Source organism: Rhea pennata, chromosome 2, assembly GCF_028389875.1.
Source record: "Rhea pennata isolate bPtePen1 chromosome 2, bPtePen1.pri, whole genome shotgun sequence".
Lineage (NCBI taxonomy): Eukaryota > Metazoa > Chordata > Aves > Rheiformes > Rheidae > Rhea > Rhea pennata.
Window position 1 is genome coordinate 42438264 of NC_084664.1, and position 120562 is coordinate 42558825.

Sequence of the window (120562 nt, forward strand, 5' to 3'; positions counted from 1 at the left end):
CCAGACAACACACAATCATTGTAGCCTGCCCTTAGGTTTGATGTGTTTTAAAGCCCAATCATCCAGTGAAGCTGAGCAGAACAAGTCCAGAAGTGTCCTTTCTTTCTTTCTCAGAGGCAGAGTGTACTCTGGAGCAATACTGAATGAGCTCCTTGATGTGTGTAGCTGTTCCCTTGTTTACAAACCATAGCCAACACTCATTTGGAAGGAGGGGAGAAGGGAAAAAAGAATTGAGGCCTCCCTTGAATGAGAGCTGAGTGCTGTAGCTAAAATGGTTCAAGAGGAGCATCACTTAGGGTGAAAGAGAATTCAAGCAGAAGACAATTTTGCCTGTGTCCTTCTGCCACCTCCCCCTCTTGGCAGGCCCTAGAAGTGCCTGGAGGATGGTCTAAGCAATTGGGCTAGGGTGGGGAGGCAAAAGAGGGGTGTTGACACACAGAGAAAGAGGTTGGGGAATGAGGCTTACCCCAGAGCTGAAGTCATTCATTAAAGCTGAGTATAGGATACAACGAGTCAAGAAATTATTCATTTAAGATTGAGGCTGGGAGTGAAAAGAGTTCAGTACATTACTTGTGAGCTTTCACCAAATCCTAAGCAAAAGTCATAGAGCGATGTGTGTTTTCTGTGTTTGCAGCCCAGCCAGGGAATTCTGGCACAGCTCAAGTACCACAAGGTAGAAGTTTTCCAAAAAATCCTACTTCAGTCCTCCCCCCTCCCATCTCTAAAACCCAGAAAGACCCAGAAAGGGCCCTATAGACTGTGGAGCGCAGTTAGACCATAGGACAAAACACATTTGTTCAACTGAGCAGAGACTGTCTCTGTGCGTGTGCCTGGATGCAAAGTATTATGGGTTGCAGCATGAGTATTCAGCTGTGAGCTGAGAGATGTATGTATGAGGCAGGGCAGAATGAGACCATCGTACAGGCAGAGAGGAATAGAGCTTTACATCACCATTTTAACTCTTCCCAAATCAAGGGATAGGGTGGCAGTTTAGACCAGCCATAGTTTTCACTGGGCAGTTGTGGTGGGTGGAAGTGCTAGCATGTACCCAACATGCCTTTTCCCCTCCTCGTCCTCTCCAGTCCCATCCACACATGCTGCAAGCACATCCTGCATACCGGGGGCCAGGAGCAAGGAGGGAGTGACAGCTGAAAATCCCCACCCCACTCCCCGTGAGCTGCTTCAAAACACCTTTGTGCCACAAGGCCACTGCAAAGTATTCACAGTGTGAGCCAGACCCTTCCTCTTAGTCAGAACTCAACATGAGGTAAGTTTGTTGGTTTCGGTCAGATGCTCTGTTACTTATTACAGTTTCTAAAATTAAATCAAAGTTTTAATCTTAGAAATAAGTGGTGGGGAAACCTTCCAGCAGTCAAAGTGAAATTTGACTCAAAAGGGAAAAAAGAACCCAGTTGTTCATAGGCAGCCTCAGAAATCAAAGAAGCCAGAATCTCTACTTCCTCAGTCACCACCTTCGCCAGCGCTGCCTTGGCACCAGACTTGTCTCCTGAAAATGTGAGTGGGTGGAGTTTTATTTGCAGGCTGTAGGGAGTTCCTGAGCTGACATGCTGCCAGATTCATGCTTTGTTAACTGTTGCTTGCACTGTCAATTGCTGAGATTATAAAAGGGGCATTTTTAAAAACATGGGGGCAAAAATTAAAAAGAAGCCATTAGATTAAGCAGTAACCCTGGGACAATTTGTAAATCACAGTTAAGAGAGAGAGATACCTAGGAGATTTGCCAAGTTCAAAGTCTTCATTATTAATGTTCCAGTAGCTGACTTGATGGATTGGTTCTAGTCTGTGTCCCGTTACTCCTTCCACCTTCTTTCCTAAAGATAAATGCATAAGACAAATCTCTATATGGAGGGATAGAATCTGTAATAGATTATTTCTTATTACATAGAAATTGGTTAATAATTTACTAATTCAATTTCAGTGTTTCATCTCTCATTTCAATTAATCTTTAGAATATAAAATAAATGCTGTTCTTTGTTCTTCCAATGCTAATGAAGAAAGAAACTAATGAGGAAACCTGACCTTGATACCTGTCTAAAGATGATTTCGCTGCCTAGTTTTCTTTTTTTCTCTTCTTCTATTTACTTCTACTTTTTAAACACAAAATCCATTCATTAGACTATAAGCTGTACAAGCTGGTTATGAGCACAATTTGCAAGTGTGTTGCACAAGTTTTACTCTAGTAAAATTCTATTTCTTGGCAGAGCATTACAAAAATCATGAATCTCTATATTCTTCCACTCTGTAGATAGATATTTTGTACAAATACTTTATACATACTCAAATAAAACAAATATATGAACTTTTGTGCAGTAATTCAAGCTGCTGTCTACCACTTGGACTGTGCTTTAAGATTTAGCAGATGTAGAGAGTGATTTGTTTCTCACAAATTGTATCTGTGGCTCTGTGGCCATAATGCCTTTCAAGGAGATTTTTTTTAATCGCATCTGTCAGGAATTACACAAGTATAATCAATCCAGTCTCCTGACATCCCTTCTAGCCCTGTTTCCTGTAATTCTATTACCTGTCGTTTCTTACTGTCTTCTTGTCCTGTTTCTAACCTGTCTCCCCCATCAACACCGAGAAATATTTTCAGCCCTGCCTGTAATACTGTACTCAGAATGCATGGGAGTCTGTGACTGATGGATGCCTGTCTGCCAATACACAGGTGTGAATTAGGAAACCAATTCAGATTCGAGCCAACAGACTTTTGTTCTTGCACTGTGTTGTGCTATCAGTGGCAGGGGATTGGACGTAAACACTGAGGGCACTAAATGACGCGTTCTAGTGTTCAGATGCTTTTTGCCAAGTGTGATTTCACACCTTGGGGAACACAACAAAATCTGTCAACAGAACTCCAAACAGCAACATTTCCATGTTTTACTTACCATGGAGTCCTTTTTCTTAAAAGAATAATTACAGTAGTAGTGCATGGTCAAATTTGATAAGCTTATTCAATGTAATTGTCACTGATATAAGCAAAAAGGAGCCTTGCTTTCCAGACTCATAGCCTTGCTTGAGTCTGTCTCATTACAGAACAATGGTAGTGCATTAAGCAATTTAATAGAGACACCTGAATCTTGTTCTTGCAGTGAAGGGGGGGGGGGGCGGATGTTCACTGTGGGCTCTGCTCTGAGAAATCACACCAGGCAGGATGAGACTCCTCACAGCAGGCTGAGGAGAGCTGATATCTTTTTTTTACTATGAACAAGAGTGCTGAGATCTGCATCTAGCTAGCGAGCTGGAGTTTGTTTCTGAGGGCTGAATAAGTGATCACAAGCTGGAAGGCTATATTCAGGTTTGTTGAAGGCCAGTACTCATGAGCTTTTTGTCTTTGTACAGGGGCAGGAAATTCCCTGTGCGTCTTATTCTCTACTTTGCCCTTGTGTACAAGAGAAGGAAGGGCTTGGTGTATAAAGTTTACTTTATAGATTCCTAATTCTATTAAGCAAACACATCTACACTCCACAGAGTAGACCCCTAAATATATTAGAATTATGAATTGTCCTAGATCTTTGGCAGTAGGGAAGTAAGATTTTCCAAATGACTGAGTAAATTGATACCTTCAAAAGCACAGCAAACTGATCTATTGGGCTTGGCTCTGAATTCCTGTTATTCCAGTGTAAATCTGGAGTAACCCTGCTGAAGTCAACAGAATTATGCCAAGTCAAAATCAGAATCTATCTTTTTTTTTTTTTTTTTTTTTTTTTTTACTGTGCTAGCTAATCCCATAGCTGCAAAGAAACTGAAAAATCTATATACACAAACTCCATTGGCCAGGCTATCTTTTTGTGAAGCCTACAGTATATCCCAACCTTATAAAAAATCATTCAAGTGTGACTCTGTCCTCTCTCTTGCTTTTCTGATAAGCAGAGAGGAAAAGCTGTCAATAGTGCAGAAACTACGAGACGGGAAAATAATATTTCACAGCAGGCGAGAAAAACATCAATTGAATAGAGATCAAGGCAGTTAAATTAAAGAAGCTCACAATACCTGAGTAACATGGCTACAATACAGCACATAGATGCAACTGAGACATTAAGGCAGCTAAAGTATTCTCCTGATGACAATCTTGGAGTTGCAGAACACAGCAGCATCTCCAGTAATGAGTTTCTTACCAAAAATCTGCTCCTATCCATTGGCTTGGCTTGAAATAGATTAAACTAGTGGAAAGAATCTTACTGACTTCAGCAGTCAGTGTGTGAGGCCTGATGAGTTTAAATAAAAGGTAAACTGGTGAAATACTGTTATGATAAATGAACCTGCAATTTCCTAGACTGCAGATGACTGTATCGTATTTTGTCCTGTGTGATACTGTAGATTTAAAAGGGTGGTGTCACCTTTCTATGATACCAATAAAAAAATAAGATGGGCACATTTTGAGGTTAGCAAATGTTTAAAACAAACATTGTGGCAGAGTTTAGAAATGGCATTGCAGACATCTCACTGCTATTTCTAAAATCTCAGCTTTCTCCTCTAACAACGTCCTACAAAAATGGCAATATTCCATTTCATTAGTGGCTATTTTTAAAAAATCATATGAATATGCCTCTTACATCAGCCTGCCCTGTAAAGACTGACTGTAACTTGTAGTTTCAATACATAAATTCTAAGATTATAAATGTAAATCTCACTTTTGAGGGCAGAGTAATTTATGTGCAAATTTTCAGAGAGCAAGTGAAAAAAGAAGCTCTGCCTGTCCTCCTGACAATATCTGGTGGAGGAAGGACTCCTTGACATCTGTTATTCAGCGCCTTTTTCTTTTCAATCACAGTTTTGCAAACAACCCCTTCCTGGGTATGGTATGATTGCCACCCAAAGTGCCACAGAGCTGTACAATTTTACCGACACCTTGAATATTGTACTCTGAGATAGGAGGCATGTTCTTCAGAGTTGCTTTAAGCATATACAAATGACTAGATTCTTATCAGCCATGTGTCTCTGGGCTGGTAGCTGTCTTGCTAAACCAGGTTGCTACAGGTATTTTTTCACTTAGGGTTCTCTTTGGAAAAAAATAAAATAAAAAAAAAATAAAGCTCTCCAAACAGAAATTAAATCTCTGCAATTATATTATTGTACCCTGTTTGTATTGTGATAATGTCTAGAGCCCAATTACACTGTAAGAAGTAGTTTAGCCATGTCCAGAGAGCTCCTATTTTTATTAACCCAATGGATGCAATAGATAGCGGCTCTCAAACTACAGACTGCTCACCAGTGAGGTTGTAGAACATTTGCTATGTTATTGGTCCTTTAAGAGAAAGTTGCTTCCATAAGCATTCACAGGACACTTCAAGGAAGTGCCTGTAAGCCTGAAAGAAGCAGGAAATCAAGAGAAGGAAATAATGTAGTGTCATTTGCAAGAGAAGAGAAGTAGTCACCATACCCAATGGAAGGATGGGGGAAAAGGAATCAAGTATCCATTTTGTATATTCAGAGAAGATGGGATAAAAAAGACCAGCTGACTGGACACAGCAGCTAAAATTCAGGAAATCACATGCAGGAAGATAAGAAAAGCCAGAAACAAGGAAGCATATAAAGAAGAAAAAAAAAGTAAAGAGTAAAAGGAAGCAGAGAATCTACATGCCCAGAGAAATATGGAGAAAGGCAGTGGGTCAGGCTATGAGGAAGTGGAGAGAAAGGAAAGGCCAAAGGGGGAAAGAAGGTGCATGAATTATTTGAGAAAGAATCGCAAGTGCAACATCAAAACAAGGTCCTGCTGTTTTAGTTCTAATTTAATGGAAATGTTGAATGAAAAGGTTGGAGAAGCAACTTCATTATACCACTACACTAAACTTCTCCATAGCATGTCAACAAAAGAGGTTATTATATCATATACTATATAATTATACTGTTGCAGTCCTTCACGTGAACACTCTAGAAGCAAGCCCTTTCCAGTTTTGACTTACATTGCTTTGGCTGCACTGGAGAAAATCTTTATATTAGAACAGGAGTTCACAGGTAGGGTTATGCTTGTTTAACTATACCTATATAGCTGTATTGATGTGAAGGGTGAAATGTGCCTGTGTGGACAAAGCCTGAACCATCTAGCTGTCCTTCAGGCCACAGACATGACATTCTTCAGCTTAGCAAGAAGCTACATTTCAAAGACATCTTTTATGATTGTATGAAAACAGAGCTGAGCAATACAAAGTTGTTTAACAAAAAAAAAAGTCTTCTATAGGTATTCCAAAATGTTTAGATTTCCTAAGCTTATACTTCCATGTAAGGATTGCTGAAGATGCTACATATAAGTTTTGTGATCGTGAAAAGGAGAAGGGATAATGAGAAAATCTTGTATGTGAAGTTTTACTTCATGCTGTGAATACTTCTATGACCTTTGGCATAATCTGAGAGTTACTATGGCCTACATCAGGAAGCAAAAATAGACAATGGCTTTTAAGAAGCCTTGAAATGAAGGGCTCTCAAATGCTCTTTAGAGGTTTTGAGAGCATACATCTTTTTGTTTTAAATATGAACATCATGAGGGAAACAAATTGAGGGGTTTTGCCCCTCAATAAATTTGAAAAATTTATAATTTGACTGTTAAATGTAAGTAATTATTAACAATCAGATGCATGTTCTATTCTTTGTCTCCACGTGCTGGTCAGATAAGAAATAAAAGAAAAAAGAAGAAAAGGTGCCTTACACTGGTTTCTCAAGAATGTAGCATCAGGGATCTATAAAAGTCTGAGAGATTCTATTGCTGCCTTTTGAAGGACTCTGTAATAATAAGGAGGCCTAGGGAGAAAAATTGTAGTTGAAGACCATTGAAGTCTTGAACTGTAGTCAAGCCACAGAGTGAAATTACTGAGCCTTGAACACCTCTCCTGATCCTTCTCTGTTGAGAAGAACCTTTGTTAGATGAGGAGGCAGAGATTGAAAGAGTCAATTGAAATCCTCACTAAATACGTTCTCTGAGAAGTTGGGACATGTGGATTTTCTCCACACATAGATTTACAAATCCATGAAATTGGAGCAGATGGGGAATCACTCCTTTTTTTAAGCAAAAAGAATAAACTATAGCAAGGATATTACCCATTCAGCATATGAGCAAGTAAAGCAGATTTTCTTGTACTAACCCACTTGAGCCAGTGACACATTCTGATACTGCAAAGTATTTAAAAAGGCAGAAAGAAAGGACTGTAGGTGTGAAATATTATTTATGCAGTGAGAGTCTCCTTTATCTTCAATACTAGGAAGGTTATTTTGTCTATTTGTTGCTGAGTTCTTAAATGTCTTCTTCAGTGCAGTTGACCAATATTCTGTATGTCTTACTCAGCATCTGCATCTCCGTGAAGAGTGTTTTTCAAGAGTATGTCTTCAGAATCTGTCGTCAACCTGTAACAGTATGGTGACCATATGAAAAATACTGTTCTTTTCATCTGTATTTCACAAAGCACCTTACAAAGGCAGAGGCATAAGCTGTGAGCTCACACTTTCCATAAGTCATCTCTGGTAGCTTTCATTTCTGACAGCTCTGTTGCAAGACAGAGAGTCTCTGAGCTTATACTGAAGAAGGATCTGCGGGAATAGTTGTACAGGCAAAACACAGCATCAGGAGATGCAGTTTATGCTGACAAAACAGTCCTCTATTGTGGCTTTTCCTAGGCTATACCTGGTAGCACCAGACTACACCAAGCATTATGCCAGCACACTGCCAGCATAGGAATGTCACAATCAAACCATTCATTACTGTATTGGAGAACTTCAAAACCAAATTTGACAGATTTGGTCCAGCAGTGGCCATTACCATTGGCCATTGAGTGGTGAAAAACCAAATGCAAACACAAGTTTAAATATCAAGCTGGAATTTCCTGCAACTTAGCAGGGGAAGAGTGGCAAATACAGTGCATTTGCTGCTGTTAGACTCACTGCTTCTATGAGTCCTTCTGTCTGGGTCATGCCTGGCTAACATCTCTCAGCTCTTCCAGGGCTTCTGCCAACAACAATGCCATTGTCCTAGGAGCCTTTCTAGGGCAAGACTGATTGATGATAATACATCTACTGCTTAATCTGCTATAATTGTTCCACTTCTGAGTTTCTTCAAGATCTGAATACTGGCTGCCAAGGAAAAGTGATATGTAAAAATGGAGAGTTGGTGAAGATCAGTAAAGCAGTATTTTCAAACATATGAAAAAAAAGAGAAAGAAAGAAAGTAAAAGCATCTGAACTAGGAGAGCAAGCAAAGTCAAATCCATGCCAGAAGAGAAAAAGTCAAGGAGTCTGGAATACAGTAGTCTAAGGAGCCTACACACTGCAGAGACAGAAGAAAAGCAGAGCCAACTACTGCAAAGCCCAATGGAGACCACTGGGGAGGCAACATCCTGCAGAAAAGCAGATCCATCAGACACAAAAAGGAAGTGACAGAAACATCTAATGAGTAGCTATGAGTGGAGTCTGTAAGAACACCTCTATTCACATTTTCAGTCTAACTCCTGATTAACATCATTTTCTTCTTTTAGAGGACGGAAAATGAGAATCAGAAACATGCACTGATTGCTACAGACATAGGCAGGAAAAGCGTCATATATCTCTCAGTCCTGATCACTAAATACTAGCTATAGATCTGGCAGATTGAGAAAGCAGTGAATCATTGTATCCTCAAGGTAAAGCAATTTTAAGACTCAATCTCATCACCTGGAAGCAACACAGAAACCTCTGAAAATATATCTCATGAAACATCATATGATGCTGTGAAACTGAATTGATCTCAACATCTTTAGTTTTTCAGTTACCAGAATGAACAAGGCCATATTCCAGAAGGGGCATAAAAGGAACAACTTACAAGCAGAGCCCATACTTCTCTGTTTAAGCCTTTGGAATGAATTACCAGCTGTTTGGCCAAGACTTTAGTAAGGCCAAAATGCCCAACAAGTCTAAAGTGTTTCTGCTCACATGACAGTCTCTCAGCAAGGCCTTCAGAGAACTCCCAGGATTAGTCTTAAAAAAAAAAAAAAAAAAAAAAAAAAAAAAAAAAAGCAACTAGCGAACAGCAGGGATCTGACAATGAGACCTAACGCAACTTACTCGTCTTTAGCACTGAAATAAGAGGAGAGGAAACAAGTCTTTTCCTGCTTGTGGACCCGTTCCTTCTTCTATAAGGAATTGAAAAAGATACAACTCTAAGGACTAAGAGTCATGTTGTTGGAGAAAATTACAGCAAGGGAAGTTGGAATGCATCATCAGTTTATAGGAAGACAGTTGTAAGAAGGAAGCCATAGGGTGAGCCTGTAAGTTTTGAGCACTTGTGCTTTCTGTTACATTTTCTTTCATTTGAATACAGTTCCTTCCTCTTTTGTCCCTACTCAGAATTTCTACCCAGCTTTATTCAAATAGCTGTGTCATAAGTCCCAAGCTAGTCATAACTTTTCCTTGCTACCTGACCTTGTATCAGAGTCACACAAAAAGGGCAAAGTATGTCATCACAAGTCTGTGTGAGATATCAGTATGTTTCTGGCTTTCCTGCTGCCACTTGCAAGCCCGACACTAGCAGCAAACTGACTTTAGAAGACCCAAACAGATGACCGCTTCTTTTTTTGCTCCCCACAACAGGCCTGGTGGAGTTCCCCACTGGTACTAGTGGAGAGGCTCAAAGAGATGTAAGGGGCTTTGGCTCAGGCCCAAACAGACCAGCCAGGAATAATTCTGAGAATGGATCTGGAGCTGAGATAGTGCAAACGGACAATCCTAGTCACCTTCCTTTAACAGCAGGCTCAGTGTGATTTGAATTGGCTAGCTTCTGCTGTGAATTAAGCACCAAACCCCAAAGGCAACTTGATTCTAGTCATCTAGCCTTGCAGCCTCCTCCAAACTTAATCCAGAGGGAAAACTGACTAATTCCATTCAGTTGCTATACTGAGCTAGTGTCATGGATTAAAAAAACTTGGGGCACAGAGAAACTGAACAATCTGGGTCAGTTTTCCTTTGCAAATCCTTTGCAGAACTTGATCAGGAAAAATAAGGGGGGAGCACTGGCAAGAAGGAAAAAAAAAGGAAAAAAAAAGCAGCAAGGTATCAGTGAGGTTTTGTCAAAATTCCCAAGATGGAAAGAAGCTGGATTAGGGGAGCCAGTCTTCCTTTTTTCTGGAGTAAGGACCACATCCTCGACTCTTTTCCAGTTCTTCAGTGTCCATGCAGGACTGAGAGCAAGACAAACTGCAAAAACATTCTTGGGCGGTGAATGGGACAGAAGTTGGCTTCTTGGCTAGGATGGAAGAACAGCACATTGCCTGATCCGTGAGGCAAGTCATAAAAGGGGAGTTGCCACTGTGACAGCTGCTCAAGTGATGACATTAGTAGGTGCTTTCAGAGAATGCATTTTTAAGTAGGCTTCAAAGTAAATAACCACTGCTGCTGATCATCATGCTACTTTGAACACAGGGTTACCAAGGATTGTGTGCTGTAAGAAAAGGTCAGTTTATGGATAACCTCTTACCAAGGTTATTAATACAAAAAAGGAAAAAAAGTGCGGGGGATTTTGTAACAATCTTTGCGTATTCTCTGCCCTCTATTACAGAAGTGGAGGGCTTTCATTATTAATGTGTACTCTCATTTGATTTTGTTGCATGTTTCCTGTGATGACAGGAAAGGGCTGGAGGTTTGTTTTTAGTGAAAGTGAAGATTTTCTGTTTTTAAAAAGTTGTTCTAAAGCAGTGAAATCTGATCACTTGCTTAGTGTGCTCTTGTCTCCTGCATTTGCTGCTTGACATGGACCCTATACTCCCAGCTCCATCCTCCACTGTCCTCCCAGGCTAGTTTGGAGAATGCTGACAGATCGGATGATTGCTGCTGGATATAAAGGAGCTGAATTCTCCCCCTTCACACACTCCTTTTAGTGGGGAGCACTAAATGATCCAGATCTCCCTCCTTTATCTAAATGCCAGTTTCCATGAAATTTATTTGCCTTTGAAGCCTTTCTTAACGGTACACATGCCAAAGCTCCAAAGGTATTGGGGAGAAGGATGACGAGGACTTCAAAAGCTTTATTCTCATAGTTCAAAATAGAAAGGTGGCTTCTGTTAGCAAGAGGCTTCCAGAAGCCAATTCATCAAGGCCTAATACCTGGTACCAAAGGTAACAAAGACTGAAGAACAGAGTTAGCAAAAAACAAAACAAAACAAGAAAACCCCCAGACTAACAGGAAATGTGAAACTGTAGTGGAACTCCTTCTTATGTCAGAAAGAACTCTTACAGTATCACTGGTGTATCCTAATATATTGTGCTGTTCAAGGGGAGACTGGGCAGCAAGCCTAGGGGGAGTGTCGGTAGCTTTGGGACTAATCCAAATGAAATGGGGTGCTGCTGAGCAGTGCAGAAAGAGGGAAGGGAAAGAGAAGAGAGGAACAGCACATGCAGTGCACCAAGGAAATGAAGGGAAGGGTGACAAAAGGAAACACTGTCCCCACACTGGCATCCCTTCCAGGGGCACCTCTGGCCTGAGAATCACTGGATTGAAATGGTGAAAGATCAGTGCCGCAACCTGATCGTTGTGGTTAGTTACAGACCTGTGAGGCCCTGCCTCGTGGATGAGGGTCGGCACCCCCAGGCAGCTGTGCTTTCAGCTGGCTCAGCACTCCTTTTCCCTGGGAAAATCCCCCAAAGTGCCCCCAAAAGAAGCCACGGGCATTCTGTTTCTGACCCAGCCCAACCTTTAGGTTTTCGCCCCTGTCTGCGGCCTCGCTAAAGGAGCAGGTGCTCCCGAAGAGGTCCCTCTCCAGAGCCAGCTTCACATCGCCTGCCCCACCACGGAGTCCTCGGGCAACCCCTGTGGGAAGGCTACCCCGGCCACTCCAACTTCGCCTAACGCCGCAGGCTCAGCGGGGCAGGTGGTGCGGGGGAGGCTGACCGCAGTGCCCAGACCAAGCACCTTGCCGTGGGGGCTCCCGCCAACGGCCACCCCCGCGCGGCGGGGGGCCCCCCGTCCCCCTCCCTCCTTGCACCGCCCAGCCAACGGCCGCCAACGGCCATCGCCGCCCGCTGGGGCCATCTTGGCGCGAGGGGCAGGGCGCAGCGCCTCCCTCCCGGCGGGGCCCGGAGCTCCCTGGGCAGCGTGGCGCTGTGCCAGGGCCGGGCGGTACCATGTCACCCGCCGGGCTCCTGTGGCGAAAGCCCCAGACTGGAAGCCTGCGTTTGCAAAAGGAGTCAGCGCCCGGCTGCCTCCCCCGCGGTGGGGGCTCTAGGCAGAGGTGTCCCTGGCCCCACGCTGCGTGGGGGGGGCCGCCGTGTCCCTCTGTGCCCTGCTGCCCCTACGCGCTATGCTTATATAATTTAACCCCTTCCACTCCTAAGGCGTGATGTCGTCATGTCACTGGCCGTGCTTCATCGAAATTATCACTCCTTTAAGCCTGCAGATCACCTTGAGGTCCTCAGACAGAGGGAACGGTGGAAAAGGCGAAGTCCTATTCATTAGTATGATGCACGGTGGTGATAGTTCATTATATTTTCGGCCACTAAAGATATCAAGTAATTCGATATGTGATCTCTTGATATGCTGTGGAAACTGACGGCACTGAGCCAAATTTATCCCGAGTAAAGTCAATAGGAATGCTCATTCCTATTGTCCCTTCAGGAATAGGTCCAGCACTTCAATTAAGAGCTATGGCAACCTGCAAGGACTACAGGCAAAGGTGACCGAGTGTACTGCTCTTCTGAACATGTGGTAGGTACGGCGGGTCACTCTTGCCGAATTACTTTTTTTTTTTTTTTTTCCCCCGCTTGGTGGGCAGAGCGACAGCAAAGATTTGGGGGAGTAAAAAACCTCGGAAATCCCCCCCCCCTTCAGTCGACTGAATGCGGCGCCTATCATGCAAACGGGCTCCCAAAAGAAAAAAGAAAGAAAGGGGAAAAAAAAGCCTAAATACTTTCACCCCGGGAAGCCCGCAGCAGCCTTTTTTCCTTGCCGTGGCTGCGCAGCCCGCGCCCGGGGTTTGCTGTTCTCCCCCGGCACACACGCGCTGATGACATCACGAAGTGCCCCTTTGTGTGTCCGTGATGTCACCGAGTGCAGCGTGGGGGACAATGGAATCCTGAACTCCGGGCGAAGGCAAGTGGGAAGCGGCGGCTGCTGCTGCTGCTGGTGATCCGGGGGCTCATCCAGGAGAGGGAAGGCAAGAAAACAGCTGCTGCTTTAGGGCTGGGACAGGTGAGAGAGTGAAAAGCTGCTGGGGGATCCTTTACGGCTTGCTTGTGGTGGTGGTGGGGGGGGTCTTGGGCTGGTTTGTTTTTATTTATTATTATTATTATTGCTTTCCAACTGAGGCAGGTGAGAAGTTGCTGCTGCTGGAAGGACAAAGCAGGTGAGGAAAGGGAGAAGCTTTGGGGCTGATACAGTTGTAAGAATAAGGGGAAAACAAGCAGTCTTTCCCCCCCCCCCAAAAAAGAACTCCCCCCCCAAACCTCTAATGTTCGCCTCTCAGCCTTAAAAAAGCAGCACCAGGAGCGTGTCCCCTCTCCCCGCCACCTGCCTCGAGCTCGTCCCTTTGGGGCTTTCGCCCTGGAGCAGAAACCAGAGCGGAGGGGGGCGTTTGTCCCTCACCCCCCTCACACCTTCGCAGATCACTTTCCAGAGGGTCTCCATTAAAAACTCACGTCCCCATTCCTCCCTTCCTAGCCCGCGGGGGGGGGGGGGGGGGGTGCGGCGGCTGGGATCCCCTCTGCAGCCCCGGCGCCGGGGCTCCTGCGCCGCTCGGCCCCCCCCCGGCCCGGCTCGGTACCAGGCGGCGGCGGATCGCGCCCCCCCCGCCGGTGCCGGGGGGAGGCAGCCAGGGAAGCCATTGCCTGTTTAATAGTTGCTGTTGCAGCACTTCCGCTTCTCTCCCAGCGAGAGAGACACGAGTGGCCAGGCCCAGCCGCACCGAGGAGGAGCAGCCAGACACAAAGGGAGAGGTAGGGGGACGGGGGACCCCCCGCCGCCCTCCCCGCCGCCCCGGCCGGCCCCCGGGGGCAGGGGCGAGCCGCAGGGTCGGCGCTGGCCCGGCGATGGGGAGCGGCGGGGCAGAGCGACCCTGCCCGCGGCTGTCAGGTACCGCTGCCCCCCCCCCCCCCGGCCGCGGCGCTGCCGGCCCCGCGGGGGCCGCGGCCGGTGGGGAAAGAGGGGGCAGCGCGGCCGCAGCCTTCCGCCCCGGCTCCCGCCGCGGGGGGCGGCCCGGCGGGGGCAGCCCGGCTGCCCCGGGGGCGGGCGCCCCGGCAGGGAGGCGGCCGTGTGCCGACCCCCCCCCCCACCCCCCCTCCGCCTGCCGGCCTGGGGCCGCCCCGGCAGCGGCTCCCCCCCCCCCCCCCCGCCGCTGCCCGCACACGCTCCGAGGGCGCCGGCGTGCCTCCCTGGCCCCGGCCCCGACGCCTTGGTGCCCCTCTCGGGTAGGGACCTGCGCTCTGCCGCCCGCCGTGCTCGCCCTCCCTCTCTATCCCCCGGGGGCACCGAGGTGCCCTCCACACCCGGCTGTGTCCCCTCCCCCCCCGCGGCCGCCCTCTCTGCCTCCCCTACCCCCCACCCCCGGCCCTCAGCTCTCACCCTATGTAGGCCCTGGCCTTTCTTGTCTCCTCCCCCCCCCCAGCGCAGACCCCCTGCTCCCTTCCCTGTTTGCTGGCAGCCCCCTGTGCTGTGGGCCTCAGTGGATCTCCTCAGCATACCCCAGCCCCTATTTAGCTGTTCCCTTTTATTCCTCTCGCCCTTCCCCCCCCTCTCCGGACACACGCTCCCAACACCAGATCCAGCAAGCAGGGGTTTCTTCCCCTACAGGTTACAAACCCTCCTTCGGGGTCTCCCCCTGTTGCTAGTGATGCCCTACTTCCATTTTAGTGCTGGCAGTGGTGGCCCTCTTGCCCCTTCCCACCTCCACCACATGCTTCCAGGGAACCCACGAGACTGAAGCTGCGCTGTTTTTATTTCCTACACCCCTAGGCTGGATAGTGGTGGGTGGTGATGGCTCCTCCTGTGTGTGCAGTTTGGGGGAAGATTAGAAAGAATTGCTTTTGAGCTTTCCTGATCTTTGCAGTCCAGTCCCTGCTCCTCTCATTCCTCACTTGCTTTCTGAGAGAAAGCTTTAAAAGTCCCTTCTTCCTCAGTATTACTAGTGCAGGGGAGGCTACTGCTCCTCCTGCTTGGACAGTAGGGCCTGAAGAAGAGAGGGAGACATGAGGACTCTTTAAAAAGAGCATGACCCATACACAGAGCAAGATTGTCAGCTGCCTTTCTCTGTGTGTGTTTGTGTTCACTGTTTGTTCCCCACACCCTATGGTGTCTCCTCTCCAGGTTGGGGTGTGTGGTGGGGGGGTCGCTATGTCGGATGACGATTCGAGGGCCAGCACCAGCTCCTCCTCATCTTCATCCTCCAACCAACAGACAGAGAAAGAGGCAAGCACACCTAAGAAGAAGGAGAGCAAAGTCAGCATGAGTAAAAACTCTAAGCTGCTATCTACCAGTGCCAAGAGGTGAGGCTGCAGTTAGACTTTTTTTTTTTTTTTTTTTTTTTTTTTAACTACTTCGCTGTATCTTTTCTCTTTCCTCATTTTCTTTGGCTCCTTTTTCCTGCTGCTCCCTTGTTGCTCCCATTCCTCATCTCTAGCACTTATGTTCAACCTTTCCACACAAAGCTGCCATCATCTTACTTTTTTCAGCATCTCTGTGCAGTAAGGAGTGTCTGCCCGACATCACTGCTCTGTGATCTCTCTTCCTGCTTCTTCCTCCATTCCATCCCAAATATTTTTCTTTTTCTCCAGACTGATTTTCTGTCCTCCAGTTATTTCTGCTGCCTTTTCTCTTTTCCTTATTAGCATCAGATATAGGGATGTTTTAGGAATGGCGTGGGGGAGTTTAATTCCTTTTCTGCTAGTGGAAACTATGTGGTCTTGAGTAACATATTTAATTTCTACATCAGTTTCCCTCTCTGTAGAAAAGGGTTGTTATATAATGGCTTTTTACTTTCAGTACTTCTTTGAGGGTTAATTAATGTTTAGGAAGAATTTTGAGTTCTCTTGATGAAAGAAAGTGTATATGAGTGCAAGTAGTGTAGTACAGTGCCAGATCTTTTCCACCAAATACATTACTGTTTTCCTGTTTGCTCATCACATATATATTTTTTTCTGTATAGCTGTACATTGACTAGAGTAGATAATCCATAGCAGGTCCACTTGTGGACATTCTATTCTAAAATACCTTTTTTTCTAACAAAGCAGAGTGGATTTTTTTTTAGAGGAAAAAATACTTTAATTCCAGAATAATGCACATATCGGGAGGAGATGCCTGAATAGAACAGTAATAATTCCAGCTACATCAGTCAGATCTCCTCACCTGGACAGACTCTTGTAGTCATTCAGTTAAAACATCATTACCCTTTCTTATTTACTCTGTTTCGCCTAAATTTAGCAGCATCCAGAAAGCTAAACTGACAAATGAAGTTCTCAACCAAACTTTCAGTACTTCAATAAGTGTAACAGCCTATCTCATTGAAAAGCTTTGTCAAATGGCACAGAAAGGTTATATGTACAGATGTCAAAAGTGACAGGTTTTAGGCAAATGCTCTGCTATCATAACTAAGAGTTCTCTGTGGCTTTGCAGAATTTAGGCAGTTTGGTTATTCTAGATCTCCACTCTGCATGTTTCCTTGGGAAACTTGTATAGATAGTGGCAAGTGGTGTTTACGTGTGGTTCTCCTAGCTATTCTGAAAATGAGATAGTTTTAAAAGCCTACTGATTGTGAAGTGCCTAATACAAAAAGACTGTGGTTCTTGTTGCATGTGACAAGTAGCAAAGAGGCAGAAGATGCTGGTTGAGTTTAAAGGGGAACAGAGGCAGACTGAGTGCTGGGTGGGGAGATTTGGAGGGAAAGCTTGAGTGACAGTAATGGGACTCCAGGGAAGGGGAGGATAGTTAGTTGGGCATTTTGTGGCAAAACAGTGTGGTGCTATGTAAGCCCAGAATAGTCTGTTGAGGGAGGGGAGGGTGTTGTCTGAACGTGGTGAAGAGAGGAGTGGCTGAAGTCCTGAGGGAAGGGACATAGTTGTTACAGGGTTTTTTGGAGGCGAGGAAAGGGGAGAATTGGAGGGCAGGTATAGGCAGCAGCCTTGGAAATATGCAGATTTTCACCTTCTTCTAAGTGTCCTTGGAAATGGCTTAGTTATTCACTCCCCTGAGGCTGGTGTTTTTTTCTCAGAATGGTGATGGAGAGAGGGGAAGCCAATTTGGCAGTGAATGTTTCTTTCAATCCAGCAAAACAAAATTCTTTCTGAGACTGCAGTTTTGTCCTAGAGCCCTGTACGTTCCATTTGCAGAGGGTGTCCCTCATTTATAGGCAGGTTGGCAAGAGTAGAGGACAGGCTTTTCCACTGCACCTGTGTGGCTGACATCTTCATGGGAGCATGCAGCAGTGCATCAGTCTGGGTTCAGGGCACAGTGCCTGTCTGCTTTTCTGACTGTCTGTGTAATAGGGTACCTGTCCTGTTTAGTGTGTTTGGACTGGTGGGATGCAACAACTGAGTGCTCCTCTCTTACACAGTGTTGCAAACTCATGGTAACAGTAGGTCTGTAAGGAGTATATGTTAACTGCAATCTCACACAGTGACTTACTTTTGTTCTTTTTTGCTTTTATTGCTACAGGATTCAGAAGGAATTGGCTGACATCACCTTAGATCCACCTCCAAACTGCAGGTTTGTGTTGATTCTCCCCTGGGGAGGGTGGGGGAAGATGAGGGGCTAAAGTGTGTTTTGTGTTAGTTGTAATTAACCTTCAAAGTTTCTGGATAGAGCAGAGAAATGACAGTTTAGATGGCTTAAAGTACTTTTGTGAATACTTGGATGACATCAGTTTCTGGGAGGTCCAAGAGGGGGACTGCAAAGATGTTATGTGTTTTGATATGAGTTTTCTGGGGGGGAGGGGTTGTTTTGTTTTTCTAATAATTGCATTTGAATCTGTCATACTGCTTGTGTGTATGTTTCTGAAACTGTCCTGTAAAGAAGAGTGTGAAAACTTGCTCTTGGTTTGTTTTTTCTGGTTTATAAATCTAATACTTGACTGTACTAATCTTATATAAATAAGACTCCTGCCAAAAAAGCAGAAGACATTAAAATGCTATGAGCTTTTTAGCTCAGAGAATTCTGTTTTAAACAGTAACTTATAGTGGAAGAGATGTGTGAGTTTATCACTCAGTAGGTGCCCTACAGTAGCATGTTAGCTGATGAAGCAGAGAGATTCTGTTGCCTTTTATGGAGCAGCTTATTTTTGAGTATGTTTTAGAAACGGGTACCTTTTAAAGCATGTAACTGGTTGATTTGGTTCATTGCTTGGTGGCCCAGCCTCTTTGCATTTGGCGAGGAGACAGCAGTTGTGTAAAATCTTTGGTTGTGCCTGTTCATTCAAGAAGGTTGTTTTCAATCTAGTCTGTGTTCACTGTAGCTGCCAAAGCATGACTCTGTTCTTTTCTTCTTGCTGTGGTGGGATTAGGTTTGAGGCCTTTTGATGTTGGTAGCAGTAACAATCAAAAGAAAATGTTGTTTATAAATACCTAAGTTGATCTTTTTAGTATTGAATTGTCACAATGCACATACGCCTTTTTATTGAAGATTTTTTGCTACTGGTAGTCTACAGGGAAACATTGTCATGAGTTAGGCAAACAAGTCCAGAGCCACTCTTTCAGGACCAGTCTGAAGGATCAGAATTAATCAAATGAGGCATGTGAGTATAAGTCTAGACTGAAAAAGACCTTCTTATTTGAGTAGATTCATTAAAATCTCATGGGCCCTTCAACAGCTGCTACAGATGATTTGACAGTGCTATCGGTGGGTGATGCTTAGGGGAAAGGAAAGTGGTTTAGGGTATGTAAAGCTTTTTTTATTTATATAGTGAATCAATGTCATAAAAGTGTTTTCTACGATGTATTTTAAATATTCATCTAAATGAATTACAATGTTTCAGTAACTGGCTAGGCAAAAAAAAATTTTTTTACATGATACTAAGATTTTGTGCTGCTTGGAAGATAACTAATGGGCTCAGAAGCCTTCAGTCATGATGGTATTATTTTGGTAACCATAGTGACTACTCTTGTTTTACTGGAGCTTCCAGCTCTTGGATTGGAAATGTTTGTCCTGTCTGCATCCTGACTCTGTGTCAGGATGAAGTCCAGATGCTTTCCCCTCCTCATTGCACCATACTCTGATTTTCATTGGAAAAAAACCCAGAAACGTGCATCAGAAAGGACCTGTGACTTGTAGTTACTCCAGTCTGGATGATCAAAGGGCCAGGATTGTGGTTTGAACCTAGTAGATCTGTCAAAAGTTGTAGTAGTGTATGTCAGATTGCAAGTTTCATCTGAAAGTTTGTTTAAGTAATATTGGAACCCTAATTTCTCCTTGTCTGAATTGGCATCACTCATGGATAAAAATGATCTAGCAGACTACCTGTCAAAATATGGTTGTGATTTGCTTGTTACATAGACCACTGAAGATAGTATGCTTCAAGGCACACACAGTAACTTTGTGTTGTTTCAAACTTTATAAATAGTTCTAATGGTAAAAATTAGTTCATAGTAAAAGCAGTGACTATTAATCTTTGCCTATAGTGTAACGGCAGGTATTCTGCATTCCTTCCAGCCTTCATATGAATGACATTGAAGGTTGGCAAGTCTGAAAAATAATGCTGTGAAACTGGCATATTTCTTACTGTCTGTTGATATGTTGATAAGTAGGAAGAAAAGGACAGATTTTTTTTTTTTTTTTTTTTTTTTTGTGAGTGTGATCAAAGGTGTTTTTGGTATTGCTTATCTTAGGGTGGAAGACATCCTACTTTATTACTTTATTAAAATTAGTGGTGAGAGTGAAGGAGAACAGCTCTGCTTATGACTAGCCAGATTCAAATTGCACAGTGGAGCATGGGAAATTTACCTTTGTAGCAACTGGTTTGTAAAAGAGTAGGCAGGTGCTGATTGCCACAACAGTGAGATGAGTTTCAGCTATCGCAGTTATGGAGAAAGTTCACCTCTTGTCGAAGAAATAGTTTGTGAGTATGAGGAGATTAAGCAATTGAGAAACTGTAGTTGCTGTGTGATGTTTAAAGTTGCCAAAACTTGCTCTGGGGAAGCCTGCTAACAGTGTCACTGCTTTCTTTTATTACCCCCCCCCCATATGAACATTATTAACATGCTGTGAGTAAGGTATTAAAAACATAGTTTCAGAACTTAGTTTCAGTTTCCTTCCTTGTGTGCTTTGATTATCCTGACCTTTCCTCTGATCTCAAGCCCCTCATCTCTGCTGTCCTATGTGCCTTTTGTCCTGCGCCTCTGCACACTTTTTCAGGTGTTACTGTGGGAAGTGTGTGTGTGGCAGGATTCCCTTCTTTTTAGAGGAACCTCACAACCCCTTTTCCCCGCAAGACTAATCTCAGAACTCATATAATTGGGTAGCTATATAAGACCCAAGGTATCATCTGCTCTGCTATTAACTTACCAACTTTAGAGGAGCAAAAGTCTCAAAGCCACTTTGGAAAATGAAATAGGCTCCAACATTGCTTAAGTGCCTCTGAACTGTACCTTTTTAACAGAAAAGATTCTGTGTTGTTTTGGAAATGTAGGACTCCTGTCCTCCTACCACTGGATGCTTGATCTTATACCCCTTACCATCATTCTTTTATTTTTCCATGTTATTTTATCCAATGCCCTGTGTTTGACAGCAATTCAACATTGGTCATGCTTTAATTTTTGGCCTCATTGCAAAGTGCTGCTCTTCTTCTACTCTTACTGCAGTAATAGGAGTTCAAGATATTTAACACATCCCAGAGCAACTGAGCATGTTTAAAGAAAAAGTTCTAGGTTGTAAGCAGTTTTTAGTAAGAACTGTTTTATATTTCTTCTTATAAAACACCGCATATAAGATGCAATTGCAAATAATGAAAGCCATTTGATATGTCTTACAAAATAACATAAAAATGAGTTTCTCTTTTATTCTTGTAGCTTGCAGTGACCATATTTTCATGTGTATATCCCACAGATCATCTGTTTAAGAAAAACAACCAAAAAAACCCCCCAAACACACTCAACACCCTGTGATTGAGCAGTTGTGTGTGTTTTACACGTACATGGGTAATATGAGAGAAAGTTTATGCCAGAACTTCCTCTCCCCTCAGTAGTTTCCTTGTTTCTGGTTTTTCCATTGCTTGCTTCTGTCCCCGAAATGCTCACCTGGCCCTGGCATCTCATGGACTGCTTCATCACCTCCTGTAGTTCCTTTGCTCCAAATGTCTCCCTCCCTAGATTGCCACTCTAATTTTATACAGGCTATTACTGTTATTTGTACAGAGGCGGAGGTTAGCTGCATGGAAATACAGTACATGTTTGGCCTGCCTTTGCAGAAATAGATTTTGGATTTGAAGATTTTTTCTAAACAATACATAATTAATACATTTCACAAATTTGTGGGTTCCTGAGTGAGACAGTGCTATCCTGGTTATTGTCCTAGTGTAGCATATGTAAAGCATTTTGTTCATTTTGAATGGTTCTTACCGTTCTTCTCTTCTTTCTTTTTCTTTTTTTCTTTTTTTTTTTTTGGGGGGGGTAGGCCAGCATTTTAGACATCTTTAATTTTCTGTTGTCTGCAAGATGATTTGTTTCTGATATTGATGTTAAGTTATGAAAGTTAAATGTGGCTTTCAAATTCAAAAGGTGGTTAGTGGTTAATATGAAGTGGAGAATAACTATGCAGACCTAAAGTGTTTCAGATCTGTTAAGATGGTACCTGATGGTCTCTTCCTATTTTGAATTATAATGGAAAGTTGTAACTTTTGAGTTAGAATTTAAATAAGACTCTGGACTTTCGTTTTTTGTATGTGTTTGTGATAACAGTGTATCGCGTCTTTGCACTGGATCTTAGAAGTCTGCATCTGCGACTGTCTGTAGTTGCTATATTTGTAGATAACACTTGTGAATCTTGTGCCAAGGCTTTAGTTCTGTCATGATGACTAGGTTTCCAAGCTTTAGCAGGAGTTGATTAAATCTTAAAGTACTTTTATATTCTTTATGTCATTTATTTGACCTCCATATCTGCGCATCTCCTGTTCGTAAGTCTGTTAATTGCTATGAGGTTATGAAATAAATGGTCTCTGTGTGCTGCAACTACCCATCTGTAAAATGGGGAAAAACAAGTGACTTGTCCAAGGTCACACAGGAAGTCTGTGGCAAAGTGGAGAAATGAATGTAAATCTCCGTTGTTGCAGGCTGCCTTAGCTTAGCTGTTCTGCTGGAACTGCGTACATCGGTTGTGTTACGAGCAGGGCTTTGAGTTAATGCTTTATTGGGTGTCTGGTATTGACTGTATGTAAGCATGGTAATCTAATGTTATTTTTCCCATCTGTGTAGAGAGACCAAAATGGATATTAACTAGAATTAATGTTTTTAATCTTTCTTTCCCAAACTGAAACAAGTTTGTCTCCACATGGCTCATTTAAGGCCATATAGGCAAGACCAGCTGTTCCTTAAAAATCATTTTCAAGTCTTTACGGAAAGAGACATTTGCCTGCCAGGCTTACAATCACTTCAGAGTGAAATGCTATCGCAAATTCGTTATTTAAATAATAATAAAATACAGTTGTGTTTCCTGGCTCCTTCAGCCTCGTTTTTGTAAATTCATAGAATAAGGACCAGATCTCCTTGAGAGTCTTGTGAAAGTTAGCTGTCAACACTTAATAAATACATGTCTTAGTATAGACAGTGGGGAGAAGTGGTCTCTGCTCTAATATGTGGAATATTTGGAGTTTTCAAAACTTTGCAAAGTGGAAGTAAGGTTTCTTGACTAGGGAGAAGTCTGCAGAAAATATGTGGTTCAAAGGTATTTTGAACTCAATGGTTTATTTTTCTAATTAATATATTTCCTCTACATACTGTGAAAGTGTAGCATTTGTTTTGATTTGTTTTGAAAAGTATGCATTTTTCTGGTGCTTAGAATTTTTTGCAAATGTACTTTACAAATATCTCCAACTCTAATAATGCTTTAAGTGCTTTTGCTTTTAAATCTAGAGTATTATCTAAGATGTACTGTTGTTATTAAATTATAGTTTCACTCTTTTTCATGATTTGAAGACTTTCCTGAACATAGCCACACTCTAGCATAAACTTTCTGGTCTTGCATTTTGTAATTACAAATGTTAATTTCAGTAAGGCATTTGTTTCTTTATGTACACACTCAAATTATTAGATCAAAAATGACACAAATGCGGAGTTTTATTTCCTTGTTTTTTTTAAAAAAAAGTATGCATTTTTATCTTGTGGCTACAATGCAGATCCCGTTTAATTCGAATTCCCAGCTTGTGAAAGTGTCTTTAGCACTCCATTGTTCCTCTGAAATAGTTTTTTTTTTTTTTTCCCTGTAAGAGGTTTCAAAGTATAAGATAGGAAAGATCTTCATAATTACTGCTGTATGTAGTTGAAAAATGTCTTTTGTCATATAAACTACTAGCGGTTTACCATTCCCTCCCCCCTTTGTTTGGCACATGGTCCCTGGAGAAATAACTCTTCCTTTTGAAACAGTTTATTAACTAATTTAGCCATCCTCAGCAGCTGGGTATGGTCTATTTTGCAAACCATAAAGATAGTACTATTTATATAGTTGGTGAATTCCAAGTATATGTAGGTTGCAATTCCATTAGGCAAAGTTCTCTGCTTGATGTCTTCAGACAATAGCTGCATAGGAGCAGCTTCTTTACTGTGGACTGATTAGTCAATATTACAAAAATTCACATTTCTGAAGACAGTGAACTGCTTTTGCCAGTTTCCTTTAAAAATCAGAAGCAATTTAATGGCAAGGCTCCTCAGATCCTGTGGCAGTGGCTGGCTCGGTCTGTGGTAGATTGTTTGGCACATCCTGGCTCAGTAATTCCCCAATGAACTATGTTCTGTGCTCTTGCATGCCAAACATCAGAACGATGAATCTTGAGGGCGGCTGTGAAATTGTATCATGGCTAAGAACAAAGAGGATTGAAATCCCTCCTGTGCGCACTCTCTTGTATACTACTTAATTTTTATTATTTGACTTTCAGCTTTGTTGTCCTTGGAGGGCACTGTGCGATTGTATTTGTTATGCTACATATATGTTTTATCAGACACATTCTAATATTTCTGTCTTGGTTATGCAGTCTTTAATTTGGTGAAATTTCAGTCACGTTCCAGCTTTGCCAGTCTTGATTTTTATACTTGGATGCATGCATAGCAATGGGTTATATGTCTGTTTTTGTTTTAAGAAATATCTGTATGACATGTGCATTGTACTTTACAGACATAAATAGGAAGCATTATATGGAGTACGCATTAAGGGCTTGATTCTGCTTTGTCTTTTTATAAGAAGATAAAACTCCCACAGAGAAGTAGGAAATCTAGGGGATTGATAATGTGATAGGAGAAGTTTCTGTGTTCTGAAGATTTCCACAAGGGCAGGTTGGTAGTGACTGAGAGTTTTGTGGTTTCTGTAGAAGGGATTGATCCTGAGGTCAGATAAGATGTAGTCTGATGCCAGGCTGAGCATGGTCCTGTTAGCAAAGGGGTGTTCTAGGATAGAGACAGAACTCACCTGCACCTATAGAGGTTACATCAATGGATTAAGGTTATTGACAAGCTTGTGCGTAGCAAAACTTCTGCAGCTTCTGCGTGTAGTCTTGTGTAATTTTAAGTGAGAGACTACAGTCTTCCATATAGCACACCTCTAAAAGTATTTAATGTACTAAGCAAGAAGGGCATGTGATTTTATGTGAATGAGTTAAGAGATTATTGCACATCTGCGTAGATTTGTACACTGTATACAAAGTTAAGGGTATGCTTTCTTGACCAAAGAAAGTGCTTTAAACTTGGTTAAATTAATTATATTGTTTAGTCATTATAGTAGAATCCTTCCAATCTGTACATTTATTTGAATGGAATAAGTTTGTATGTATTTTTCCTTCTGAGGCTTAACACTGCAGGTCTAAATACTGACTTCATTATTTTACAAGATGAACTGGGGACATGAATTGTCAAGTACTATAAATAAACAAAAAGTGTCAAAATAAACACTGTACACTTTGGAATTCAGAGGGGGTTTCTTCATTCCCTTGCCAATTTGCAAATTTCAGCAACGTGCGATTGGTCTTCCAAGGCATTTGTGGAAAGTGTAATGGTTACTACAGTGCATTTAATAAATATCTTCTGAGTGTAAGAGACTAATTGACACTACCAGGAGAATATAACATAGATCTGTATGCTTAACTGCATCATCAAACGAGCAGCATTCTTTATTAACCTGGGCTTCCTGGGATGGGAGATGGGGAGAAGAGGAGAGCGGGTCCTGCGGATTGTAGCATGTATTAGATGTAGTGTTTGATTCTTCTCCTTCTCCTGCATGATTTTGCAACTTAAAATACAGATCAGGTAAGGTTTTAGTTGAGCTGTTTTGAGAACTGGGCCCAGGCCAAGTTTTGGCAGCTCATTTGTTTAAGAGAAAATACAAAGTAATTGGATTTAAAAGGCTGTACGATTAATGATGTAGAGTCCTGTTAAATTTTTTTGCTTCCATATTTTTGTGAAGAGGTGCAGAATTTAGGACTTGATTCCTCCAAGGTCTTCAACTTTTAGAGTCAAAAATGAGTGTAAACCAAATCAGGATGTCAGTGGATGTATTTTAATTTTTTTTTTTTTGTATTGGTAGAAAAGACTGTCTAAGAGATTAGAGAAGTGCATTTCTGATTTTTCCCTCTGGAGCTGTTGGACTCGCTGGAAACCTAGAAATGATGTAGAGAACTGTAAAGGCAGTATAAATGTTACTGGCTAGAATAAAGGTATTCCTGTGGTGGGTAAGCTGCTAATATTTAATGTTCTTTCTGCTGTGGATATATGAGCAATAGTTTTTTGCCAGTGAAGCTAATTCCAGTGTCTGTTAAGGAGAAACCAGTGTGATTTTTCCCCTTTCCTGCTGAGTAGTGCAAACAGGAGTGAAAAAGCCCCACAAACATTAAAAATTAATTCTGAAGCTAAAGGTAGATAAGTTGATGGGGGGAGCAGGGAAGAAATCTTGTTCTATGGACACAGAAATTCATCAGAGTTTTAGGAGACACCAGAATAGCTTCAGTGCAGTAGTGATTGTTACACAAGGAAGTCTGTCAGGATAACTGTCCAAAATGTTTTACCTGCAAACTGACTACCCCCACTGAAATGTTAAAATGCTAATTTAGGTGATCACTGCTATGAATGTGTCATACATTTAAAATTTTCAAGTGGACAACTTCCAGAAAGTTTTAAGGTATTATTTGGTATTCTGAACAAGCATAGACTCTGGCTGCTCTGAGAAATGGCCTATAACAAATAAAGAAATTGCAGTATATTTTAATTAAAGCAGTGCTTAACTGTTGCAGGTGGTTTTGAAAGATTGCTAAAATGTACACAGTTGTAATAACATATAGTTTTAAAGCAATTATATCAATACTGTAGTATACCACAAAAAGTCATTTCATCATAAATTTCTGATCAATCAAGCTGATTGTTGCAATATCACATTTGCACATTAATTATTTCCTACATGTCTTAGAAACCTTTTTAACTACCTTGTAAGTTGTTCATCAGCAAGAATTGTCTAGTTTTGGTTTTGATTTTTTTAATTTGGGAATCACATCATGTTTTGTTATGCTTCGTTTTTTTGAGAAAACTGTTTGTGTTACACTTGGGGGGACTATGGGTGAGAGGGTGAAGACAGAATACTTTAAATAGCTATGCTAAATAAAATCTCAAAATATCATGAATGTGACTATAATTCTCCATTGCATTAAAGCTATTATGATTCTTTTCTTCCTACTTAAAATTGAACTTTAATATTGCAGTATAGTGATCTAGGAGTTTGAGCAAGATGATGTATAATAGTTACAAGAATGACCTAGGAAGGCTGTCACTAGGAATGTAACCAGGTCAGGTCTTCAGTTTATTCTTCAGGTGCCCTACTGCTTGTTTTGTAGTAGCATCTCAGGATTTAAGCCTCTAGTGAAATTTGAACACTTTCTTTGGAATAACAGCTTCCTGAAATTTTTCTATCTCCTCACTTCCCATATGGGGATAACTATACTGTTGGTGTTGGAAAGACTGTGAGAATTAATGAGTTCGTGAAAAAGTGGAAAGATGTGCTTCCCAGCTGGAATTTGAGTAGAGACACAAAACCACTCTGGGCAGAAGGTTTTGTGTCCTATGGACAGCAAGGTTGTACATAGAAATACTAACTGTGAGTGTAAAGGGTGGCACTGAGCGATGGCCTGTCAAGATGGCTGAGACAATCTTGCACCAGTTGCAGAAAGAAAGGTTTGCAGCAAAGGTGGAAAGTGGAGGAAGACTAGTTTTTCTCTCAGCTGCAGCAGTTTAGCTCCAATTTCTTATTGCTCTTTTTAAAGAGCAGAAGAGATGAGACATCCTTCTCTTGCATGGATAGAGAGGGCCATCCATGGGCCAACCTTTTCTTGTGTATGAGTGAGTTTTAAATAACAAGCCAACATGAAAGTTGCTACAATAGTTTTCACTGCGTTGTTGTATTTTACATCCATTTGCAAGCCAAAATATTCACAGAGCAATAAAGTCAGCATGTTTATACAATCTTTAACTGCTCACAATGCTGTGTAAAACAGGAAGGCACAACCTACTATACCTTTCAGAATACAATGCATGTAACAGGTGCCCAACTGTATCTTTGCAGGCCTCCTCGAACTGCTGCATGAGCTGCGTGCGGCTCTTGAGCCCTGGATTGTCTTCCTATATCTTTAGAAGCGCATGAGTAAGAGCATGAGCGAGAAAACAACGGTGAGAAGTGGGAAAATAAATTTAGGGGAGTGACAGCAAGAAAGGAATGGAGTGAGAGAAAGGCTGATGTAGAAGTAGAGGGAGGGGGAAGAAGGAAGAGAGGAAACACGTAAGCAAGCTGAAAATGGGTAGGGAAGTTCAAAAATCACTTAAAATTTAGTGGGTATCAATCAATGTAGATTAGTATTAAAGATAGGAAGCTGCAGATTTAATCTGTTAAAGGCCCAGTAAACCTCTGTCTCCTGAAGGAGCACACCCTGCTTCGTTAGCAACTGGAAGAGAGGCATGACAAGAACTCTTACTCACTAAATCCTATAGTATATGAAATAGGGTTATTTACTGAAACTACTGGGGGTCACTCTAGAATGGATAAAATCCCTGTGTACAATGGGCAGTGAAATTCAGGAATCTGTTCTTGCAGGAGGTTGTGGAGGCAAATAGTATCAGCACATTCAAAAATGAGCTGGACAAATTTATGGGCAGCAGATAAGCAGATACAAAGAGAAAAGTCAGGGATGTACCCTTTATCATCCCTAATCCAGTGGCTCTAGATGGTGCGGAGATAGACTGGAGATAGTGACCACAGTCATGTATTCTCTGTAAATAGTATCTGTTCTTGCCACTGTCAAGAATAGGATACTGAATTAGATGATCCAAAAGGGGCCGTTTTACTTTGTTAGGGGAATACCCACCAAATACGCAGTTCCTGCTCTCCTGTCCCGCTTTTCCCTCTTGTTCTTACCCTTATTCTAGTCCACTAACTTTGGTCTCTTTTCTGCTGCCTTGTTCTACTTGGTATTGCTTTTAGGCACAAGATGTTCAACTTCTGCCCTTTATGGAAGAGTTGCTACCTCTTTTTTTCCTAAACTTTGCTTTTTAAAACAATTTCTCATTTTCTATCACTCAGCCGTTTCTCTTTGCCTTTGTGAAGGGCTAACCTACATGCTGAATTGTTGAATTCAGACTGTAAAATTTTCAGGGCATAGGATGACCTTTTTTTTTTTTTTTTTCTTGTCTGTATTTGCAAAGAGTTATGTCAATTTCCAGCTATGTTTAAATATTCTTTAATAATAAAATAGGCTTAGTCCTTGGGCTTGTAGATGTCTCACTGTCTGTCCCACCTGCCCCCAAAATTAAGTTCTGCTTATGTTCTGACATGGCATTCTTTTTTTCTTATCTGATTGAAGTAAATAAGTGAGTTGTTTTATTCAGGACCTATTGTAGTATCTTGAATATGTGATTTGGTTATTTTCCGGTTTTATGCACACCAAGGTTATCACAGCTGTTACTTTGTGATACTACTACATTGTAATAGGATAATGTGTTTTGAGATATATTAGTTTTTTTTTTTTTTCTGGATAGTAGCAGAGAAATAATAAAGGTGTCCAATAGCTAATCTTTCTTTGCTGTCTTTGTGCTCCTACTTCACCTTCCACCTCAATAACTAGAAGGACTGTAACTATTTGTTAGGGAAATATTAGTTAAATTGAAGAGCTATTACATGTGCTGAGACATTCCAATTTAAAGTACTTAGTATGCAGTGTGTGTACTTAACTCCTGATGACTATAAATATTCTGTTATATTTGAGCTTTTGCAATATACCAGGTATGTCTTGTAGATATTTTTTCCGTAGCAATTGCAAATTTAGATGCATGTAGATGGTGCAAGCTGTGACTTCTACATCGCTTTACAAGGATTTTTGCTTTGTTTTTCATAGTAGATTTTGTTCTTTATGCAGGGATGTGAAGTTACGCATTTAGACAATTTAGTACTGAGATTGCTTGGGTACATGTTTCATTGCAGTGCCAAGTATCATAGAACTAGCTATTTAGGACATCTTCAATATCTAGTATTGGATTTTGTCAGGAAAGATTAAAAATTAGGGGTCAGACAGTAGAGCTTTGCACTGGAGATGTGATGAACTGGCAAGGTCTGGGCAGGCAGAAATGGAGTAAAAGACTGAGGGAAAGCGGGGATGTGTCATGATCTCTCTCTCATTATGGCTGACTGAGCAGCTGGATGGGATTTGTTTGTGATCAGTTTGGCTTAAAGAGAGCAAAGGGAAGATCCCTGTTTGGGGTCTGGATCTGGAAAGGGGAATTGTGTGTTAGCTGGTGAAGTCTATTCAATTCATTGATTTAGAAAGAAGAGGAAAAGAGAAAGGCACTAAAGCTGATGACTGAACTACCACATGCTGGGGAAGATTGGGAATGTGTGGGGTGGAGTCACGTGTGGACTTTGGAAGTAGAGAACCTGGAGGGAAAAAATGTATTTTGCCAAATTCCTTTTCCAAGGAGACTTCCGACAGTCTCTTAAACAGATTCATGGCTCTTTGCATTTCTCTTCTAGGCTATTTCTTTGTTGCAGTCTAGTGTGTACCAACTCACCAGTGAGGTGTAAGCTTTGCGAAGAGGACCAGTGTGCCTCTTCTGGCCCACGGCAGTGGCTCTCTTCTGCAAACAATCACTGGCTTGTGAAGAACAGTGTTAGTGTCTTCCTGCCCTCTTTTCCAGCTGCACTAAACTGGTTCTGGTCCCTTCTCTCTTCTAATGCTCATACCAGTCTTTCTGCAGTAAGCCATTACTGTTGTCAAACTCTGCAGCCCATGTCTGCTGGGAAGTTGAAGAGACAAGGTTCTCCTGTCAACAAAAAGCAAATGGTTATGAGGAATTTTAAAATTGAACAAATAAAACTATCTTGTTTTATTTACTTGCAAATGAGTAGCAATGATCAGCTGAGCTACTGAATGTGTGTATAGATTTTTGAAGTAAGTATTTAATCATTAATCAGAAGAGTTTGATTAAAAGAGAAAGAGAAAAGAGTGTTTTTAAAGTGCTTAAATGGTCAATTGGAATAATCCTGAGTGTGAGGAGTACATAGGAATTGACATTCGTCATCTTCATTTACATGGTATTCTTTGGTCATTGGAAAAGTGTGTTTTATTACCTTGAAAGGTTTCTGGTCAAGGGGATGTATCTAAACTTCACTTTGGGATCATGGGAACATCTTTGTCATGTGCAGTAGCTGAGCCTAGGTTAGCATTTACACAGCACAAAATTGTATGCAAGGCAACATGAATTGGTCAACATTTTTACTAATCTTTCTCTTACATACTCTTTAAATTATGTATATCTGGAAAATCATCTAGTAGTTTCAGCAATTGGCTTATTTTCAGAGAGAGAATTTGGTTTTCTGGACTTTAAGGTAGCAGTGGAATTGTGATGTTTGCTTAGATGGCTTTCTGAGAAGGTAACATGTCATGAACAACGTGAGATCAAGTGCTAAATTTCTGCCCTTGCTGAAGATAGTGAATGAACTGCATTCAAAAGCAAGTGTTTGTGTTTGTCTATGTTCATGTTATTACAGTTCAAGGTCACTACAAGAGCTGTGAAGTTTAATGTATAAAATGTTTTATTTACCCATTCTTTCTTTAATGAAGTTCCAAATTTGTTATTGAACTATTCAAGCACCTTACTGTTTTATAGATATCCAGGGGTTTTCTTTCTCTGAACTAGTATATGTAATGCCAGTAAGCATTTTCCCCCCTTTTTTTTTCTTTTATTAATTAGGCTGAGACAGCTGTATGGAAGATTGCTTCTTGCTTTTGGCTTTTGTAGGAAAGATACTTTTTTATGTGCTGGGTTTTATATAGGATTATTTTCTAGTGGGGATTATATAATATGATTATGCAGTTATCTTCTCTTCCTAAGGCCATATATGTGCTATCTGGTCAATAGAGAGAAACTCACACTTTTGACCTGTATGTCTCTTTGGACTCGTTAGCTCTTGGACATAGTGGTGCTTCTAAAATTGCTTAATTGTTCTAAAGAGATCATTTGTGCTTACTCTGTTATTGCCTTTTGATGCTATCTCTCCCCACATTGCCAAAAACCTTCCGTATATTACGTTTTTATTGTTATGTAAAGCAACTGTAAAACCATGTGGTTGTGTAAGGGTATTTGAAATCTTTGCTATTATCTACTTAATTTTTTTCCCTTTGTCTCTGATAACTTTAGTAGTTTTGCACCACAAGGAGCTAATGAAATGCAAATATATAGGCTGTTTGTTTAATAATAATACAATGCTCAGATTCATGGTGCTTCCTTTCTGGTGTTTATTATCCTGTTTCAAGTGTAAGAAATGCTAGGGCATGCTGTGTTAGTTTTTTTTGTTTTGTTTTGTTTGTCCGTTTGTTTCTTTTTCCTCCGTGCATGTGTTTGACCATTACAGTCATCTGATTTTAGGAAGCTTAAACGGTTGTAGAGTGAACGAGCATATAGCAAAAAGGAAAGGAAAAAGACTGATGCATGTGCAGAAAGACATTGATCTAGATGAGGGAAGATCTGCTGAACTCTTGTTAATACTTGTATGCTTGTGCAGAATTGGTCCCATGTGCATCCTGAGCACCCTCACAGGGATTATGGAAGGTAATTTGTTTTACATGTTCCAGTTTATCTCTTTACAAGTAATACTGAAGAAAACAAAGGGCTTAAGTTATCCTGTATTTTTTTAATTTTTTCTGTACTCATTTTAGTCTGTAGCAGAATTGTCTGTCTCAGAAGTGAAATTATGAAATGCATATATTTATTACAGGTCTGACTTTCAACATTAGCTGTTTATAGAGCACTCATTGAGATGATGAATCTCTAGATCATTCCTAGCCCTAGTGGAAAATGTATTTAAAAACAGCACAACAACCACTGGGCAGCCTCTTTTACTACTCTTCATCCACACTGGTCACAGCTGCTAAGACATTTTTAATAAATAGATTGCCTTAGTTTAAGCTCTTCTGCTTTAATTGGAACTTGTGTAGCTTAGATCCTTCTTTCCACACGATTCAGAAAGCTATCTGAATTCTAGTTGCCACTGAGCTAATGCTGTATTCCTTCTGTAGTATGTGTGCTGGGGAGGCCTACGTACTTGTTGGGGTCTGCTGTGCTTGGATTAAAAGAACAGAACCAAACTACCAAGATGAGAAGATGCTTGGGAGAGGAAATGCATATTTGGATTTTGCAAGTAGATAAAGGTGAATGCTAACTGATGCCTTGTTCTATTTCAGTATGTGTTTTGCACTGGGTAAGTTAGTCTTCTTCTCTGGAGATATCCAGAACCCGCCTGGATGCGACCCTGTGTAATGTGCTCTAGGTGACCCCGCTTGTTGAGCAGGAGAGTTGCACTAGGTGATCTTCAGAGGTGTTTTCCAACCACAACCATTCTGTGATTCTTTGAAATTATTCGAGAAGTATGAGAAAACAATAAAGGTGTCAGACTTCAGCTTTGAAATAGGTGAAGTAGACTTTCATTTAGATTTTATTTTGTCCAGTAGTTCATTGTATTTTCCAGGGTAATTAGGAGGAATTATTAATAGCTTGCAAATTTTAAAATCTCTAGATATCATCTGTACAGCAGCTCTAAGCGAGCAGTGTTACATCTGATCTGCTTTCTGCTCATGGTGTATTTAGAGGGTGCGCATATGTGGACATACCCCTGTTGAATTCAGTTATCAGAGGGCAGTTGTATTTCTGAGAAAGTGAAGTTATTTTCTGTTTACTTTTCCCATTGTTGCTTTCTCTAAAATGCACAAAACCAGCTGTAATGGAAGGGAATTGTTGTAAGATCAACTTTTCTTTTCTTTAGCATTTAACTTGACTTGCTGAAGTGAACGGGATACATGTTTTCATACATTCTAAACATTACATCACCCAGAAGCACACATGGGAAAGTCCCTTAGGTGCAAGCAAAAAAAGACTCCTAGGGATAGTGCTGAGCTACCACAGTTAATCCCAGCAGTATAAATGGTAAGGCCAAACATTATCATAACTGAGAGGAGGAGCTGTTAGCTTTGATTGGTGCTGCAATATTATACATTATGTCATCATTTTGTAGCAAAAATAGGTTGCTAAAGTGATAATATAATTCTACATCTGCCATCGTGGGAAACCAGATAAAAGCATGTGTGTTCTGAACAAATACTTAAGCAAAGGGGCTGAAGCAGGCTTATTCTCTCATATCAATCCTGGATGGCCTTTCTACTTTCTTAGTGTTATGACTGTAGCAGCAGCTGTTCATTTTAACTGTCACTGAGCTGAGTTACTATACCTATGGAGACATACCAATTTTATGTGGGTGTGCCCATACGTTTGTATATACGCACATACATTTTTAAACATATTTTTAATATGAAATAAAGTGCATGTATGATCAGGGCAGGACATAATTGTGCATTATCACCCAAGTTTGTTTAAAGATGTATGTCTTTTTTAGAAAAAGCGGTCTGAATGTCATCGCACGCAATTAAGGCACCTCTTTTTGTCTTTCACTCACCTGGATTTCCTTTTTCAAATGGATCCGTCTGTCAGCAAGTAAGAACAAATTGGACTCTCGTGCCCTTAGCAGCTACCTACCAATAATAGCAGTCTGGTGGGTTTCCCATAGTCTTTGCACAGTTTTAACTTCAAAAAAATGAACTTCTTAATGGCATAAAAGCATACTTGGTTTTCTGAATTATTCATTGTGAAAATATACCTTTAAAAAAATCTGGTCCAAATGACAAGTATTGTCAACAACAGTTTTTCTGTTCCAGAAATTTGTTCTCAGTTCCTGAAACTGCTCTCATGTAAGTGATGCCTTTTCACATTAATAATGTGAATGTAAAGATCAAGGATCTCACTTTCTCCCCAGGGTGATTGTCCTGCCTCCCCCCCCCCCCTTTTTTTTTCCCCCTGAAGGAAAAAGCAGGCTTCAGGAGGAAAAAAACAGCACCGCAGCCATGGTTTTGCAGAATGAAGCATTGTGATGTAAATATATTTTCCTCGTGTACAAGCTTCATTTCTTTAAACATAAAAAGAACCAGATTCTTCAAAATGAAGATGTCATACTCTTCATTTAAGTGGTTTAACATGAAAGCACTGTGATCTCAGTCTTCTCAGATCCATTGGTTTTATATTTGTTCTTCTGAATTACCTTCTAACTATGATTTTCAATACCTGGCCTGTGAGGAAGTTTCAGGCAATCGAATACGAATGTGCACAGAGCATGCTTGAACGTTACTTGGCAGGTGGGTTAGACTTCCTACAGAAACTGCCAGACTTCTTAAGTCAACTTTTTCTGTGTTCCATGATTTTTTTACCTGGACGATGCTGTTTTGGATGTAGCTAACTGCAGCAGCATCTCTGCCATTGGAAGGCAAGGGAAGTTGGAATTGTGCTCCATCAGTCATGCTGCAGGCTATTGAATCTGAGAGTAACCTTTGTATTTAGGGACCAGTCCTATAGCTTAGGTAATGGAAGAGCTCTGCAGTGCCTCTGAATTGTCCTTTTCTATCCTTCAATAACTTAATCAAGCAGGGTTTCCTCTGAAACTGCAACACTATTGTCATCAGTTTGTAATCCTATCAGGTCCCTCTGAAACCTTCTTCAATTGATTTTGTAAATTCTTTGCCTCTCCATAGAGATCTCTACTTTATGGAATGTTTTGGTTGAAGTCATGTTTGTGCTCGGTGCAGCTTTCACTCTAGCAGGAGCAGTTGTATGCAAATACAGATATATGCCCTTCCTGCAAGTTCCCTGAAATGTCATTGTAAAGTCGTGGCATCAATTCCCTTTAAACCACTCAGCCATGACACTGATGATGGCTTCTAAGAACTTGTTTATGCTCACAAAATGAGTTGGAACTGTTGACTGCTACTGCTTCTACAATGAGGTTTAAAATAGCATGCTGAACATTGGTGATATCAGAGGTTAGGGTGACGTTACATGATAGGGTCTCTCTGTCTCTCTCTCTTTTTTTTTTTTCTTTGTGCTGATTCAGGAGGAGGAGGTGGGAGGATTATTACCCCTCTCCTTCACTAGCGTCTTCAGCCACACAGATGGCTTCATTCGGTTAGGAGATTTGTTTACTTATTTTCAAGTATAGGTTTATTAGAGCTGAATAGAGGACTATATTTGATGCTCTCTGTAGTTGTTTTCTCATGTTTCCTCAAAGACAGCTTGATCTGAGTTTGTAAAGTTTAGGGTTTTTAGTTCCTTTATTTGTTCCTCTTTCTCAGATTCTACTAGTAGACAGGAAAGTTTACTCTGTCTGGAAGAACATAACCAGAGTGAAATACTTCAGTTATTTATTTAACTGTTTGCTTTGTACTGCATTGAATACTACTGTAAAAGAAAATAAATTGGAAACATCTCTTTTCCTTTTTCTCGTAACGTAAGAATAAAGAAATATTCTATTGAAATCAAAGGTGACAAATGCAAGAGTAATAAAATGAATGAATTTTATGTGTCTTTCACACATATAATTAGACTGTGGAACTTACCATCACAAGAAATGGAGGCCAAGAAAATAACAGGATTTGAAACAGAACTGGGCAGGCATTTGGATGTTACGAATATTCAAAGTAATTCTTACTAATTATGGTGATTTGGGAGAAATGTCAAACCCTTACTCCTAAGCTTGAACAAGTTCATCTTGAGACATTCTACCAAAAGATCAGATTTTTTGGTGTTCCCTCAAATTAAGCTTGCAGACAAACTAAAATGTGCTTGGATTCTGAACCTCGAATGTCCTGAATCTCCCCTCCATTTAATCCCAGCTTGCACACATGCAAACATTCTCTCCTTCCCTTCCTCTAAATATACATGTATACACCTGTTTTGTGTCTCTCTGGAAGTGAATATCCTCTTTAAATACTATCTTTATCCTTTTCCTAGTAATGTTATCTCATCTTGGAAATGACCATTATGCACCATGTCTGATCAGGTTGCACAGGAATACCTATGGAAATGACCTATGAAGTAAGGAATGGAATCCTAGAACTTACGAATGATGAACACCTACACAGAACAAGAGCCACAAAATTGGTTAAACTTAAGCAGGCTGTAATGAGTGAAATCACTGTATTTCTGAATAGGAAGTGCAGGTAGCACTTTAGAAGGTAGCAGGCTCTTTACCGTGTCTTGGCTTTTTAGAAAGTGGCACTTTAAATTATAGAATTAATTCCGTAGAGTGGAAGAATATAAGGAATGAAGTAATAAATATGTTAAAAGATTTGACTGTTGTAGTTGACATTTATGCCTGCAAATCTCAGCAGGGCTTTAAACTATATACAGTTCCTACACAGGAACTGAAGGGGGAGGGGATACCTTTTTTGATATGCTGAAGCTCTTTATTATCTTTAATATCAGACAGAAAAAAAGTGCAGAAATATAATAGGAAAAGCAATTAGAATTCCCTTGTCATTAGCCAAAATATTCACTGTCTTCAGCTTCTCTTATTGGGAGTACTGGAAAGGACTTTTGAATAAATCATACAGTTTTAAAAGAAATGACTTTAAAAGGTCTCCTGTAGAAGAGTTCAGTTCTCTTTGCAGAACTGTATAAATTCCTATGTACAGTTCTGCTATTCTTTTATTACTCAAAAGCTGTATTCAGGTAGGTTTAGAAGCAGAATGTCAGAAGCAGAGTTTGTTGTTTATTTATGATATGGTCAGCTGCAGCATCAATTGATCAGAAACACTTAGTTTATTCTTCCATAAAGAATACATTTTATCTTTTTAGCGAATGCAGAAGCAACAAGGACACTTTTAAAAGCATTCTTTAGTGAGATTGGGGGAATGACATAATTCCAACTGGGCTGAGTGTGATTGAAATAACCCCCCAGACAAGTGCTTGCAGCCGCTGTTATTTCTTCTGGGTTCCCAAAAGAGATTTCTGTGTGTCCTGCATTGCACATGAAACTGTCATTTTGCTGAATTTGATGGGAGTTTTGCCATTGTCTTCAACAGACTGAGGACTTTTCCTAGCCCAGGTTGATATGGATCTACTGACTTCTAAAAACAAAACAAACAAACAAACAAAAACTCTTTAATACGGGTTTGCTGACAAGATGGATCTTTAACAAAGTATAGTCTGCTTTATACGTCTTATTGTGAAAGTGTGGAAAAGTTACTCCTTACTGGCCTGCTGCTCATAAAGGATATGCTTATGGTGATAAGTGTTACCATTTTGAACAAGAAGGGCAATAAGTATTTCCACCGTGTGAATGGGAAAAAGGCTCAATACAAATACATTAAAAGTAAAGCTTTGTCTGCAAAACTTTGTGTAATGCTGCCCACTTTATCTCAAAAAGAATATTGCAGAAATAGCTGTATTTTGGAGAGGACAGATGGGAATGATAAAAAAAAAAAAAAAAAGTGGAAGAGTTCTCATCTGAAGGTACAGAGATTGTTTACTTCAGAAAATAGACAGACTATTTCTCTTCCTTATTTTTATTCTCTAGAGAAAATAGATGGGAAACGTATTTTTTTCTGTTTTATAATAAAAGAACAAAGGCATATGGAAGGAGATTAAAAGATAGAGAAATTTATTTAATTTCTGTGGCATAAAATTAGACACTGAGATTCCATGTCATAGTACACTGCTGAAGCCAGGAATTTAGCAAACTTCAAAAGGACTCTGACATTTCTATGGAGAGCAAAACCAGATAGAATTACTCTAGCTTGTTTGTAACACTGATTTCAGAAGAGAAATGTATGTGCATGTTTTAGAGTTTCAGGCAGTTTTTGATGAGGCTGTTGCTAAGATTAGGAAAGAAAATGACCTGGCACCAGCATTCTAAATCTCAGCATTGACATCCCCCATTTGATACAGGAAAACAGTCAGAGAAAAGCTGTTGGAATAGGTGCACTTCTGATCTGATCCAGCATGGTGATTCTTACATTCCTTCTGATAACCTAGTAGAGGAACAAAGTTCTGTGGCAAAATTTGCATTTGACCTGTCATCAAAGTCTTTACAATAATACTACTTTTATTATACTAATGGGTGGGTGAAGCCTTTTTATTATTATTATTAAGCACTTAAAATTTGACAGAGAAAAAATGTGTTTACAAATGATCTTATCTTTGCAAGTCATGCTTTAGCAGGTTTGTGCACTGTGAAACATACATATGACAAAAGCACCTGTAAGAGTGATCTTCAGAAATTTTTTCCATAATAACTTTGTTAAATTAATATCTGTCTCAAATGACTCAGTTTTAAAGATGAAAACTAAAGCGTGTGCATACTTCAGTTTTTTACTGCAGTAGTTAATCTTAAGGGTGACTTTGGTTTTGATGTCATTAACTCATGGCTTGGAAATTGCATCAATATGACATGTAGTTTTATGTATTTATAGAGAGTGCATAAAGAAATCATGTCAATATTGGTAGCTTGCTGTTCTCTTGATGATACTACTGTTGGGGTGATCAACATTAACTTACAATTTTTTTGTGATGTTTTTGTGACAATCACAAGCTCAGCAGAACAATTAGTTTCAGTTAGTTTGTCTTAACTCAAAAAGAGAGTTGTCTCATCACAACTTTTAATTACATTTGATTAAAAATCCAAATTAAATAGTTTATTAAAAGGCTGTTTTAATGATGGGAGTGCCATCTGCCTTTGGAATTTGTCTGTTCTTACAGATTTATTAAGAAGACTATATATGTGTACTTCTGGGTTTTTTTTTTTTTTTTTTATTTACTGATCTTTCCAAACCGCAACCATGATATAGAAACTTAAATGAAGGAATATTTCTTATCATTATTTTATTTTGAAAGTTCAAGTGAGATTGCCTAAGCTAGCTAAGGAATTTTCTAACATAATGCAGATAAGTGTAAATATATATACATTGTAAACATATTGCCATTTGAACATCTTTATTATTTCACTGAAAGGAATATTTGAGGTGTACTTTGTTTTGTCTTTTAGTGAGAAAGCCAAGTGAATGAGTCTTTTCAAATGAAGCTGTAGAGACTGGAAACAAGCTGTTTTGCTTTCTTCTTGCATTGTGTGTCCTTACCTTCCTATAAGAGAAAAATTTGTGATTTGTAGCTAATGATAGATTAATTTCTTTTCTTGTGTTGATATATATGTAAAATTGCATCAAGCTTGGGTATTAAGCTTGCCAGTTCTTCTACGTGTTTTGCCATATTACCATATATTATTTTACATGTTTCATATTTGTGCCTAAATATAAGTAGTTTACTCAGTTTTTCTTCAGAAATCTAGTAGCATAACACTAGATGCAAAATGCCTAGCTATCTCTGTCAGTTTTCAAGTTTTATAGGCATGCCTCTTCAGAGATCTTTCTTTCACATGTGTCTGTATGGGAAAATAGTCATGACATACAAAACCCTACACAACTCTCAAAACATGCCAAGGAATTCTTTTCTGATCTTTTCACCATTGCTTTAAGGTGTTAATTGTAACGTAGCCTGCTTATAGTGTTAGAAAATGTGAATTGCTTATCTAAACCAATAGCATGTGTATGAGTGATGTGCTTTCCTTCTTGTGTATATAATCATGAAATTTAATAAAAATTTAGAATTGCTACAAAGTAAATTTTTAACACTCTCCTTTATAGAAATGCATGAATTTTTACTAAATGCCCCTGAAGATCCTTCTCTGAGAACTTTACAGGTTCCTTAGGAAGCTTTTGAGAAAACAGGTAGTTTTTGTGACTTGAAGAGCCTCTGTGTTGTGAGAACATACCTCTGAAGTATTATTTAACATCAATGTTTGAGCTCATTTTAGTGTGCAGCACTGCTGATGAGGAGAATGCCTAAACTTTTTGTGCTCCCTGGCAATTCTCTTTTACCCACCTGACTGTGGGCCTCTCCTAGCAGAACTTAACTGCCATCCCCAGGTGTCTTGTTTCTAGCTTATTAAACTGTTGTTAAGTCTTCCCTCTTGTGTGGAAATTGGGGAGGGACAGACCTTATGCTGGCTTTCATATAAAAATCACATTGCATACATAGGTGTAAGTGAGGTAATGCCCTAAGTGAAGTTCTTCTTGCCTGGCACTTCATTGTCTGTAAGGTTTCCTTACATTCTTGAGATGCTTTCAGTCAAAACCATAACGAAACGAAGTTCAAAGTCAAAAAAGACTGTGAAGTTCAAAAGTCAAAAAAGAAAGTTGTCAGTGATAACTTCTTTTGTTTTGGGGGCAAGTTACTTAAAGACAATGGCTGAACAGAGTTCTGGAGAAAAAAGATAATTTGCGAAGGACTGTATCTTCTTCAAGTTAAGGCATGAAAGTTGGGCCCCAGCACTATATGCATTATTTGAGAACACTGCTTAGTCTTCTTGTGACACCTAATGTGGATTAAATTTAATAGTCCTAATACTTTGAAGATTAAAAAAACAAAACTACAAAAAGACACCACAAATTCCTTGTCAGACTATTCTTGTGAAAATACTATCAAAAATCAAGAGCCTATCTTATTTTTACGTCCTTTTGAAAGATAACGTTTATTTCAAGCTTTTACACTTAAATTCAGCTTCAGAATAATATTTACATATGTTACTGCTACAATAAATGTTGATTAACTACAGTGATGTGGCTAATGCTTGGAACTGCAATTAATATGAACAACTTGCAGTGGTATATAAACAAATGTTAGTCACTGCTATGTAACTGGCTGACAGCTGTGCTGTATTAAATTGTAGGTAAAGTTTTACTTAAAAATGGTACATTCGCATCTCATTTCTGTTGGGCAAAACTTCTACTCTTTACATGTTACAGTTTTAAAAGTCAAAGTGTTTGTTTTACAAAACCTTTACTGCTGGGCAGCTTCGATGGGAGTTAAGAACTGAAAATCAGTAAAGAGATGGTCTGGGCATTGCATGATAATTGATCATACTTTGTTGTTGTCTTGAAGTGTAAACAACTTCTGTGTTGGCATTGGGTGGTTTGTTCAGTTTGGTTCTTGTTGTGGGTTAATCCATATGCAGTGATCTTAATTTGCTGAGTGAATGACAAGGGAAAAAGTTAATATAGGAAGTTTAATGTAGATAAAAGAGAAGAGGAAGACATCCAGAATAGATTTTTTTTTTCTTTCTAGGTTTCGTATAGCTTTAAAGTACATCCTTCAAAACATATATGCCATGTATATTTTGATTAGCAATATAGTGTTATTGGTATCAGCATGGATACGCTGATTGGAAGCAATACAGTGGCCAAAATAATGTGATGACCTGGCTCTCCAGGCAGATAATGAGGATTCCACCCATCCTTGGTCTGATAGGAAAGTGACTGTGTTGGTTTTGATTGACTGATACATTTATTTTAATTTATGATATATTTTTAGGGTGAATTGGTTGCTAGGTAGTTGGCAGGACAATAGTAGAGGGATCAGTTTTGGAGCACATAGTACATGGAAGATTCTTTCTTTGGGTTATGTTCTCTTGCTAAGTTAAAGTTGTGTATAAAGTAGCAATCTTAAGTACTACATGATCTGGTCTGAATACAGACTTTCTACAGAATTGCTTTTGTTACAGGACGAGAGAGATTACAGTACGCTTGCATTGTATGTTCTCTTTAAAATAAGCCTTTTTCCCCATGGAACTGTGAAAGCTAGTTTGAGGAGACAGTTGGGTGAAGCCACAAGAACCATGTCCTTATTAGTTTGAGGAAGTTAGAGAGTCTTTGTCTGCTTTCAGTTTTCAGTGTAGCAGAGACCTCTTGCCAAGTGTTACACGTAATTTTTAATTTTCTGGGGTTAGTTTTTGCAAACGAGTTTGTAGGTGCCGTTGCCTTTTCCATCTAAGTTGTTTAGCTTATGCATTTCTTGATCTATGGAATTAGTAGCTATAACAAAATGAAGAGTGCAAACTCTTAATTCAGTTTGCACTCTTCATTTTGAATTGAGAATGAAGTTTGCGATAATCAGTCCACTATTCTATCTCAATGCTGGATAGCTAGATTTATTAAACAGATGGGATTCTTTTTCCCTAAAAGAGCAAATGACTTCTGAAGAGACGGAAGCCTCTGTATCACATGAATCTAAACAAAATAGTTAGCTTAGAAGTTTTGCAACTAATAGAAAATCTCAACACATCATAGTATATTTTATATCTGTTTATCAAGACCACTTTTCATATTCCCACATTGATATGGGTAGGACAGTAATTTGGCATGGTGGATGGAAACAGATGTATGTTCTGGCTTGATTCTGAAATGACAGGTTAATTGTGGTGGATTTCCATTTTTCTTTGTGGGTAAAACATGATTTAGGGAAGAGCCCCCTGATTCTTTTAAAGAAGCACTGGACAGGCTGCTTCTGGGAGGAGGAAGAGGGTATTCCAGGGCTTTTACATTTTTAGAGTAGATAGGGTTTTTTTTTGCCATGAATTTAAGGCTCTATTATGGCCCGAAAGGTAATAGGAGGAAGTAAAGCATTTGTTTTTCTTTATCTCCTGAGGTATACACCACAGCTGAGATTAATGACCCAAGAACTTTAGTATTTATTAACAGTATTGATATGCTGTTTCAAGGGAGAATTGAGTCTCTTTTCTTGTCTCTAAATGCACAACTGTCAATTTGATGTTGGGCAACCACTTTAAAAGTGTTTGCCTTGTGAAAGCATTAAAGTTACAAAAATAAATAATGTTTACTAATATACTGGCTACCAAAAACCTGTTGGAATTTGAGGTTCTGAGCAAGTAGTGCAGTCACAAAAATGTTGCATTTGTGAGAATGCTTGTTTTGCTTACCAGTTGTAAATTACACATCTATGCCATAAATACTAAATTTGGAAATGAGGTCTGATGGGGCCAGATATTTCTTCACATCGTGTTGGCAGCTAATAGTCCAGCTGACAAATGGCAGGAAGAAAACTGATGGTAAAAATAACACAAGGTTAAGTTGGCAGAGCATAGCTTCTACCATCACATCTTTTTGTCATTTTAAATAAGCCACTGCTGATTGTCAGGCAAGTCAGATTCTCTGCTACTCTTTCCCAATTCATTTTATTGTTTCCTGTGCAGGGACTTATTTAATGGGAGAAGCAAGGTTAAATATAAGCCAGTATATTTTAATTTGGAGGTAGCAGTGGTGGTGGTAAGGTGTCAAACAATAATTGGGAGGGGAAGAGGAAAGCAGATTTGCATATGATAAGTAATTTCACTGCCATTTTTGAAGTTTGGCATTTCATATGTTTTCATTGTGTATATATTGAAACCATAGATTTCCAGAAGCAGTCCGCTTCTCTGTGGTCAGGTTGAACACTTAGTGAATGGCGTTGCATGTAATGGGACAAACTTCAGTGCTTTGAAGCAGAGAAGGCTAGGAAGAAGCCAGCTCTAAGGAAAGAGGAAGCCCTTGAGGAGTGAGCAGGCTGGATTTATTTTCAAATTTGAAACCAATGCTAAATGGATTAATTTCTCTTGAACCTTTTTATGAGGACTTGTGTCTAAATTGAAGTGATTATTGTTAAACTAAATAGAGCTGCAGCACACTCCTGAGAATATTCAAAGACTCCTCCTGACCTCTGCATTAACTGAGCTTTTATTTTAAATCTTTGAAGCCCGGTTTAAAAACTGAACTTTGCAGCAGAATTATTCAAGAGGGCTGGCCTTTTCACAAAATAGTTTTGTAGCAATTGCCCCATAATATGTTGCTGAGACTGAAATATTTCAGGTGGTGATCCTAAATTTGCAAGTACTCCTGTTGTCATTGAAGAGAGTGAATTCCTGGAAGGGATCAGGCCCTCTCAGTTATGATGTGATGTTGCCAAATATTTTTGATATAAACTATTTCTCACCTGGAAAAGCTACTTTATTTCTTTTCCAAAGAAATACCCTCTGAAATAGTTTTCCTTGAAGTCTCATAAATCCCTGCATAACACCTTATCAACTCCATTATCAGAGCTATTTAGTTATTTAGTTCTTTTTTTTTTTAAAAACATCCTAAGAATGTAATTCACTGCACGGTTTACCATCCAGTTTAAGCTTTGTGCAATTTATGTGCAATTTTTCAATCCCCCCTGTTTTACATTAGTCTGATACTTAAGGGAAAAGCTTTCCAGATGCTAAAACAGAAATTTTGTGCGCTCTTCTCTCTTAGAAGCATGGTGGGATTTGTAAGGCATTTACCCTTGTGCAATAATATTGTGACTGCCACTTTTAATTTAAGACAGAAAATACAGTAACTATCAACAAGTTACAATAAAAACAGTATTTACTGCTTTGTACTTTAAAACTATATCCCTGAACATGGATAGGAAAGAGAATTAAGATTTTTTTTATCACAATTTTATAATTGAAAGTGCTATAGCAGTAGAGTATACCATCTTTGCTTACTTATCTCCCCTTTTATTCCTTCTTTCCTATTTTTTAATTACAGCCAGCTTCAAATTTTTCCCTTACCCTCCTTTCTCCATGCCTGTGTTTGAGATCCTAGACATTTCACCCATGGCCAATCCATCATTTTTAGCTAATTTTGACTCAAGGGAGCAGCTTTGCTGTGTATAAAGGCAGTGGGCAAAAATCATAGACTCATAGAATGGTAAGGTTGGAAGGGACCTCTGGAGATCATCTAGTCCAACCATCAGCATAGCCTGTATGGGGATTGAACCTGCGACCTTGGCATTAGCAGCACCACGCTCTGACCAACTGAGGTAAATATCGCTCTGGTTCACATAGCCACGTGATAATTCAATATGTTACCATTAACTTGCTATGGTTGCCTAGGGGAGGTTTTGTTATCATTTTTTTCTCTTTTTCTTTCCTTTTTTTGATTAAAACTGAGAAGCAGGAAAGTTGTATCCCACATTTAGGCTACTTGACTGAAAAGTAGCAATTAAGTGAATGGCTCAGGATATCCTCCTAACTGCTTCTGTTTATCTGGGTCAAATTTCTTTCCAATAACTATGTAATGCTTTAATGCTTATTTTATAAATGAAAAACCTGTTTAAGTTGTGCACAAATGTCTTTGGATTGCATTGTAGGGTGGTTAGCATACAGTGTTACAATATTAGAAATCATCATCATCATCATCATAATACATTTTAGTAGCTAAAGTGTGGGGGGGAGATGACAGTTATTTCTAAAATTACAGCTAAGCATTACTCTGAAGTTTTTGATGTGACATTATGGCCAAAGTATTTTTTTTTAACTTGACTTTGACATTCCCATTTTGAACATAGCTTAATTAAGGGTCTGTAGAGCAAAATTTCTCTGAATAAGGGATTTTGTAAGTGTGTGTGTGTTTTCAGTGGCTAAGCTAAGTAGCTGTCCTGCGTCCTTCCAGGGACCCTGCATCTGCATCTCCCAATGAGCTAAGTTTTCTGAGATGCCTCTAATTCCTGCCCCAAGTTCATCCTCATAACCTAGGTTAGCAATGCCAGCATGAACCTTGGTGGACTACCAGAAAAGGCAGCATTTGTAACATGATGTCAGGAATGTGGTGTATTAGGACTGAAAATCAAGAAGCACCATAACTTTACATGAGGATGTCATCATTCTACCCTAGCATCTACCAGCCAAACTGTTTCTAATGCATTTTATGCTTGCCACCTTAAAAAGAAGAGGACAAAAAATTATGTCCTTCTAACAGTCAGCTAAGTATTTCCTAAAGCTTTCTAGTAAGGTGATGACCTGTGACCTCTAAGACGCAATTCCTTGTTCAGTCACTCACTATTTCTTACCTACAAAACAAAACAAAAAATCAGTGTTGCTATAAGTTTGTAGTTGAATAGCTTTACATTAGAGATCATTTAGGTACTCTGACACCTTGGAATTCCCCTATACTTCTAGTACATTGTTTCTTTTTAAGTTTGAGCTATGTCTCTTGGAAAAGGTAATGTCTGCAGTGTTTTTGAAATTATGTTTATTTTTCTACCAGTGTGCAACTTCAGAACAGCTACTTGCATCAGACTCTTCCTGTTCAGGAAAAAATAGTCTCATAGGGGTATGGAGTAGTTGAAATATGAGTTTGTAGTTTCGTTGCTCGTGGTTTTAATTGAAACACTTGCTAGTTTTTCATTAGCTGCTGTTTACTTCAGCATACCGTGAAATTGTCCTTCTCATCCTGACAGAAGGTACTCTGGCATTTTGAATGACTGCTAAATTAGTTTCCTTTTAAAAGGAATATACACTTCTTTGGTATATTAGGGTATTTGTCTAGTACCTGTAGCATTGACTGGTTTTGATTCACTTATCATAACAGTGCTCTCTTATTTCATGCTTTCTGTATTTCACAGAGGAGGAACTGAAGTTCACTGGGCTATATTTTTACTAGAGAAGAGCTTACGTTATCATGTGGTCAACTCCTAGAAAGAACTAGGTAGTTTCCAAATGTATTAGCAAGCTGGCGCAAACAGTGGGCTCCTTCCTAGTAATTTTTTCCCGGACCTTGCCCTTGAGAATGTCAGCAGTGTTACCTAGGATTTTAGTACGTGAGCAATATGTGGTGAACAACAAAAAAACCTTCCCTCCATGACGTCGATATACTTTGAATCATTTGCCTGAGGATGTCTGGGCAGAGGAGGGCCCTGAGTTTGCGGATGCAAAGTATTGAGTTTGTATTATGTAATGTAGGCCAGCAGCAGAGGTTGTATCTAACCTGCTTACATGTAAAAGACACAGGCTGGCTATTTTTGCACTAGACTATCCTAGCTGTCATTTCAGGCCTTTTTAATACATGGATAGGTTTGTGTGTATGTATTTTCTGCCTGAATATTTAGTCTCTGAGACAAGAGTTTTATGTTTACAATTGCTTTTCTTCTTGAGTATCAGCAAGGCATCTAAGTATGCAGCCTCTTTCGCTAGGCTTTACTCTGCTCCCCAGCCTCTGCTGCAGGCATTTCTAATATAGCTGTTTGTTTTTTAAACTGAGAAGGAACATGGCATCTGCCAGCAAAGGGAGGCAGAGCAAGATGGGCTTTTTCCAAAACTGGTTGGGGCTTGCTTACCCCAGGCAGATCTTTGAGCTGGGTCTCATCTCTGTGTTTACAAACTCTCCCTACCTTGCATTTACTGGCAGTATTCAGACTGTTGCTTCTAATCTTGAGAAGTTAGTTTTTCATTCAAGGACTATCTGTCTTTGCCCTAGCCATTTCCTAAAGGCATTAATGTCATAACATTTGTCCAGAGGACAGGTTAGCAGCAAACTGGGTATGATAAGAAACAGTTGTTACAGTGGGTGCAGTGCATCCTCACTGAATATATTACTGTGTTTAAAGGGAAGAGAGAGGCTCATCTGTACTCTCGTGTTACACTGATACGGTACTTTGGTGGGTTGTGGTGGGGTTTGGGTGTCTTTATGTTGTTTGTTGGTTTTTCATTTTGAGGTCCTCTTTTCACTACTAGTCTTTTCTCATTTCTTTCTTTGGAAGTGAAGAGGTTGTGGGTTATTGAGTTTAATACAGAAAGTTGTATTTCACATACTCTTGTCTTGCAGTGGAAACAATTTCTATGTAATTGGCTAAAATTGTCTTCACAGTGGTCATTTGCCGGGCAGCTTCAAAATGTTGCATTAGCAGACACAGACACTTAATTTGAGCAGTGGTGACACATATCAGGGAAGGTGGCAGCTGTGCCTGTGAGCCCTGTATCTATGTATCAGTGAATTTATTTTTGAAGCAGATAATTGCAAGGATTTTTAAACAAAGAATGTAATCTTTAACCTTTGACAATTTTTATATCTCCACCAAAGTTAATGCTACTGCACTTAAGCTACGTTCCAGTATTGTCACTTTTCTATTAAGTACTAGGTCTTCCTGAGCTGCTTGATACAACCTAATCCTAATTTAAACCCAAGCAATATTACACTTGGAAGGCGACTTGCATCTCCCTCTTTCAGTCTTTCCTTTATAAGAAATCAATGTTAATATATAGAAATTGGAAATCTACCGCTATTTCACTCTGTTAATTGAATTATGAAAAGCTTTAAAGGTAAGCTTAGTACATCACTGTTAAAGCCTACTGATGTTTTACAAAGATGTTGCACTCTTTTAATACAGGGGTCTAGCAGTATATTACTTGCATGCAGTGATAGCTCTAATTGGAAACCTAATAGGGTACAAGGGATTTCTAAGACTATTATAAATAATAATACATTATTTTTTTAAGTCAGTGGGATTTCTTTTATTGACAGTCCTTTGGGTTAAAGCTGGGAATAAAATGCAAAATGTTGAAATATTTCATATTGCTTCAGAGGGCTGTATTCAGTGCTAATCACACACCACATTTCTTGAATATTGAAGTGCTCCCAGTTGGCAGGTCTTGTGATATAAATTCCAACAGTAAATTGGTTCTAACAAATCTCAAGTACCTGTTCCGTTCAGTAGTTCCATCTTTAGGAGAGGGAGGGGAGAAGGATGATCACTGGTAAAACCTGGAGCGATGATGATGTTTCAGTAGGTTGCTAATACATATATAGAGAGGTGATTCCTTGGAGTGATGGCTAAGGGTGCCCAAGAGAGTCCTTTTTGGTAAGTTTTCACAGTTAAGCTGGTGTCTTTCAAGAGCTAGAGCTTCCTCTCGAGATACAGTGCTATTCCAGTCCATTGAACAAATGGTCGCTGGAGAGTAATGAATGTCCAAATATATGGACCCATGTAGGGCAGGGACAAGTCATTAAGGTGGAGCAGGATGCCAGGAATCTTGAGGATGGAAAGACTTTTACTTTAATTGAGTGCAATTCTTGTGAGCAGTGTGAAGTTTTGTGTTTTGTTGAGAGACATCTTCCCCAACAGATGGTGCAATCACTTTGCACAGAACTTTCTCCCTTTACAACCTTCCTACATGCTCTCTCTCCCCTACAAGTGTGTTTTTAGTGGTAGCTTCACTATTACAGAACTAGTTAGCATCAAAATATCGTGAATGTTTTATTTTCTGTGAAATCTGTAACTGAAATTTTAGAGAGATTTGATAACAAAACTAATTGGCTTTCTCTCCCCTGATTCCCCTGCCATCAAGAACACATTCACCAATACTGCAAAGGAAAAAACACGTCTCTGATTACTGTTGTTTTGTTGAGAATTTATATTTTTGTAGTTGTATTTTTATTTGTAACACTATTACTAACACTAGCAGCACTGGCAATTGCTTTGGTTCCCTTCAAGTAATCAAATGCATATTGTCATGTATATATTGAATTTATTGGATTGCCTTCCCTCTCAAGTGTTACTGCTCCATGCTTGTTATAATTTGAGAAGAGCCTTTGTTTATGCCTTGCCTCACACCACCCTGGTTAAAAGAAAGGGGAGGGAAGAGGAAAGGCTGTCTTCCTTTGCATTAGGGGTGTTAAAATCCAGCCCCTTGCAGAACAAGGGGAGAAGAGATTTCTGAAGTCAAAGCATGCATGACAGGAAAAGCTGTGTCAGCAACTCCCTTTATGCAAAGGGAGTTTCCAGCTCTAGGATCTTGCTGATATAATACTACTATAGCAGCACAGAAAGAAAGAGGTAGCAATGAAATCCTAAACCATTAATGGCATTATAGGTTGAGCTGCACTTAGAAATACTGAGAGACATACAGCACACTACAGAATGCAAGCGTCTGAGGATCTCAATAAAACTTAATTTTCAAAAAGCATCCATTTTTGTTCTGCGATATCTTTAATGTGCATTGTTCTTTGAGAGATGCTGGTAGGTTAGGGGGGGATCTAGAATTAGACAAAGCTGATTTGAGAAAGCCCAGTTTTAGTTTGAGATGATGAGTTTAATTCTCCCTACAAAATGTAGTTCTGCAATGCAGACAGTATCAATGAGATCAGTCCATATGGCTTTACTTTAGAAATCATTGTAGCAAAATGATATGAGTGAGGAAAATCCTGGCATTTAAGAGTATCATCATACACTTGGGTTCACTTAATTATACAAAGTGAGCCATGGTTTAGCAATAATGTAGTAATATACTTTTAATCCTGTGTGCTCTATTTTAGGATGAATAAAATCAGTATCAGTCCCTAATTTATTTAATATGGTCTTTGATGTGGTGTAGTTGCAGTAAGGCTGAGCTAGAACAGCCATTTCTGAAATACACTAAGAACTTTTTCTTTGAAACTTGTATGTTTTCTGTTTAGTTGAGAATTTTGTGTTGTGGTTTGTTTAGGAGAAGTTCTGGGCAATGCTTCTTTTATAAATGTCAGATGAGAAAAACTGAAAAAAAACCAGCCATTCCTAGTTTGTCAGCAGACCTTTGCTAAGCAGTCTGGAACACTGAGTCCAGATAAGACTCTGGGGATTTTTGGAAGCATTTAGTCTACTTTGTGTCATAGTCTACTCCAGGTTGTTACATGAAGTGTAATACTGAAAACATTCTGCTGCATCAGACTCTGAGAATATATGAGGTCATATTTATTCAAATTGTGGTAATATTCCTAAACTATTTGATTTTTATCTCTTAGTGCTGGCCCCAAAGGTGATAACATCTATGAATGGAGATCAACCATTCTAGGACCTCCAGGCTCAGTCTATGAGGGAGGTGTTTTCTTCCTTGACATCACATTTACACCAGAATATCCTTTCAAGCCTCCAAAGGTAAGAAGAGAACTGTAGTTGATATGTTATGAATGCTCAACAAACCATTTAGTAACAAGCAGTGTTAATGGGATGCAGCCCATTTGAAAGACAGTCTACTTTAAGAACAAGTTTAAACTCATTTCAGACACTACATTGGTTTCTCTTAGCTAATGTTAATTGCTTTTCCAGTCCATTTGATCACTATTTCAGAGCTTTTTTCCCCCTTATTTTGGTATAAGAGAGCCTATACAATTAGTACAGGCATCGGAACAGGACTGAGAAACTGTAAAGTAAATAAACTTGGGAAAAAGAGGAGAGGAAGCAAGTATTTGTTTCTCTAATCACTCAGTTACCACAAATGTAGTATTTTTGTATGTTTTGGCCACTGAAGTGAAATTTAAGTTTTTTGTTGTGTTGTTCACTACTTGTGCAGTAGCAATCTTTTTCTGTAGTTGTGTGATATTTTTGAAACTCTTATATTCCATTGTTGTTGTGTTCTAATGGTACAAGGCAAATAACCAGGGCAAGTGAATGTTATCTTGTGGTTCACATACTTGGCCAGAGGAAGAGTGTTCGTTAACAAGAAGAGGTGGTTGTATATACACTTCATGTTTGCCTTGTACCTGAAAGCATTTATGTGTGTATTTAACTTTCTACTCAAAAGTAGTCACACTGAGATAAGCACCAATGACTGCAGCGTCTTCAAAGACATTGGTCTAGTCTGGAGTAGAAAAGACTTCCTGCCACAGTTCAGGCCAATAGTCCATTTTAGAGGAGATGTTGCTAACTGGTCATACCAGCCGAATTAATACAAATTTCTCCAATGAAGTAAACTGTTGAATTGTTTTTGTCAGTGTAACTACAGATTTTTTGGTAGCATCAGGACATTAAATTCCACACCTAAGTTTAGGGCTTTGATTCACAAGCAGCATGGTCTGCCTTGGGACATCTGTAGCGATTTCCTGATGACACCTGTCCGTCCTTCTTTGGGAGGTCGTCTGGCTGTATGGATGGTTCTGCTTCTGTGCCTTAGGTTAGAATTCTATTATTTTGTTTATAATTAGCTTGCATAAAAAGGATTGGATAACTGTTTCACAGATAGCTATTCCACACTTTTACTTCCCATGCTGTAGGCTGGAAGCACTTACAGTCTCACATTTGTCCAACCTGATACCTCAACAGACCTTATTGTAACTACCAAAGTATTGAGATGGCCCTGTATGCTGAGTTCTCTGAGTTCACAGAACCAAAAATACAGCTTTGTCAGTGCAGCACAGCTCTGTTTTCTGTTCTGGGTTCTGACTGGGATTTCGTTCCCTTATCTTTGGATCTAAACTTTCACCTGGGCTAAAAGACATGTTACCTTTTTTTTTTTCTATTAAAAAAAAAAGTACCACATATCCACATATTAAGGCCTCAAAAATCTAGTTTAGTGGAGATTCACTGTATTGTGGCAGAATTGCATTTAAATGGAGACTTTCATCTAGCAGCGTCAGAGCTAGTTTACAAACCAGATTTACATACGTGAATAGTATATGTACAGCTTCAGTCCCATGGAGATGGGACACAAGAGAAAGCATACCAGTGATCTAACAACATCCACCTGTGCTACTTGTGTACTTTGGGTTCTAAATGAAGAACCTTTTCCTTGCTGAGAACCAAAGACTCTGTTCAAGTGACTCCTGTGTTAACACCTTTGCTGGTGTTAATCAATGATAGTGTGGAAAATATAATTATCATATTAACGTAATGTTTGCTCCTACTTTCTTCCCACCAATTTGTTGATTTCAAATTGCCCAGCTGCTTGCACTGACTGGTAAATACTATTTGTGGGTCATTTGGAAGTGGTAGGACTAATATTATTGCCATAGCTTTCCTATATTTTAAGGCAGGAAGTGAAGAAACAACTAGTTCAAACAATGCCAGTGTATCATATTGACGATAAACGTTAGTAGAGTAGCAGAATGGTTGAAGGCAATTTCAAAAGCCTTGACCTCTGAAAAGAATAAGCTGACTAGAGTGAAAGGACTAGTTTCTCTTGAATCTTCCTCAGTAAACCTTCAAAGAGAGGTGGAAGAAAACCTCTATTGCCCCTTTGAGTCCTCTGTAATTATTAGGAGGACAGTCCTACAGTGGGCTGCCCATGGCAAAGTGCCTATAGCAGAACGTGTTTCATAACTTGAAAATGAAATGTCATTAAAGGACATGCCTTCTTAAAAGCAAAGAAAAAAAAAGAGGAGGGGGGAAGAGAAAGAGAGGAAACTGGACATCCTGGCAGGCTGCCAAGTTTTTTAGGCGGATGAGTGAGACAAGGTGCTGTAGCAACCACATACTGACAAATGTGGTTGACAAGCATCCTATAAAAAAAAAGTGTGGTGATGATTCACAAGTCCAGGCTTTGAGAACTGGTGCTAGCTCCAACTGAGAGTTTAATACAATATATTAGAGGATATTTTGGGGCAACCTTTTGGGGGAAGATGTTGCCATAGGAGAGTTGGAGAGCCTGTGCTGCAAGTGATATTAACTGATTCCTAGAAGGATAGAAAGAGGGACAGCTGCCATCTGCAATGTTTTCCTCACATTATTTTTCTTGTACAGAAAGTTTGGTTGCTGTTCCATTGATGCCTCAATTTTTCTGTCTGCAAATAGGAAGAGTAATTTGTCAACCTGCACTGCTGTACTTGAGTCTGGAGAAGTGAGAAGTGTTAAAATTTGACATTGAAATGCACTAGACAATACAAGGGACTTCAGTGGGAGAAATCTGAAACAGAGCTAGATACTCCTTGTCTTTGTCCTAAGAATATATAATGGAGCTCTTTTGCATTCATTGAGCACTTCATACAGCACTTTGAAGATGTTAGTGATGATCTGTTCTCTGTTTTTGTTTTTTCATTTTATGTGGTATTCTGGTTTTGCCTTTATGTTTCAGATAGCGATTGAGGCAGACATATGCTGGGTGGGCCTGTATTCAGGAGTATCCAATAAACAAGTATGATGAGAATTTAAGAGTTAGTGTTTGGCCTTCAAGATGACTGCTATTGTTTTGTACTATTGCACTGAATGTTTTCCCAAGTGTTGCATTATAGTTTGGTTAGATTTCATTTACTGAGGTGGAAACAGTAGCTTGGGCTGACCTGATGTGTGCTTTTATCATTCTTATTAATAACTTCTTTTCCCCCACTCCCATTTTGCTGGTTGTCTGTCTTCAGGGTAAAGTTGAGATTAGCTTCTTCATGTCTTTTCAAAAGCTGTGCTTAACTTCATGTAGTTAGTGCGTTAAGGTAATCTCAGGTGAGACATTCCGAAAGGATTGTTCAGTTCCACTATACTTTTCTGCTATTCCACACAGTAGTCTCTTGACCCGGAATACATTGTATTACCTTCTAAGTATCTCAGTTTCTCCTGGTTTTGGTCTGAATCTGCTAGTTTTATGTGACTTTTTTTCCTATAATGTATAATGAGCATTTACCATAAACATTGTTTGTTTGTTTGTAAGTGGGCCTGTAATTCCTCCCCCTTTCCCAGTTTCATTTGGGTTCTCTGTGCCGCTGGCTTTTGTACCATCAGCAAAAATTGTAAATGGCAAACAGCTGGACTAAATGTGTCTAACACCATCCCATTTCTGTCTTGCTGCTTAAGTGAAAACAAATTCAGGTCTTTCCCACGGTGCTTTCGGTAGGTAGAACTCCTCTAACTGGAGAAAAACACTTTTGGTGCCATGGTAGAATGCTTAAGGTTTCATCAGGCTGTTCTGCACATACGTGGGTTTTATTTTTTTCTCTTTCTTCTCCTTCTCTAAGTAATAAAAAAGGAAGTCTGATTCTCAGAGGCAAATACGATTTGTGCCTTGTAACAAGTTTTTAGTCCACTGGACTGAAAGGCTGTCTAAAGAGATTGCTTTCTCAGATATCAGGTATTTAACTGTTGTGCTCAAATTAGAACTCTTGTCTTGTCTGATAATTTGGTACTTATTGTATCTACTTGGAAATACTCTATGCTTCCCCTTCTGGAAGTGTTTAATCTGTTAAAATTATTACCTCACCTACATTTAGAAGCCTTCTTGGAAAGAGACCAAAGCTGTACATCGAATAGAAAAATACTGAGCAAGCAGTGGGCTGGATTGAGGGCTGCTTGAGAGCCAGTGGCAAAGCTGTTGCCAGCAAATTGTAAATGCCACAAACTTCTCTTTTGTCTTACAGTAAACAGGATGGGTTAGGGCAGGTATCGTGGAGTCAGGTCAGCCCCTCTGTTCAGGCTGATGTATGTGAGTCCCACATGACCTTAGAGAGCCCTGCTGCACTTCCCATTGCTGCTCATCCCATTGAGGATTACATGGTCTGGGAAACAAACATCCTCCTGGTTTGGTACCTGCTCTACCTATGAGTTTCTTATGTAGATAGAAGCAGGGTTCTTGTTTCAGGAGTTGTAGCTTGTTTGGAGGGGGGGGGACATGACACATCTCTGGTCTCTCACAGACATTATGCTGTTCCCACGCATAATGTGCAAAAATGCAGGGATTTTTTGCCTTTTTTCATTTTAAGCTAAAATCCAAACAACTTAAAAGGAACAAAGTAGAAAGTCTCTCTAAGTGTGTAGTGTGGGTGTCTCCTATGTGACAAGTAACTGCAGTTGTGAGACCAAAAATAGCTGGTGTGCTCTGTACATCAGGAGCATTCTTGGAAACTTAGAGATGCAGTACATGGAAAACAAGAGGCGCTACAGTTTTGTAGCTATGTAACCCCACCCCGTGTCTGCTCCCAGAGCCTGGAAGAGGGAGGGTCACAACCAGCGTTTTTGCATCAGAAAGACAAGGAAAAAAAAGAGGGTTGACTGGCAAGTTTTGTGTGTGGGCTGGTCTAATCTCAAGGGAAAACACTAGTGTGTTCTTCTTGTCATACCACCCGCTTACCAAATGTGTTTCGCAAATACCCCTGTGACCTATAAACAGACAATAAAATTTGTGGGTGTGGATAGCTGACAAATTCTGAGGATTTAGGGCATGAACCCTGCAACCTTTATTCATGCAGATTATCCTAATTCATGCAAGTTCCACCAAATTTGTTGTCACTGTTCATCAAGTGAGTCAGGATAAGGCCTTTCTACAGGTCACATTCTTCTGAAAACAGTATTGTCATGCTTTTGTTTCCCTTTTGGATAACTTATGTGGCAAGTTGCCCAGTTCATTCACATCTCTCAAATTTTAAAATAATAAAATCCAACTGACTTTTCTGAATGCTAAGCACTTAGAAGTGACAAGAGCTGCAATTCTAAAGAGCCCTGATGTACTTGAAGAGTTTTTTAAAGTGATTTGGAGCCCAAAATGTTAGTGGATGATATTAAAAGCATCAGACTTCTTTGCTGCTGTGAGCAAAAAGACATAAAATAATAAAAAAGCTGGATTTCACAGTGACTGTAAGCACCCAAACTTGGAAACCTGGCCATAGTTCTGCAGTGAGATTGTAAATGTGTTGTCATTTATGACTCTTTGCTTAGACATGCTGAGACAATACTGATTAATTCTGAGGCCTTTGATAAGTCACTCAAGCTCTAAATTTCAGTTTCCTTTCCTTTAAAAGCGAAAACTGTAATGTGACCTTTAGTAGTATAAGCAGGGTGGCTGTTTATTAGCACAGCTGAGGTGTATTCAGAGAGGCTGGAACAGTATTGTCAGCTACAGGCTTGTGAGATTTTAATTTATTTTTAGCTCAAATTAATGCTCTTTTTATTTGTCTCTGGCTTCAAGGTTGTACTTGAGTCATATCTTTATATTTTACCCTGGAATTATCAGCTAGAAACTTCTTTTTAATACAAGCTGAAATTCTCAGGTAATTACTTTTGTGCAGGATCTGGGGCCCTCAGACTTCCTGCAAACACATAACTTAGAGTAAAACCCCAAAATCTGACAATTTTGGAAGAGAAAGGCATTGAAAGTATTTATCTGCTTTCTGTTACTATAAATACAATTAACTTTAGCATATTAATTGCAACCAGAAACTTTTATCTGGTGGCCTTGGTAAAGTTAATGTGGCTGCTGCCTTGCCATTGCTAGTGTATGGGTATGTACCAAACCTTGTCATCAACGCCAGGCATATGACCAAAGTTTAAAAGGCTATGGAGCTTTTTTGGTAGAATTGCTTCAAGTCCAGACAGGAGGAGAAAAGGACATTCCCCCCTCAGACACCGATCTGACATCCTTTGGCTAGTTCTGAGGGATTTTAAGGGAGCGGAGGCAGCCCTTGGAGCAGGTACCCAGGAGGCAGGGAAGCGCGAAGGAAAGACGACCCGCGATGTGATGTGCGGGGCTGAAATGGAGGCAGCTGGGCAGCAAAAGTTAAACCACAATTATCCGTGGGGCGGGGGGGTGGCAGCAGGGGGAGTGTTAGCAGAGCGCAGGCCTGACTCCCGAGCCAGCTGCTCCGTGGGTGTCGCCTTCCCCGAGGGTCTCGGGCCGCGCCGGTGGCCGTTGGGCTCGCGCCGGAGCGGGGCGGGCGCGCGAGGGGGAGGGGCGCCGCTGCCGTCTCGCCAACGGCCGCCAGAGGGCGGCAGCGCCGCGGGGAGCCCGCCCGGCCCCGCCTCGGCCCGGCTCCCTAAGGTCGCTCTCGGCCCGAGCCCAGCGCCTGCCTGCCGCCTCCTGCTCCTGCGGCTGTTTGTGTGTGTGTGGGGGGGGTTCTTCTTAAAATGAGATTAAAAAAATATATATTTTCACTGTCAGATCAGCGTTGTAACTGATGTCGTTTATCACCATGCCACGCGTAATATGTTAGCCCACCGTCTAACAGCTGTTTTTTGCAGGTAACGTTTCGGACAAGAATCTATCACTGTAATATTAACAGCCAAGGCGTCATCTGCCTGGACATTTTAAAAGACAACTGGAGTCCAGCATTAACCATTTCTAAAGTTCTCCTCTCCATCTGCTCCCTTCTCACAGACTGCAACCCAGGTAAGTCCCTGTGCTGTGACAGAGCCCACCTGTAAGGTTATACCCCGCCTGGCATTTCAGTAACTTGACCCTCGGCTCATCCTGTTGGCTGCAGCCAGCATAGCTCTGGCCTCTAGCAGGCGCCTTTCTGTCCCCAGGGCACCTCACGGGGGACTAGAGGTGGAGGGTTGGCTGCATCCCACCTGCGCCCTCTTCACCTCTCCTCTGGCAGAGCTGCAAGGGAAGTGGCAGTGCCCCTCCTGCAAACTAAAAATCCAAAATCAGAGTTGGTTTGGAAGGGAAGGGAGAGGGGTTAAACACTCCTCACTGGTCTGTGCCAGGCACAGGTGCAAAACTGTAGTAATTTGGTAGCGGATAGAGCTATGAAAGCCACACACACAGATCTGAAAATGAGTGGATTAGCTATTTACATTCTACCATGTACTTAAATACAGTTACCAACTGTGCCAAAAGTAGTCATCACTACTCCCTCCTTACCCTACCCATTACCTATACTAGTTAAGAGGAACGTGTCGTTTTTTAACAAAGTCAATTTGAAGGTGTTATATCTTTGTGTATGAAAAATGAAGTGTCAGACAATTCATGCAATTTTTGTGCTTAAAAATAAAAATTTAGAAAAATAAAACCTTTCCTTGTGATCTCATCATTCCTAGAAGCCAGATTTATTTTGATACAAGTATACTTAGCAATAAGTATGTCCTGGGCAGTCTTAGAAAAGGTAAAATAAACCTGAAACACATGAGTTGGTGAAAGCCTTCAGTAATGCAAAATACAACTATTGATTTGCTGTCTTTTAAAATTCTTAAAACTTTAATTGGTATTTGCTTCCTTATTAAGTAATAGATTAATATGATGCTCTGTACTGCTCTGGCTACACAAACTGATGAAGACACGGCAATCTAAATGTACTGAACTGGTATTCTGTAGTGTATCTTACCTATATGATTCCTTTGTGAGTGTTAAACTCATACTTCAACTGTATTTTTTTAGGTTTTTATTCACTGCCTTGCCTGAAATAAGTAATATATTTTTCTTTTCAGCTGACCCCCTGGTTGGAAGTATTGCCACTCAGTATATGACTAACAGAGCAGAGCATGACAGAATGGCCAGACAATGGACCAAAAGATATGCTACATAAATTGGAGTTTTGTCAAACTCTTGCATTATTCGTCTGTGATGGAAAGAGCTGCTTATGATTTTGAAGGGGTGGGAGGAGGGAGGGTGCTGGTAAAGAGTAGGGTATTTCTATAACAGATTTTATTCAGTCTTTTATTTCCTAAGATTTTGTTGTTGTAACTTAAGGTATCTTGCTACAGTAGACAGCTAGAATTGGGAATAGCATATTTTAAGACTGTAATTAGTTCAGCAATATTAGCTCACATATAGTACCGAGAAGAATGTAAACTTCTTAGACTTTTATGGTTTTCAGTTTGCTTGCAATATGTAAAAGACTAAAACAGCTTAATTTTGTACAGGTACATATGTTGACATTTATGTAAAAGTCCATTTAAGACTCTACACACTGTTTTTGCTTTTTTGTTTTGTTTTTGGTTTGGGGGTTTGATTTTGTTTGGGGTTGGGTTTTTTTGTAAAAAGATGCTGGGATTGTTTTCCCCTATGGAGGGCACATTGGTATTTAACAAATCCTTTTTAAAGACTGTCATCTCATGATCTGTGATATGGAGAAGTGGGTATATGGCCTCATATATGAAATGAGAAGTAGTTAATGTATTATTTTATAAGCCAATCTATCTTTGTGAAAAGAATAAAGGTTTTAATCAGGACTTACGGCAACCTGTAGTGAAATACCTTAAGCTGTTTAACTGTAAGGCGTGGAATAGGAGTCACTCAGTGGATTGGTTGTATGTTGTGGGCTACTTAAGTCTGCATTTGTTACTGTGCTAATAAAAAGATGTTTAAAAAAAAAAGAAAAAAAGACCTCTGCTTAGTGCCCTGCTTTGTCATTTTGCCAGAACAGTGTCTACCAGTACACTTCAAGGATTATAATATGGGTAAGCATGAAGACAAGGGAGCTGTGCAGGTGAGTGCGCTGACTGCTTCTATTTTGGGAAGATGTTTCTAGACAAGCGTACAATGGATAGCAATGTAATAATTTTTCAGTTGCTTATTGTGTAGGTGTTGAGCAAGCCCGCGTGGCCCATGAAGAGGCTGCCTGCTGCAGAGTCCTTGCAACTTTTTAAGTTACTTTTCACAAGATAGGCTTTTCAGGAATGGTATTTTATTTGTAAGCATGGATGGAAAAGCATAAGAGATCTGAAAGGGCAACTGTCAAGAGGAAGATGAGACTGGTTTTCTGATGGAGTCCCCTATTCCCATTTGAAAGAGGAGAAAGAAGTCCTGGGCAGCTAGCAGAAGACATCTTAAAGGAGAGTAAGGCAGGCTGAATCTACAGCTACAAAGATTATCTCCTAGAGATACACTGTTTGCACTGAAGTATGTAGCAACAGCAGGTAGTTGTGAATATGGTATTTTTGACCACTCCCTTGAAGTAATAGCAGGAAATAAAGACTCATTTTCATATGGCAAGTACTTCATGTTCCAACACATTTCTGAGTGCTTGTTCTCTGAGGTTTATTTCAGTACTTAAAAATATGTATTTAATTGATTTACATACTTTTCTACCTATCTATATGTCGATCAGATCTAATTTGGTTCAAACAACTTGCTAATTACAGGTGCCCTTCCTTTGCTAGGTGGTAGTATGCTAGCCTTGTTTGCTAAAATGCCTTTTTTGACACAAAGTATGTTTTGGTGTATGAGCTCCCTCAGCTGTCTGGCTCAGCCAGAATTCATAATTTTCTTAAGAAAATTAATGGTATATAGCTACAGCACACAAGGAGCATCCCTAGTAAGGGACTGTCTCTTAAATTCATTTCTCTCTCCCCTTTACTGTGTGAGGATGTAAATAGCTTAATCTCAGTAGGCTTTTGTCTGCTTCTTGCTTTGTATTACCAGTATAAGCCAAATTAACTTGTACCTGGCAGGGGGAAGGGAGCTGGTTCAGGTGTCTGTCTGAGCAACCTGTTTTCAGCAGGGCAGAAGTGTAAGAGGAACAGAGAAAACCTTTACTAGTTTTTTTTTTTTCTTTTTTTTTTCTTTTTAATAATCTTCCTTCTCCATTATCTGTAAAAGAACTGTCTATCTGCATAATATGTAAGTAATCTCAGTGACCTAGGATAGGTTTTGAGTCAGTGAAACAATACAGAGGGGAAGGAAGAAAGAAAAAAAAAAAAAAAACTTGTCTAGCCCTTCAGCCACTAAATTGTACAGTTGTACTTCACTTATTAACCCTACGTAAAACTGTCTCAGGTTTGCAGAGAAAAAAACTAGCATTTCCATCACCTGCCTTTGAAATGCTGTAGTATTTGGAAAAGACAATTGATTTGAGTGTTTAAAAAGAAGCTGAATAATGTGAATGCCCAGAAGGATCCTAGAAACAAGTTCGACCCAAAAGAATACCATGTATTTGACTTTACATAATCCGTTTGGAAAAGTGGTCTTAGTCACCCTAGAAGTTCCCCTTTTCTCTGCCTTTCTTAGATCGTTGTCAAGTCCTGAGTGTCTGTGGACCAGCTGATGTCACATGAGATGGCTTCCTCTGATTACAGCAGCAAAGCGTGCAGAGGTCAGTCTCAGCAGGATAATTGGCACTTAGCCGGTAGGGCGCAGACTTGGACAGGAACCAGTCATCTCCATACCTTCCATCCCTATGGTGTTTTAAGTGGAAGTTCACTGATAGTCTTGACTGGTTTCACTTGTCAGCCTGCACTCCTGTGGCTTGAGGGTCAGCCTCAGCCACAGTGTGCAGTTAGCAGAGCCTTTTGGTTGTTTTAACTGATCCAAAGCTTAATCAAGTGACTTCTTGAAGAAGGGTTCTGCCAAACTGAAGAAGAGGGAACATCACTGGTTTCTTGGTGAGAGGTTGTGGCAAGGAGGTGGTGAACCTCAGAGGCTAGTCTGAAGTCACCCCTACTTCCCTGACATGCAGACCAACAGAGTCTTCTGGGTGGGGAGAAAGCTCTGAACAAATGTACGTATGTTCAGTAGGAAATGAGTGAGGAGGGAGTGTTGTTCTACAGCGAAGTTGCGGACAATGACTGTTACTAGCCAGATTGGGGGAGGTCGTGCTGCAGTGCTTACTCAGCTGTAGTGTTGCAATGGAAACAATAGCATGTTTCTTGCACAGCATTATAGGAGCTTGCTCATTCGTAATTGCTCTCTTATCTTACTCCTTGGCCACAGCAATCCAAACTATATTGAGCAAAGCACATAAACAGTTTCATCTACCTCCATTATAAAGGTAGGAATACTTGCTTAATTCTTAGTGAATTGTACTGTTGCTGTGACATTAGTAATGCTGACAGGGTTTGTCAGTATTCAGGAAGAGCAATGGTATAAGCACACATCTTAATTGTGCTCATTAAACACACTATTTAGCAGTTATGATATGACAGTGCAAATACTGTTTGTGGTTTTGCTGACTCACAAATTCTCAATATTTTTTCAAAACAAGACTAATTCAGTGGAAAATTATGGAACTGAGTACTTCAGTTCACTACCTCTACCCCATTCATATCTTCAAAAACAAAGAGAAGTGAGCATCGATTTGTTAGGGTGCAAAAGCTGGCCTTTCTCCCTCTCAGAACAGTCACTATTTGGACTCATTCTGCCCTTCTATATTCGATTTGGTTTTGTACACTGATAGCTTGACCTAGGACAGCAAATTCCTGCAGGACAAATTTACCCACGTGGAGAGTCAAGTGCAGTATAGTGTGCTCATGCTGCTGGACAATGTGCTGCTTATTAAGGCCAAGAGATTTGTACAAGTATTTCTGGGCATTTGCTACGGAGATGTTTGCAGAAGACAGCCTCCTACGCTCCCTAGTCCCCTCTCACACAGCAGTACAGTGCTTTGTACCAGTTGTTATCAGGCCTCTAGTTTTGTACAGATTGTGGATTACTGCAGCTTCACTGTACAGCTGGGTAAGAGTGTTATGTAATGCACTCAGCGCTCTGGTGCAGTACCTCCTGCTTACAAAGTTGTTCCATATAAATTCTCAGTAAAATTATCACCTATGTGAATGTGACTGATTTGTACTGGACATGCTGGAGCAAAACCACATACAGCTATGTTGTCTTTCAGGTTGCAGTAAAATTAATAAGTGTTCTGAGAGCTTTTCTGGTTTATACAAATAAATTCTGAAATTGAAAGCTCTATTTGCCAGACTTTGCTGACAATCTTCACTTTAAGGTAGATTTGTTTTGTGGTCTCCCACAATGTGTTTTTTTTTTTTTTTTTTTTTTTGTTTTTTTTTTTTTTTTTTTTTGGTTTTATTGTACCATTCCGCCCCCACCCAACACTAGCAGAGGCTAAATCTGCTGGTAGTTTTACCTCTTACTCCATCCCTGCTCCTACAACAACACACTGACCCCAGCCTCCCATAGCTCCAAAAACCACTGTGCCCAGGGGTGTCCCTCTTTAAGGTCAAGGTACAAGAACTGCTGCCATTTCAAACATATGCTGTCCCAGTTTTAATGCTTTATTGGAGCCAGCACTACTTGTGACTAGAGGCTATAGATCTGCAGGCTTGCTGGGGGATTGCTTAGTCATCAGCCTGTTGATTTGTTCCTCAACATGGCTGTACCTGGAAAAGTCTAGCCCCTGCTAAATAAATGACTGCCTGCATCTCTTCCACTTCCCTTTTTAACTACTGTTGCAAGGTAACTGCTATCATGACATGCTTTTAAGACTTTGACCATCAGCGACTTTCAAGCTAAGCCCCCAAAAAGGAAGGATACCTCTTAGCCATAACCTTGCTGATTTTATTGCTGAATGAGATTATTGCTTTAAGTGAAATTGTGAGAAGCAAATGGCAGAAAAGAGGCTAAGACTGTGACCTTAGCAGCAGCAAACAATGTTAAAGTGGCTCAGTTATCGCTGTTATTCCCTTTGCTCTTCCTTCCAGGCAGGGGAAATGTTGATTTGTTCTGGGACTGGGAGAGTTTGCTAGCTAGGAAGGTGAATGGCTCAAGCAGTGTTTTCCGATCTGTCACAGTCACTTCCCACAGTCTGATTTTCTCAGCCCTTGCCCATTGCTGTGCTGCTTCTGTTTCCACTTGTCTTTGCTCCAGGAGGTCAGTTTTGTTTCCCAAGACAATAACAGTTACCTACAAAGGAAAAAAAAATGAGCTTTATACAAAAAGCATCTACTACTGGCAGTGCTTTTAAATAACAGGCACATAGCAACATGTTCAGACCTGTTCTTTAACTCAACATTGGCACAAGGTAAACTGCATATATTTTGGAAGAAAAGGCTGTGGGATTCAAATCAGCATCATCTACTTGTGAACTGGGAGCAGACTTTAATGGCAGGCCAGGCTAGATTCCACCACACACACAGATCACTTCAAAGGAGATCATTCCCAAAAGAGCAAAAGTTAAACAGCCCTAGTCTCCACTTACTTTGCAATTGAGCTGCCGTAGACAAATGATAAGAGCATGAGATCCAAGTAGATCAAAGTAGCAAATGCTTGACAGATTGGGGGAAAAAATGCATGACAGCAGAGAAAGCCTGGCCCTGACAGTTGTAGGTTTCACCCAGGCTGCAGTACAAATAAAGCCAATCCCTGCTACAAAGCAGCCTGTGTAGACAGCATCAGGCAGCCCAGCAAGGCTGCAGCACAGGCTGAACTGTTAGCTCTTCTCCTAGCTGACTGTCCACTCCTGCAGGCATGGTAAGCCACTAGAGGGACCTAAGTGGACAGTCTTCTGCTGCTGAACGGGTGAGGTAAGCACCAGTATTATTCTACTGGAAGCAGTTTCAAGAGCAGCTAGTTATTTAGCTAGAGCAGAATAGCTGCATCAAGTCATTCCCTTAGTTGTAAGGATCAATTGAATGACTTCTGTATCACCAAGACAGTGCAGCAGAGCTGAGCTCCATGGCCTGCCCAGTATTTCCACTCTAGGAAGTACTGAATGTAGAGCTGACCGCTTCAAGTTACTTTTCTTTCATGCTTATTTTAAGTCAATTATTTTCAAAAAAAAAAAAAAAAAAACTGTATCAGTCTTTATGGGTATCCATACCAATACTGGTTTTCAGAGGTCTTTAGTCAAACTGTGGGCTCATCTCTGCAGTCTGTAATGGCTTGACAAAGACTTAGTGATAAGGTTCTCTCCTGTGTGGTGGTTTTTTTGGGGGGTTTTGGGGCTTGTGAGTTTGGCTAGGTTTTTTTTTTTTCTTTTTTTTTCTTTTTTTTCTTCTTTTTTTTCTTTTTGCTATGGAGACACCTGCCTGCCCTTCCCTGGGATGTCTCCTGTTTCTTTCCAGCTATAGATGTTTTGTCCTGTTCCTGTAGTTTAAAGTTTCTTTTCTATACCAGCACATGGCATTTGGATAGACGGTCTTTCCCTTTGCAGAAGCTTTGAAAGGCTCTGTAATCTTCATATGCAATTACCACCTGCTCCAACTGAATTTTACCTATGGTTGAGTTCTGTCAGTGTGAGAGAACACAACTTCTATTTGGTATAAAATTTGGCCAGACTTTAAGGTGCATGCTGGAGAACTGCCACAACCAGCAGAGGCAAGGAAGCAGCCATCAGTGTCTTCTGTCATCTGCCAAACAACAGAGGACTGTGTCACTCAACAAGGTGAGGTTTTGCCAGCTCTGAGGCACCACCATGTGTGGAGATAAAGCCTTAATTCTGTTAAGGAGACATTATAGCAGAGCCCAGGCCGTAAGCCTGTTGATGCTATCTAAGGACTCCTGGGCTCACCTTCTAGCCACTTCAAAGCTTGTTTTATATTGAGTGGAAATCTCTGTGATGGAACTAATTTTATCTAGTTTATTGTGAGCACCACTATTTCCATTACATCATTCTCAGCCAAGAACACCGCAACCTCCAGTTTGCACAAAGGAAGAGCAAATTGGCAATTTTCTGAAAATACCTGCATGCAATGAGAGAGGAGGTCAGCAGCACACAAGAGCAGAGACAGACATCCTGCTGGGGCTGTGACTCTGTCTCTCTGTATAAGAGCATGCCCTAACGTAACAAGTCATGGCCCTCGCAAAGCACAGTGCCTGGGAAAAACTTCCTGCTTGTCCGCTTTTCCTCACCCTGCAGGGAAGCTATGACTGACTGCAGTAACCCTGTTATACATGACAGCCTGCAGCTCCCACAGGCCCTACCAGCTCTACCTACCAGTCTCCTGTGACTGCGTGTTAGGTTTCTGTTAATCTGTGAGCCTGCCTTCTGTGTGCTGTGAGTACTAAGCAAGTTACGTTCTGGAAAGTGTCTCCCTACTGTTATCCAATTAATTCTTTATGCACTTTATTTTTTTTAACAGCATAAAACAGACATTTGGAGATCTGTAGGCTAAAGACATTTAGCAGGGAAAACTACTACAGAATATAAAGATACTGTAAGAAAAACCATAATGGTAATGCCACATGCAAGTTGTATTTGTTTAGCTAAGCTGGAACACTGTCAACTGAAAACACTAGCTGCTTTCTAAGGGAAAATAGAGCAGTCATTTCACACAATTGAATTGATTCAATATGGTTGTTAAAATACATTAAAGCTGCTTTGCCAATTGACTAATGTCTGGGAGACCCATTGTCAATTACACTAGTTGTAAGCCATCAAGTACATGAATACAAAACAAACAAAGATAATGCCCTTCGTCACATTATTCTGTGCACTTGACTTCCCATGTACAATGTCTAAAAAAACACACGAACTGCACCGCTGCGGACCATATGTTTTATTAGTCATAAGTGTCCTGACTTATGCATTCAGCTATTTGAATTTTAGCTGAAGTAGAGGAAGTAAGGGAAAAATCAAAAACCACATACACATTCTTTTGTGTGACTTGCATGGCATGTGAATTAGGCTTCCCCAGCATGAGAAAGCTTTCTTTTGTTGGATTGCCCAAGGCTGTGGTTAAATTTGTTTTCCTTTGTATGCAAGTTTTACAGAAACAAAATTCATGCTTTGCAACCTTACTTCCTATCACGGATATACAAATAAGCCATGCAGTTAAGGCATCATGCAGTTACCTCCTTTTTGTCTCTAAAGACGTCGATCTCTTTTTTGAGCAGTTCAACCCTTTGGAAAGCTTCAAGGCTGGTCACAGCATACACGAGAACAAAGCCATCAGCAACAGAAAAATAGTGTTTTGGCAATTCTACACCTTCCTGCAGACCCCTAGTGTCATAAAGCCGTAACTGTTCCTTTACGCCTCGATCTGTTTCCACCGAAGCCAAATACACATCTTCCATTGTTGCACCCTCTTCTAAGCCTGTTTTAAAACAAGCAGGAACATTGAACTGTTGTAACTACAGCGGCACTATAAGAATTACTCACACTGCAGTAAAACTTTGCATGATAATAGCTTTCGGTGCATACTCTTCTAGGGTGACTTGACCTGGATTGAACCTTGACCATCATCCCCACTGACAGACTGTATTCATAGATCACCATGCCAACTATTTACAGTAGTGACACCGTTTAAATACACCCATCTGATATATATGGTTATGCCTGTAAAATTAATCCATACAGCATGTAAATTCAGGATGGGGTAAGCAGCTCTTCCCCCAGGTTTTCCAGATCCCAACCACTCAGTGTACCACGTCTATGCCAAACATGCTGCAAATAGGCCTGCCCAAACATACCCTCTAGGAAGAACAGCCAAGGAACAGCAGATAGTCAAATACTAACATCTTGAGCCTGCTTTTTTTCTTCATGCTGGGCTGGATCATACTGCAGAAGCAGGAGCTCAAAGAATAATTCTGGAAATTAATGTGTGTACTGGTGGTACAACTACGCAACAAGTGAAATCAAGCCAGCAAGGGAAAGGGATGTTTGCATGCAAGCAAAGGTGCATGCTGTGTTTATTCGAATACAGAGTGAGCTTTTTCCATCCCTTAGGGATTTAAAATGACTCAGATTTGCTAATAGGAGCAAGCGTATTTACTGCAGGGTAAGAACATGCATAAACTTTCATATATATCACCTGCTCTATGGTAACTATCTGCATACTGGTTCTTCTTCCTTCCTCTCTCCCTGGTAAACATGAGGTAATTCAAGGTAACTTTGAACTGATTAAAACTATTTTTCCAAGCCAAAACTGAAAACACGTGGATCAGCTTAGATTCATGGTCACCCTAAATGCGAGCAGATAGGGTTACAGGTCCTGATACACTATCTGTAGCATAGTTGGGTCACTTTCGGAGTCAGCTTTAAGTTTTCAAACAAACCCTCTGCTAGCCATGTTTTTGCCTCCACTGCACTCCGATATACATGGATTGTTTGCTGTTGTACGGCTACTGATGAGCACTGCATTATTCTCTTTGTCTGCCAAAAAGGAACCATATCAGTGCATTGTTTAAGAAAACACCAGGGATTATGCAGACTCTGAAAATAAGGATTTTTCTATATTCAATGACACTATTCAAAATACTTCACATTGACAAACAAGCTGAAGAATTCCACCCACGCTGATCATTTCCCATGATGTATGCAACATTCCTTTGCAGAAAAGTGTCACAAGCTATTCTCTTTGCCTCTCTCTGTGCACTCTTCATAGATAAAACTTCAATAGGTTTGCTGCAAACTAATTTATTTTGCTTCCAAATATAGCCACATTAATATGAGAGAGCAAAACTAACAGCAGAAAGGCAAAACAGAAAGGTAAAAAAGAAGCATGAACATATTCTGAGTAGTTGTGAAGTGTGTTACAGGGACATTTTTAAAGACTGAACTAGGTAATAGAGCCTTTTCTGTATTTTTTTTTTCTTGCTCTGCTTTACTTTATTGTACAGACAGGTCAAGGAAGTATCTAGCATGAGTAAGTATTACTTTGGCAAGCAGGAATGAACAATAAAGTAGCTAAGTTTTCTTTCTGGAAATCAATGAATAATGCTGTATGGATTTTTACTACCTAAATGCTGCGTAGTAACTTAGCAGTCTTTAATATATCCATAGTCTCCTGTGATGGTTTCTTCCTAATACCATTAAAAGTAGCAGTGAAAATAATGTCTTTTAATATCCTGCCTGAAAATGAGGAGGAAAAATTAAGACCTGGGAGGTAAACCAGCAGAGTGCAGCATCACATTTTGACAGGAAATGGAAAAAAATGTCCTTGGAGGGAACAAAATCATATATCAGTATTGGTTTCCAGAGGTGAATTTTCACCTACATACCTACATACATCAGGGAAAATAGTACATGCAAGTAGATTACTAATCAAATGCAGATAATTTTTAGATATAACTGTGTCACCTCATTATAGGCCATGGTTCTAAAGTTCAGACCATGCAGTAGCTAAAATCTTGCTCACAACAATATTTACACTTCTTGTTAGTACAGTCCTCTTTAAATATTTTCCTGATCTCCATTCAGATGTGCACTGGACAAGTTGTAGTATGAGCAGCAGAATTAGTTAGGAAAGTTCAGTGTCCAAGGAACATGCCTTGTATCATCCCATCCTCCCCATCACAAGTGGCCCGGGTCTCCCTTCCTTCACTTGGTGACCCTAGCCACAGTGCCTCAGGTGTCCTTCTACATTCACATCCTGGATGGGCAAGGGCAGTTGGCTCTGGGGAGTTAGACAGACACTGACTGCCTTGCAGGCTGCTGCCAACTCAGCTAGGTTTCCCTAGCAGAGAGCATTAACATGGGTCTGTTCTCTCTATCCTGCCATCAGTTTTTCTAAACTTACGGAAACATATTTTGAGATACTTACTGCTGTGACACAGATGAACAGGCAGATGGAATCGGCTTTCAGGTTCAGAAGCTATGCAGGAAAAGGGGAACTAACAGATAGTGACCAATCTCATGGTGTCTTCGGAAACTAGACTAGTGATGAAAAAAGTTGAGGAGGGAAGGGAGGGATAGAGAGGACACTGATACCATTGTAGCACCTATGTAGCTCCTTACACCTAGGTAGCTGGCATAAGTCTCAGGAGAGGCAGAAAGTCTTCATCTGTGTTACCAACTGCTGCCATAGAGGAACTGTTTGGGGAAGCCTCAAACATAACTTAGGTGATGCTTCAACCTCTAGTGGTTTCCCAATGATGAAAAAAAAGAAAGAAAGAAAAAAAAAGGCTCAATGTACTAATGAATACCACAAGCAAGCTAGGCAGGCTATTGCAAATATCAAAATAAAGAAAAATTTCAAGACTGATGGAGTTTCAGAAGTTCTCAAGTGATGCAGAAACATAAATGCAATGCAAATTTTGTTTCTTCTTTGGTACTTTTGGAGATCTCACTCTTATATAATCTCTCCTTTTCCCTCCCCTACAGGAATTCAGCAAAGAGCTCCTAAAGCCTGCTGTTCCATGTATTTGTACAACTGTAGCACAGCAGCCTTTATTTACTTAGATCAAGTGACAGCATATTGGTTGCTCAGAGAGGTTGTGTGTCTCCATCCTTGGAGATATTCAAAAGCCATCTGGATAGGGTCCTGGGCAACGTTCTTTAGATGACCCTGATTAAGTAGGGGAGTTAGCCTAGATGATCTCCAGAGATCCCTTCTGTTCTGTGATTCTGTGATAACAGAGGATTCCTGATTCAGAGGAGTACTGGACAGGCTTTAACAGGCGTTGGTCCAATTGGATTCAGCTACTAGATCAAATACTGGTCCTACCAACTGGTAGCCACATTTGCCATCCTCTGTTCTATACATTCACCTCCATTTTCACTAATTTCTAAACTGGGAAGTTGACTGTAGCTCTGTTAGGAGGTAGGTTAAAAAAGAAAGACCTAAGAATGTGTGATTTTGATTAATTAGCCTCCACATATTTGGAGCTGTCAAAGTCTTTCAGCCAAAACCCCAAATCCCTCAAACTGAGGCCAAGTGAGGAAAATTCTCTCTCATTATGGATTCTACCACAGTAATATATAGTGTTTTCATTCCCAGTTAGTAAGATGATTTGCAGTACCTGCTTATGAATAACCTGAGCATATAGTCTCTTTATGCCGTCAGGAGGAAGAGATAAGGAAGACAGTATTTTCTGCAGGAAGAGTTTTCAACTGTTTCTGCTTAGCCGATAAGCTTTACCACAAGTTGAGAGGCCAGAGACATTTTAAAGGCAGAAGGAAGACTCCTTGCTGAGCCATCATTGAACTGGTTAAGGAAAAAGCCCACCATCTTTACAGACATCTCCCATGTCAAAGCCAGCAACTTTCACATTAGCTCTCTCAAGAGAGCTCAGGCCAGCTGAAGGGACAAGCTTCTGACTTGACAAGTTCCTCAAGATAATCAAGACAGTCAAGGACCCATTGCATGAGCAAGGAGAAAAGACTGGCTATTCCTTCTTTAGAAGTGCAACAGAAGGTGGAGGATTTGGACGAACAAAACACTGAAGCCACAAAAAATGAGACAGTCACATGTACCAGAAGGCCACATGCTTGTGTGCAACTTTAACAACTTGGCTGCCCAACCCACAGCAATATTGTCCCTGTGTGACTCAGAGATGAATCTACACACATTTCAATCATCTCCATTCAGGTTTTGTTTGATTTCCTTCTCAATTGAGCCAGACAGGCTGCCTTGCAATATGTACATTACTTTAGAAGGCTCTGACCACCTCTCATCTTTTTGCCCTGTCTTGCATCATAGGGCCCCAAGGCAAAATACCCTTCTTCTGGTTTTAAAGCCTAGCATAAACTCAAATATCATCCTTTGTTGCTCAGAAGTTCCAGGGATGGAGATCTTCGTCTTATAGAGGAAGATCTAGTTGTTCCCTCTCTAGCAATTTTTTCCCTTTGACCTCAAACAATCTTGGTGCCTTTGCGAGACTGCTAGTGGCTGACCATGTAAGAACTGCAACACTCAGAGCTTTTATCTATGACAAGCCAGGAGAGGTAAGGTGCAGATTTTTCTAGGAAAAAACACACCACTACTGGGTCTACAGCACCACCACCAAGCACATGGCTAGGAGCACAGGCTCCCAAGCCAAGGGCTTTACATAGCAGCATGAAAGCTCCAAGGACACTTAATCACTTCCCTGATAACAGCTGTGCCACCACTCCCTCTTACAGAAAAGTCAACAGGAGGCACATTCACACTGACATAGACTTGTGGCTGATTTACCACTAGGAGGAGACCACAGTATCAGTGGCTTGGACATCTCGGAGGATGACGTTGGACTTTGTTCTCTGAGCCTGCTACCAGATTCAGTTGCTCCCCTTGTAACTGCAAGGAGGCTATGGATGCTGACAAGAACGAAGAGGCTACATGCGTGAGCTCAGCGGTCTTTCTCACTGCACCGCATCTCCAGTCCTCAGCCCAGAGACCAGCAGAAAGCTGCTCCTGACGTCAGTCAGGAAGCACAGGTTTTGAAACAGCTTGTGTCCATGTTGCTGCACCTGGTGAGCTGTCTTGCTAGTTGGCTCTGAACAGATAGGCTTTCAGCAAACACACTAGTCCGTTCTGCCTCCTGCCAAAAAGGCCAACAGCCAAGATGCCAGCTTTCTGGAGCTCACAAGGTTTAAGAAATAATGCTCAAGACTGAGTAATCGTACTTTAAATATGAAGGGGCCATGACTGTAATAGTAACACCAGCAATAGATTGGGGCATTTTAGAGCAGTTGAGCAATCAAGCAGTTGCCAGTTCTGAAACTGTTATTGCCTTGTAGGTCAAAGACCCTCCTGTCAGTGTCCTGCTTCTGCATTTTTATACTGGTTGGAGCAATAGCTAAGGATGTTCTGAAAATCTTTTCACCCAGGTGAATTCAAAAGAGCTGGACAATGGCCATTCACTTCCTGGGGCTGCAGTGGCTCTGTATGAGCCTACCCCATACTCTGATCTTGACTTTACTACCTGATGCATTTCTCTGAATATCTTAGGAATAAAGTTGGACAAAAAGCACAAGCAATGAGGGGCTGCTTCTTCCCTCTCTTGCACCCCACCTCTGCTAGCAGCTGCTCCCTCCCCTACTATTAACTCTGAAAAATGACAGCAGTGGTGCAGCAAAGGAAAATGGATCTTTTCAAGAAAAGAGAGGGAAAAGTCTGTGTTGCACAATCGCTGAGTAGGAGCAGAGCATTAAGAAGTGATAAAGGGACATTCACAGCTAAACCACCAACACGAGGCCTCTCCCTGGTTATGTCAGTGAGTATCCGTGATGTTATATAATCATGTTGCTGGCTGCTTCCATAAATATCTCTGATCAGTAACACCCGGATAGCCTCCCTACCTCAGTTACTAATAGGAACTAGGGGCAGGAAGCAATGAAGAGCAGTAAGATTTAAGCAACGTGGTCTTGCCCATGCTGCTTTGACAATCAGTTCACAGTAGATAAGAGGCAGGTTAGCAGTAAAGGAAAAATCCTGAAGATACATGTTTTGCAACTTCCATGCTGATATACTCCAAATGCTACACAAGGCAATGTGCACAGGTCGTGGTAAGATGCTGAAAACAGATGCTGCTACAAATTAGAGGAAATCCTCCTCTTAACAGTATTACAGATCACACTGCAAATTCATCCTATCCACACATGTTAAAGGAACAGTGCTTGCAAAACACAATTCTACAAATTCTAATATTTATCCAGTAACTTATCCCTACACTTAATAAGCAATTCCAAACAAAAGATACTAGTCCTTGACTGGACACCCTCGGTGAAATCCCTTAGCTTCATTCTTGGTGCCACCCCTTGTCAGGTGAGGCCTAACAGATTTTGCCCCCCTTCTAAAAGCCAAGTCAAGTGGAAGTAGAGGGAAACAAGCGGGCTTTGCCTTCATTTTGTTTCTTTTGTGCACAGCAAGTCTCAAACAACCCCTGCTCCTGTCTCAAATTGCTTTCCACGGGAGGATTTCTTACACAGCTGGAAAACTCAGCTCTTACATTTCAGAACAGAACATGGAATCTCAAGCAGAGTTGTTTTTCTTCCCAGCGCTTTGATTAAATAGTAGCCGAAAACAAGCAAAATAAAGTTTTAAGAAGGCTAGGCAAAAGTCTAAACAGTCTCTCCACTTATCACGATGTATTTTTCAAGCATCTAAAGCATCTTTCAGGGAACAAGATATTTCTTACATAAATAGGCAGCAAGCACATCGTCTGCTTTTTGTGTTTGTTTCTTTTTAAACATGCAGGTATTTTAGAACTGAGAACATCAAGAAAGGAGTTCTCTTCCAAGCCATCTTTAAAAAGTGGTAAATAAGGAACTAAGAATGTCAAGAACTGCCCAGAGACGAAACAAAACCACATTCATTTCCTCCTTCACCTCAGTGGAGTGAACAGTCCTCAGCTTTGGGGCCCATACCGAACAAGATTTTGGAAAGGAAACAATCTGAGAAAGTAAAAATATCTCACCAACAGTATGTTTTCCATAGAGAAGCTGCTCCAAAATCGCAGTTTTTCCCACTGACGCCATTCCACAAACCACCACCTTGTAGCCCTTTCCCATCTTTTTCAAGATGGCAGAGTCAGCAAATAAATCCTGTCCAAACACAGGAATCTGTTACACTTGTGTGTTAGCAGCACGCAGGCACAGACAGAAGCAAAGCCCGCAAAAGGCAAAAGGCAAAATGCTTAGCAGTGGGTGACGCTGAAGCACAGCTCCCTCTCATGTTTTCATCAGCCACTGATATTTTTGGGACTACAGTTTCCTCCCACACCGTTTTTAAGGTTTTACGCTATTGCCATTGGTACAGATGCTTAACTCCAACCTCAACAGCTGAACAGCTGACATGGGGTCCAAGGAGGCTGCTTGCGAGTGCCTAAGTGTGCACGCTTCATTGCCAGCCGTCCGGGGCAGGGACCGTGCTAGCTGGTGCGTGTGCACGCAGCAAGTCTTAGGTTATCGGGCTTCGTGTTTTTGCTACAGGCCTGATGGTATCTGGTAGCAGGATGGCTTCTGGAAACGTGACAAAATAGCAGTTCCTTCCCCTTTATTTCGTACACAGAAAGTTTCTAGCTTTTACAGAGTAGAAGCTAGAAAACAGCAGCATTAAAGACAGAAGCACAGGAAAGCGAACGCAAAAGCATAAGGTTTATTGGTCTGTTTCAAAGCAGCAGGGGTTGGGGGAGGGCAGACTCCCACCTAAGGATGGCGGGGTTAGCTTCACCAGGAGTTGCTCCAGGAGCCAGCGGCACTTCCTTCTGCAGGTGAGCCATCGCAGGGCCGCAGACCCCACACCGTCAGATCCTCGCGCGGATCGGACCGCGCTGGCATGCAGTGAGCTGGAGGAGCACTTGTGTGGGGGTGGGAGCGAGGGGCTCCCGCCGTCCTGCTCGGCTCCCCGTCCAGCCCAGCGCTCCTTCGCGCGCCGCGCTGCTCCGCAACGCAGGTCACCCGCAGCAGCGGACTGGCAGCCGGCGGTGACTTCTAGCCGGGGAAAGCCGCGGCCCCGTCGTGACAACCCGGCAGGGCCCGAGGACGGGCACGAAACCCTCCGGGGCTCCAGGACCCGCTCTCTGCCGCCCTCAAGACTTCGCTGCCGCGGGCGCGCGCTCGTGCCCTACGCCGTGGGGACAGGGATGGGGACGGGGATGGGGATGGGGATGGGGAGAGGACCCGCTCGGCCCGCTGGCACCCCCTGGGCCAAGGCCAAAGCTGGGCCCCCGCTGCCCGCACCGCTCCCGCTCACTGCCGCAGGCAGCCCCGGGCCTGCAGCACCCAGGCACGGGCCCGGTGCAGCCCACGCGCCCGCTGGCAAGGCCCTCGGGTGGCTTATCTATTTATTCATTTACCAAGGATTTACAGTTTCTTTTTAGGATTTTAGGGGGGAGTGAGTAGTTTTTTTAAAGGAAAACATTTTCGGGATCTTTTTAATGCCATTCCCCCCTCCCCTCGCCGTTTCCTCACCCCCTAGCCAGCTGGGGCTTTTCTGGAGGAGGTGCTCGGGGGGGTCCCGCGCCCGCGCCCGCGCCCGCGCCTCCCCGCGCCCGCGCACCTGGGCACCGCGTCCCCCTGCGCCAGCCGAGCCGCGCCGGCCTGGCGCGCCGAGCTCCGCCCCTCGCCTCCCATTGGGTGGCCGAGCCGCCGGGGCGGGGCAGGGGCGGGGCGGGGGCGGGGCCGCCCGGCCGGGGCAGAGGCGGCGCGGAGCCGCCCGCCTCCACGCCGCGCTGGGGACTACGTTACCCAGAGGGCAGCGGTGCGAGCGCCGGAAGCGCGGTGCTGCCGCAAGGGGTTGTGGGAGGCGGGCCTCTTCCTTTCCGGCGACGGCCGCCATCAGGTGAGGGCCCTGGTGGGGCGCGGAGGTTGCCCCGATCCGGCCGCATCCGCCGCCGCCGGCCGCCATCCGCTCGCCCCGGCCGCCTCCCGCGGCGCCGGGCGGGCCGGAGGTGGCGGAGGGCCCGTGCGAAGGGACTGCGGGGTGCGAGGGGCAGCCACGGGGGCGGCCTGGGCCCGGGCCGCACGCCGTGCCTTGGCTCCCGGTTTTCATGTCGTTGGTGCTGTTCTGCACCGCGGTGCAGCCACGTAGGAACGCAGAAAGCTTAGCGTGGGGGTAGCGGAAGGTGGGCTGTTGAGGGACTGGTTCGAAGAGCGGGTGTGAGCAGCTCACTTTCGGACAGCTCCCCGCGGGTAAGCTAAGCTGCGATTTGGGTGGCCGTTTGACCCAGTTCGCTTGTTTGCCAACTGGTGGAATCCAGATGGTACAGGTGTGTCTTAAGTGAACTGCAGTGTTTTAGTGGAGAAGTCAAAAGGCTTTAAGATATACTTAAACCACACAAAGTAAAAAAAAAAAAAAAAAAAAAAAAAAACCCCAAACTCACCATTCTCACAGACACAATATGGCTATTTATAGAGAGGATTTTGCAACTTACATCAAGTGTTAGCTCTTATTTTTTGGTAGTATCTGAAATACCTGAGGCCATGACTCCTTGGTTGAGTTCAGCCTGTGGGAGCACATGAAAACGAATGAAACTGTCAAGGATTGTAACTGCTGTATATCCTACTTGGTGTAGGCTGTAAAGTGTGATCCAGATTACCAGATATAACAGTGATAAAAGGAGGCTTGAGAGTATATTATTCTTCAGTAGTGTTACATCTGTGGTTTTGTGCCTTTGTTGGAAGCTGTCCAAATCTGGAAACAGATCTGGTGCATGTTTTCATCAGTCTCTTAATTCAGCAGGTAGACGAGAATGGGTGCCTACAAGTACATCCAGGAGCTATGGAGGAAAAAGCAGTCAGATGTGATGCGTTTCCTCCTTCGTGTCCGCTGTTGGCAGTATCGCCAGCTATCTGCCTTGCACCGAGCTCCCCGGCCAACCAGACCAGACAAAGCTCGCAGGCTGGGATACAAGGCTAAGCAAGGTAATAAGACAGAGAGGTGAAGTCCATGTGCTTAATGATGTGTGTGTTTTTGTCAGCTTCATTCCATATGTGATACTCAAAATAACAAGATCTGGATCTTAAATGTGGTGTCCTCCAAAGTTCTGAAGTGTCCTGGATGAAATGAACTTAATGTGTTAAATTGGTAGCAGTGCCTGTAGCCCCAAACTTCATTTCATGAAGAACTTTGAAGTCACACTCTCTCTGGCTGTTTTGACAGATGGAGAACAAAGGGACTTTGGATAAAGTTCTTTTTGTGCTGTGTTATTACTGCAGAGTTGACCAGTGCTTTTAGTATACAGTGCAATTGATACGCTAGGTTGGGGGAGAGTTCTTCCTTAGGCCAGCTTTATCATGAGTTATTAAAGCTGTATGTGCTCTAATAAGCAAGATGATTTAGTTTGGATTGTCATTAGAGGACACTTCTTGGTTAATGAAGTAGACTGGGAAAAAATGGACGTACCTCTGTAACTTGAGCAAATCTTTGAAGCGATATGTTTGTTTACCATTAAAATACAGAACTAAGCTTCTGTTCCTATCTGTGAAGTTTGCCTGGCTTTCTTGTTTTCCAGAGGTTATTTCAGATTTTAGCAGGGTTTATGGATGGCTTGTGCTTTGGTGCCTTATCAGTATAACTGTCAGAATAATGAGGTTTTAGATTTGGGATGGGGTTTTTTTGTTGCTTGCTTTTTGTGTGAATATGTTACAACATACTTGTCATTAGAATATTTGGAACTGCCTAGTGTAAAGGTGCCATATAATCTGTTTGGAAATGAAAAGTAATGATAACAGTATAATATATCACTTCTGTTATTCCATTATATTCCAAAGAACAAAAACTTATTGTGCCAGGCACCTCCAATTGTAGATTTTGGTGAAGACTGATGTAATGATCTACTTCTTGCAGCATTTAGTGTAAAGCTTTTAGATGGGAAGTGCAATATGGGCATCAAAATGGCCTTTACTGTAATTCACACTTGCTACTTTGTTTTCTAGGTTACGTTATTTACCGCGTCCGTGTTCGCCGTGGTGGTCGTAAACGCCCAGTCCCAAAAGGTGCAACCTATGGTAAACCTGTGCATCACGGTGTTAACCAGCTGAAGTTTGCCCGGAGTCTTCAGTCTGTAGCAGAGGTGACTATTTTGTTTATGGCTTAGAAACCTGGGGGAAGGAAGGTCTTATTTATAAAAGTAGAAGATATTCAGACAAAAAGTCATTGGTTCATGTGCTGTATAAAAGATCTTGAATAGTAATAGCAGGAAAGCACCAGAATGTCTTAAAAAGTTGTGCTAAGACCAGTGAAAAAAGTATTCTGCTTTTACAGATGAGGGGAATAAAGGTACTTATTACATGGCTTACTGAAGTTTCTAGTGTATATTTATCTAAAGTATGGCACAATAGTTGTAGTGAAAAATAGATACATAACTAGTGTAAAACTGCAAAATAAGAGGTTGAGCATGAAAAGTCAAAATTCAAATATGTTAAGGTGGCTGACTTCAGTCATGACTTCTTTCTGTAGTTCAAACTAATCATTTCTGGTGTTGAATTTTCTTAGTAACATGGATGTTTTAATGTATGTGTAGTAACAAATTTTCAGTCTTAGTTTTCTGGAGACTTAGAGCACTGCCATTAAAGTCTAACTCAGCTTTCCAGGAAGGAAGGTCTTACCTATAAAATGAACTCGGCATAGTGCATACAATGAGGTGCAAATCCCAGAATACAGAAGATAGAGACAGCATAGAAAAAAGAAATTAACAGGCTGCAAGATCCTTAATAAATAAATAAATAAATAAATAAACATATCTCATGTTTGTATTACTAGCTTTAGACAATAGTCCTTTCACAGAGTTCAGATGAGTTATTGCCCTAAATCCTGTAGCACCTGTTTTATGGTAGTAGTGCTGTCAATATACTTAGCTGGTTTGTAGGCTCTGAAAATAAAGGCCAGTACCAGAAGATCCCTGGCACCTTATAAAAGCTGCGGTACCTCAGGAGCACCAGGATTTGTGGAATAACATATTTTTATGTATAATGTTTTTATCTACTAAAATACTGAAAATGAAAACTTTCATTAGATGAGATCTTAGTTAAATTTCGTAATGTCACAGTAGTAGTTGGATTGAGAAGATGTAGTTCTTACCTATGCAAAAAATTAATCCCTTCCATGGATTTAAGTTAATATTGTACTGGTCTGCAGCCTCAAAAAAGAGACATTGTAAAATGATGGAGACTGCTCATTACTCTTACACCTTTAAATAGAAGGGTGTTTTTCTGTTCCCCAAAATTTGAAAATCTCTCCTTTTTAAACAAGCTTCAGACTTAGCTCACTTTGCTTCTGCATGCCAATGATGTCTTCAGCGCATGTTGTGGCATACAGCTTCAGCAAAGTTGAATGCGGTGCTTAAAAAAAATATGTTTCTTTTAAAGTTAAAAATGCAATTCTATTTTTTCAGTGCTCGCGACATGCTCTCAATATGTAGTATTTCCTGGTGGCTAATACATAGTAACTTGTGGCTATAGATCTGCATGTGGAAGAGGTTATTGATCCTCAGTTTCGATCTGAAATTTTCTGAATCTCGGAGTTGCTGTTTACTGGAAGATTTCTATTTTTCAGATAAAAATATTATAGAAATACAAAACTTGGAGAGTAGCTGTCATCCGCACACAAAAGCTGGTTGAAAACAGCTGGTATTTTGATATTTAATAAATGTGTGGCTTCCACATACTAGAGAAATACAAGGACTTGAACTAAAATTTATCACATATGCAGGAAGTAGTCTTTGTTTAGTAGAAGACTGTGGTAAACAGGTGGGGTCAAAGTGGGAAAGAGTGTGGGTGGGATCTGTTGGTTCTTACCATGATGATAAAATTCTGGAGTTGGACACACTTGCAGTACTTAACTCTAAAAGTAAAATAAGGAGTATTTTTGACAGGAGAGGCAACCTGCATTAAATAATTGATAGTTTCTACTTCTATTTTGTTTTCTAAAACAATCTCACTTCTTTCCAGCCGCAGCTAAGAATAGGAATAGCAAGCATTAATAGCAGTGGAACGAACAGTGAAACGTGTTCCCTTTCTCCTATCAAAGCTAGCTATCAAAGCTGGCTTAAGCTCTACGGAAATGTCTGCCTTCTTTCTAGCCTTGGAGGTTCAAATTGTTTGGATGTTCATAACTTTTTACAAAAGATTGTTTTGTAGCCCCAGTGCAGCTTGTGCTCTTCAGCCACATCTTCATCTTTAAGTTCTTAGCTCTGTGTATTTACTTATTAGTGCATCTGTCTATGAAGTATGTTTGGCTTTTGTTTACCAAGCCCTTTCCTCCTTACGTTCTTTAAAAATCCATTTCACTTAGGAATGCTTGCAGCCTTTTGCCTTTTTTTTAATACAGCTGTTCTTCTTTGGAATGGTCTTGTCTCAGGGCAAATTTAGATTTCTAGTGCCACCTATATTTTAGGCTTGGGTTTTTGTATCTTTCTGCATGACGATTGCCCCTGCTTCCATGATTTTGTATGTGTTCGCTTTTATATTTTCATAGGAACGTGCTGGCCGTCACTGTGGGGCTCTGAGAGTCTTGAACTCCTACTGGGTGGGTGAAGACTCCACTTACAAGTTTTTTGAAGTGATCCTGATTGATCCCTTCCATAAGGCCATCAGGCGCAACCCTGATACCCAATGGATCACCAAGCCAGTTCACAAACACAGAGAGATGCGTGGGCTGACATCAGCCGGGCGGAAGAGTCGTGGTCTTGGCAAGGGCCACAAATTCCACCATACCATTGGTGGCTCACGTCGTGCTGCCTGGAGAAGACGCAATACCCTGCAGCTGCACCGTTACCGTTAATTTTTGTAAATCTAACAATCTAATAAAGCTTGTGTGGGCTGTTGAATTCAACAAGTGCTTCTACTGCTTCTTTGTTTACTTGGAGAAGCATACAATATTCAGGAGTTCATTTGTGTCCATATATTGAAAGGTTCTTAAAAATGTAATTTGCTGGTTTGTGAAGACTGCAGACCCAAGCACGGTTCTGTGATGATTTTTCACTCTTACTAAAGCTGAAAAGTATTTATGCAGTGTGATTTGAAAATTCAGTGGCTAGTCCTCATTCTTCTTCTGTTGGTATGAGGATTCTTGCTCACTTCCACATGTGGGTGTTTCTGTCCTGTGCTTAAACTGAAGGCCACCTTTGATATTGTGCAATGAGATGTAAATTGAAAGTGCTAGTTTATTTTTATAGCTGATTAAATATTAATGAATTTTATTTTCAAGTTATGTTTTTTTGTATGTTCTTCAGTGTGAAACCAGCTCTTGAGCCATGTATCTGCAAATGCAGGCTAAATCAACTAAGATGATTAAAGTTCATAGTTCATGTTCATTAAAATGCATAGTATTTTAAGTAGGGACTCTTAACAAAACCATACAATGTTTTAGATTGTGTAATAGGATATTTACTATAGAGTATTTCATTTAGGCAGGATTTCAGGCTGTTTGCTTTATACTTGTAACATAGTATCTTAGATGTGCCTGGAGGACCAGAGAACTTCCCTCTGTTACAGGCACTTGAGCCACCTTCTGGTTTATGCTTCATGGTTAGATGGTGGAAATAATCACATTTGGATGACTGACAATTATAAAGTATTTTAGGCTGCATTTTGCAAAATACCCTGTGATCTTTCACCACAGAGTCAACTTGAACAAAACACAGAGCAGAATAACTGCAATTTCTGGTAAAGTAAGCTGCACAGCTCTCGCATGCTCCTTTGGTTTCCTAATACCATGCAAAGGTAGCTATAGGAGAAGTATGAACAGAAGGCCTAAAAAGTAGCTGTGTTTTCTCAGTGCTTCAACTGGGGATATAGGAAAAAGTGCTGAGTGAAATATCCAAGGTTTGCCACCCCAGACAAAAAATAAGAACTTACTTTATCTGACTGAAGTTCTTATAGGAGGACTTCCTGCCAGCATGTTCTTCAAGCCAGCAAGAACACATCAAGATGGCTCTTGTCCTTCCATGCATGTCCTTTTGTGCCATGTTTTGTTTGAGTCGGGGGGGAAAAAAAAGCAATGGATTCTTATGTAGCTCTGTTCAGAAGTGCTATCTGCTCCTTTGAATATGGATTTTTTTTTCCATGAGGGAGAGGGGCTGATGCTATGAAGAAGAGGATTCTTGAAAGCAGCCCATGCTATGCAGGGACAGGAAATGAAAGTTCTTAGGAGCAGACTCAGTGAACAAGATCTCTCCTAAGCATGGAGGGAGAAAGGACAGAGAGGAGGCTGCGGCTTCCCTTCTGAGGTTTTAAGGGCTTATGTGGTGTGTAGACATGTCCATTTCTTAAGGTAACAACTCAGAGGCTGATGCTAAGTAACCTGTACTAGGGCTTATTAAGCTATTTAGGGTGCTTGTTAGTGGTAAGGGAACGATGGTACTAGGTGACTGGACTGTCAGTACTGAGGCTGTGTGAACTACTAGAGTTGAAAACTCCTTGGGGAGGGCAGAGAAACTTCTTCAGTGAAGAAATGCCTTCAATGAAACTTGCTTGAGATTTCCACTAGTGTTCCCGTAGCTTTTCTAGCTTTAAAATAAGGGGGAAAATACTGTCCCCTTCAAGGAGTTCTTTGAAATCTATTGATTGAAAATATGAAAGTACTTACCAGGCTAGTTAAGTAATTTGAAACAGATGGCATTATCTTCAGTGGGAGCTCTAGATATGGCTCATCTTAAGTCTCCAGGAAATTGGATTGCCTTAAAAGCAGCATCTTCTCACACAGGAAGTGTCTTACACTGTTAAACTCCATGTTTTCAGGCAGAAAGGAAGGGGAATTGCAGCAGATACTTGTGCTTAGAAGAAAGGCAGATTCTCTCTCCCCCCTCACTCTTTTAATAAAACCTGTATTTTAAAAAGGGAAAAGCTTTAAGGAAAAGCCTCAGTTTGGTGTTGTGTGCTTGGGATGCCAGGCCTAGAGGTACACAAATCTGTGTTCTGTGAATTTTGTTGAAAATCAGTCATCTGAGACCTATTAGTAATGCTAGTGGGAGAGGCTGTGATTCAAGTTCAAACACCAGGGATCTCCCTGAAACACAGATGTTAAACCCTAGCTTAAGGGGAAGGGAACAGGAGGCAGCAGAAATTCCACTTGTGGAATTTTTTATAGACCAAGGAATCTGAAATTCAGTTTCCAAGGCATCTACTTTGCTTGTTCTGCTCACAAGACTACTTACTTCTCAGCCTGAACAGACATATTTTAAAAATAATTAAGCTGTCTGGTCCTTTCTAGGAGAGACAAAATGAGTACCCCAGTTCACTCCAGAGAAACATAACTGTATAGTAACAGCTTATTTTGGGCTGTCAGCTGCTGTCAAAAATAGTTGACTGTAAGCTTTTATTACATTTTGGATTTACATATGTGTGTGTGTAAATTACTTAGATTAAGTAATCATCTATCATTTGGTAGAAGATGAGGGCCTGACAAGCAACTCAGGCACTGTTCAAAACTAATTCTGAACTCCAAAAGGGTAGGATGTGTAAAAACAGATAGCGTGAATTAGCAAGTGTTCTTTGAATAAGCAAGTAGTAAGCTCCCTTCCACATTGCTAATAGATGTGCTCATTACTTGGCAAGACTGAGTAAGTTGAAAAGCACAGGCCATACTAATCAACAGTGTGTGTGATTGTTTCCTTCTGTTGTCTCCTAAGCATTGGGAGTCTTTCTGTAATACAGCTGGGTGAGAGAGACCTACTGACTGGCAGTGGCATGGTGCAAGGACCTGGCTGCCACAAGGGAAGATGGCGTTGTGCTTGCGTTAGGTGCAGATGCTGATGGAGGGGCCAATTGGCTCCTTGCAGTGGAAGGTCACAGAATGTCATTTGTGATATTCTGTGGGTCTTAAAGTGAAGCAGTTAGCAATGGAAGAGAGTAATATCTAGATTTACCGTTTATCCTTGTGATGCAGCAGTTGTTCAATAGCCTTGACCCAGTAAGAAAAGTGATTACATATAAGTAGTCCCATCTATCTAGCTAATGAATCAAAAAGCTAGACGCTAAGAATAGTCTGATATCCTAGTGTTTTATCTGCTTATTCTCCAAAATGGATAAAACACCATCTTTCTGTCCTTGCACAACTCTTTTCATGTGCTTTAAATAAGCACCAGCTTTTGGAGCCAATCCTTTTCAAGTAATTGCCTGTAATAGCTCTGTAAAAGGATGGAGAGTCTCTGTGGTGTTCATATCTTCCTGTGTCAAGGTTCTGAATCAGCCTTAACTTAATAACTACACGCAGGGTGTTTAGATTGCAAAGTCTAGCTCTCTAAAGTTAGGAAGTGATTGAGCTCTGTTTCTTGTGCAACATTTAATTTTGTGGCTGTCGTGCTCTTGCCTGAAGAGGCCTCTGGAAAGCCAGGTTTGGAACCCAGTTCTTCTGGGCCCCTTGTCACTGCCAAAAATTTGAGAGCACATTCTTTTCCTCATTATCAAATGATATTTAGTCATATAATTAAAGGCTTTTATGTAATAAAGATGATGTTTGTTCCCACTAAATACTGTAAACTCTCCACCATTCAGGGAAATGGAGAGTTGGGGTACCGTGGAGAACAGGTGGCTCATGTGTGAGCAAATGAGTGATTAAATTAAGCCTGGCCATGATAAGATCAATGCTGCCTTGGAGTTCTCGCTCAGGTCAAAGCTAACGCCCTTCAGAGCTTGGTCAGGTCTTCCCACATTGCCTTCTTGGTACTAAAGATTAGAAAAATACTTACCGGTTAATATGCTGGCCCCTACCTGGCTCCTCAAGGAGCCGGTTATGCATTCTGTGCATGCCTCTGAAAGGGCTGTAGGGGTATGACTCCAGACCCAAGCAGATTGTTCATATTCAAGTTGAGAAGTTCCCTTGGAAACAGAAGAAATGAGAAGCACACTGAGAAGAAAAACAGAAAAAAAAAGGGGGGAGGGGGAAGGACCTGTGGCATTGCATAGCCCAATTAGCATGGTGCTGTCCCTGGATTATAAACCTGGCCAGACTTAAACTGTTTTAGCATTGAACTAGCTCGGTGTGTCTGCATCTGTGGAGGCATTAATCTGCAACCCAGATAAACCTAGAGGGTGGCTGCGCTTCATCTAACCTGAAGCAGAAATATTTCGGTAGTGGCTCTAAGAACAGTATGCTGTACAATGCGCTACTTCAAATGCCGTGTTTGCTCAAGTCTTCCCATTTCCAGGCCTTGTTAAGAGGCTGCATGTCCATAGTCAAGACAGCAGACAGAAATTAAGACCTTATTACACTCTGCATTGTGTTGCAGAATGAAAATGGGTCCCCATCCCCAAAGAGCTCATACGCTAAGTGTAGGAAGTGGCTTATTAGTGTGGTGTTCACTCATTCATTTATTCACACAAATATTTTTTCCCAGCATTGTTTTTCTGTGACTAACAGGCAATTATTTGCACCCTTTCCTCGTATGGGAATCACAGTCATTCAGCTCATCCACTGTTAGCATCCGCCTGCCCTTCTCACACGTTTCATTACTAGCCGGATGAATTTAGGTAGAGAGTATAACCTGTACAAATCCACTGTATAGATGATGTCTTACAAGTTACTGTGCTGTTTGTAGCTACAAACAGTTCTGTCAATGCACAGAAAAAAGCAAAGTCACAATAAAGTTTTTAAGTAAAATAGAAAAATCCATATTTCAAGGACATATTTCCTTATTTCATTTTCAAGGACAGAAGTAAAGTAGATAATACTTCTCAATTTAGAAGGAAAGGTGGAAATAGAAGGACCTTTCTTGATTGATTATTTACAGAAGTAAAATATGTAAGTCAGTTGATCTGACTGATTTTGCAGAAGCTAGTTTCCAATCTTAATGTAGGTAATTTTATTTCTGGTAGGTGCTGAGTTGTCTGTTCTTAGTAGAAACAGACTAAAAACCCATGTGAATTAATAGCAAGCTACCCGTTTTTTCACGTTCAGGTCTGTGATTTGTGCAGGAAAGCTGATAGCTGCTCTTTTGAATGATAAGAAATTTTAGATTACACTTGCTGCCTGGATCTAGAGTGCTATTTCACCCAAACAGCATATTTCAAGCAATAGTTACAGTCTATCTGTGGGAAATAAAAAAATGAATTAATTACTGTGAAGGTTTACACTGGAAACCCAATTCTTAGCTTTCTGATTTATATTGCTGAGGAAGAAAAAGAGAGAAAAGAGAACAACCTACTGTGAACAACTGATGCAGTGTTTTGAGTCCTGCAGCTAAATGAAAAACTCTGTATAGCTATTATGTTAATTGGCTGGTTAAATAAAAATCATAAAACTATTGAATACAGAATATCTGCTTTCTCCAGTGATAGTTCCTTCTGGTCAGGCCTGAAAACTTCAAAATATCTATCTAATGAACAATCTTGCCGTCTAGTATATGCCATTCTGGCAACACTCATAAATTTTGACTTATTTTAAGAAAAATATTTTAAAAATAAGTGATTGTAATGAACACTGAAACTGGATGTTTTTGCAGACTCCTTTAACTGTCCTAAAATGATAGTAATTGCATTGCAGTTTGAGTACTGAATTGTGTGGTCCTTTCACAACAACTTTGCAATACCAGGAAGGGCTGAAGCAATCCCACTGTACGCAGAGAAGCAGGACAGAGCGAAGGAGGCGCGGAGAAGCGATTGCCTTCCATCTTCCACCCTTTCGTCCCCGCCGTGGCTGGGGCGCCTGGCCTGGTGTGACTCTGCGTTAGCTCTCTTTCAGCACGTGTCAGCCAACCTGAATTGCTTAATCTTGTTTCTGCTGGTTTCATTACAGCCCTGGGTAGTAGTTGCTGCTGACTCAGTTCTTTTTTTATTTTTTTTCAATATGAGTATGGTTGTCGAAGTTGTAATTGTTCGGGTTTGTAAAGAATGAGTTTCTCACCTTTGTGTGCCTACACGGTGGTTGGCACAGTGGACTTCAACTGCACACCAGGCACCAAGGGAAGGAGAAGAAGGTAGGGAGCAGGAGGTCTAAGTTGGCCGGCTTTAAGGCAGGAGATTTCTTAAATCAAAGGTAGATAGACCTAGTGCAGTGTGTCCCCCTGAGATCTATGGCCCTGGAGCAGATTAAGAGTTGGCTTTACCTTGAAAGAAAAAAAGTGTGGGTTGCTGAAGGCCCTGCTCTGGTGACCGTAGTGGGTCCCCACAAGAGCTGGGTTCATCTGGAGGTCTAACCAACACAGGATCCCTATTTGACAGGTGCCAATAATGGATGTTTGGAGAAGGAGCTTGGTGACTACAGAGTAATTACAGCTCCCATTTTAGCATCTCCGAGTGCCTAAACAGCAGCGTAAGGATTTCTTCACGCTGCAGCAGGCGTTTGGGCTGTCACGTTCAGTGACTGCACGTGGACCCGCACGCAAATACCCACCTGGCCAGTGGGAAGCCACAGCCGCCGGGAACTCCTACAGAGCTTCTGGCTCAGCACGAGCACACACTGGGCCCGGGTGCAGGGTGGAGCACGAAGGCAGATGAAGGGAAAATGACTCCCCTGACTCACAGGTGCCTCCTGTAATTTGAAATTGGAAGTGGAAATACAACCTGTTTTGATGGTCTGCTCCTGGAAGCTCACTGAGCCAGACACTTTGCAGATGACTCAGAGGAAGGCTGTCGTGCACTCAGGACTGCTGTATCAATGATTTGGCAGGATTATATAATGAGCCGTTGTCCTTCGCCACTGATAAAACCAGCCACTCTGCGCCTTCTGTACAAGATTTACACTTACAATTGACCATTTTTGAGGAACTGCAATAAAACGAAGTAGCAAGTGTCTGGAAGCATTTCAGGATGCAGCTGAGCTCCTGCCAAGCACAGACCTATTACTTGTTTCTGGACATTGTATTACAGTTGTTCAGGAAGAGAAAACAAAATTTCATTGCTGGCCTCATGATGCCCACATATTCCTTTGCGGTAGTCCTGCTTAAATTGTGTTTAAAATGATGTATCACTCTCTATTTGGTAAAAGCACCAACATTGCTTGTGCAGAAAGTACCTGTTTCTTTGCACATAAAGTGGCTAAGGTTCAGAAAGTGAAGTTCTTGCTTTCTTGGAGCCTGAGCATAGCTGGCTTCTTCCAGGTGTTTGAAGTTTGCCAGGCCTTTTTTAATGACCCTCCTGAAAATGTTTGTACTGGAGTGTTGGTGAAAATTGTCAGTGTTTTAATTGGAGGTTAACGAGATCCTTTCTGTCCTCAGAAAAGCCTTTGCCTTGTTCCAGGTCAGAAGAAACAGAAGAAACAGAAGTGTTCTTCTTCATTAACATCCAATGTGTTATTTGATATTCCCTTTTGAAGAAGATAATTGATTGTGGCAGTGAACTCCAAAAGTATTTTGAATCCTTGGAGTTATGTTTTAGACCCTAGCTGGGAATTATATGCATTTGCTAGTGTTCATGTAATGATAGATGAAGTGAAAGTGATGATTTTATTAAAACTCTAAGTGCCTCACCAGGAGGTTTTGTTGGGACGCCCATGATCGCTTGAACAAGTGAGAGAATTTGCTTCTTTCATCCTTATTCAAAATGCCTCAGAGAATAGTTTATTTAGACCAGAAAGGTCTTCTCTGGCTTACTGTAGCAAGCCAATTTTGGCATATGTGAAGCTGGTGGATAAATCTGATGAAATGCATGTCATACTTTATTCACTAGGCTGAAAATATCCAGCTGTATGTTTCCATCACATCAAGTATGGCTGGTCCCCTAATAGGCATATCGCTGCGTCAAGAATAATCGGGGCAAGGTCCCTGAGGCATAATACAGACAAGTCTGAGATTCAGCACAAAAAGATTAGCCAGAAATGTTAGCATTTCCACTGTTTGTACAAGTGCCAAAATTACAAGTATAGATTAGTTTGGACCCACAGTAATGTTTGGAAAATCAAATACCAGAGATAGCCCCCCCCCAAAAAAAAAAAAAAAAAAAAAATCTAAGACCCTATGAACATAATTTTGATCTTACACTGGCCTTACATGATTATAACCCCACTGCTTTCAATAGAGTTATTCCAGATTTATCTGGAATCCGAGCTATTTTAAGATTGGACTGTGTATTTGCAAAATAGTTTGGATACCTACAGTTTGTTTCTAACAAGCTTTGACTCTTACTACCAACATCTTGCATAGAATTTTATCAGAGAAACTACGTTTGTTTTAATGGTTGATTTTTTTATACCTGGAAGCAATTTTCTTTAGTGCAACATTTCAGAAGCCCTTTATGGCTAGCAATATTTCATTGAATGCCTGAAGATTGAGACCTACTGCATGACTTTATCATGTATAAGGCTTATTATCTGACATAATTTGGTGCATAGCAGGCGTATTTATTTAAAAGGTCACACAATCATATTTCACCACTGGTAATGGCATTTTTATCCATTTAATAGGCTTATCCTAAAGCATATTTATTTCTAATGCATTTTTTCAGCAGGCAGTTAATAACTTTAACTCTTCAGGCTCTTAGTAGAACAGGGAACGTAGCATTTCAGAACTAGGATTTTCCCATGGGGCCTAATCCGGCAAGATACACGATCTCATAAGGTGTTCCATGCTTTACCTCCTGACGAAACTCAGCACAGTGAAGCATCAGGCTCTAAATCATCTTTTGACCTCCAAGTTAGCCAGGTTGAGGCAATGACCAGGAAAAAACACTGCATTATGTAGAGCTGCTAAAAATCTGAAGCTATCATGGCCTTTAAATTGCCATCTATCCTTTGAGTTATTATATATAATAGTTCTCTGGGCCAAAATATGTCTTGTTTTATTAGTTCATTCCCCAGAGAAATTCCACTGATTTGAATGTAGCTGCCTTTGTTCTGCGTGGCTGTAAAAGGGCGGTCATCCCTCTCCGGGCCAATGCTCTGGAACGAATGGTACTTGCAATTAAAGGCTACGTATTTTCTACAGTCTTGGGCTATCTGGGGCTTTGAAACAGATAAGCTTTCCCTCTGTTCATGGCTGAGCTAAGTTTTGTCCAGAATTTCCCTTGTAAAATACGCCAGGAATCATCATAAGATTGTGCTGCTCCAGAGAGGAACAAGGGTGACGTGAGGAAGAGCAAGAGCTTACAGAAACTTTGGATAACATTTCTGAGCTTGTGTTCTCCATAAAATCTGCAGATTTATGGAAAAAAAGAAGGGAAAGGCATTATTTGCATCCATGTTCTGCCTAGGACTCAGGTTTATATTTGTGTTACTTCCCATCCATCTGAAGATTAATATAGTTTACCAAGAGAAAAAGCAAACTGGATTTGTATTTCGATGGCCAGAAGGATTTAGAAGGGAAATACCAAAAGCAGGTGGAGCTGCACTGTGTGAGTGCTGAAGCAATGATTTTGGTCCGGTGACAGCAGCGTTACAACACTGGGGATTTCCTCTCCACATGGCTGATGGCGGAGCAGGGCTCTGAGTGCTCCCCTCCAGTTTCCGTGTGGGTGCAGAAAGCCGGCGGTGCCGTGCAGGCATGACTGCAGGCAGCCCACGGCTTTGGCAGCTTCCTGGTGAGCATCTGTGCTGTGGCAGAAGATGCTCTCCAGGACACGGTGACAAAAGAGAGTTTGAAAAAGTTAGAAGAAAATCTAGCTTTAGAAAAAATGTTTGTTACAGAAGAAACTACAGGGAGAAATCAGTTTGCCCCCAGAGAGGATTCAGTGGTGGAAGAGAAGGAGCCAGCAGCTGTTGGAGCTTTGCAGTGGGAGAGGCGGCAGTTGTATCCTGTCCGTGTGCCTTCAATAAAAACTGTTGATTTTTTCTCAGAGGCAGTAAAATGGGTCATTAGAAATCAGCTGTTGTAAGTCACGTAAGTCTCAGGGTTTTACTGAAAGTTAAGGGCAGCTTTGCACAATCCATTCCACTTCTTCTGCCCCATAAATCATCAGTCCAATCAAGCAATAAATATTCTCATCTTTGTTTCATTAGATGGTAATTTAATTTCTGGATAAGTAGATGATCAAGAGACTTACTACAGCAGGAAAAGAAAAAGGTGGGCAGTGATATTACTGCTATATAACATAGCCTTAATTAATGTAAAATTAATGTTTTGTCATTCTGGAATACAAGTCCAAGTCTTCGTCTTCCATTAAAACACACAGGGGCAGAGGAGGCTAGCTGTAACATGCAGGAACTTGATGACGTTACAAGAGCCTTTCAGCATGGATATAGTATGATGGAGGCCACTAGTACAAGACAGAAAGATTATTTCCCTTCATTTTGACCAGCCTTGAAGGCCACTTGTATTATCAATTTACCTGAATAAGAAGTATACCTGTAATAACATTAGGTAAGATGTGTAAATGTGATGTCCTCCAGGCCATGCTGCTCAACAGCTGAATCAGGAGGAAAGTTTGCCTATGGGCAAGGTGACATGTGAGTGTCTATTAAGAGCTTTTATACCTTCCTCCAAGCCTCTGATACTTGGCACCAAGAGACAGGATGTGAGACGGAGTGAACAACCCATGAGCCAGTTCCTCTGTTTCAACTATGCTTCGCTCCCCGAGTGCCCTGCTCCCAGCCCCTGCGTAGCCGCGGTTGTGTCGTGCAGACACAAGCCGCCCTTACTGGGTAGGCTTTAGATCGCTCTATATTTAGCTCCTGCTTCCTCCTGAAGCATCCTGCACACTTTCAGTGTAGGACAGGATGTGATGACAAGCCAAAGCGCCGAGAACTCCTCACCTGGATTTCACTTCAATAAAGAAAAAGGGCAATGACTGTACAGTTAGATGCATATATAAAATATAAATCGTGAAGGAGTGGAGCAAGGGGTCAGAAACACTCTGCAGGGCTTGACACAAGCCTACTATAATCAATAGAAACATTTCTATTGACTTCAACAGGCTCAGATTAGTTATGTGAGTTACTGCTCTTTGCATCAATACTGTAGGAAAGAAGTTATACGTTATTGCTACCATTATAATGACTTTTAGAAGGCAATATTTAAGGTAGCAACTGAGGATATCGAGTAAATATTTACTTTAGAGAAGTGGGAGACACAAGGATAGGTTTTCTTATTGGTTGTCTCACTCAGGAGAAGTGTACTTGCATGAACTAGTTCAAACTCCAATTGTGGGGCACAAATTACTCAGAAAAGTTAGATTACTGAGAATTTCAGAAGGATCTTGTGAAATGGACTGACCAAACAATAAAACAGTGGCAAAGTATTTTATATTGGGGAAAATAACTTTCACTGTATGTAAGCCAGCATAAGTGCTGTAATAAAAACATTACCAGGAAAGAGAACTTGGCGTCATTGTAGATCTGTGAAAATGTCAGCTTAGTCTAGAGCGTCAGTCAAAAAGACAAATTGCACATTAGGAGTTTTTTCCTAAGGTAAAAAGGAACAAAGAAAATATCATGAAGTGCTGAGGATGGAAAAGTTGCTGGTTCTTGGCATACTTTATGTAAACCTTTTTTTCTCTCCTTGCGAGGAATATTGTTAGAGACCAAATTAATATTGCTATAAATGTGCCAGGCATTTAACAAATCCAGCTCATCAAAAGCAGGCAAATGCCTGCTGATAGGAACTAATACATTCCTGGCTGGTGCGTGGAAACCTGCTAGATGTTTATCAGGTTTAGGGTGGCCTCTCCACGTGGATGCAAAGGTGCAGGCATCCTGGCATGACCTGAGCAACCACCAGCATTTCAGGCCTGAGAAAAAAAGAGTCATCACCCTCTACATACCTCTGATGAGGTGGCTAAAGTGCATCCTGTCCCACCATCCAGCTATCAACTGCAGTCAGCATTAGTTGCTGCAACACTCTTGTGCAGTCTCCCACCCTCCCAGAGGCAGGAGAGTATTTGGCACAGGTGGGGATTCACCTTGCCATCTCTGGAATTTAAACATGCAATTTTAGCTGCTCCACGTGTTGGGGGAGGAGAGACAGGAAAAGTTTGTATGTTTTCCCAGGGGCAAGAAGGGAGTTGTTGAAGCTACAGGTGGAAGGTTTCTGTCCTGCTTCCTGTGCTTTTTCCTCTCTTTTGCCCTTGCACGTGTCAGTGCTTCAGTTCAGTCTCTTCCTAAAACCACACATCTTCTCCAGAGAGCAGCATGGTCTCTCCCTCAGCGCACAGAGGCTGAAGGGTTTAGAGAGCTGCCCCCGCTCCCAGGAATACCAGCACTGCACTGTCTCTCCATAATACCCAGACCTGTCTCGTCTTTTGTGGAGGGGCCAAAACCACAGAAGGAAGAGGAGAGAAAGCCTCTCCTTTTGGGGATCAGGGATACCCACTGAGAATCCCTTCTCAAAGGAGGGACATGACAGCTGTCAAAGTCACCACAGAGCTGTGGGGGCCAAGGCTGGGGCTATGGTCAAAGAGAAGCTGCTTAAGGAGGAGCCCAGACACCACAGCTCGGTCAGCACTCAGTCGTGAGTTACCATGCCTGGTGTTCCCTTGCGTGGGACTTTGAAGAGGAAGGCAGAAAGGAGCTCCTAGAAAAATTTGGCTGCTTTACTGCAGCCCGCTAGCAGATTGTTTTCTCTCCCCAAATTACAGGGCAGAATAAAAACTTTCGCGTCCTCAAAGGTAGTTTTCCCCTCCAAACACAGCAGAGGCTCTCAGGGGCTATTGGGGCAGTACATACGTTCATGTTGGCCAGCAGACCTGTCATGTAGCAGTGGACAGGGCCATTTTCAAGATTGCCATCAGAGACACCAGGATGGGAGTCACATTGATTGCATCATTCTGTGGCTACCCTTAGCCAGCTGGACTTGCTGGACCTCCTCAGGAATCACGTCTTTGGGCTTCCTCTGATGCTCTGGGAAGGGTGGGCCCATTATTTGCTCTTGCCAGACTGTTCCTAAGAGAAGTGCTGGGCTCAGGGGATCACAGTGTGTGGGGAGCTGGCTGGCAGGGAAGGAACAAGAGAGGAGGTGGTACAGGAGCAACAGGAGCAGATCAAGGGCATGAAGGAAGGGGTTGCTCTGAGGTATGTGAGAGCAGCCGAACAGAGCTAAATTCACTGAGAATTAAGGGGGATCTTATCAATGTGTATAAGTATCTGAAGGGAAGGCATTGAGAGGATGGGGCCAGACTTTTTTCAGCAGTGCTCAGTGATAGGATGAGAGAAAACGGGCACAAATTGAAACACAGCAAGTTAAATCTGAACATGAGGGAAAACTTTACTGTGAAGGTAGTTGAACAATTGACTAGGTTGCCCAGGAAGGTTGTAGAATCTCCATCCTTGAAGATATTAAAAAGTTGTCTCAACACACCCTTGAGCAACATGCTCTAGGTGACCCTGCCTGAGCAGGGGGTTTGGACTAGATGTTTTCCAGAGGTCCCTTCTAACCTCAACCATTCTGCGATCCTGTGAAAGTTGTTCCTGAAGATGAGTGGGGAGGGCTACAGGGCTGAAAGCGCATGGCAAGACCAGGCTGGAGCCAAGTTCCCAAAGCAGATGGTGGAAGGCATTAAAGGCAGGAATCCCATGAGGACCTGAGAGCCAGGAGCCTGCGGTCAGCCCTGCAGGCTGCCTGAAGGCCACACAGACCTTTGCTCCAAGCACCGCTGTTTGCAGACTTCGAGTGCCCTGCTTTGACACATGACCCTTGCAAGGAGACTTCTGCCTTACCCAGCAGCAAGAGCTCAGCTTCTGTAACTTCTTTACCTGTTCCTGAGTAGCGACGGGTGGTAACACATTGGTTGGTCAATATTACACAAACGTGGTGTCTAATCCTTAGTGCTTGGCACAAACAAATAATACCGGACACACAAAATGTACGGGCAGGGAATATTTTCTTTGACATTATTCCTAATGCATAACTTGGTTTCCTCGAGCAATGCGTCTTATACAATCACCGCCCGTCTCCTCCGTTGAGATTTTTGGCCTGTATCAACAGTTGAGAAGTCCGATGTGGCAAAGCGGGCTGATCTCAGGTACACCACATTTATGCTCATTCCACGAAAACCAGCAGCCAGGTGGCAGAGGTAGCACGGGACAGCGTGGGACACCCTGCCCCACGGCTGGTTGTGGGCAGGGTGCGTCACTGCCTCCCGGCCAAGGCTTCGTTGAGGAAACGTGCAAGGACGGAAGGATGGAGCTGGCACGAGGAGAGCTGGGAATGAGGAGGACGACAAGCTCTTGCAGGAGGGTGGGAGGGGTGGGAAGGACCAGGGCGAGTGAGGGTCGGGAGATGGAGGTGGACGCTGCACGCAGCGGGTGGATGCCGCAGGCAGGTGGGCAGGAAAGCACCTGCCGGACAGGTACCCCGTCAGCTCCCAACTGCTCTGTGACGGACGACAGAAGCGGGGGAACGCACCCATTTGCCTTCAGAAGTGACAAAAATCACCCCAAATGACCTGTTTACTTTATTCCAGAAGAGAGGAAACTCGCCCAAAACAGGAGACAGCAAACTTCACCCAGCGGTGTTTAGCCTATGCTCGTTACTGCCCTTCAACCTCGGCGCCCGCTCGGCTGGGAGGTCAAAACACCCCGCGAGGGGGCACCTCTGCCCGGCCTCGTGGGAGCCGCAGCTCCACTCGCCGGGCTGCTTTTCCCCCGCGGGGGCCGTGCGCCGGGTGGCGGCAGCACCCACGCGCGAGCATGCCGAACCGCGCGCCCCCTCCCCACGCGGGCCCAAGCGTTACCCCCGCGGCGCGCCCCGCTCCCTTCCCCCCCCCCACCAGCCGCCCCCGCGGCGCCCACGCGTGACGCGCTGGCGGCACGCGCGCGGGGCACGTGAGGCGGCGGGAAAGTGTGTCACTGGGTGAGCGGGCGGGGCGGGGCGGCGCGGGGCGGCGCGGGGGGCGGTCGCTGGACCGCCCGCCCGGCGGTGCCGCACTCTGCGCGGCCCCGGATCGCTTTTGTTGTAAAGGGAGGGCGCCGCAGCGGGCACGGCAGCCGCCGCTCCGCCGCCTCCCGCGCCGAGCCGAGCCGCGCCGCGCCGCACCGCGCCGCCGCGGCACATGTAGGGCTGCGGCGGGGCCGCAGCGAGCGCGCCGGCAGCCGAGCCGCGCCCGGCGGAGCCTCCGCGGGGGACGCCGCCGCCATGGAAGTCAGCGCGGGTAAGCGGGGAGCGCGGCGGGACGGGGACGGGGGACCCCGCGGGCGCGGCGCGCTGCGGCGGGGCGCGGGGGTCGCCGCCGCTGCCCCTCCCCCCCCGCCCCGCTCCGCGGCCCCGCGCGGGGGCTGCGCGGCGGCGGCCCGCGGCGCGCGCCCCCGCCCCCGCCGGCGCGGCGCGCGGGTCCTGCGGCGGGTGCGTGCCCGGCCTCACATGGACCCGCTCGCCGAGCCATGTGCGCCTTGTGTTTACGTTCCGCGCTGCGCGCCCGCTCATTGGCCGCGCGGGGCGGTGACGCGCGCATTGCATAATCGGGCCGGGGCGGCCGCGCGGGGCGGCGGGCGGCGCGGACACGTGAGGCCGGCGGGAGGCCGCTGTTTTGGTGACCTACATTCGGGGTGGCGGCGGAGGGGCGCGACGGGGACACGTGGGGCCGCGCCGCTGCGGCGCCGCTGGCCCCGCCCCCCCCGCGCGGCGCCCCGCCCTCGCGGCGCGCGGCGGCCGTTGGCGGAGGGGCGGCGGCCGTTGGCGCGGGGGGAGGGGGGCGCTGCGGCGGCGCGGGGTCCGCACGGGTGCGCTCATGTGCGGGCGGCGAGGCCGCGCGGGCGCCCCTCACGTGGACGGGCCCGGTGCGTGGGGGCGGGAGGCGGCCTCCCTTCCCCCTGCGGGGCCGCTGCGCTCCCGTGGCCGGTCGCTCGCGGAGCCGCTCCGCCGCTTTGTGTAACGGCGTCGGGGTGCCCGCTGCCGGGCAGGATTTTATTTATTTTTTTTTCTTCTTTTCTTTCTTTTCTTTTTTTTTTTTTTTAACCGAATGAACTGTAATTTGAGAGAAAGCCGAGCGGGTAGGCAGCTGTTTCCTCCTGGTTTTTGTCTACGCGTCCAGCGTCCCCCCCCTTCCTTCTCGTCCTGAAATAAATGTGCTTTATGCAGGGTGTTTCCTTGGCGCTGCGGTAATGTCTTCCTTCTTTTGGAGGCGCCTAATTCCGACCTGGTATTTAATCGCAGAAAACAAAATGAAGCAAGATTAACCTTTTTCGTTTCTATTTTCTCCGCTCAGTCTGGGTAGTGAATGAGAGTGCAGGGGGAAACAGCATTGCAACAGCATGGTCTGATCCAGAACAAAATGGAAAAAAAGGTGGTTAACCTTTTTTCTTAGAGTCTCTGCATTGCTAAAATTTTAATCTCTTTTGAAATCAAATAGCTGTATGTTATAGTACTTCCTGTAGTGGCTCCCTGTGTCACAGAATCTCCAAATACATAGAATTTTAAGAACCAAAATTCCTTGTAAGCCTAGTTAAAATGTGTTTGCACAGTTCATCCTGACATAAAATCGCTTGTTTTAGCACATTTTGCTGGACACACTATGCAAATTTTGATAAGTTTGTAGATCCAGGGTTGTTACCCCTCTAGTATCTCTCTAGGGTCTTTTTCTTCAGGGAAGTTGTACGGGAGGGGGGAGATTGTAGTGTGCCTGCAATTTGCTGTATGTGGCTGTTGGTCTGTACTACTTAGGAGAAATTTTCTGGAATGCAAGCTTCAACCTTTAATCAGGATTCATGGGGAGCTATTAATACAATTGCTACAAATAACAAAATTATTTAATGTGGCACACGCAAGACTGACAGGATCTCTAGGGTGCAGGAACAGCTGGGCTATCTGGTAGCACTTAAGGTTTTCAAAAGAGAAGGGGAAAAAAAAACCCTTGTATGCAAAGCACACTCTTTCCCTTCTCTCCTATGACCTTAGTGTTCCCATTAAGGGAAAAGAACGTCTCCTTTTATCAGACAGGGTTTAAAGATACCGTGGCGAGGTGCCAACACGGAGAAACGTGGACTTCCCTGTAAGCCTCGTGGGATATGTTTGTGTGCTGTTCTCTACCTGTTACAGATAAGGAGGGTGCTGGCTGGGAAATTCAGTTCCTTCCTGGGTGCAGTCGAACTATGAGCTTTGATCTGATACCGGACAGAGGCATATAAAACCAGGGAGTGTTTGGACCTTGAAAATAGGTGACATTTGACACCCCTGCTGCTTAATCTGGCACTGGGTTTTGACAGTGTCTTTTTCTCAGACTGTTAGCGTGACCCTGTGTGTCCACTGCAACTCTTCTTTCTCCCACCCCTGCGGTACTAAAAACCTGGATGAATGTTACATTATGTGGAGATTTTCTTAAAAATCTGTACAGGAATGCCTATTGTAATGAGGCACATAAGCACTGGTATGCAGGAATGTGAAAAGTAGTCCACTGAGTGGTTGCTTGGTCTGACTTTTCTTCAGAGAGGCTTCACCAAGGCACTCACCCAGCGTTCGCTTTCAGAGTGTCAGTGAGGGTTTCTTTGGCAGAAAAAGAGCAGTTAAAGAACAACATTAGCCCAGTAAAGCATCTGCAGAAGTCCTAAGAGGAGCATTATGGATGATAAAAGGAAGAAAATTTGCAAGTGGGTGTTTTTTTTCCCCTCTTATTTTCTGCTTGCAGGCACTGATACTTCAGTTTTGTTCTAGGAGTTATATAATACCACTGATCAGAATAACAGCCTTTATCTGTGGGAAAGCTATAATTAGTAAAAAGGGCTATGGCCCCAGACCTGCCATACCAACTTAATTAGTTGGTTAAGGATTCTGACATCAACCCTTTATACCTCCAAAAGAAGCCAGTATGTTGCTGTTTTGAAGTTTTTAAGTCTTTCTGATGTGTGGAATTCCTTGCTCCAAATTCATGAACCATCTGGGGAGAGATTTTTCCGAAGTGATATGTGTGTAAAAGAGAGAGGATACAGGGTGTAACTTATTTTAAATAGTTGTATGGCCTTTGCTGGTTAACTCTTTTTGTGTTACGTATTTTTTTGTGTGTGGGTATCAAACACTTTTGTAGTGGCTTTTGAAGTATTAAGTCTTAGAAACTCAAATGAAGTAAAAATAATTACTCTTGCTTATAAGCTAGAAAAAGGAGCCTGTGAAAAACCAGAACTGCTTCCATGGCTGCCAGAGGACAGAAAGCTGTTTCATCTGAGTGATTCTCAAGTGTGCCAGATTGCGAACAGCCTCTGTTCTGTGGTGTCTTGCAAATAGCAGCCCTGGCAGTCGGACTTTAACTGCTGTTAAAAATGCTACAGAGACTTGCAGTAGGACAAATGGCATTTAATAGGCTAACCAAGCTGCGATGCTGCTTTGTACCCTTTCCCGTATCCCTTCTGCATCATTCCAAGCACCTCCTACCCATCCTTTCTGTCCCTCTGGCTCATAGCCTGTGTGGAGTCTTTAGCTCTGCCTTTGCTCTGTCCCTGACCTAGGTTATCTGCAATCTGACTTCACAGCTCTTTAAGATCCCGTCTTTTCTCTGCCTTTCCTATGCCACTCCAGCCAAGGGCTGTTCAGAGTGCTGCTGCTGAGACCCTCTCTGAGCCACACAGAGCTCGCTCCTGCCTTGCGCTGTTCCTGCTGCCCCATCCTGTCAATGCCATGGTTTGTTCTGTCTTTTGAGTCTGTCCTCTTTATTTAATCTCATTCACAACTGAAGGAGGCTGATAAGACGGCAGATGTGGATGGGGTCATTCTCTGAAAACTTATGGAGAGATATGAGCTTGGGGGGGATGGAAAGAAGTGCATCCAAGAACACATGGTAGCTGGGTCTGGTGGTGCTGGGTCACGGCGTGGCTCACGTGGCAGTGGTGTATGTCTGCTTGTTATGTCACTACATGCTGCCTTTTTTTCTTGCCTTAGGGGGTGTGATAGCTTACATCAGCTCTTCAAGCTCGGCATCTAGCCCAGCCTCATGTCACAGCGAGAGCTCTGACAGCGGTTTCCAGTCGTCCTCTTCGCCTGTACCATCTTCTCCGAACAGTTCCTCCTCTGAAAACAGCTGCAACACTCGGAGCAGTGAGAGCTCTGATGGTGCACCAAAGAGCGATCGGCTGGAGGAGACCATTAAAACAAACCAGCCAAGTGTTGCTGGTTTGACAAAGGGTCATAATGGAGTCACAAGTACGTTTGATGCCAGTTCCTGAAACCACTGTCTTTCCCCTTCCATCCTTACAGCTTGAAGCTGTACATATGTTACAACTAGATCTTACATGCAGCTTTCTTTCTGGGCACGTAGCCAAGCCTCATTTTTTATTTTTTTACGTGTTATACATATCACCATACATACTGTATGGTTTGGTACTACCATACCGCTGTTAATAGATGGAGGTCCCATTATTACTAGCTTCATACAGTTTACAAATACAGTCTTACTTGAGATTTTCACTAGTGAAAACTCATTTGAAAAAAAAGATCTCAAGCCCTCTGCTAAAAGAGGTAGATCTTAAAGATACCATCAAGTAAAAATCACGGTGGTTAGTGATTGCTTTCAGGAGTATATATGGAGTGGTCTCAAAAATCTAACTTCTGTTTTTAATATGCATGCCTGCGTAAATATGCGTGCGCGCAGACACACACACACACACACAGAGGAATAAAATAATTGAATTTCCAAAACTTTATATTATAGTTACATTGCTGTAGCTGAGACCTTTGACTTTTTATTTTAAGTGTTTATTTGTAGATGTAAAAATGAAGAAGCTGGAAGCTAGAATTATAATACAGCCTTTTTAAATGCATTTAAGGATCTAGAGCCAGTTCTTTTGATTCTTTGTTTCTTTTGGTTCATGTCTGTTTTATACGTTTTTAAATTTTTGTAATCACAAAAGATCAACAATAAATACATACATTTGAACTGTTTTGGAGGAGCAGCCATCATACAGAATATGGCTTGAATATTTCAACAAACATTCAGTTAGAATTTAATTAGTCTTTTTTTGAAGGCTAAATTCTTTTATTAGCAGAACTGTTTTATCATTCCGAATTGTTACAAAGTTAGAATTAGTATCTAAGCATTGATTAAATGTGTCAAATGAATGTTTATAAGTGTTCCTAGCCTAAGTTCACCTCATCTTAAATTTGTTAGCATGTTAGCTTAAGTGTTTTGTTATCATGGCAAAGGTTTCTGAAAGCAAAGCTTTTTTTTTTTTTTTTTAAAAAAAAGAGAGATTGTGTGGGGTGGGTGGTTTTTGTTTTGTTTTTTAAACTTAATACTACATCTGTAAATTTTATGGATTTGTTCTCTGTGCTTTTTTCTTTCTTTTGGGGTTTTGAAAAGGTTTTAAAAAGTTCTAGTTGCTCTCACAAATGAACTCCAAATCTCAAAGACATTTTTTTTTTGGGGGGGGGGGGGGTAGAATATGGTTCTGATGAAGTAATTCTGGTTATTGTTGCTCAGCCTTAAGCTAACACTGGGGCTACTAAAGTCACTGGTAAAATTTCCATCAGCATCAGTGGGACCTTCATTAGGCTAGCTCTAAGAATATGCAAGCATTCTTTATTGACAAGCTGAAATAAAATGAGAATAACCCTTCAAAAATTCAAACCATAAGCTTGTTTAGTGGACAGTTAAAATATTTTCAAGTTTAAGTGTGAACAGCTGTCGTTCTGGAAACGGCTTCAAATGAATAGACTTTATGTATGTAGACGTGGCCCAGTTAAGTCCTAAACTGTTAGTAAATAAGTGAGGTGTATGACTTGCTTGCAATACATGATAAAGTTGAATGTCTTTTAATATTTTTGCTTTTTTAAGAAAAGATGTTTGTTCTCGACTAGGGAAACCACAGTCTTTATGTGGGCTTCCTTTTCCTGACAAAAAGAAAGATTGAGCCCAAACTTTGACCTAGTTACCTAAATGATCCTCTTAATAATATGTAAATGTAAGCAGACTTTCTTTTTCTATTGAGCACAGTGCTACTGTAATTGAAAGCCCAGTGAATACATGCTCTCTCCCAAAGAATACATGTTCTACTGAATGTTTTTTTTTCCCACTTGCCTTAAACTCATACCTTCTGAACTGTTCAGAGTTTTTGTGTGTTCTTGTTTTCTGTTCCCCTGCTGTGTGTTTTTCTTTTACTTTTTTTGTTAGTGAACTGATGTATTTTGCTTTTAGTTATATTGAAAAGCTAGAAGCATGTTCCTGCAGCTGTCATTGTTTTTCTATATTCTTGACTTTTCTGTTCCGATTCTAGAATTTAATGGCATGGTTCTTCTATGCAAAGTCTGTGGAGATGTCGCTTCAGGATTTCATTATGGTGTTCACGCCTGTGAAGGCTGTAAGGTGAGCCATGTTTCTGCTCACCTTCCTGCTGGTGGAATGCTCTAGGTCTCTCAGTAAGGGAAAAGGATACTGCTGAAAAATCATTGGTATGCTTTTCTGTTAAACATATCAATTCAAGACATTTTGAACGATACACAGCTTGTATGTAAAAGACAAGCAATTTGGCAATGCAACAGTATTTTCAAAACTGTGCAGTACGTTCTGTTCTTGCCCTTTCTCCCTCCCTGCCTGATCTGGAGAGCATGGGAAAGAACAAGAACTGGAGAGATGGTAAGGACCATATCATGCAAGATGTGTGAACGTTAATGCGTTAGGAGATAGTGGGTGTGAGTGGTCACCTGGGATGGGACACGGAACAAAATAGCTTTGGAAAAGCAATGCCATCATTCTCCGCCTTGGGGAAGAACTAAACTGGATGTTTGCATGTTCATGTATTAATAATAGCAGATCTGTATTTTCAGATACTATAACACTGCAAATATTTTGTTTTGTGAAGGCATTTATGAACTTATGGGTTATGTGAAAAAGGTACCTTTGAAAAGCAGATGGTGCAAGAGGATGGTTTTGTTGCCAGAGCATCGAGACTGAAGGATCTGATTTTGGGTTTTAACTTTGCTGTGGATGCCAAAGGAGACTGAGGGCAAATCTTGTACAGTCCAATAATGAAGTTAATACTGAGATATTTTGCTTTGAAGTGCTGACTATGCAGGCAACAACTTAAAATCTTTTATAGTTAGAAATCATAACGCATTTACTTTAAACACAGATGGATGATGTGCTGAGGGGTAGTAAGTCGTGAGGAGCTGGATGTTTTTACAATCACTGAGGGCTGATGGCTTTGAAGCAGTCTAAAAGACACTGAAATTCTTTATACTTGCAGAGAGGTGAATGTTGACTGAAGGATTTGATATGTACTGTAACAGTTGTGGGTTTTTTGTTTACAGGGTTTTTTCAGAAGAAGCATCCAGCAGAATATCCAATATAAGAAGTGTTTGAAGAATAATAACTGCTCTATAATGAGAATGAATAGGAACAGATGCCAGCAGTGCCGTTTCAAAAAATGTCTATCTGTTGGAATGTCAAGAGATGGTACGTTCCCGTGCTGAGCAGTGATCGTCCAAGAGTGAATGTTACTCACCTCAAAACAGATTGTGAGGGGTCTTAACAACAGAAAAGGCAGTTGACCCTATTATCAGAGACAGATTCCCTGTCAGAGTATGTTTAGATGAGCTTGTCTTCTTGCCCTGTGACTGTCCTGAACTGGTAGCATAATACTTGCCAGAGATCTGTCCTCCCGACCTCGCAGATTACTGGGGTGGGTGCACTGTAGGGGTATGTTAGGGGGACAGATGTAACAAGAGACTTAATCTTGTTTTGCTGAGTTAATATTTTAAGCTGTATTCTGCCTGGAACAAGATTGCTTCCACCACCCCCATCCCTCTTTCCTTAATAAAAGGGAATTCTGTCCAAGCTAAATGGACTAACTAAATGGAACAGCTTTTTGGAGTCAAATGAGGCCAGTTGGAGTTCATGCAATTATAATAGCCTTAGAATAGCCTTTATGGAATATAAGGAGTTTTTTGTTGCACGGAGCAAGGATGTAGCTGCATAACTTCATTTATTTATTTATTTTTATTATTATGCCTTCAATGGAGGCAGGGGGAAAGGCTCAGCTGAGTCTCTTGCCATCTTTCTGGCAATCCACTTCTTGTGACTTTTTTATTGGAATACTGAAAATGTAATTTGTTAGTCTGCTAAAACGTACTGTCACAAACAGTTTTTTCTTGAGTTTTACTTTTTAATTTTCTCTGGGTTTTTACTTCAAAAGAACTAGGAATCTTGGGCTGTTACCTATTTAGTGGGTGGAGTGTTAAAACTTACTTTAAATAATTGTTCTGGGCTCTTGTCACGCATATGAGTTATTTCATCCCCTAGGCGCTTGTTTGCGCATAAGGTTGCATCTGCTTTAATGAAGGAGATTTAGTTAACGTTAATGATGGACTACTGCATGAACATAATTATGTCAGTCGAAACTGGTTATGAGCCCTTGCAAGGCTGTGGTTGGATAGGATGGTAAAAGCAATCGTAGATTCCGTAGGTCAGGGTTAAAAGTGCTGCAGCCACATGATGCCCATCCCCTTGCCAGCAGAAAATGTCCTTGGCGAAGTTTTCTGATAACTTTGCCTTGACAAGGTAAGTCTTGTTCAGTACCAATTCTCTTTGTTGTTTTGGAGAGATATATAATTGACCAATAAGGAACGGTCTTGTAGGACTTGCAATTCAAATGTGATACGAACTGTGTTTAAATTTGGCTAATTGTCAACACACAAAGTTGTACTGATTTAATTGAACCAGTCTTAAATCCTGCCACTTAGTTTGCTAACACAACTGTGTGTTAGCTAACACAACTGTGTGTTAGCTAACACAACTGTGTGTTAGTCCATAGTCACATTTGGAGCAAAAGAGGGAAAAAGGCTTTAGAGCTTGTTTGTGCATTAGAGCTACCTCTCTTTGTACATAAGCAGCATCTCATGCCTGTCCTACAGCCATGAAGGTTCCTGACTTCAGTGGTAAAACCTCTGCTAGTAGTACTGATGACAGCAGCATTAATGCCTTCTCTTAGAAGGCAAGATTACTGTTTTTGTGTATAAGTTTTCTTTCTTTTATCTTTCGGTGCTGTTTTTTGCATTTTGATTTGGTGCCTTTGTCTGCTGTGAACACTTTCAGGACTGACTCCTTTTTTTTTATTATTTATTTATTTTCTTTCTCCACTTTGGTAGCTGTTAGATTTGGCCGCATTCCTAAACGTGAAAAGCAAAGGATGCTGATTGAAATGCAGAGTGCCATGAAAACTATGATGAACAGTCAGTTCAGCAGCCATTTGCCCAATGAAACATTGATAGAACATCAAGATCAGGCATCTCAAGAAGACCTTTCCTCCAAGCCCAAGCAAGAGCGAGAAAACATCAAGAGCCCTTCTCCCCCTCCTAATTCTGACATTGCTAAGGAAGAAGTGATTGGTATGGTCACTAGGGCCCACAAAGACACTTTCATGTACAATCAAGAACAATCTCAAAACCCAGTGGAGACGATGCAGTCCCAGAGTGGGGAGAGAGTTTCAAAGAACAGTGAACAATATATTTTGAGTAGCGAGTGCTGTCCTAGTGGACTCGGTGGCCCTCAGTACCCTGAAAGTGAGCAGCACCTCGGCGGACAGTACAAAGGGAGAAATACAATGCATTATCCAAGTGGGCACACCATGTGTTTTACAAATGGCCACTGTATGAACTTCACCAATGGTTATACTCAGCGGATGTGTGAGAGGATCCCAGAAAGTGGCTTTTCTCCAAACAAGAATACAAGTTACTCTTGCAGTACTGGAGGAAGATTGCATCTGGTATATTTATGTCAATTGTTTGATTTGACTTGGTGAAAAGCTTAGTTGATACTCTTTTAATATTTCAGGTTTAAAAAATGTACAGGTAGGTATGTGCATGTGTGTATATAGAGTAAGATGGGTCCAACTGTGCCCCTTTAGTCAGTGAAGTTGCATACAATTAAGTGACACAACTGCTGAAATTCAAAATGGTAGGACAGTTTGATAGCACAGGTTGTGAGGAAGGAGAATAATAGCTTGAGTTCTGTGTAGGATTTGAAATTATAATTTTTTTTTGTTCAGGTATCGGCTACTTAAAATACACTAATAGACATCAAAAGGCATTGGTTGGAGTTTTTTTTTTTTTTTTTAACCGAATTGATTGAATTGATTTTAAACAAAAACGGGTGTTAGGAGTTCAGAGATTCCCTTCTTTACTGAATCCCCTTGAAGGATTCACTTTAAAATAATCTATACAGGCAGATGTGCTATGTTTTCCTTGATAGAATGTCCAGAATTGCTGGAGTGAAACCCAGGGCTAGGATTTTAAGTCAGTCTATTTCTGTGCTTTACCTAATATCTTCTAAAATTTCTCCTGCTGGGTGGAAAGTATATATATATTTTCATTCAAGTGGGGACAGGCTTATTTTCTTACAGGCCACGTAGAATAGGGGCTCAGTGGATGCACATGATAAGCATCCTTCTCTCCTAGAACATCTTCATGTCTGAACAGAAGCAAGAGTGAGATAGGCTGCTAAAATCATTTGAGAAAAGTTCAGTGTCTTTTCTGTAGTACTTATCTAAGAGTGTTGAGAAGGCTTGTGTATCCTAGAAGACTTCACTAGAGCAGTTTCTCACTGAATTCTTAACAAAGATACTTCCTATTTTCTGGCATTGTGTATATATATATATATTTTTTCCTTAACAGTTCCCTCCCCTCTGCCTTGCACCTGCTGCTTCTCTGTTCTGTAAGCCCCTTAAAATAGATTGTCCTTCTCTTTATCACTGTAACTGCCTGGGATGAGAGAACATAACATCCTTGTTTCCATCCTGTGCTACTCTCTAGAAGTGCAAGCCCCTGACCTTTTTTAAGTATTTGAGCTAAGAGTTTTTCTTCCTCCTGATTTAAGGATTCTTCACAGTTCTCACAGGCTTCTGAAAAATCTCTGTGTTTTGAGGGTTGGTTGTTTGTTTGTTTTGATGCTGAATTGTTTTGTTTTTCTGACTATTGCTTATGTGAACCATGCTGTCCCTAGCAGGCTTTGACCCCTAATTGCAGGCTCTGGACACCACAACATTGCAAATAATAATCATCCTCAACCTTTCTTCCTTGCAGGGAAAGTATGTGGAGTCATTACAATGGCATTCTTGGCACTCCTGAGAAGCAGAGGTTAAACCTGTCAGTTTGGGCAGGCAAGGAGTGGCTGTGCCTGCAGAGGCCCAACCAGTCAGTTTGACCTGTGTCTAGCAGCTGCAGGGAGGTTTAACCTAGCCTGCAGTGAGGAAACAAAAGCAAATCAAACAGAGACTGCCGGCCCCTGCTACATCCCTGACACAAATAAGAGTTTTGCCAGAAAATTCAATGAGAACAGGGTTTGACTAAAATGAATCAGTAGCAGTAATCAAATTTAATTAGGCTCTGGTCTATTACAGAGACAGATGTTCAGGAGCTGTTTGGAGTTTTTTTGCTTGTTTTCCCTATGCCAGAAAAATCATTGCTTAAAAGTTGCTCCTGAAAAGGTGTTTCTAAAAAGAGCTAGTGACTGAACAAGTTGAAAATTGCTTCCTTAGAAATTAGACTCGAGTATAGAGATATCTCAAGAGACTTTAGAAATGCTACAAATAGGTGAGAAAACTGTTCTTCCCGTCAGGACAGATGGGCCAAGTGTTAGGATAGTTAGGTATAGCATAGGAAACTGAGGTGGTTCTTGCTGTCAGGTTCAGAACATGATACTGAAGCAGTTTCCTTATTTTTAGTGAGTACTGTGTATTTGATGGTGTCTGCATCAATCTTTGCAATACCATAGAGCAGTGATTAGTGTGTGCCTTGCTTTTCATTGTGTGCCTAGGCCTTTCCTTTTGACAGAAATATTCCCGAATGAAAAATGCTGTGACTTGACTTGGAATGATTTTCAGTTTATGCAAAGCTCTTCCTCCTCCCCAGCAAAGTAATAATTCAGATTTGGAGAATGTCCTCAGACACACAGGTGGTGTCCTGGTTTGTAACTGAACCAGGAAGTCTGCAATTCCATTCTCCCCTCTTTTGGGGAGAGAGAAAGGCAAGGGATTTCTACATATTAACTGCCTAGTAAGTAACTACTATATGGGGGGGGGTACAGTACAGAAATACATAAATATTTTGTTTTCCCTGGCTAACTTTGCATACAAAGAATTGCAGGGCAGTTCTGGGATCCAAGATACCCAGCAAAAGGAGTCTAGTTCTGAAGAATTAGTAATCTATCTTACTGTTTTCTGTTTGCTCTGCTGGCATTATGTAGAGCTACATTTACCCTGGTACTTTGGAGGAATATTTACAGGAATTCTTGTCCTTGCTGATGGCAGGTGAAATGAATATTAAAAGGCTTAATAAAGATTTAAACTTCATTAAAAGATACAAGCTTTAGAAAGCAGAACTGAAGGTATCGGACTAACTGGCTGGATTTTAGAATGTGTGTTTTCTAACAGCCTTTCCTGATGTCTCTGATTTTTTTCCTGTGATCAAGATTCCATTGCAATGCATTCAGACTTCTCCTACAAAAAGATGGTTTACCTTTGTATGAAAGAAAGAGCACTTTATCATCTTCTGACAGTTTGTGAGAACTGAAATACCAGATCTTTAGTCCTCCTTCTGTGATTAAAAAAAAATACATAGGAAAGGAAGATTGATTCGCTAATGAGGGTGTAAACCTGTGACGCAGGGAACCTTGGTTCAGTTTCTTGCTCTGGTGCTGACGTCTGTCATCTTGACTGAAACACTTGACATGCCTGCAAAACAGGAATAAATGTGGCAGAGATTGTGATATTACAGTCAATTGATTGTGAAATCACAATTAATTGTGAGATTACAGGAATAATACAGGTAAGAGAAATGTAGACGTTGAACAGGAATGGGATCAGGGAAGAATCCCATTACTTGGATTCTCTGAAGTATTTTGTTACAAACAATGCTGGAGTTTCCAGTCAGCAGTTTCAACAAGCTGGCAATGGACCTCTTTAAAAAAACAAAAAAACCTCAGCAACACCAACAGCAAAAAAAGAATCCAGTTTGGGGATTGACCAAGGAATATGATTAGCTTTTATATGTCATTATTGCGATATATTTTTTTTAAGAATAAACTTTTTTCTTTGAAGTATTAGTCAGTATTTGGAATGTTATTTTTAAGAGTTGTATTCTGTCTGTTTTGAAAACTTTAGGTCTGTCCAATGAGTAAGACTCCCTATGTGGACCCAAATAAGTCTGGCCATGAAGTCTGGGAAGAGTTTTCCCTGAGTTTTACCCCTGCAGTGAAGGAAGTGGTTGAGTTTGCCAAGCGCATCCCAGGTTTTCGAGACCTCTCCCAACATGACCAGGTTAACCTTCTGAAGGCTGGGACCTTTGAGGTGAGACCACTGCACATATATTGCCAGCTCTGCAAACTGTGCGTCATCCCAACCCTCCTATGAAGAGAAATAAATGAAGTAGGTTATGTCAGGCCACACCAGCTTGTTCATGGATGCCAGCTCTGAGCTTTCCTTTAGCTGCCAGTGGCCAGTGCTTTTGATCAGATTTTGGTGAGTTGTCCTTCTGGCTAACTCACAAACCTTATCGCCCTTTACCCTTCCCTGTTCCCTGATAGTATTAAATGACTAATGAGGAATTTCTTGTTTTGTGTCTCAGTTATTTTGACAGCTACCTTATTTAGCCTGGAGAGAAGCAGATCGCATCCAGAAGAGTGGATAGTTTCAGAAAACTGTCTACTAACTTACCAGTTTTTTAGAGAAACGAATTTTAGTGCTCTGTATGTTCTGCCTTCTGTAGCTGTGCTCCTTGCCATAGCCAGAGCACCCATCGTGACTAGAGGTGCCTCTGGTGGCAACTGGCGATCAGTGAAGCCTCTGTCATCTCCAGGGCAGTAATGCTGATAACTAACTGTCCTGCTGCTGCTCTGTAGATACTGTGTACCATCTGCAGCCTAATAGTTGGGCAGTTACTGCAGGCTTTAATCCCACTAGGGCCTTTCTCATGATTAATTTTACCCACTTGCAGTCATGTCATATATGTGAACTAGTGATATTAAATTGGAAACGCTGCTGGAATGCTCCATGCTGCTTTATAATTAGTGACCTTCACCAGTTGACCTTTACTTAAAGATCTCTTCTCGTCTGTTAGAGACCATGTGCATTTTATAAGTGTCCAAATGAGAAATTTAAGCTTAGAGGGCCAGAGGAGATGAAGTCTCTAGAATTCAAGTTATTGTGCTTTTCTTTTTCTTTGGGGGGGGGGGGCAGGGCTGGTGATCCTTCTTAAGAGGAATGCTAAGTTTTTGCATTTACCTGAACTGAAAACACTTCTCTTGTAACGTATTGGGTCTCTTACTTGAAGTTATAAAGCCCAGTTCTAAAATGGATAATTGTTGGGTTGGAAGATGCAAGTTACACTGTAAGACTTGAATCTGGTGCCTTGACTGTGTCAGTTTCTGTTTTTTGCCATTCTGCCTTCCATTTTGCTGTTAAGTGTTTTTTTTTTTGTTTGTTTGTTTGTTTGTTTTTTCACTGTTCTACTTACTCTTGACGTTTTAATATTTGTGTAAAACTGTTCTGTAGCAAAGGGCTGTATTCTTAGGTCTTGAGCCTCAACCTCTGAAGCTGCTGTTCACATTATACAAAAATGTTCGTTCCATCTCCTGCGAAGAGACACACTGTCCAGTGTGTTCAATGGAGGGTTGAAAACCACGCTTGAACCATTCACATAACTTAAAGCCAAACCTTCATGTTTACAAGTAAAATGTTTTGTTTTGGCATTTCTTCACCTGAATCTTAAGCCTCATCCATGTGCCTTTTTGCTGGTGATAAGCACCACTGATTGAAAGGTTTCCGTATCCAGGGGAATTAATAATAATGTCTGTTTGTATGCTTATTTCTATTCTCTTATTTATGTGAAACCTTAATAGTGATTTGTGTTAATGAACTGGCACCTGTAGTTAAAGACCTATGTGGCATCTTAGCAACAGAAAAAATTAAAAACGACTGCAGAACAATAAAGACACAAATATAGGATTAATGAAACCATTTCAAAAGAGGCAAAAATATCTTCAAAGCCTGGTGTCTACAAGGTCATTTCTGTCTTCTGGGTAACTAAACTAGGGTACCCAAACATTTGCATGTTATTAAAAATGCATGAGTAAAACTACTGCCTTTGAGCCTGTGATGGCTCTTTCAGGCACCAGTTTGACTGTCCTGGCACTGTGCTTCCCAGCAGTTCATACTCATAGTTGGCTTGTTTGAGGGTGAGCAGTCCTGGGCAGATGCATGGAGACAATGTGGCTTCCAAAGCAGCATAGCAATATATATATATGTGTGTGTGTATATGTGTATATATATATATGTATGTATGTAAATATATATTCACACGTATGCAAGCTGAAAAGTCTTCTCAGGCCTGGGAGTACTGGGAAGCTCAGTGTACTGTGGTAGCACTTGCCTGGCTTTATATGGCGTTAACACAGAGGCAGCACTGAGCCCGAACTAAGGGACCCAGACTTGAGCTGATTTTTTTTCCCCCTCAAAATGCAGTGGTAGAGCTAGTAAGCTCCTTGAATCCACTGGATTAGTGACTCAATTTATCTGCAGACTCACAAACTTGATAATTTGGCTGCATGCAGTGGAGAAGTGAGTGAGCACTTGCCTGTGTGGAATTTTTATGTGCTTGTGTAGCTGTGGTCAGATGATAGGATTGATTAGGCACATCCTCAGAATGCACAAATAGGAATCTGGCTTGAAGTGAAACAGGAAGAATTATATGCTGTAACCATCATCTTAACTGCTCTTTTTGTATCTGAATTTTAACATAAAAATCTATAGGCTGGGTTCCTGCACTAGTATAAATCAATGCAGCTTCATGCATTTCAGTTTTGAAGACCAGCATTAACACTGGATTGCCCAAAAGATCCTGCTTATTATTTCAAGTTAGTGATTCCTTGTTTCTAAAGCCCAGTTCTATAAAGGGATTAGCATTTTGAAGTGGAAAGGTGTGGAATACCTGGTGGGTTCCTGCTAATGTGCAAAGTCAGCTTCAGCTCTGCCTGCCCCTTCAGTCTCCTCTGGTTGTATTCTGAGGACTTCCCTAGTGCCTAGCTTTCTGTACATGGTAGTAAGTGTCATCAGAGGACATACAGCTGAGGTAACAAAAGTGAATAATATATAGTGCTCATGTGTTCATCAAGATTGCTGCATGTCATTTGGCTGTTTAAATTTAGCAGCAGGTCATGTAATGTGCATGAATGGTATTTGAATTCTTAAACATTTCTTTTTTTTTCTCCCCCCCCCCCCCCCCAAACCTTCCTTCCTTAAGCTTGTCAAAGGCACTAGTCTTTGCTGAAAACCTGTTTCTCCTCTCATCTGTAGTAAATACCATTTAAATTAATGTAGTTATGTAGGGTAAGTGAGAAGAGAAGACTGTCACACCAAGAGGGTACAGCAAGTCTGACGTTTTAGCCAATAGCAGTTGGTTCGTTTTCTCCAAATAAGAAGGCTGTTGTGTGCAACTTAAACCTGGAAAAATATAAATAAGGTTGTTGAACATGAGCAAATGAAACTTTACAAGCCATTCCACAGGGAAACATTTCACAATACGGCTGAGAAACCTCAAGAGAAATTTCAGCCTAGAGGGGTAAGTTCAGCACATCTCAACTGCTCCAGCCCAGGTGCTTATACCAAAGGGGTATTCCCAGCTGCAGACCAGGTGCCGTTTCAAGCCCTGCTGCTCTAGCCTTTTGAAGGCCATACATGTGGCTCCTTTCTACCAGAGCACATTAACACACCTGTGGAAACAGCGATGTGGCATGGTACTTTTTCAAAGAATGCTTACTGGGCCAGATCATCAGGTGGTGTAAATCAGTGTTGTTTCAATAGAACTACTCCAGTTTACACCAGCAAGAATCTGGTTCAATACCTTTATTTTGCTGCTCATGGCCTAGAAGACATTTCTTTTAATGCTCTGTATACCTTTGGCTGTCCAGTGGCTTAAGCAAGTTTTCCTACTGGCATATTTATGAATGGCATTGTCTTCATGGCTCAGGCTGTCTGAGGCTTAAGCTTTCATTTTCCTCCCTTTCATGTGTTACAGCCCTTCCCCTGCATCCATTCCCTAATTTTTTTGTTTGTTTCACACAGACAACTGGGGCAGAGCTTGCATTGTTTTTTACAGCTCAATAGCATGCTGACATTTCTATACAAAATGCTTGTACAGGGGTAATAAGAATAAGCCAGTTTGAATGATGTTAAATTGGTTTCTCTTCTCTTTGATTTTTCTAGAAATCCACCTATGTTTCTTTCTTTCTTTTTTTCTCTTCTTTCACTAGGTTTTAATGGTACGATTTGCATCTTTATTTGATGCAAAGGAACGTACCGTCACCTTTCTCAGTGGGAAGAAGTACAGTGTGGACGACTTGCATTCAATGGGAGCTGGTGATCTGCTCAACTCAATGTTTGAATTTAGTGAGAAACTAAATGCCCTGCAACTTAGTGATGAGGAAATGAGTTTGTTTACAGCGGTTGTCCTCGTATCTGCTGGTAAGGAAAGAAAATTGTCTTACATTTATGCCAAATTTAGAATATGTCTCTCTATATCAAAAAAAATCTATAAAATTATATTTTGGTATTTCAAGACTAAGTCCAGTTTAGTAGGTTTCAAGCTACTAGCAGCCTATAATTTATTTTTTACATATCTTTTTTTATCTAATACTGTCTTCAGGAAAAAAATGGTAAAAGGATTTTCTTAAAACTTTAGGGAAATCAAAAATACATTTAATAGTAGAAAAATCTATTTTTTCCCCTTTGAGAGATTGAGAAGAAATTGAGGAATGATGGAGCTTACTGCCTGATAGCTATTTAGAAGCCATTTGTCTGATTCTTCCCTGTCTCATAAAAGTTTCACAGGACAGTGTCAATGAAATTACTTGACTTGCACAGCCTAGGTCTTGGGATAAGGTGGTATTTTTACTTCTGAGCATCATCACTGAAGTCTATTGTGTATCTTATTTAAGTTTAAATCTAGCAGTTTGATCTCTCTCAATGTCAGTGAGAGAGCCCTCTTCGTGGGCATCATAACTTTGTACTGTTAAATGTCTGCCAATCCATTAACATCTTCATCAGTTTCATATCTTGTTTCAGTACCTGGAAATACAGAACACTCTGGCTCAGATTCAAAGAAAGATTAAGCACCTACTTCTGTAGTATTATCTAAAGCCCAAATTAGGCATGTTAGCTCTGTGTATGATACCTGGAATACAGGATGTAAAATCCCTGCTTGCTGGATATGGAGCTCTCTAAAGGTAGCAAGCAGGAACACTGGTGGCACCTATTTCCCAGGCAATAAGCCAGTGTTTTGGATCAGCCACCTTGGTATTCTTCTTCAGTGTGAGTGGTTTAGACACATATCTGCCTCCTTAGGGAAGAAGCACATCAAGCATGAAGCTGTAGGCCCTCTGTAAATCAGGTAGGACAACTCAATCCAGTAGCCATGTGTAGGGTCTGCCTGAAATTTGCTGGTACAGGGTGGAGCAGCTGAAGCCCCTTAAATTTGTAAGCAGTGGTAATGAAAGGGGTTGTACACAGCTGGCAAGACTCAAAAGCCAGAAGGAATGGCAGCATGAAGAAAGTACAGCACTGTCATCTGTTAGTGAAAATGTTCTGGTAGCAGAGTGGAATCTGGAGTTTTAGTCTGTCTTCTAGACTTTGCTCTACATATTCTAAAATGTAAAATTGGCAAGGGAAAAAAATGACAAGAACCAGAGGACCTTCAAAATAAGGACTGAGAACCACCAGGTGTCTTCCCTCTTTGTGCAAACAACAAACTAGGCTACAGCCACACTTCTTGCTTGTTCAGCTGCTGGGCCCAAGAATACCATAAACTTGGCAACAGCTATTTTGAATGTAAGTGGCTGTATCTGCTGTGTTGTGTTGAGCACCCCCCTCCCCCCAAGCCTTATAAGTTCTGTTCCGTGTTGTGCTGGATCCCAATAGGGCTTATCTTTGGAGATGGTACATAGCATGGATAGTTCTAGACATGTACATCACACAATGTCAGGGTCATGGAGCAGGACAAAAAGAGGAGGTGTTTGGTATTTTGGCTTCTCACAGCTGCTGAGCAGGGTTTTTCAGATCATGGGTTGGGGCATGAGCACTGCCTGTCTTAGCTTCCTTTGTGATTGGACTGCACACCAATCACAAATTCCAGAACTTCTTGACAAAATTCTTCTAGTGTTTCATAAAGCACAACTTGATTGGTCCTGAAATGCTTAAGTATGTGGGGTTTTTAATGTTTTAACATTAATGTGTTCTGAATGTGCAGATTGAAAGATAAGCATGGCAGCAGTGCAGAATGTGTATAATTTCTGCACGTCCTCTTGTTTGTGTCGTATGGCAAGGAAGGAGGAAGCAGGGCCATATAGTGAGTATGCAGTGGTGTTTCTGGTGGTGTTGTGGAATTATCTTGGTGCCATTCCAAAACTAAATGAACACTTTGCCTCTGGTTTCAATTAGCTGGATGTGTTGAAAATGGAGAGGAAGGGGCAAGATGGATCATGGACACTGGGGTAAGGAGAGAAAGTAAGCAAGGTGGAAACAAAGCAAAAATAATGCAGTTCATGCAGGTCTAAAGACAAGACGATCTCTTACCAAGCTGAGAGTGGTGTGATTGCAGGAGATAAATACACACGCACACACTCTCACTCCCTCATCCCCACACTATGTATTATTCTCCCTTATTTGGATGGTAGTAACAAAGATTTCATCTGGGCACTGGGAGCAACCAGAAGTAGCATGAGAGGGAGAAGAGATTTGATTACTGAACAGAGGAGGCCACAACCACTCACCTGAGGCATTCAGAAGAGATTTTTAGGGTTGCAATTTTTCTTCCAAAAGAGACAAGGAGGTACCATTGTCACTATACAGTTCTTGAGAGACCTCACTCACATACTGCATGCAAATCTGGTCAGCCCTGTTCAGAATAGAATAAGATATTTTTAGAGGATGGCATGTAAGGTAGTTAACTTAGCCAAGTAAAGGCCGAAAGCCTGAATAAGAATTCTGTCACTTCTTTCTGACTCATTCTTACTTTCTTTGTGTCTTGATACATAGCTAGATTGAGTGTGAACACCTTAGAGAAAGAGAGTAGCTATCAAACTTAGTGGACAGTGATCACAGAAGAATAAATACATGTGAAATGTGTGTTAATAAATACAGATAGACATTAATGTTCCTAACTGATATGGCAAAAATGTTCTGGAACAATCTTTCTGCAAGAACAAAAAGAATAAGTGATTTAGGGCAAATCTTTAAGTGAAGTATATAGTATCTTTTCCCATGAAGGTAGGGAATTGCACTGAATGGTCCGGGAGGACTTACAGACACTGTTCACCTGAGTAGTCCAGTTAGGTTGACACTGACAGCATAAGGAAGGGATTCCCAGCCTGCCTGTAGGAACTGGCTCAGTGCTACTCCAGAGAGCTGTTGTCATTCTGTGTCCCAGTTCTGCAAAATGCTTAAGTACATATGCACATCAAAGCACATTGCTGTTCACGTCAGTCATGTGTATGTGCATGCCCTGCTGAATCTGCGTAGAGTTTAAGAAGGGAGACTACAGCTTAAAAAAAAAAAAAAAGAAAGAAAAAAAAGAAAGCTACTGCACGTGATCATTAGGTGAGATACTTTGCTTAAAAAATATACTTTTAAGCTACTTAGGCTCCACCTAAGGAAAACAGGTGTATGCTTAATACAGCTTTCTTGATAGAGATTTCAGACATGGGATAATTGCAGTGTGTCAAAGTGTAATATTTTTCTTAATATTGAAATTCTTCTTCTCAGTTGTGAGTTTTTGGGTGCATCATTTTCCTCTGACACAGTTGACACAGTTTCATTGTGTCAATGCTTGCTAAACACAGTTAAAGCTAGGGCCCAGCCCTGTCAAGGCTTGTGCTCCTTTTGCCCCCAGGGGTCCTGTAGTGCAGGTTAGAATGTGATTTCCCCTGCCTTGAATTGGAGTTCCTCAAGCCTCCTTCAAATGTGAAGCTCAAATTTAGGCTTCTACATCCAGCTTTGAAAAATATTTGAAATACTCACTTGAAAGTCCCGAGGCTCTCTCCTTGTCTTGAAAGTTGTGATTCAGCCAAGTGTGTGCTTCAATCTGCCCTTTTCTGGAAACATAGGTGAGAGTAGAAGGGGTGACAGTGCTGCCAGTTCAGCAAGAGCTTAATACTATGCAAAGTTGGCACTAAATAATGTTTAAGATACTTCAGGTGTATGGATTTGAAACTTCTGACATAAGTATTTAAGTTTTTATTCTGCTAGGTTTTCGGGGGTGCTTTTTTATTTTGTTTTTCTTTCTAAGTAAGTGATTTTGCAGTGGCTTTATGTTGAAAACTACATCTGTTTAGTCCTTTTTCCCACCTCCTTCCCTTCATTCTTTTCTCCTTAGATCGATCTGGAATAGAAAACGTCAATTCCGTGGAGGCACTTCAGGAAACACTAATCCGTGCATTAAGGACCTTAATCATGAAAAACCATCCAAATGAAGCTTCTATTTTCACAAAACTTCTTTTGAAATTACCTGACTTGCGTTCCTTAAACAACATGCACTCTGAAGAACTCCTGGCCTTTAAAGTTCACCCATAGGCCTTTAGGTCTCACATGTACCTGGACTTGCCTTGTGTTAAACTGTTTTGTGCTAAAATATGTATTTATGCAATTTACCATTTGTTGAATAGAAAGAGTTCACAGGCTGTGAACAACTGATAGCTGTTCCATAACCATGCAATAATGCTTCAGCAGGTGCTTTCAGCTAACAACAGCGCAGCTTTTGGCATCCTCCAAAATGTCTAAACCTAGCTGCGCTGCACTTCTGCAGAAGAGGTTACAATGAGGCTGAGTAAATGTTGACTTTTTTCACTTGGAAAAAGGAACCACCACTTCCCTCTGAAGTAAACTGAATGCAGAATAGCAGTGTGTGTGCATATGGAACATGGAAATGGATGGGAACAATACTATGTTAGTAGGAAAATGGAAGAGCTGATTTAATTGGTCTTTCCCTTATTTAATAGATATGTGTCTGTCTCAACTCACTCATGGTTATTTCATTAAACCTGATGGAATGATTGCAGCCTACACCAACTCTTCACTGAGTGTGTGTTCATGCCATGTGTATATAATATAAATAGTTATGTAATGGGTGTTTATGACTATATAAAGTACAGAGTTGTGTGTATATATGTGTATGTATATAAATAGTTCTATACATAAAGTATACATATAATTTCTTCACAATATTTTAAACTGTGAAGGAATTTAAACTTACAAAAGAAGGTGATCTATGGGAAGAACCAAATAGATGCACTTTGCGTATTGCTGAACTAATTATCTGACCATTTCTAATTTTTAGAAAACATCAAATTTGCATTAATATGCTGTATTTGTTAATTTAAAAAATGGAGTGGCACCAAAGGAGCAGAGTTGGATTAAACTTTCATAACAGTTCATAGAGAATCTTAAGTGGAGATTGTTGTTTGTGGTACTTACTAGATTGATTGTTCATTGCCACTGAGGTTCTTAGGTTCTGATAATGTTAAAGAAGCACTAGGTGCTCTTCAAAAACTTCAGCAAAGCCAAGAAGAAACTGCTAGATGAATAAGAGCATCTATCAGAAAAATATGGGGAAAATGTATCCATGGTTGCATTTGGGTGTATGTGTGTGCTGTGACCATTTATTTCGTACTATACATCACTTTGCTGTCTCATTGCTAAATGAGAATCAAATACAGAAACATGAGATTCCCTGTCTCTTCACAATTTGGGCTTTATGGTTCCTATGCCTGTTCTTCTGGAGCTCTCTGCTGGTGTGTGTGTATGTGAGAGAAGGTACACAGGATTGTCTGGATTTTTTCTTAAAAAAAAAAAAAAAAAAAAAGACTAAACATGGGACTTTTTGTTTATGCCAGTAGCAAATTAAAAAAGCAGATTCTCAAGTTCTAAGATTCTGCTGCTTTTTCATCTAGGAAAACGATTTTTTGTGGATTTTTTCCATTTGTAGCAGGATCTGGCACCAGAAAAGAGACTGAAAAAGCCAAAGCAGTTGTGTTAGAGTTAGTTATGTTTGTTTTGTTAATGCAGGAAAATATTCCATTACCCTTGTGTTCAGCTAGCTTTACTTTATAGGTAGCCCTCTAGCTCTTAGCATTTGGTAACACTACTCTATGGAGAAACATCTCCATTTGTTACTGCATACAAATTTATGCAGTAGTTAAGGCCACAAGCCAGAAAGCTGCCTGACTGCGGATCTCCTGTTCACCTCATAGAAATAAATCTCAGGCAGCAGCATGTCAGTGGGAGTCCAAATGCAAATGGTAGAAGTAGAGTATCCGTACGCCTCTGCCTACCTGTAAGCATCCAGAGAAGTCCTGCCCCAGGGCTGAGGAGGGGAGCTTGCACCCCCTCCCCAACCCCCCGGCCTGAGCTCCCTGTCTTTGGGCCAGGAGATTTCCTCCCAGAAAGTGGTGAGGAGCTCTGCCCAAAGTGGGAGAGCTGGGGGTGGCAGGTACTTGAGTAAAAGGGAGCTGGGGGAAATCCAGGTTTAGCTTTTGCTAAGAAACAGAAGAGTACACGCTGCCCCTTCTCCTCAGCGCTGCAGGGAGCGTTGTCCTCTTTCAGGCTGCTTTAACCACAGGATAATGGCCTCCTAAAACATACAGTTTTGCTATCCAAATAGGTTATCAGGGCATATTGTCCTTAGGTTAATGATCTGTATTCGACCAGTATTATTTGTATGAGAGCTTCACTAAATTTTGCGTTGAACCATTCAGACATAAGGAAGGGCACAGTCACATGTTTTGTATTATCTTGGAGCTGAGATACCTTCTTTGTAGACCCCATTTCACATGTGTTGAAATAACCCTTGGTTATTTGGGGAGGGGAGGAGGCTTCTTGCAGAGGTTGCCACCCTACAACCATGTTTTTTTCTTTTTTTTTTCTTTTAAACCTGTATTATTAAGCCTTTAGGAATGTATAACCAGGACTGAGTAATTACTGCTTATTAAATTTTTAGTTAGATTGACTATGTATGCCTGTAGATAGATATTCTAACTTGTGCAATTTCATTTGAAATAAATCTTCTGTACATAATGGAAAAACTCATAAAAAAAGCCCCAGACAGATTGAATGAACAGAAAAGGTTGATTAAAGTAGCGTTTAAAAGTGACTCATGCACTACAAACCCTAGCTGGACTCTTAAAATCAAAACTCATTGTATTAGCCATGTATCGTGAGCTCTTCTTTTACTGTGTCACTGGTTATACACTTGTTAAATGCTAAGATAATAGACTTCATGCCAGGCATTTGAGTACTGTAGATTGGGTCATTGCTGAAAGATTAATATAATGTACTGTATGACTTAAATGAAATTTTTATTCTTGATTTTATTCTTGTTTTAAAAGATTAAATATGGGCATTATGTCAGCAAGCTAAATGGTGT

At 41.5% G+C, this 120562-nt stretch overlaps 4 protein-coding genes across 14 annotated transcripts; 3 read left to right on the plus strand and 1 right to left on the minus strand.

Annotated features, from left to right (window-relative positions):
• Nucleotides 1-13111: 13111 nt before the first annotated feature.
• On the plus strand, nucleotides 13112-59937 carry UBE2E1 (ubiquitin conjugating enzyme E2 E1). Of its 5 annotated transcripts, XM_062569325.1 has the most exons (8): nucleotides 13112-13159; nucleotides 13280-13313; nucleotides 13818-13902; nucleotides 15359-15447; nucleotides 17612-17662; nucleotides 50961-51093; nucleotides 57868-58015; nucleotides 59056-59937. In XM_062569325.1, the coding sequence occupies exons 4-8, from the start codon at nucleotides 15407-15409 to the stop codon at nucleotides 59151-59153; spliced, it is 471 nt and encodes a 156-aa protein (XP_062425309.1). In that variant the 5' UTR covers nucleotides 13112-13159; nucleotides 13280-13313; nucleotides 13818-13902; nucleotides 15359-15406; the 3' UTR covers nucleotides 59154-59937. The 5 variants fall into 5 exon arrangements, with proteins under 5 accessions (XP_062425309.1, XP_062425306.1, XP_062425308.1 ...); XM_062569322.1 differs by lacking the exon at nucleotides 13112-13159 and having other exon boundaries at nucleotides 15269-15447; XM_062569324.1 differs by lacking the exons at nucleotides 13112-13159; nucleotides 13818-13902 and having other exon boundaries at nucleotides 13290-13313; nucleotides 15269-15447.
• Nucleotides 59938-63838: 3901 nt separating this feature from the next.
• NKIRAS1 (NFKB inhibitor interacting Ras like 1) lies at nucleotides 63839-76022 on the minus strand. Of its 6 annotated transcripts, none has more exons than XM_062567836.1 (5): nucleotides 75943-76009; nucleotides 75090-75229; nucleotides 74360-74486; nucleotides 67094-67335; nucleotides 63839-64204 (listed from the first exon to the last, which is right to left on the minus strand). In XM_062567836.1, exons 3-5 carry the CDS (start codon nucleotides 74451-74453, stop codon nucleotides 63965-63967), a joined length of 576 nt encoding a protein of 191 aa, XP_062423820.1. In that variant the 5' UTR covers nucleotides 74454-74486; nucleotides 75090-75229; nucleotides 75943-76009; the 3' UTR covers nucleotides 63839-63964. The 6 variants fall into 6 exon arrangements, with proteins under 6 accessions (XP_062423820.1, XP_062423818.1, XP_062423821.1 ...); XM_062567834.1 differs by having other exon boundaries at nucleotides 75090-75507; nucleotides 75943-76004; XM_062567837.1 differs by lacking the exon at nucleotides 75090-75229 and having other exon boundaries at nucleotides 75943-76022.
• A 112-nt stretch (nucleotides 76023-76134) lies between these two features.
• RPL15 (ribosomal protein L15) lies at nucleotides 76135-81219 on the plus strand. The gene is made up of 4 exons (XM_062569321.1): nucleotides 76135-76224; nucleotides 77122-77306; nucleotides 78321-78457; nucleotides 80860-81219. The coding sequence occupies exons 2-4, from the start codon at nucleotides 77135-77137 to the stop codon at nucleotides 81163-81165; spliced, it is 615 nt and encodes a 204-aa protein (XP_062425305.1). The 5' UTR covers nucleotides 76135-76224; nucleotides 77122-77134; the 3' UTR covers nucleotides 81166-81219.
• A 15003-nt stretch (nucleotides 81220-96222) lies between these two features.
• NR1D2 (nuclear receptor subfamily 1 group D member 2) lies at nucleotides 96223-120556 on the plus strand. 2 transcript variants are annotated; one of them, XM_062569319.1, is made up of 8 exons: nucleotides 96226-96335; nucleotides 100049-100309; nucleotides 102379-102467; nucleotides 103412-103556; nucleotides 105248-105864; nucleotides 109258-109443; nucleotides 113403-113613; nucleotides 117518-120556. In XM_062569319.1, the coding sequence occupies exons 1-8, from the start codon at nucleotides 96320-96322 to the stop codon at nucleotides 117712-117714; spliced, it is 1722 nt and encodes a 573-aa protein (XP_062425303.1). In that variant the 5' UTR covers nucleotides 96226-96319; the 3' UTR covers nucleotides 117715-120556. The 2 variants fall into 2 exon arrangements, with proteins under 2 accessions (XP_062425304.1, XP_062425303.1); XM_062569320.1 differs by lacking the exons at nucleotides 113403-113613; nucleotides 117518-120556 and adding an exon at nucleotides 112471-112612 and having other exon boundaries at nucleotides 96223-96335.
• Nucleotides 120557-120562: the final 6 nt, after the last annotated feature.

Coding starts and splice junctions, on each gene's coding strand:
- UBE2E1 (XM_062569322.1), top strand. CDS start 15,296: ATGTCGGATGACGATTCGAGGGCCAGCACCAGCTCCTCCTCATCTTCA. Junction 15,448..17,611: donor CTATCTACCAGTGCCAAGAG/GTGAGGCTGCAG, acceptor TTATTGCTACAG/GATTCAGAAGGAATTGGCTG. Junction 58,016..59,055: donor TCTCACAGACTGCAACCCAG/GTAAGTCCCTGT, acceptor TTTTCTTTTCAG/CTGACCCCCTGGTTGGAAGT.
- NKIRAS1 (XM_062567837.1), bottom strand. CDS start 74,453: ATGGGAAAGGGCTACAAGGTGGTGGTTTGTGGAATGGCGTCAGTGGGA. Junction 67,336..74,359: donor CTATGGAAAACATACTGTTG/GTGAGATATTTT, acceptor GTTTTAAAACAG/GCTTAGAAGAGGGTGCAACA. Junction 64,205..67,093: donor TCTTTAGAGACAAAAAGGAG/GTAACTGCATGA, acceptor TTTCCTTTGTAG/GTAACTGTTATTGTCTTGGG.
- RPL15 (XM_062569321.1), top strand. CDS start 77,135: ATGGGTGCCTACAAGTACATCCAGGAGCTATGGAGGAAAAAGCAGTCA. Junction 77,307..78,320: donor GGGATACAAGGCTAAGCAAG/GTAATAAGACAG, acceptor TTTGTTTTCTAG/GTTACGTTATTTACCGCGTC. Junction 78,458..80,859: donor GTCTTCAGTCTGTAGCAGAG/GTGACTATTTTG, acceptor ATATTTTCATAG/GAACGTGCTGGCCGTCACTG.
- NR1D2 (XM_062569319.1), top strand. Junction 100,310..102,378: donor GGGTCATAATGGAGTCACAA/GTACGTTTGATG, acceptor TTCCGATTCTAG/AATTTAATGGCATGGTTCTT. Junction 113,614..117,517: donor GGTTGTCCTCGTATCTGCTG/GTAAGGAAAGAA, acceptor TTTTCTCCTTAG/ATCGATCTGGAATAGAAAAC.